The sequence below is a fragment of the Pipra filicauda genome, unplaced genomic scaffold (assembly GCF_003945595.2).
Source record: "Pipra filicauda isolate LSUMZ 115617 unplaced genomic scaffold, ASM394559v2 scaffold78_size3787270_pilon, whole genome shotgun sequence".
NCBI lineage: Eukaryota > Metazoa > Chordata > Aves > Passeriformes > Pipridae > Pipra > Pipra filicauda.
The window spans coordinates 2,712,312-2,856,490 of record NW_024104964.1 but is presented as its reverse complement, the minus strand read 5'-3'; the positions used below and the strand labels follow the sequence as shown (position 1 = coordinate 2,856,490).

At 42.1% G+C, this 144,179-nt stretch overlaps 3 long non-coding RNA genes across 4 annotated transcripts; all 3 read right to left on the bottom strand.

Annotated features, from left to right (window-relative positions):
* Positions 1-34,263: 34,263 nt before the first annotated feature.
* LOC120324986 lies at positions 34,264-66,844 on the bottom strand. Its single transcript, XR_005566736.1, has 3 exons — positions 66,680-66,844; positions 51,847-51,916; positions 34,264-34,339 (listed from the first exon to the last, which is right to left on the bottom strand). It is a non-coding gene; the product is annotated as an uncharacterized LOC120324986 (long non-coding RNA).
* Positions 66,845-67,443: 599 nt separating this feature from the next.
* On the bottom strand, positions 67,444-86,828 carry LOC113989811. Of its 2 annotated transcripts, none has more exons than XR_005566735.1 (3): positions 86,536-86,828; positions 73,238-73,327; positions 67,444-67,524 (listed from the first exon to the last, which is right to left on the bottom strand). It is a non-coding gene; the product is annotated as an uncharacterized LOC113989811 (long non-coding RNA). The 2 variants fall into 2 exon arrangements; XR_005566734.1 differs by lacking the exon at positions 67,444-67,524 and adding an exon at positions 73,030-73,155.
* A 23,700-nt stretch (positions 86,829-110,528) lies between these two features.
* Positions 110,529-121,777, bottom strand: LOC113989807. Its single transcript, XR_005566726.1, has 3 exons — positions 121,645-121,777; positions 115,101-115,196; positions 110,529-111,080 (listed from the first exon to the last, which is right to left on the bottom strand). It is a non-coding gene; the product is annotated as an uncharacterized LOC113989807 (long non-coding RNA).
* Positions 121,778-144,179: the final 22,402 nt, after the last annotated feature.

Sequence of the window (144,179 nt, the reverse complement as noted above, 5' to 3'; positions counted from 1 at the left end):
TTATAAATTCTCCATGTTGTGAAATCACAGCGAAGTCAAAAAGGTTTGAGTGAACAGGGCTACGGGCTTGCAGGATAAAGTTCATTAAAAGGGGTGAGAATTACTCTGTTGCAACCGTGTTTTTTTTTTTAGGAAAACATCCTAAACAAAAGATTTGGAATTTCACATTGAAGATGTGGAATTTTTTGTGGATTGTTTCCTTCTCCCTTTCCAACCCTACAGTGAACTCCACAGGGGACATCACCACATCCGCATTCAGAAAGGATCCCTGCCGTGCACTCCGAGATGATCCCCCAGCAAGGAATATTCAGCTCTGATTTACCAGTGCAGTCACAAAATCCTCCACAGAGGCAGCCGGCACGAATACAAATATTGCTGTTAGCACGTTTGGAAACGTATCTGGAGCCGGGAGAGTTTAGGGAGAGTAAATTGGGCATAATTAGCATCAAAAATAACGTTAGGTGATGTTAACATCAGGCAATTATCCCTTTTAACAGCTGCTAAGTGGTGTTAATTGGCTGCTGCGGACTCCGGCTTCCCGGGTTTTCCCGAGCAATGCCTGGATATAAACACACAGCAATTACCCAAAATGTACCGGGTGACATAAGAAATAACGGGAGTGTCAGAAACACGGCGTTGGAACGAGAGGCTTGAATTAAGATTTGGGATTGTGGCCGTAAAACTGATTTATTTTGCCTGCTGAGCCATGCTAACACATCACAGAATACCTAAGGATGGCCGGCAGATCCCAATTATCCCAGACATCTGTCAACACTACAAACACATATTTGTATGAAAATTCACAAATACAAACAGAAATTCACCTGTTGAAAGCAAGCAGCCACCACAGGTTGTTTTAAGCTGAAGTTACTAAGCTGAAGTTACTAAGCTGAAGTTACTAAGCTGAAGTTACTAAGCTGAAGTTACTAAGCTGAAGTTACTAAGCTGAAGTTACTAAGCTGAAGTTACTAAAGGAATGGCTAAAAAAACCAGGGAAAATCAAAACCAGAGGTTGCTGCCCACAGCTGGTTCCCAAATTCAGCTCATTCCCATGGAGTTCACTCCTCCGGCAATCTGGTTCCCAAATAATCGTAGAATCATAGAATCAGCTGGGTTGGAAGGGACCTCCGAGATCATCCAGTCCAACCCTTGATCCAACCCCGCTGTGGTTCCCAGCCCATGGCACTGATGCCACATCCAGTCTGTCCTTAAACACCTCCAGGGATGGAGAATCCACCACCTCGCTGGGCAGCCCATTCCAATGGCTGAGCACCCTCTCTGCAAAGAAATTCTTCCTAATATCCAACCTAAACCTCCCCTGGCACAGCTGAGACCCAGCCCTCTTGTCTTGCTGATGGTTGCCTGGGAAAAGAGACCAACCCCCCCCGGCTCCCCCCTCCTGTCAGGGAGTTGCAGAGAGTGAGGAGGTCTCCCCTGAGCCTCCTCTTCTCCAGGCTGAGCCCCCCCAGCTCCCTCAGCCTCTCCTCACAGCACTTGTGCTCCAGTCCCTTCCCCAGCCTTGTTGCTCTCCTCTGGACCTGCTCCAGCCCCTCCATGTCCTTCCTGAGCTGAGGGCCCAGAGCTGGACACAGCACTCCAGGGGTGGCCTCACCAGCGCTGAGTCCAGGGGCAGAATCACTTCCCTGGACCTGTTGGCCACCCTGTTCCTGAGCCAGGCCAGGATCCATTGGCCCTCTTGGCCACCTGGGCACACTCTGGCTCCTGTTCAGCTCCCTGTCCATCCCCACTCCCAGCTCCCTTCCTGCCTGGCTGCTCTCCAGCCCCTCTGGCCCAGCCTGGGGCTGCTGAGGCTTGTCATGACCAAAGGGCAGGACCCGGCCCTTGGCCTGGTTGAACCTCATCCCGTTGGAATCAGCCCAACGCTCCAACCTGTCCAGGTCCCTCTGCAGAGCCCTCCTGCCTTCCAGCTGATGGACACTCCCCCCCAGCTTAGTGCCCTGCCTTGGATCATTTGCTGCTGAATCCAAGAAGAAACATCAACAAGTCATGGAACTATCGCAGGGACGACCACATTGGTGGCACTTGACTCATCCAACCAGGATTTCAGCCACCTCCAGGGATCCAAGAGTCACCCTGTGGGAAACCTGAGCATCACTAAACCCTTTACATGCCAGAAATCCCTCAGATATTTTTCTGTTCCCCCAAAAATATATACATAGTTTCGCCTAGCCCCAAACTTTCATTAAACAGACCTTTAGATACCTATTTTAAAACCATAACATAGCCAAATGTGTGAAAGCAAACCCAATCAAGCTGGATTAAGACTTTCTGAATCTCCAGAAATTATGTAGAACTCCAACACTTTTATAAGGACAGAAAACACGCTGGTTTATGTCACATTACAAGATTAACTTCCCGATTTATTCCCCCCCAAAATGCCCAGCAAAACAAGTAAACTGAGTGCCCAGAGATAACCCTCAGATTTTCTAAGTAAAAACTACTCCTCTGTGATTTCTGTCAAGGCAGAGCCCGCTCACAGCTATTTGTAGCAGCAACCCCAAAATACTGCTCATATCAGCTCCTAATGATCCTGATGCTTTTGGGATTTCCTTTCTCAGCACCCACAGGTGAATTTGAAGCAGCACCAACTAAGCAGGTGGGACAAGCACAGCTACAAATAAAGCCACTGGATCTTCATCTCTGATTTATGACTGAGGGACGGGATTTAGTGTCATACCAATTCTCAAGTGAGGTATGGGCAATAAAGCTTTACCCATTTCTCTGCACCCTCACATGTGATACAGTGACAATCAGTGTAGACTCTAAATCACCTTTTCCCAGAGCCATTCAATCCAACAAGAAGACTGATCCGTGACTGATATTGCACACAACAGGAATCCCTCATGAGGACACTCTTAATATCCAAGAGAACATATTTTGCCTTCAGAACCTGACTAATTTTTTGCCATTTGAGCCAAACACTCCATTTTGTTCCCCTACACTTGTATTTCCTCTCCCATTTCGCTTTTCTACCCTTGTTCCTAAAAAGCCTTTCTGTCACCAAGAAAATCTGCATGAACATCTTTCACCTTTGCTGGTCATTTCTGCAACCCTTCAATGAAGGTTTCGTGGAGATGAAGGATTTGTGCAAGGCAAATGTTTTATTCATGCCTGAAAATGACCCAGATGAAACCTAAAATAATCATTCACCCCTCTCTGGTTTAAAGCAAAAGGTTAGAGCTCGGATTTAAGAGGAAAGTTTTTTAATAATTGCCAGTGACAAATCATTTTCTTGCTGGAACCTATTAATAACTTGTCTATAGATAGGATTGGACTCAAATACTCTCATTTTAATAGCCATGAAGGTGTTAGAAAAGTCATTTTTAAGCTTTATACAGAAGCCTTTGCTCTACTTGGATCTATATGCACATAAAATCTATATGTACATAAGGCAGGTAAATGGATTAAGAGTTTCCTTGGTGTCAAAGCAGGGGCTGCTGACCCTGGGAGGTCCCCAAATGTTTAATGAGCATCTTCTGGAGGGACCTCTGGAATTCAAAACATGGAAAGGAGTTCAAAACATCTACAAGATGATTTTGTTTCCATCCAGTCCATTCTTATCCAGATTTTTTTTATAACTGTTCGTCATTCCTGTGGCATTGATGGCCCAAAACCCCTCCAGACCCTTGAAGAACTATAAAATAATTACAGAATATTAACAAGGCACCTCTTCTTTCTTTTCAGCATCACTCCAGAGCAAAGCTAAGCAGGAAAACAACTTCTTCCCACTTTATTAGTGGCGGAACTTCCCTGGAGTTCAAAACTATCCTCCCTCTAATAGCAAATATTAATAATTCTTATGTGCAGTTTAAACCCTTTCTTAGTCCTAGAAAATTCAGGTCAGACCTTATTGCCTTTTTTTTTTTCTCCCTCAAGGTGACTTGATCAAAATTGAAAACAAGACAGAGGAAATGAAAAATGTGTTTAAAATAACAATACCATTCTGTTGTCCAGTTTCTTAAAAGTTATCATTTTGATTAATTATAATTAAGCCAGATAAAAAGCATCAATGCAAAATTTTAGAAGATTTCAAGTCCAGCTTTTAAGAGGACCACAGAGGGGAAGTCAAAGAGGGAATTTAAGTTCAAAATAAAATTAAAGTTAGTGAGAATATGGATCTAAATGGGATTTGGGGTTATTGATTTGTTTGGGGTTTTTTTCACTAAGAAAAATTTCTTCATCCTTTAATAATTATTTTGGCATAAAAAAGCACCCCATGAGATACTACAGAGAAAAAAGAGTATCCTCCTAAAACCATTTACTAAGAAAATATTTATAGGAGAACTGGGGGCCTTAGGATGCAGTTCTATTGGTAAAATGGGGTAGAGTTTATAGAGAGAGTTTATATATATTTATATATATTTTATAAATCTAGAGAGAGAGTTTATCTATTTATATAGGGAAAAAAGTCAATCTCCCTCCACTTCTCTCCAAAAGCAACCAAAAATATTTCTGTCTCAGGGAGACGAGGCTGGTGCTTGAATTATGATAAAAAACCTGAAATTTCTCACATTCCTGGTGGCAGAGCCACAGGAGAACCCACACCCAGGGAAAAGCTGTTGGGATCACATCAACTTTAAGCTTAAATCACTGTTTCACTCTTAAAACTTATCCACTTATGGCAGAGGCTAAACAGTTTTCACAATGTCCATTATTATAGTATCATTCAAATTGCTTATAGATCAAAAAAAAAAAAAAAAAAAAGGAGAAAGCTGTTGTTCCAGTTTCTTCAGAGTAATTATCACAAGATTGATTTCTTGGTGACATCCAAAAATCCCCCAGAAGCCCCAACTATTTATGGTAACACATCCATCACCCCCAGACACGGTGCCTATTTTCAGTCTCATCTTTTATTATGATTTCCCTCAGAGAAAACAAACAAACAAAAAAAGGAGTTACAGATGGCAGGATTTTATACAAATTCCCTTGTTTTGGCAGTGCTACAGTTGCATGTAGAGGTATTTGGTTTTGTCTGGAACATTCACCATGAAATACTTTTATTTCAATATAATCCAAACAAATACAACTTTTATCACACACATAAAAAAAAAAATAAAATACAAAAATACTGCTCTGGGTTTTATGAGGATAAAATCTGAACCAGAAAGGGCTGGGAGAGCTTTGGGTTGGGATCCTGAAGTAGGAAAAGGGTCCCACAGGAATGGGGAGATGATGGGAAGGGTGGATCAGCCCATGGTGGCAGGGCTGCATTAAAGTGCTTTCATACAGAATATTGCTCAAGAGGCCCAGGGTGTAATTTTATATATTGATAAGTGGAATGACACACACAAAAAAAAGAAGTATCTTTTAAGAAGCCTAAATAGCTGCTTAATTGCTGTCTGAGCAATTGTACTGCCATTTACATCCTTCAAATGACAATAATTGTCTATGGGCTTGACCTGGAAAAAGCTGGGAAGCTCAAAAAGTCACCAGGAAATTGTTGTCATAGAGGATATTTTCTATAAAAAAATGAAATAATTCCTCAAAACAATCAAAAGGTAAAATAACATTTGGAATATCACCTGCCAAAGGTAAGGTTTGTTCCATGGAAAAAAACAATTTTTCTAGATCAGCTCCTCAGAAACAATTCATTAGAAATACTTTGAGAGCAATCAAAAGAAAATTACGTGTCCAAAAACAAAACAACAAAGTTCTTTGCCTGGTCACAATTCCAGAAATAGGGAAAGCAAAGCAAACCCGTCAGTGCTCTGAAATGGTATTGAAATGCATGACAATATTCTGCTTTATCCCTCCCAAAAAGCACCTTTGAACATGGGTTTTGATATCAGGGTTTGTCAGCAGAGGGACACTGAGATATAATCCAAATTAACTGCAAATACGAAGTGAAAGGGGATTAGTTAAAAGTGCCTTAAGGACTCTGAGGCTTCTCAGACATCCAGAATTACCATTGCCTTATTTCAGTTTTGCTTAATTAATTTCTGAGGCCGTTTAAGACCACTTGAATTCCAAGCTTCTGGTTGTCCACGAGTCAGGGTGCAGTTAAAATAATCCGTCTGAAAAAAATCCACTCAGATTATTTTTCCAAGTTATACCCACAAAATAAGGCCCGAGAAAACCTGATAAATTCTTTGGAAGGCTCCTAAATAGGAATTGTCACATTCCCTGTGCAGTCACTGCCCAAAGTATCTCGAGTGACACCCTGCTCCTCGTTTCTAGAGCGATCTCCTCCTGAGCCCTCAGTCTCCCCATCGCTGATAACATGATTATAATTCAACTTAACAATATGAGTTTCATGGTAAAATACACCAAATACCCTCTGACAGCTCTGATGTGTCTCCACCACCGGTTTGCAGTAACAGATAATTACCTTTTTTAATATAAAAATCATCATTTCTGTTAATATATCATCACCACCAGTCTCAACTGCTGTAATTCTTGTTAATTAGGTTTCCCTTGGACTTGACCTAATTGAAACCTTGGCAGCCATGCATTTGTTCCTCTGCTCCAACGCCACAAAATCCCCATTTTTAGCCTTTTTCCTTTCTGCTGACAGACAAATCCCAATGTGAACTCCTCCCTCCTGCCCCAGTTTGGTAACTTTAGGTGGTGGCAGGTCTTTATCAGACAAATCTAAACTGATGTCAAAACAAGGAGGAGTAAAATAGAATGAGAAATGAAGATATTCCCTCTCTGTGTCCTTGAGGAGGCATCACCTGGAATATTGTGATCCATTTTGGACACTTTGTTGAAGGCATGGAATGGATGGAGAAGGTCCTGAGAAAAGCTCCCAAATATGAGAAACCCAATTTCAGAGATGGAACCAGCAGTGGCACTTGGGGACACAGTTTAGTGTGGGCTTGGCACTGCTGGGGTAGTGGTTGGACTCGATCTCGGAGGGTTTTTCCAGCCTAAACAGTTCTATAATTCCATGGTTCTTGGCTCCAGGGAACTGAATGGAAACACAGCAGTTCCCAAACAGGTAAAGAAGTGCAAGGATGGAGAGAACAAACTGTTCTCCACACAGGACTACATTTTACAGGATATTATATTTTATATATCTACATAGATACATATATATATATACACACACATATATATATAAAAAGATGTGTAGAGATATATATATATCTCCAAGTTAACCAATGGACATTTAAAGAAGTAGTAAAGGAAAAGTTATTAACATTGGAAGAAAAAAGGATACTGAAATCACCATTACAGGACATTCCTGTATATCAGATAAACACTGTTCTTCCTTCCCTTCCTTCCCTCTTCCTCACTTCCCTTACTTCCTTCCTTTTTTCCCCTCTTATCCTTGGAAAGCAGCTCCCCCACTCACCCTTTCAGGCCAGAACTGAGAACAACCCCCTGACCCTGCAGGACCAATTTGGGAGATCAAGAAACCAGAGCAAAACACTGAGTTGCTGTAAAACAGAGCTGGAATAGTTGGAAAGCTCTTTGGCAGGGGGTTGGAATGAGGTCCTGAGTGTCCATGCTCAGGGAGCTCAGCCTGGCCATGCAGAAATGTTCTTGCAGTTCCCCTGCAGGCACCTTCCTCCTCCAAAAACCCAGTTGTGCTCCTCACCAAACACCCCTCACTGCTGTGCCTTTCATATACTTCCAGCTAAACTGATAATTGGAATGGGAATATATATATTTTCAGCTCTATACTACAGGAAAACGACCTAAAAAAAGGAATACACTTGATAAAAACTTGATAGAAACACACCAAGAGTAATCTAAAAAGTCTGCAAAAAGAGTTATCTACCTGTTTTTAGATTCCACTTTGTGCTTTTACATTCTTTTTACTTCAATACATACAATTTATCTCAAGGTAATGGGGAAGTTTCTAAAGTTTCTATTAAAGATAGCAACGTCCAGAGAAACTGGGGCATTATACAGGAAATTCAAAGGATTAAATCTTTTTTGAGCTCCCAGTAAGTTTTTCTGCAGGTCTATTTTTAAAAATAAAATACAATTCCATTTGAATTCATCTACTGAGTAGCTGTAAATCCCATATATTAATCTATTAGAAATGTATTCTCTAAATGCACATATTTCACGTAGCCAGTCTACAACATTCAGGACCGTTTTCTATCTTAAGGTGTGTTTGTCTCAAGGTTTGCAAAAACAAAAGGTGACCTAAAATGTCTCCTTTGTGGCTGAGAGAAGACTTTTTTTTGTGGCTCCATTTGGAAAACAGTTATCCGAGTTAAAATTCCACTTTGCCACACGAAGATCATGAACTTTTCTTCCTCTTAAGAACAACAATCTGCATTCCGGCTCAGAGTTTTTAAATATTCTTTTCCTCTAAAATGCCTCCTTGCCCAGCATCCCTGGAAGGATTTAAAGGACGTGTGGGAGTTGTAGAGAGGGAAAAGGTCCCTCTTGAGACTCCTTTTCTCCAAACTAACCCGTGGGGATGAGTTTTGTTTAGCAAGTAGCAGATCATCAAGAATAAGAGCATTAACCCTCCACTAGCAAGAATTTTCACCAGATAGTGGCTCTTTCCTAAAAGGGAGAATACAGGATTTGCAGATGAATTACATTCACATTCCAACTACCAAAACACCCCAAATAGGGTTAGAACCTCATTTTTTTGGTTTTAGATAACATGATGCATCCCCGGTCCAAGTAAGAAAAGTGCATTCCCTGGGTGGAATAGGGTCTTGGACAAGGCCTGCAGTCTCCATTAATTACACCAGGGCACAAAATTTAGTGGGAATGACCTTGGATTTACAGCAGTATGAATAAAATCCTGTGGTTTCATTAGTAAGATATTAAGTGTCAAACCTGAGGGAACCAGAAGGCTCCAAATTTGGGGCATCGCTTGCAGGAACATCAGAGCAACCTGCTGCCCCAGGTGACATCAAAACAATCACTTCCCACCTTCTCTCCAAGCCCAAAGTGTCTCTAGGATGCTGCACATCATCCTGCCCAATACAGAACTGCAAGGAGTTAATGCCCAGAGCGAGGGGGGATGTTTTTGAAATTAAATTTTATGAAAGAGTTGACCTGCTCATCAGCTTGAAATGACCCCCAGCTCTTGTTCACAGGCAAACAGGGAGAGGTCTGGTTTCCACTCAGCCAGGTGGGACATGAAGATGACAGGAAGATCACACCCCTGGGCCAGGAGAAAGGAGGAATAGGGGGAATTAGTGGAAGGCAAGGAATCCAGATGCTCATCCTGGTTTATTCTGCACAGAACTGCACAAGGCAAAGCTGTGGCTGGAGTTTGTGGGAAACACTGGCAGAACTTCATGTTTGCTTTTCTCCAGCTCCTGTAATGACCATTAGTTCATCATTAAAGGGAATTATTTTATAAGGTTCTGTTAGGCAAAAAAATCTGCTTTCTTGGAGGTGATTAGTCTGGTCAAATTTAATAAAAGCCCTGCAATGTGATCCTTCTGGATCCAGCTTCAGGAATGTGTAGAACTGATCAGCCAGACTGCCCCCAGCCACAGAATTCCTCCTTCCAGCTCCTTCACAGCCCCTCCTCAGCACTGTTATCTCTCAAAATTCCCTTTACAGTACCAACATATGATTCATAAACTGTTCAAAAGTGTGGGGTTTTTTTCCACCAGAACTATAGATTTCAACTTTTTAATAAGAGCTGAAATTAGATTCTTCAATTTCTAACTATAGCAGGATTTCATTTGCTGTTGTCTGTCACCTTTTGACAAAAGCCATGATTTATAACCCCAAAGTGGTGAGTGCCAGCATGACCTGCATGGCATTTCTGTTTTTAGGTGCTACACTCCTGTGCCTGCAGACACTGTCTGAGGTTTGATGTATTCAGCCTTCCCTGACCTGTGGCTGCCACCACCAAGTGCTTTGGGTGACACTCTGCAAAGCTGTGAGTTATTTTCTCCACTGATTTGCTGCTTGGATTATGGGTTTATTCCTTCAAGCTTGATTTATTCAACAAAGGAAGAGAAGAAAGTTTAAAAGCTGTTGCTTCTACAATCAGGATTTCCTGTGTCTGTTTGACTTTATTAATATCACAGAACCATTGAGGTTGGAAAAGACCAAATTTTCTTAAATAAATGAAATAACTACTGAAATAAGAGTAGTAACTGGTTTCCCTCCACCCATTGGAGAGGAACAAGTTTCCAGATTACCTCAATGAGATCTTTTATTCCACTCACTCCACTCTCTATGTATATCAGCCTGGGCTGACTTCCTGGAGCTCAGTCACCCATTCTCTGCCACCAGTGATGCATTTTTCTGGGCTTAGCTTTGCTAAAACTTGAAGCTCTTCTTTCACTCTGTATTTACCACAGAGATGGAACAAACCTCAGCTTGTTCTGCTTCACCCTCTCTGAAGATCATGTGCTGCAATCACTAATTTTTTGGTAACAGGGCATGGCAGGAAGTCAAACCTTAACACACTCTCCTGTTGGTTTAACTAGTTCATCAATCTAGAGCAAGTTTCAAACCACCCAAGTTAGTTTTTTGGGTGTGAAACAATTCAATCACCAAAGTATTAATGTAAGATTGGAATTCAAATTTCCAGTGGTGGGTTTGGGACAAATATGGGGAACCTGGGTGACCAACACGAGACCTGAAAGTGTTCAAGACCATGTTGGGTGGAACTCTGAGCAACCTGGCCTAGTGGAAGGTGTCCCAGCCTATGGTAGGGGGTTGGAACAGGAGGAATTTTGAGGTCCCATCCAACCCAAACCATTCTGGGATGATTCTGTGCACTCTGGAATGATATTGTTATCTTACATAAAAATCCATCATCAAAGAGTTACTTTGAACTACTGAGACAAAGTTTGAAGAAAAAAGTTGGAAGTAAATTAATTTCTGTGTGTTTTCCCCCTCAATTACCTTTTCCTAGCTGTGAAACACTTGTTCCACTGAACATATTTCAGTGTTGGTCCTGTCCAAACACCTCCAGAAATAAATGTCCACCCACTGCTCCCACCAGCACACAGAGGGCGTTTTGTGGGGGTTTTAATGAACCCGGGGGGGGGTTGCTGTGAGGGAATTCAACACCCCCCCCCCCCATATTTAGCTCAAGAACATGTGTCACCTACACACAGATTATTTCCCTGGAGAAGATGCAGGTGAGCACAAGTTCAAGTGAAATCCATCCTCCCCCACCACGACCTGCTTGACCAGCACTCAGGTCTGAGTGGCTGTTAAGACCCAATTCCCTGTGTCCTCTTAAAAGCACATGAGGTGCAAGATTGACACAGGACATCATAAATTTGTTTAAAAAGCCCCAATAACTCAAGGACTTGAAGCATATTGCACTTCCTTCACCAGCACAAAGAAAAGCACCATCTTCTGCCTTAACATCCCAAAATCTATTCCCACCGAGAAAACAACTTATTAGTAAACAACCAACACTTCCCACAGTGAAAACAATTTGTTTCCCACTGAGAAAACAACTTATGAGCAGAAAGCTCACTGGAAAGGCAATCTGGGTTCTGGGGAGAGGCAGCTCATCAATAACACCACTTTCAAAACATGCATTATAACGACCTCTATTAGGAACAGTGCATTGCATCAAATGCCTCTACATTACTGTGGCTTCCCATCTTGACAGCAGAAACATATTAAAGTTCCTAATACTCCATGTGTAATCCTGACACACCTGAAGTCTTGCTTTAGAAACTGGGAAGTGAAAGTCTGGCATGTTTATATCTCCAACAGCCTCCACATAATGGTTCTCCATTACAGGCAAATCTCAATTTCCATTTTTTATTCCACCAAGATGGCTTGAATAATATAAAGGCTGCCGTCAGAACGTGATTAAAATTAAGGTTTTGTGGCAAAGAGGTGTCCCAAGGTGTGCTATTAAAAAGGAAAAATAAAAAAGAAGGAAATTAAAGGGATCCTATTAACCATGAATTTGCCTTTTAGTGGTGTAAATTGAATGAGCAACATAACCCCCTATAAAGCAAATAAAGACATGAACCCCTATAAAGCAAATAAAGACATGAAAAATGATCAAAGCAGGTTTGTTTCTAAGTCAGATGTCTAGAAGTCAAGGCTAGAAACTCAAAGTGGTTTTGAAAATAAATTATTAGCAATTAACTTTGGCTTTCCACATCCTGCCTTTCCCAAGTTCCAGCTCCAAGGAGCTCCTGTTTATCCTCTATCCAGGCAATCCAGGAGTGTTTGCATGTTTGTGCAGCACCATCAGGGACATTTACACAACTATTCATCATTTCATTCCATCCTGTCCAGAGTCACTGAGTGCTCCTTGAAGCAAAACAGCTTCAAGAAAAATCCACACACTCTCCAAACCAGAAAAATTAAACCTGAAATGCACTGGTACCTTTCCTTAATGTTGTTCAGGAGGGATTGGTCATGGTTCATCATACACAGCATATTTTCAAAACCCAGAGAAGGGGAGGTTTTTTCTGTTCCTTCTAATAAAAAAAAAAAAAGAAGAAAGGGAAGGGTTCCTCTTCCATCCTTGCTTTTGCTTTCTAGAAGTCTTGTACCATTGACTTTCTGATGCCCGATAACTGCAAAAGAGCTGCCAAAGTTGGCTTGTTTTTCAGCTTTTTCATGGTTTTAGTACTTTTCATAAAAACATTAATCAGTGTTCCTTGATTATACATCTGTGTGTATAATGCACTGGCATTCCTTATTCAGGGAGAAGGACAGCATCCATGTGTGGATCACATACAATGAAGTAGAGGTTGTTTTCTACCTCGGAAGAAGTTAATAAAAATAAATAAAATCAACACTGCCATTTTTTCCAAGTGCCTGTGGCTGAGCATCTCCCAGCCCTGAATTCCTGGTGATACCCTGCAAGATCACCCAGCCCAGGGATGGCTGAGTGACACAAGACATTCCCTCCCAGATCCTGCAGTCACTACCATTTCCAGCCTCTCTGGCACTAAATCCAAGCTCTTCCAGTGCCACAGGAATGGATGGCAAGCTCTGAGACAGTGATGAGGCAGAAAAAAAACGGGAGTGAGAAGCTGGTGCCGTTCAGAGCCATGATTTATTTGGGGTTGGCAGCTCAGACAGCTCCTGTGTTTTGCTCCAACCTGTTCCCTTGATGGATGGGGCCCCAGCAGGAGTGGACAGCAAAGCTCTGGAGGTGACAGCAGCCTGCCCTCAGTACATGTTTGGGTGATGAACCTGAAGGACCCGCTCAGCCTCTGAGCTCAGAGCGAGCAGACTGAGCACAGGGAAGAGAAAGAAACCCAAGAAACAATGCACAGAGTGAATCTGTGGGAAACTGGGATTATTCATCACCTAAAAACAGATGTTGGGCAAAATCAGAGTCGGACCTTTTATGATTTTATCATTTTTTCCCCACTGCATTTCATATTCTTGAGGCTGAGCTTTATTATATGGGATCTGTGACGGGGTCCTCAGGCAGGCACAGCCCCCATTAGTGTCAGGAGGAGTTGCTGTGCCTGCTCATGGAGAGGAGAGGAGGCTCCCCCGGGGCAGGGCTGCTGTCAAAGGAAACCTCGCAGAACTATGGAGCAAAAACACTTAAAATTTTCAAACCCCTCAGGCACTGATTACAGTTCTCTTGGTCCTTCAGAGGAGCACAGAGGGCCCCACTATACCAAATAATATTAGTATTTGATAGCTGGCAGGAACTCAAAACATTCGTGACAGGAGAGGAGACCTGAGTTATACTCCAAATAAGAGCACGAGGAGGTGGCTATTCTGCTATTCCATCTCTGGCCTTCCTGGGCAAGAAATGTTTGTTTTTAAAATCACTGAGGTCTCTATTTCCCTCCACACAGAGCAGCCCTGTTCAGAGAGCATTTCTCACAGCAGGATGAGTCCTGGGGCTGCAGGGGCTCTCAGCAGTGAGGATCTCCACTGGTTAAGTGGTTCACTTGACCCAGGCCAGCTTGGAGCAGTGGAAGAAATGAAGGAGAGCTCTGCACCAAACCTGAGGCTGAAGGTCACCTTTCCAGAGCTATTCCAGCCACAATTCCCCTCCTCCCAGCACACCTCCCACCGCACCGGGCAGCCCTGCTCTCCCCAGGGGTGCGAGGATGGCACCAGCAGGTCAGCAGAGGGATAAAGACTTTATTAAAAGGGCACAAGGTAAAAAACTCCTTTTTTCCATGATGTGAGGACAAGCAAACACAGCACTCTGTGCCAATGGAAGGGGGATGACAGCACAGGATGGTTTTTATGTTGCTTTGTTAGAGGCTGGCCTGTTGTTACGAAAACATTTTCGTAAAAATAATTATAGTTTTCAGTAATGAATGCAGCACTGAAAGCTGAAGGGATGAGTTAAAATATATCAACGTTAGAAACCGATTTTACTACAATAAAAGCCACACAATGCATTTCGTGGCAGTGGTGTGAAGAACTTTGCTTTTCCCTTCCCCTGAAACAAAAGCAAATCATGTCCAAACCAATTTAACACAATCAACTAATGAACTTCGTAGCAGCACTTATTTATCCTCTATTTCCATTATCCCTGTTTTCCCTTCTCTGTCTCCAGCACTGCTACAGCTTTTTTCATCTGTAGCACAAAAGCATCAATCTCTGTCCCTGCCAGAGTGGGAACTGTCATTTTGGCCAGTGGTGCTGTCAGTGCCAACGTGCTTTGCTCTGTTCCATTAACCCAGAACTTAACTCTCAGCCAGCTGCTGAAATTTTAAGTGAGCAGGAGTTTAAGCAGAAGGAGGTGCAGCAGCAGCACCCCTGGAGAAAAGTCAGACCTCCCAGGTCTGCAGATGAAGCGATAAATAGTGAAATACTGGGAGAATTTTTTCTGGAGCTTTATGGAGGACCTGCAGTGTGTGTTTATGCAACTCTTGTGTGATTACAGCAGAGTTCACACACCCAAAACACCCTCCCCCAGGATACATCTCCCTGCTCTAAGCCCTGCACAGCCATGGGCAGAGCAACTTCTGCCTCAAGGAGCTTCAAGCCCAGTCCTTGAATTAAACACCAAGTGCTCACAGACAGGTGGTGAAGTGGAAAAACTATCAAATATGATACAAAAACACGTGAAAAAAACCACTGAGGACTTGCTGGCTGTTCAGTGTGACAGGCACAGGCAGCCTGGCAGCCACCCCCCTCTCTCCCCAGCTGTCCAAAAGCAGCGAGAGTCCCCAAACTCTGGGCTGGAAAAGCAGGAGCTAAATGGAGCAGAGATGGCCAGAGTTCAAACCCACCTCTGGAGAGGTTGTGCAGCCAGTAAGACACGAGGACAACCACATTCTGATTTGTGCATTACAATGCAAATAGATTTGCAAACAAGTTCCTAAACTCGCCGTGTTTCGGAGTAAACCTGAGTTAATTAAAGCTGGCAGGACTTCTGACAGAAATACAGCAGTTACTGTCAACAAGTATTTGCTGCAGTCACACATACAGAAAAAAAATCTTGTTTATTATTCTGCAACTCTGCCTGTTGAAGCAGACCATGAAAATTTTGGCCAGCGACACAAAGCAGTGTCTGCTCTGAGATATTTGCTGTGTGCAAACCCTGTGTTGCACAGCACAGAAACAATTGCCTTGGAATAACAACAGAGTCCTCTTTTCTCCTCGTGGATCCTTCTCACCAGAGCCCAGTTAACCAGTTCTGTCCATGTACTTGCATAAATAAATAATATTTAATGCTTAATAAGGCATCTCAAAGAATCTCTACATGTTGCTGTGCCTTGAGAAGTTGTTTAGCAAAGTGCATCACTGGCCTGGAACACAACATTGGATGCTTTGCAGGGGAGAAGAGTGAATATTTTCCCTGTTTTCTTGCCATTCAGCTTTGATCAGAGACAAGATTTTAATCAGTGTTTGTCCATCTCCTGAATTGCAGACTTGTCCCAAAAGTGGTTGACTACCAGTATTTAAATCACTACTTTTTAGGAAGGGTTTTCCTTAGGAATTTACACAGCCTAGTCACTACATTATGATTGATTTACACATATTTAGCACCAACTCAGCATCATTTCCTGCCCCCCTTGTTCCTGCAGCAGTTTCTGTGGCCAAGAAGCCCATTTTAGCCACTGTGACATGGACACTGATTTAAAGGAATCACAGAATATCCTGAGCTGGAAGACACCACCAAGGATCATCCAGGTCCAGCTCCTGGCTCTGCACAGGACAGCCCCAAGAATCCCACCATGAGTCTGAGAACATTGGCCAAATGGAGCTGGGGATCAAGATTCCAGCCAAAGAACAATCCCAAGATATCTGCTTTCCATCCTTCAGTAGGGGGTTGCAATGAGCTCTTGATTCTGATTTCATACCACTCTGGACAGATATAAACTCTTTGCCCTGAATTAGGCTGGTTTTTTATTAGCTGAAGAAAGAACAAACTTTAGAGACACACATAACTCAGTTTCCCTAAAACAACGTTACAGAATTCCCACCTTCTGCACACAGGCCAAGAACATTCCTACATCCTCCTGCTGGCCTCTTCTTTTGGGAAGTTACAGGACATAAGTGACACATAATTGCTATTTTATATTCAATTTTATAGTAGGTAAAGGTCAACAATCCAGTTATTGAGTAGGAAGATAATTCACCCTGATATCATCACCTGGAGTCCCTCTAAAGATTCCTGGGTATTTGACTGGGTATGTTCCCACTACTTAAATTCTACAGAGGTGCTTTTCTCCTCTTAGAGAAGGTAGAAAAGGAAGAATATCTGACAATGCCAGGGAGGAAAGTATTTTGAGTATGTGCAGGACCCTCAAGCTGATGTAAAAATATCTTTTATTAACCCAGAGAATAATGAGAAGCTGGGTAGGATTCTGTACTTTGTTGTCAGTCTCTACATATGCTTTTTGATAAATGCTATTGAAGTACTTTAATTACTTTTTTGTATTAACCATGCACTAGTCAGAGGACTGGGCTTGTTTATGTGATCTCCAAGCTCAAATATAAATATAATTGACATTTCTTCTGATCAAAGGAAGCGAATTATTACCATGCTGAATTCAAAAGAAGTTTGCCCATAACAACAATGCATCTCAGAAGGCTCTGATTACCATAATATGCTCAGGTCTTTGTAGGAATGGGATCAAATGCACCTTTGCACAGTCAAATATTCAAGGGATGTTAATTATCTTGCAGTGACTCCATCTCATTTCGTGTCAGGCTAGTTTTCCAAAGTTGGGTGGTTATTTGGACAAGCCAGATTCGCTCTCTTAGATGTTACTCAGTTGCTGCAAACAACTGATTGTCCTTGGAAGGGCTTTAAAAAAATTGGGATTTGGTTCAAAGCCAGCACACATCAACTAAATATGTTCCCCAGGCTATCAAGAAGTGCTGGAGAGAGCAAGAGGTGTCTTTAGTGTGAGTAGTAAAAATAAGAGGTGGATTGTCCCTCATGGAGAGGTTTGTGTTGTGCCCAGAGGGAGTGAGTCACAAAGAGAAGCTCTCACCTCCCAGAAAAAGGTTCAGCTCCGTGCAAGGCTTAAGTTTTCCAGCTCTGTGTCAGTCACAAGAGCTGGGATCATTCTCAAGTAGCAGATAAAACTGATGGCTGATTGGAATAAGTGGCTTTTTTGGAATGAGCAAGATGAGAAGCTGACGAAACTTTTAATAACACAACAGCAAACTCCTCAGGAATAAAGGATTCAGCACAAAAGTGCTGCAACAAAGCCAGCAGAAAATCAGTGACAGGAAGATCAAACTGAACTTCACATAATCCAAGTTCACTGGAGAGTGGTTTGATTGTCCAGCTTCCTGCAGTGCTAAAGGAAGGAGGGAGGAGGTAGAAAAAAGCAGGACTTTCTTTTCCTCACAGAGAAGGGCAGGATTACCTAGTTTTCCTTGGCATTTTCCATGCTCTTGCAGAGGTTGGCATGTCCTGAGTGTGCCAGAGAAGAGTGGAACCTGTAATTCCTCAGCTGAAAAGGTGGGCACTGAATCAACCTGGTCAGCCTCAACCACTGCATTTTTCTAATTCTGGAAGCAAGTTTTGGCCCCTGCAGAACAGGGAAGAGCTGATGACAGGAAGTCTTGTGCTTGGAATTAGGGGGTAATGAACACAAGAGCCTGTGCTGCAGATCTGGAAATCTGAGAGAAAACTAAAGCTCTTGGAGCCAACAGCACGAGGACAACGTGACAAGAGCTGACAACAGAGAGAAAAAAAAGCCTTCAGAAATAAAAATAAAGGTTTATCTTTCTGCAGGAGGAAGAAAGGGGACCAGTGAAGAGATACAAAATTGATGGGGCTGTCAGTGCCAGAGACAACAGCAACGACCTCAGCAGCTTCAGAGAGGACTGGAAGGAAGTTCAGGAGATAAAGGATGGGCCACTGAATGAAGTCACAGCAGCCAAGATTGCAGATAAGATGTTGATCATTTGTTTAGAGAGGACAGAATTCCAGAAATATGACTTAATAATTGACAAATTTAGGGCACAACTGCAGAGAAGGATCTTCCAGATAACTACACTGGGAGTAACTTTGAGATAACTGCACAGAGCTGGGCTGGAGAAGGACAGAGTCACTGAACTTGAGTTACTACACCATCAATATTTCCTCTTGATGGTTATGAAACTACAGAGTCACTGCAAAGTAAAAAAAAAATGGGGGGATATTTCCACTGAAGCTTAGGATGTTCAAAGAGAAAAACAACTTCCTGAGCTCCTTTGAAAGTCCAGGGCTGAGCACTGACATCCATTTGTTCTGGTTGAGGTATGCAAATATCTCTGTATTCACGGCCAAATGCAGAACCTTTCAATGCCTGCTGCCTCCAATTAATATATTAAAACAGCTCCTGCTGTATCTCAGCCTGTCACACACAAGTGCTGTCTCAAGGAGCTACACAAGGAAATGAAATTTGAAAACGTGGTTTCCTAATTCTGGAATAAATTCTGAGATAATGAAATAGCTCCCATGCTGTTCCACTCGAAACTTAATTCCAGAGTAATTCAAAGGCACAGCACTGATTACCCATGTCATCTGTTGGGGGGAGAAATAACCAACAAGGGGATTTCAACTCCAACAAGACTGAAAACAGCATTTCTATTCCTACCAAAAGCAGGGGAAGCACAATATCACGATTAACACCAAGTCTTGTGTTGCCAGCCACGGCAGCCTCACACATAAACCTCCCCAAAAAATTCTTTTTATTTTGCCTGATCCAAATCTAACAGACACAAAGGCTGGGGGTTCTCAACTGCTCCAATCCACCCCAGGCACCAGCCCTGCACAGGCAGAATCATTTTGTGATGGTACAACCGTGGTGCAGCTGGAGCAGCTTTGAAACAGGATTCCTGCCTCCAACTCCTCAAGCAGAAGCCTGAGGGTGTCTGTTTGGAGAAAACTGAGCCCTTTTAAAATTTCTTAAACATTTTAATGCAACCAGCCTGAACTGCTTTTACCCTGAGGCTTGCAACAACTTTTGACTCTGAACAGGGGGAGGAGGAGAGAAAAGCTGCAACATATTCCTCTGTGTGGCCCCAGAGCAAAGAATTTTGGGGCTGCAGGAGACACTAAATGGAAGGACATCACTTTGCCATCCAGGTCCATGTCCAGCCAAGTCTTGAACACTCCCAACAAGGGACAGTCCTACACTCCTCTGGATAATTTATTCCAGTGTTTAATCTTTATTTCCCTCTCTTTTTCTTTTCTTTCATTCCTCTTCTAACCACACATATTCTTGATGTTAAGGAAAAGAAGGAAGTTATTTCTTTGTAGTGGAATATTCCTTATTTATTACTGTCACATCTGACATGCTCCAGCTGTCCTGCCAGCCACTGCCACCCCTTCTTTAGCAAGAATGATCATTCACTGGAAGAATTTAATCCCCCCCACACACACAAAAGAACTGTTTATTTTAGCAATCCACAAGGAAAAATAAATAAGGGTAAGAGAAAGGATAAATGTGTCCCAAACTGAAAAGATGCTCCCCAAAAATCTCCTGTAACTGATGCAAACAACTCCCCTTATTGACTCAATTGCTGGGGAAAGAGTACAGAGCAGAAAATATTTGTAAGATGCTCAGAAATATTATAAGGTGCTCTCTGACAGGGAAAATAGTCACGCTGGTTTCCTTCTTCCGTATTTTTTAACTGGGATTTTTCTTGTACAACTCTTCCATTCCTTCTAAATCCAATCTCACTGACCAGCTGGACTCCCCAGCCAGCAGCACAAAAACAACCTATTTCCTTTCCTGGAGACACCAAAACCACTCTGACCAAACCACAAATGGTCCCTTTTCAACTCAGCCAAGCATTTCATGTAGGGAAAGGCCATGTTTTCCTTTTTTATTAAGTCCCCAGGAATTTAGCTAAATTCTGTTGGCATGATTACATCCAGTAATTAGAAGAAAACAAAAACTCCAGACCAAGAAGGCAAGGCCTTTATAGACTAATCACTACAATGGAACACCTTGAGCTGAATATTTTTCCCCAAATAATTCAGAGGCACATGGCCAAATCCTGTTTAAAAGTGAATTAATAAGTAATTAAACCAGGAATTGTTCCTACTACCTCTTAAGAGAGTCGAAATTGCAGCCATTTGGTACCACAGGACTTGCCTGGGATAAAATGGTGCTTGAAGAACATAAAATATCCAACCTGTGCCACCAGGTATCCCCCAGCAAGGGCAGAGATGTGAGCAGAGGGGCAAAAAAACCACTGTCCCATGAGGAGGTGGCATCAGGAGACAGAGGATGGGCACTGAAGATGCCTTTTCATCTAATTTGGTCAGGTGGACCCACCACAGTCGAGCATTTTGCCAGCACAACCTCCCTTTGAGCTGTTCTCCAGTTTAGATGAGACAGAAGACCCCCAAACCCCAGAGTTCTGTTTAGCTTTTTAAAAATACACCCCCCAAAAAAGCATAAATTCCTCAAATTCACTCATCTATTCACCCCAGTTTATATGATTCCATTGCCAGGATAAATGACACTTTATTTCTAGGTTTCCCACAAGTGTTTGCTGGTTTTTAAATCTGTTTTATGCACAAAGAAAGCAGCAACATCACTTCTTTAAATGCCTGTTGCCTCTGCTAATCAATCATAGTTGCATTGCTCCAGGACTTCCAGGGAAACATCAGGGAAAAAGCACCAGGCAAGATTTTTTTAAGGCTGGTTGGGAATTACAGCTGTGGAGGAATCCACTGCACCCTCTTTTCCACAGCATCACTGGGATGGAAGGAGCCCAATAAGGAAAGTAAAATCACAGGAATTGTCACCTAAAGGTGGTTTCTGTGCCAGGTGAGTCAGCACAGACAGACACACACAGCTGGCAGAAGGCTCTGAGCTCTCACAGGACAAATAATCTCATTAAAGAAACAAATTACACGTTGCCAACACAACCCCATCCACCCTGTGGGTTTGTACATCACCCCTCTTCATATGTCTGGAGCATTTGAGCTTGAATAATTGGCCCCAAAATAATCCCTTTGTTTCCAGACTGATAGAATCACTTGTAGTGCATCCAAGAAGTGCCAGAAGATTAAAGTTGGTAATGAGGTTGTACCTTTCCCTGTTCCCATTAGTTTGTCAGGGTAAATAATTGATGTGCCACTTGCCAGGAGAACTGGATTTGCATTTTTGCTCCCAAAAGAGGTGGGTGGATTGGTGGTGGCTTGTTTAGTGGTGCCTTTTGGGAAAGAAGGGGGTATTTGTTTTTTTTTTTTTTGAGATGCTTAAAGAAAAATACCTCTATGTAGTTACACAGAGGATTTACAGGCTACAAGAAAATATTCCATGTTCTCACCCGCCCTGTTTTTACATGTCTGTGTACTCCTTCCTACAGGACAAACACACACAATTCCTGGGGTGTGTTTTAGGATTTGCAGCTCCTGTGTCACAGATACATCTCACAACACCCTCGTGGGTGTTCCCACCTCACCAGTGCAAGCCATGGACCAGCACTTCACATGCTCTTTACACCACTTAAAGTTCTGTGTGTGAATGGATTTGTGTCCCAGAGTCACTGAATTTTACTAACACATGGAATCTTTCCAGGCATTTGAGCCAAAAACTCCAATCTCACAGCTGCCTCTTTTCTCACCTCAAAATATAGTTTGTTGGGGTTTTTTTCCATCCCATACTAACAAAAACAGAGGCTGCCCAGAGAAGCTGTGGCTGCCCCATCCCTGGAAGTGTCCAAGGCCAGGTTGGATGGGGCTTGGAACAACCTGGGAGCGTGGAATGTGTCCCTGCCCACAGCAGGAGGATGGAATTAGATGAGATTTAAGTTCTCTTCCAACCCAAACCACTCTGTGACTTTATGAAGACACAGTTCCCCCAGTCTACACCTGAATTAATGACACAGTGAGTCTGGCTTAAAGGTAGAAAAACAGTTCTGGAAACAACCCATAATTCCTACAGCCTCTTTGGAAAGATTTGTTCAGTTTTCATGACCAGGGTGCCAGCAAAGAATAAGAGTTTTTAATCAAACACAAAGGTGGTGCAGTGTAAGTCATTTCCAGCCTGGCCATCCTCAAACACACAAGGCCAGCCTAAATTCTCATCAAATGCAACACATCAGGGTGTCATATAGAAAACTGACACCTTGACATGAATTTACAATTCCTGTTGGCTTGTTTATATGGTATATTTTCATGCTGCAGTTATAACTCAGTTAAAGATGAAGGCCTTTTACAGTCCTCTCCTCCTCCTCCTCCTTTAGGTCATCCTGCTAAAATGTTAACCAACAGAAATTTCCTAGTAGAAAATAAGAGTGCTCTGCTCCTTCTTTTGCCTTCACAGTGATTATTATCCCTCTCCCCGCCGTGTTTTTCATTGCTCTGCTCCTTTAATTATATTTAATTATGTCCCCAACCCTTGCAATAGGTAGAAACTCCCATTCCAACACCATGTTCCCAAGTACCTCCCTCACCTACAAATGACTACACAATTCCCAGCCCTGGAAGCAGCCTAAACAAAAAAAATCAAACCAACAATACCTTGCATTTATAATTAAAATAAACCCACAATGGAGCTGCAGAGGGAAGCAGGGAAGAGCTGTTTGCTTCCTGGCAGTTGGAATTCTTCTACCTGAGGAGTTTTATGACTGGATTTTTAGCTGCAGCAGTGCCTACAGGACAGACATTTCCACTTGTTTTTGCCTCTGGAAGGTCCCTGCTGCCTCCACCTCTCCCTGCAGGCTGCTGGGATTCCTACATCCATCCTGCTTTTCCTTGGAGCAGGTGATAAGTGGAGCCATCTGTAAGTACCTGTGCCGTGTTTTTCCATTCCAGCTCAGAGCTGTCTGAAGGTCAGAGCATCAATTCCATCCACTACAACCCCTTTTGATGGGCTGAATCAATACCCATGATCAAGTGCTCCCAGCAAGGACAGATCCCCACTCCTGCCATGAATTCTCCCAGTTCTTTAAATCATGGTTATCTCCATTTTTCCACTGTCAAACTAACCCTGTTTTCAGATAACGCAACAAAACTCATCCTGCAAGAGGTGACATGCCTGGCCAAACTCAGCTTAATAAATTCCCTGGAGATTTTTTTCCACAGTGGCAACAGCAAACAGAAAGAGAGAAATCTATAGAAAATTTATCAAATATTAAAAAAAAAAATCATAGCTCTGCTAGACAATTAGAAGAGACTTAATTTGTTAAAGTGCACTACTACACTCACAGTCTGTTTGGGATGAAATCTCAACTCTATTTACAGTGTTCTGGATAAATGTGGGGTAAAAAAATAAATTCAAGATGACCACAAGTATCCTGGTAGCTGTAGGATGCACCACTCCAAAAAAATAAAAAGAAATCAGCCCTAAATGTATTATTTTTCACAGCATACAGAGTAGAGTTTTGGGGTTTGATGGGTGTGGAAGGAGAATTTCAACCTCTCCATCATCCACCTACAGTGGGGGGTTAGTTGTTTGCTTTTCAGGTCATTCTTGGGGGGAAATCACTGAGTGTCACAAGTTTTAAATGGCATTTCTGGATTGCAGTTTCCATGTACTATTGGCTGTGGGAGAAATGCTCCAGGGACTGGCAGGCGACTCTTTCAAATGACCCAAGACCAGTTCATGCCAAAAAATCTTCCACCATTTATTCAAATGTACAAAAGAAACCCCAAACAAAACCAAACCCAAAACCACCAAGAGAAACATTATAAACCCACACAAATAACCCCAAAAACCAAACCACCCACTCCATCACCAAGGAATGCTTTCAAGAATACATTGAATAACTACATTTAACATTTTTCTTTGCAAATTTTGGCCAAGTTCTGTTTAGCCCAACTACCACTTGATGAGGAAAAAATTCCTCTTTAATAATGCCTTAAATTTCCTCTTGTTTCTCTCCTTTCAAGTCAATCAAAACACCACCCCAAATGTGCAGAACATTCCTGAAGAGCAAACACTTAATAAGGTATTTAAAAACACATCCTGGGTTTTATTGAAGTCTTTTCTTGAACATGTACATCATTTCAATCTTCCAGCAGCTCTAAATAATTAACCTGAAGTTGGATTTGGGATTAAAGATTATGATTAAAGACCTGGCACTTAATTTTGTCAATAATAACTAGCTCCACAACTACCTGCACATATACATTTGTTCTCCAAAGGCTTCCTAGACCCCACCAAAAATAAGCACAACCCACCCTGGACCTGCAAGAGTCCCCACAGCACATCTGAGCAGAAGGGGCAAATCCCACCCCTTAAAAATATTCTCCCAACCCTTTCTTAGCTGAAAATCAAGTTGTTCTTTACTGAACAACACCAGAACTTCAGACTCCTCAGTGATGTGGTAATTGGGCTGCATTAATTCCTCTGTCTGAAGTTCCCAATATCTCAGAGATCTTACTGGAGCTGCCCACTGAGAAGTGCTTTGCAGGGTTCTGTTGGCAGCAGCTTTTTGTTTCCAAACCCCACGATGTCAAACTCGTGCAGCTGATGGAGCAAACATCGCTGTGGCCCCGGGGCTGCACTAGCCTCGCACACTTCCCTCACTGAACACATTTCAAAGGCAGTGGTTTGGGCTTTTTTTTTTGGTTTTTTTTTTTACCTGAAGAAATAAAGCACATTTTCTTGCCCACAGTGAGGAAAGCCCCAGGGCTCCCCTCTCAGGTGCTTAACCACGTCAAAGGAAGGTCCACTGGTGCAGGAAGGGCAAAGCACTTAATAATTCACAGCTTGCCTCAAGAAACAAAAGTAGTTTCTAAAAAACCCTCCCCCCAGTGCAACAAACGTCTCAGGGAGGGAAAAGAACAGCTTTAAAATTAAAGAAGCAGCTGTGAGATCTTGTAATTAACTCAGAGGAGACAGAACAAAATATCTCTGTGTTTTGGGTTAATACAGTTTAGTTTTAGAGATCTGGTGGCTCTGCAGAGGCAGCTGCACTTGGACAGGATTTGGGCTAGTGGAGAGGAAAAAAAGTCAGGAAGGTCCATGTCAGCTCAAAAACTGAAGCTGTTTAATAAAAGTCTGTCCCAAACCCATCTGAAAAGGATCTGTTTCCTTCCCTGGAGATGTATGTGTGTACGTCAAAGATTAATTCGAGTTAAATAGTTAAATTCCCAGCAGTGATCAACTATGCCAAGAACTGTGAATAGTCAGACTGTCTTGCCATCAAAAGCAGTCGATATTTCCACTTGAGTTATGATATCTGTGAAGACTTGAGTTATTCTGTTCAGCTCCTCTGCACAGTTTACCACCCCCTTCAGCAAGGACACACACACACAGTTTCTTAAAAACTTTTGTGTCTGTTAAAACAAGTTGTATATTTTACTGTTTCACAATTGAGATGAACATTTGTCCCAGTGTAGAAATACCCAACTTATCCTCAACCCAAATGATTCTGCTTGACCACACTGGTATTACCTGACTTTGCACCCATAGAGCAGAGATGGGATCATCCTGTGACAAAGCAGGACTTATATTTAGGGCCACAATTAACATTGAGACAGACCCCTCGTGACCACAAACTGGAATATTTTAGTTTAATCATAGAAAAACAGAATGGTTTGAGTTGGAAGAGACCTTAAAGGTCAAATTCCAACCCCCTGCCATGGGTAGGGGCATCTTCCACTAGCCCAGGTTGCTCCAACCTGGCCTTGGACACTCCCAGGGCTGGGGCAGCCACAGCTTCTCTGGGCAACCTGTGCCAGGGCCTCCCCACCCTCACAGGGAAGAATTTATTCCTCATATCCCATCTAAACCTGCTCTCTCAGTCTGAAGCCATTCCCCCTTGTCCTGTCACCACATTCTCTTGCTAATACTGGTACTGGACTAGAGAATCACCAGGTGCAGCTGTGATGTTGCTTGGGGGTATGAGTTGTGTGTTCTCAGTGCCCAGAGCCCTCATTTAACACCTTTAGAAAGAGAAATAAAGTCTATTTCTCTTAAATTATCATTTAAAAAAAAGAGGCAAGATTAAAAAACCCTTTTAATAACAGATATAGACATGGACAAGTATTGTTACATTTTCTGTAGGTTCCTTTATCATTCTCCAGTTAAAGCCAGCAACAGAGAACACAATGCCCCAGGTTACAGAGCTTCAGGGATACAACTGGACCTCGTGGGAACTGTAGGAAAAGTAAACTTTGGCACCCAAAGGCACCTGATCCAGCTGGAAAACCCTGCAGTTGAAAATGGAAGGCTCTGGTATTTGAGCAGGCTGTGGGCACAGGGCTGTTTAAACCACCCCTCATGTCCCATGGGCATGTTCTGCACAGCTCCCACCAACACAGGGGGCACACACACACCAAGGGGTGCCCTGAGGAGCTGGGGAAGCAACAGCCACAGTGGCTGAACCTCATGGAATGGTTTGGGGTGGAGGGGACCTTCAAGATAATCTGTTTTCAATGGGAAGGGACATCTCCCACCTCCTCCTGCCCCTTTGCTGAACCATTTGTTCCCCTCCAAGGCAGCACAGGCATAAAGGGACAGGGAAGAATTCCATGTGTGTAACAGCACCCACCACTCCACATTCCTACAATCAAGCAATTAGTCCAGAACTAACTAAATTATTAGTTACATGCTATAGTGACCCATCCTAATTACACAAGATCAAGGAACCTACACCCAAAACCCCTCTGGGCTCCCTTTCTCACACTTGCTGCCATCCAGCTTCACCTTTGCTTCCCTTAATTCTCTTTATCTATAAAAGAGGGGAGGAAAACCACCATTGCCTTGAGGTCCCTCTATATGAGCTGCTGGATCAGAGCTGGTCTTGTACTGAGGGTTATTAAATAAAAAGCAACAGGGCCTAACCCATTTCTTCAGAATTATTTCAGCTCACCTAGGATTTTAAAAGGAGTAATCCCAGATAAATCTCATCTCTCCTCTGTTTCTGTAACATGTTTTTTCACCCTGTTTTTTCCACTCTCAAGTAAATTCCCCCCTTCCCCTCCTTTTCCCCTCCAGTCTGATGTCAGTTGTCTCTCAGCATTCAGAAACCAGGCTGATCTCCTGGGCTTTGTGTACCAGAATTTGGAGTGATAAATGCTTCTGCCTCGCCCCCAGGTATTTCAGCTGTTTGTCTTTGGGGTTTACAGGGATGAGTGACTGAAAGAAATAATACATTTGTCTTTCCAGCTTTGCATTGTGTGCTTGTATAGAAAGATTCCAACATAAAAGTGCCATTGATAGCAGCAATACTTCTCTCTAAAAGAGCTGCTCACAGGAATTATGTACCAGATGATACAGCTTCAAATCAGGATATAAATTATGTTACATGGTTTCATTTGATTCTTTGGGGGATGTTTAATTTTCAAGCAAAGAACCAAAATGGGTTTTGGTATTGAGAAATAATTATTAATTGCAATTTATGGCATAACCACTCAAATAAGTGAATTTCACTATAAACTACCTCACATTAATATCCCACATCCCACCCTCTCACACAGGTCCAGAGAGGGATTGCTGCAAGGACTCAGTGCTCCCAATGGAAAGACTGAGAAGAAAGATCTGCTGGAATTAAGTTTTCGATGATCTGAAGAGCAGCTGGTTTGGGTGAGATCCCAGGGACTTTGCTCCTCTCCCAGCAGGGCTCTTTCAGCCTCATTCTACCACCACATGTCTTCCACTTGACTTGGTTTTGAGCAGATGGAAAGTCAAACCAGGTAAAAGTATTGGAGTGAACTTTCAGCTGCTTTTCCCACTCCAGATCCAACTATTTCACTTCTGCCTCCTTCCCTGCCCACCTCCCATCCCATTGGCTTGATACTAACAGAGGGAGGGTTTAGGTGGGATATTGGGAAGGAATTCTTGGCTGGGAGGGTGGGCAGGCCCTGGCACAGGTTGCCCAGAGAAGCTGTGGCTGCCCCTGGATCCCTGGAAGTGTCCAGGGCCAAATTGGACAGGGCTTGGAGCAACCTGGGCTAGTGGAAGGTGTCCCTGCCCATGGCAGGGGTGGACTGGATGAGCTTTAAGATCCCTTCCAACCCAAACCAGCCTGAGATTCCATTTCAATGATTGTTGGATGAGAGCCTGTTGCTGGGCTGGAAATGGAGAAATAATTCCAGTATTAACACATTAACATTAATTAAGTATTAACACATGAAGGCAGGACTAGTTTACTTATCCACTTATCCTGTTCAGCTTTGTGTTTGAAACCCCCTGGACAACACAACTGCTCAGTTCTGGGTTTCAGACGCATGTTAAATCTTAGCACTGGTTTTCCTCCATCATTTTAGTCTCTAAGTTAAAACAATCACTTATTTTTTCCTTTTATTCTTCCTTTTTATAACACACACATCATTTTTCATTAATAAAATTTGTTTGCATTACAGACCTAAAACAAAGCCCATTTATACTTAGTCATTTATACCCAAACTCGGTCTGCTGAAATATTTTACAGCTGCAGGGATCCCACTTTATGGAGATAACTCTTCAGGCTTTAAAAACAAGCAATGATGAGTGCTCAAGGATGACCCTCCTGACCTCAGAACATGCTTCTTCCAGAAAAGGTTGTACAGGAAAAATTGTGTATCCTGCATTTTTAGCACCAGAACAGCCCTTTTTTTTGCATCACTGCAAATATATAGTGTGATATACTTTAAATAAGTTATACTTTTATGGTCAGAGCATCCAATCCCTTGCTAAAATCCACGTGCAGGGCTTTTCCCACACACTTCACCATGGTGCAGGACAGACAGATATGAAAAAAATCATCCATTCTCAGTCTTCAGAAGCTTTGCAGGTAGAAAGCCAAGGTGTGCACTGTGTATTGTGATGGATACACACACAGTCTCCCTTTCTGTTGGGATGCACATACTGGGGAGAAAGGTTTGGAATAGGAAAGACATTCAGTTAAACTACCTATATACCAGTTTTTATGTGTAATAACTGACTAATAGCATATTTATAGTGGCCTGCACTGCTTCTGCTCAGTGTACTGGGAGTCAAAGTGTTTGTGTTTCTCTGCTGAACAAATTAAAGTTATAATTAGTATTCTTTGTCATTATTTCCTTCTCCTCCCTATCCCCCTCCAAAATCCCCCAGGATTACGAACCTGAAAGTAAAACAGTTCTGATTTGAGCACTTTATGAGCTGAGAGCCAACCAAAAAATAACTGGTTAACACATAAACCAGGCTCCAGATTGTCACACCAATGACCAGTTATAAAACCCCTGATTAAACAAACATGCCTGACCTCACTTGAGAGGTTCCATAACCAGAGGAAGCAGGAGCTTGATAACCACATTAGATGTTAGCATTTAAAAAAAAAAATCATTAAAGTAATAAAGTGATTGATTGCAGCTCAAGTTTTCCAGTGCACACAGTTGGGCAGGACTTTGGAGTCATCAGGAATATAATAAAAGTCTCTAATTTAAGGAACGCTCTCCTGGCTGCTGCAGGTCAGCAGTGCTGGTACAAGAGGAAGGAGTTGCTGGGCCAACAAACATGCTTTATTATTTTTAATATTAAAAAAACCTTACCGGATAAGAAGAGATCTTGACCACTTGTTTAAAATTAAGCGTTTCATTAAACAGGCAAGATTTCCTTAATGGTCTAAGGTTTTTCTCCTTGGGTCCTGACCCAATGGAGGAGATCCCTGGCAGAGAGGCAGAATTCCAATTTATGAACATATAAATGTACTGTGACAGAAGAACCAGCTCAAAAATGAAAGCAAAGAGGCCAATCTCCATCTCAACATCTTATCCAGTTCACCACAACAACTTCCCAGGTCTCAAACTCCTCCTGCACAAACTGGTTGTTCCTCTGAAATGTGATGTAATCGGAAGAATTTCTTTCAGCACTCTCCAAAAAACCAGTTTCCTGGCATTTTCTTATCACTTTGCCCTCCTACCAAAGCTGTGCTCCCCTGTTTTCTAGGGATTTTTGATTAACTAACTCTCTTAAAAGCAGTCACGCTTCGGAGGAGCACCATGTTTATACAAATAGCTTTGATTTTAGCTCTTGAGATATCAATCTGGATTTTGTTGCATTTAAGCTAATCTGGGGCTTTGCTTGTTCCTTCATTAACTCCAGTGCTGTGGTTTTCTTCAAAGGGTGATAAAACCACTGAATTCCCACAGATACTGTGGCCATATTTTACAAAGATTTTGTTGATCCAGCTGCCCACAATGCAGACAATACATATAATAACCCTTTTTGGAGCTCTTAGAGGCATCAGAAATAGAATGGATCATGCTGTTTTCACAACAATTATGCACAGAAACAGCCAAAACTCAAAAAAGTCTTCAGTAGCCCGTTGATCTTCCCATGATATTGAAGTTTGGGATTGTCATTAAGTTGCCTGAAATGTCTCCAGTGGAGGGAAGATATAAAATATCTGTGAAATAAGGCCTCCATCAGAGATTTATCTGTGCCTTTGAGTCACGTTAGAGGGATTGCAGGCATTTGACAAAACATTGTCACATTCCTTGGAATAACATACCAACTCCTTTATAGCCTTTAGGCTGAAGAGACTTGAGTATCACAAATCAATCTCCTCAGCTCTGCTGAGGACTCTTCAGCAGAGGAGCAACACTCACCAGGGCACAGATCAAAACTTCTTTTATCACCCAACTCGCTCCTCTTGAAGAGAATGAGCCAAGATCTCCTTGGCTGCCCCACCACAGCACCCAGTCAGGGGCCACCCAGTGCTCCCAGAGGGGTTTAGATCCAGAACACAACAAGTGGTGTCAGTGAGGGTGCAACACTTCAAATACAGGTGGGGAGAATGTCGTGGGTAACTCTAAAGCAGCTGGAGATCCCTCTCTGGCAGCCTTGATGTACCAGACTTGGACAGAGAGGTCCCAGCTGGCTGAAGTTCCCACTGCTCTCACAGTTATACCCTGCAGGAGATCTCAGCATAATTACACCATGTTTGGCAGTAAATAGAATATTGAGAAGGAGATGGGATAGGACAAGGGGGGATAGCTTCAAACTGAGCAGATGTCAGGAAGGAATCCTTCCCTGGGAGGGTGGGGAGGCCCTGGCACGGATTGCCCAGAGAAGCTGTGGCTGCCTCTGGATCCCTGGAAGTGTCCAAGGCCAGGCTGGAGCAACCTGGAACAGTGGAAGGTGTCCCTGCCCATGGCAGGGGGTGAGACTGGAGGAGCTTTAAGGTCCCTTCCAACCCAAACCATTCTGTTATTCCATGATTGCACTTTCTGTGAATGAGTGAGGGTCAGGCATGGCAAAGGATTAATTTGTTTGAGTCTGGGTTTAATTTTCTCCCCTTTTCTCTTTTTTTCTTCCCAGGGACAGAAAACACCACCTGCTCCAGAAGCACTGAGCACAAGTTAACTCTGCTTCCAGAGACAGGGCTGCCCCATGGGAGTCATCCCCAGCACTGCTCCCATGGATGGCAAAACCTGGGCATACAGGAGATGAAACACCTCAAAAGAGTCAGGAAAACCATCAGGTGGAGTTTAAGGACCCAAAACTGCAGTAGGATTTTTTTTCAAGGATTGAACAAGCAGCAACTCCCTTTGTCACGAGACAGAGCAGTTTGTGTTGGCACCAGGAGCACAGAGCAGGAGCTTGGCTGCTGCCAGTTGAAATTCCCCAAGCACTAGTTTTGTGTCTGCTTAAAAGCTTAAATTCTTAATATATCATATAAAAATATCAAGTTCCAGTGCTGCCTCTTTGCTGTGCTTTAAGGAGCACATTTGATCACAAGCACTGAACGATAATTGGATTTTGCTGCCGTTTGATAGCTGTGTACCTGGAGCATCTACACTAAAAATAAGCAATATATAAAAAAAAGGGGGAAAAAATCAGATTTTTTCCAAGTTTTAACAGCAAACATTCCCTGCTCCCTGTGCCATGTACCCAGCTGAGGGCTGTGGGCTGACGTCTGTCATCTGTGCACTCAGCATGTGCCACACGCGGCTCCTCAGAGTTAATTGTCTGCTCAGCTTTTGTCCCCTTCACCCGGCTTTTCTCCGACTGAACTGCCTGTCATTGCTCACTTACTTCTGCGTCTCCACGAATTAACTCGGCGCCTGGCAGGGCTCAGCCTTCCCACATTCCTACACTCATTGTGCCATCTAGTGATGGATGGGAGCAGGGAGAAGCCTCCCGTCCCGCTGAAATAGTCCCGGATTTATTCCGGCTTCCCTCCTTGCAGATTCCAACATTCGAGCATCCAAGGAAACCTTTAGTCATCGTCTCACACAGAGACCCCACAAATAAAAGCAGCTCACGAAGGACTTGTAGCATCTCCTTCAGGCAAAGCACTGGGGGTTTTAAAAACTGATAGCAGAGGTATAAACACATGCAGGGGAGAAAAAAAAAACCAAACCAAAACTACATTTCTGACAATTATTTTCTCGAAATTTAATGACAAAACACAACCAAACACCGGAGGCCACCACGGGGTTTGTACTTTGAGCACAACCTCACTAACAATGGCACTGCTGGAGAGTGGTGGGAAGTGGAATATGAGGGAAAACAAGTCTCCTGGAGGCCATCAAAACGATGGAGATATGTGCATAAATACATTTTAATTCCCTGAAGTCACGCAGAGTAACCAGCACTTGGCTTTTTATTTTGGCAGAAAATTGCAGTATTCCAAAGGGAGCAGAGGTGTGGTTGCAACCCATCCCATCTCTGACAAACCCTGCCAACAACCAGGTTGGTCTTCAACAGTTGGTTAAAATATGTTTTTTTCTTGTGTATCAACAAGGATTAGATCTTTCATATGGCCTGGAATGACATCCTGGATGAGTCTGAGGAGCAGCCCTGAGCTAAACTGGACACAGTTGCTTCCAGCCCAAATCAACAAGGTGAATATAATAAAATATTTATCCTTAAAGCTTTAATAAGCTTCTAATCAAAACCTTCCTGTGCATCATTATCAAGTAAATATAGTGTCTTTTTTCCCCTCTTTGACCAATCTTTACACACAAGAAATTCTCAGTGTCTACCATAGAAACAGACCTGCATTATTAATAGTGCCATAGTAACCAAAACCCAAAGCTTATTAATACGCACATCTCCAGAGAGAATTACCAGAAAATAGAAAAATATAAGATTCCATGTCAGTTAACATCTAATTAACATTCCTGAAACCAGGGAGCACAGGGGAGAACCTTTAGTTACTTGACTTCCAGCTCTCACAACTCCATTACATTGGCTATATTTTGGATTTTTTTTTTTCCAGAAAGAAAATCAGAATTCACAGATTATCAGTATCTTAGCACCAAGATATGAGCTCCAGAAACCCTCAGCCACCATTTAGCTGCCTGGTATCTTTTAGTTTTCCCTTGTGTTTGCACCTGGACAGAGAAAACCAGGTCCTTGAGGCCTCCTAGTGCAGAGCAAACCCCTCCCATTAATGCTCACCTCCACTAAAAGTCATTTCCCTGCAGAGCATCTGATTTGCCAACATGTTTGAAACAAAGGAAGGTAAATACAATTTTTTTCTCCACACAAGAAACTCCATCAATTATTGTGCAGACACAGAGGTCAAGTCCCAAAGCGGAATTATCCCAAAACAAACTCACACAAAGAGAAATGGGTCTCATATTCCCATATCCCAAATAGTTACAACATATCCCAGGCCACCTCCCGCACCACTGAATCCAGTGCCAAGACTGATTAATCCCAGCAGGTTCAGGCTGAACCCCCCAACACCAATTTTTACTGTTCTTAGCTTTGCCTGAACCCACTCGCCCTGAATTTTACAACAAAGCCAGACTTTCAACATTATTCCTTTTTTTCCCCTACGAAACAATAAATTGAATCTGACAAATGAATTATCAGAGGACACTTCATTAGCCAGAGTACCTAACAAACAGCTCTTCTGAAGAGACTTGTGCCAAAATGCTGTTGAAAACATAAGTTCTGCTTGCTTTTAACACCTTGAACAACATCTAATGTTAAACAACGTTATCAGAGCTGAGGCTTTTACCCAAGGTCTAAGTGACAGAGAATGGGACAAATGATCATTGATACAGATACAAACAAAGGAAAAAAACCCATATAAAGTATTACCTTAGTCCTTGTGAACAGCACAACCAAGGACACCTCCTTCCCTGTCTTCTCCAGAAGCAGAGGTGGCATTGGGGACATAGCTTAGTGGAGAGAGAACAGAGGGAAGAGCTGGACTTGAGGATCTTGGAGCCCTTTTGCAGCCAAAATAATTCTATGAAAACAAAAGTCAAATTTCCCCTCCTCATCCCTCTTAACTCTGAGCCTAAACCTGAACCCACCCTAATTCCCAGCTGGGCCCAATGAGTGTCCCACTCCCCCTGACCCTCCCAGCCACCCCAGGGCTCCTTCAGCCCAGTGCTCCCAGGTGTCTCTCATCTCTGGTCTTGCAGATTTGCTGAGTTATTATATTATACTATTATACTTTTGGAAACCTCAGCTTTGCTAAGGAAGCCATTTGGTCACCAAAACAGCCTGGACAGGGCTGTGGTGAGGGCAGGGTTTGGATTCTGGGAAGGCTTTGGAGGTGCCATCTCACTTTATGGTGCAGAATGTGCCTGGTTTTGCACAATAATTCAGCAGGTGATGCTTCTCCAGCCCTGTTTTTGGTATTGGCACCCCATCAGGATGGGGAGCACCTCCACCCCAACACCAGTGCTGACCCCTTCCCACCCATGCCCACACAGCCTTGTAGGGTCCTCCTTTCCCATCACATTCCCTGAAGCTGGAACTCCCCTTCATTAGGAACCTCTGGAGCATTCCAAGAAATGCCCCTGCATGGAGTGAGGTGCCCTCAGGACCCACTGGGTTTTCCAACACCCAAATTCCCTTCAGAATGTGTACAAAGAGGGAGGGAGCACTGGGAGCACCCCATTCCCAACTGGCTGGACCAGACAGAACTGTTTCTATCCCTCCATCCCTGTTGCAGGCCAAACCAGCTGCAGACCAGAGTGGTGGAGAAGGAAAGGCAGGTTTGGGACTGAGGTCATTATGTGGCTGCCACTGATTGAAAGCATTTCAGAAGATAAATCAACTGATCTTTCCCACTGGGATTTCACCAACATAATTCCAGCTTGTCAGTGGAGAGCAGCTGAAGGGAGATCAGTGTGCAGACACGAGCATTGCAATGATCACAACAAAAATCTCCACACCAAGCAATCCCAGAACTCCAGTGAGTGGGGTTTCCAGGGATTCCTGTGATTTTCCCTGTGTGTTGTCTTGTCCAACGTCTCACTGCAAAAAAAAAGGTGACTGATTTGTGGCACTGGGTTTTCCTTTCAGCAGAGTTCCCAGGTAGATCCATCAGGTTCCAAAAATGATGAGGAAGGAGAGCAGGACTGTGAGGTGGCCAAGCCAAGATGATCCCAGCAGGGTCTCACCAACCCAGGCACGGCCAGTCCAGCTCAAAACTTAGCTGGGAGTTTGGAATGTGGTGAGGACCATGGCATACCTTACAGGATAAGAACTAGTGAACAACCATTTTTGTCTTAAAGGAAATGAAATTTTAGTCTTAAAGCATTAAATCTTCCTGTGCGAGGTGGAATTGCACAAAGCATCCCACTGGTTGCAACACCAGTTGAAGCCTTGCAGTCCTCAAAGCAAACATGATTTCAAACCCCTGGATGGGCCACTCACTAAAGAGTTGGATTTGATGATCCTTGGGGGTCCCTTCCAACCCAGAATATCCTGTGGTTAAAAATCCAACAGCTGCAGGCAGGGACCCTGCACGAACTGGCCACATTCCATCACATCCCATTCCTCCAGCACAACCTTTTCAGCAGGAGGTTATTTTGTATAATTGGGGTGAATCACAACGTTTTCTAACACTGAATCATTATCATCTAAAAACTCAGTTTCAGAAGGTGCAGACAGAGAAATGAGGAAATGTTTGTTGTTCGACCTCCCCATTCCCTGATCAATCTGTCAGTCCTCGGGGTATCAAACTTTTAGTGGGCTCTAAAAATGAAGAATTGGGTGTGTGGCTGCATTTTAACTGGTGTTTTTCATCCCCTAGAGAACAATTATTTCGGTGTTTGTCTGCTGACAGCAAAGCATTTCTTTAAACATGAACCCTCCAGACTTTAAAAGACAAGGTTGGAATATTTCTGCTTTATGTCACACAATACTTTTGCTCAAAAAACCCACTTTTCAACCCACTGTCTAACTCAAGCTTCCCAAAATATTAGAGTTTGGAAGATATGGTGATTTTGGCTCGTGGATTAATGCTTTTAAGACTTCCCTCTAACTTTATGTAGTTTTTAATATTAAAAAATTAGGTTTCCCGTGGCAGGATTTGATAGGATCACAACTCTTTGCCATTTTAAATGAAAATGTAATATTAAATTTCATTGTAGGATATATCAAGTACTCTCAAAAAAAAAAAATAAATCTTTTGTATTTAAGAAATCCATGGGGAGAAGCTCCTTGGAGTAGTGGGAGTGTCCTGGGCTGATCACCCAAGCTATAAATCCAAATTCTCATTGGAAACAGAGTCCAGTTGGATCTTAAAATGTTTGAGACTCAAAGGACAATGGTGGCACAAAGTAGATATTAAACCACTGCATTGTTCTATAATTTCTATATGCTTTTAATAATTTACTTTAAGAGATTTTTTTTACTCTAACATTTTTACAGCCTCTTCAGGTTCAGATGCTCTACTTACTCTTCCACAAGTTCCTATGCTTTTAAGCAAATTTCTCTATGAAACATTAATGTCTGATCATGTAGCTGCTCTCTGACCAGAATGAAAGTCAAGTTTGATTTAATGTGATCTCCATCTCATTTCCCCCCCCCCCCCCCCCCAGTAACCACTGTTTTATTTGACCTGTTGACTACTAGGATATTTCTAAGTTGCTGAGATCATGTGTGAAAAATCCCAGGTCAATAAGACCACCAAAGCCCCATTTTTTATTTCAGTTTTTTAGCAATTAATTCACTCTATTTGGAGTGGTGAAAAAATCACTCTGCATCTCACTCACTCAGCATCAGACATTCAACTGCTTTTTTTTTTTCTCTTTATTTGATCAAATATAATCTGAAGGGGTTGTTTATTTGTTTCTTTGTCTTGTTTTTAACTTGCCCACTTTACATGCTGAGCAGTAGCTTAACCACTTCACTTTTAATCTTCTTGGCCACCTGTTGAAATTTTAATGAAGAAATAACTTTCAGTCAGTCAATGTCTCACTCTTATCAGGAACTTTATTTTTCCTAATCATCTCTAATGTCTCCTGGGCTGTTACTTCATCTGATTTACCCAACTGGCTTTGAGCAGAAAATTAACTGGTAGTAAAAAAAAGAAAAACTACACCAAATAGAAATATCAACCATCTGCAAGGAGATGGCTGCTGATCACATGGGACTTGTTTGAAAAGCACCACCCAATACATTATAAATATATATATACAAATAAAATATACAAATAAACTCCTAAATTTAGCATAATTTAGGGCAGCAGAAATTTTCTTTGGTTAATTCTTTAATAATAATTTAATAATTTAATAATTTTAAAATAATTCAATAATAATTAATGGTGAACCATTAATTACATCCATTTCTATTAATGGATCTCACTGAGGAAATCCACCTTGATCAGATTAAAATAACCTTACAGGGGTCAGAAATAAGTGCCAACGTGCAACTTAAATCACTTCTCTTTTCCTAAATTCTTTTTATTTTTGGCTCCAAACAACAGAGGAGGGAGGAGCTGGGACAGAAGGAAAAATCAAGCCAATAAAATTCCTCCCTTCTGAGAAACAGTGGCTTTCCAAGCATCCCCCTTGCTTTTCTGCTAATTAGACCACAATTAGAATAGTCACTGCCGTGACAGGAGATCGATTTTTTTATTGCCACCTCAAATTTTGTGTGGCAATTTCATTTTCGGCGGATGCCTCTGGAGAAGGTGGGAAAGGTGGAGGATTCAGCCCAGGCCAGTATTTCCAGCTGCACCTTCCCATCCCTGGGGAGCAAAAAGAAAAGGTGATGTCCCTCCAGAGCACAGGATGGAAGAGAAATGGGGTCCAGTGGGGTCTTCTCCTGTCCCTGGTTCAAAACTTGCGTGACCAAGGCCCTGAGCAGCCTGGTCCAACTTTGAAGTCCAATTTTGAAGTTAAATCTCACTTGGATGCCAATTCTGGCCTGAGCAGAAGGTTTGGCCTGATGTTCTCCAGAGGTCCCTTCAACTGGAGTTATTCCAAGCACCAAGGAGTTGTGACAGTGCCATGACATCAAGGCTTAAACTGTGAATGGCTTTTGTTGACTTCATTGTGCTAAATTAGTATTACTACGACCATTCTGCTCAACAATCTCATTAAATTAAAGTAAAATCCACAGTTCAAGCCTCGTTCTCCCAGGTTTGTATTTTGATGTGGCCCCAGCACTTTGAAGAGAGGGAACATTAGCAAGTCAAAGATTCCCAGAGTCATTATAACCTTTCCACCAAAGGAGTATATCAAAATGTAAACTGTGCCTGTGCCAAGGAAATGTTAATGAGTGGTATCTGGAAAGGTTAAATATAAATACATATAATTGCAGCTTGCTGCTGACAAGAAATTATTAGTTTCTTTCTTCCTCAGAAGGCATTGCTCCAAAATACTAAACTGAAATAAAAGTATATCTCCAGCCCTGCGATCACAATAGGCCTTGGAGAGCTGCAATTATATCAATCAGTCAGAAATAAGTTGAATAAATATCACTGTTAATGTCCTCAGTCGGTTCTATATTCCCCCCTTGTGGATAAATGTAGAGAGATTAGTCAGTAATGCACTGTGAAAACTGGAATTTCACAATTGCATTGAGAAATCACTTCGTTTTTGCTTAAAAAAAAATATAGGCTCCAAATTGTAGAATGAAAAAAAAAAAAAAAAACAAACCTACAAATCCAGCACAAAGAATAAATCTGTTTTCATTCATAGGCGGGACTGAAAAATGTGTTTGTGAAAGAAATGATTTAAATGTTCTCTATTTCATTAGATTGGAGGGGAAAAATTCATTTCTTCCCCTGGAGGGCAGAAACTAATGCGCTCCCAAGTGCAGTAAAAACAGAGCCATTCTGGGCTGACATTTGCAATTAAAAAGAGAAAATATTTAACGGAGGCTGGTGAATACTTTGCAAAAGGCAAAATTGCTTTTAGCCCTTGGAAAATTTCCCTTTTATTAGAATTTGCTTCAATTACCGATTCACACTGTACTGCACGGAAAGGGAACGCTGGGAAGCAGGGATGGACAGGCCCAAGGAGTGTTGGAAGATGCTGTAGGTTGGCAGAAAGGAACAGGGTGCCCAGAGAAGCTGTGGCTGCCCCATCCCTGGAAGTGTCCAAGGCCAGGTTGGACGGGGCTTGGAGCAACCTGGGCTGGTGGAAGGTGTCCCTGCCCATGGCAGGGGGTGGAATTTGATCTTTAGGATCCCTTCCAATCCAAAACATTCAGATTATGACTTTTTTTCTGGGTAAAACACACAATTAATGACTTTTTACATTTCTACAGCTTCTACATTTGCTTCCTCCCAACAGCCCCATCACCTTCAACTCCAGAGCACGAAAAAACAGGGCACGTAAAGGGGACAAAATCCAGCCACTATGAAACTATACAGAACCAAACTCTAAATAAGAGATGGAAAAATGAGAGTGTTTTACAATCTCTGTCCACCAGAACATGAACCAGTTGATCAGAAACACAAAACCAGCTCAAACAAATCCTTCTCTGCCTGTAGGGCAGTGATGGATTTATAGTTTCTTCTCCTAAAGGAGTAGCAAACATGAAGTCCCACCAATATTCCTTTTTTTTCCTCTCCCTCTTCTTCTCCCCTGCTATTTTGGTAACCCTGTAAATCTTTGTCAACCACATCTGTTTGACTACACACACCCTGATTAACTGTCTAATGGTTTTGAGAGATTAAAACCATTAATTTTGATTACAGGGCTTAAAGCAGGTACTAACTCTTACTTTAATTGGGATGGCATTGCCTTAATGAAGCAAAGGTGCCTTAATGAAGCAAAGGTGGCTGAAACCAAAGCTGGCAGAGGTTCCCTGTCCCCCCTTGTCCACTCCCACACCAACACTTCTCTTCCTATACACAAGAAAACAGCCAGAATTTCAATAAAACATCAGGCCAGTAATAAAAGACCATTTTTATTTGACCTTTCAGTAGAATGTAACCTAGTTTGCAGTGAAATGAATCTGCAGTTTGAGTAAAACTGGGCAAAAAATAGATTTATTGTGGTGATATTTAGAATGTTGCACTTCCTAAATACCTTTCCTTTCAAATTAGGATTACAAATAAAACCCTAAAAATTTCTCAAGAAATTATAACCAATAAACTTTATAAAGTGTGTTAAAAATGCTCAGCCTGCTAAAATATTTTCTTCCTTTCTCTTCGAAACTGATTCAGTGTTGACATTTTTGGTTTTATCTCAGTGCACATTACCTGAATTATAAACCTAGAACTTGCTGAAATGTACGAACATTAGTTCTCATTTAAGACATATCAAAAGAATCCCAGAATCATTAAGGCTGGAAAAGACTTCCAAGAGCATCAGGTTCAACTTGTGACTGATACCCACCTTGTCCCCCAGCCCAGAGCACTGAGTGCCACATCCAGCCCTTCCTTGGACACCTCCAGGAGTGGGGACTCCAAACCTCCTTCCAAACCCCTTCCAGTGCCTGACCACCCTTTCCAGGGAGAAATTCCTCCTGATGTCCAACCTGACCCTCCCCTGGCACCATTAAAAACAAACCTACTTCTTTTCCTTAACCAGAGCACTGGCCAGAATTGACTTTTATATTATTTTTAAGAAGAGCTGGAACCCTTCTCGTGAGACCAAGAGCAGCCCAGGAGCTTGTTTGTGCTTTTAAACCAGAACTCCGTGTTTTCCCATTGGATGGGGACATCCACACCCCCTTGGTGGGTCTTTGCCAGCTCTTCCATCCCGGGCAGCTCCTCCCAGCAGGTGACAGATGTGAGAGAGGGCTCTGGATGCCACACAAAAGCCACACATGAGCCATCCCTGGTGCTTTGGCTTTCAGATCCACAACCCCAAGCCAAGCAACGGGTAAAGACCTCGCTGGAGCCTGAAATATTCACCATTTTCATGGTAATTTGTGAGTCAGATACTGCAAATGTTCCCCCAGTTACAGTATTTATATAATTCCTCTCGTGGTGTGTAACACCAGCAGTGATTTGCGAGGTCACAATACGAGTCTTTTCAATATTTCTTGTTCTAAAGCCTGTTTAAGTTTTTCTGCTTTAAAACTGTAATTAAAGCTTTCAGGGAAATCCTTTCTTCCTCTCTTTTATGTTACCCAGGCCCTCCTCTCACTCCTCACTTGCCTACGCCATATCCCACATAGGAACCCGAAATACAGATTTCTCTCCTACACCTGCCGTGAAATATGGTCCCGGTAATTGAATTAAAGCAAAGTTCTCCAAAATAAATGAATTTAGTGTAGCAGATGGCCAGCTAAAGTAGCCTGTGCTCCAGCTTCCTGTGTGGCAGCCAAGTTGATTTAAATCAACCAGAGGAGAGGTAGTTTTTAATCAGGTCAGCTGACAGTTATTAGAGGAAACCTGATGGAAATTCAGATATTTAGGGAAAATAAATCTGCTACGAACCCAACGTTTTCCTCCCGTAGGGACCTAGTGGATAAAACTTTTAAGGCATTAAAATTATTCTGCTTTGGGTAATAAGATTTAGTAGAGCATGGCAGGCTTTTATTTTACTCTTTAGGCTCCTCTGTGCCTTCGGTTTAGTGGAAGAGGTGCCACATAAAACCAAGCACCATGGAGGAAGAAGGAGAAGGTCCAATTCTTGGCTGCCTTGCAATTTTTACAACTGCTCCAACCAGGCATAAAATACTACAAAGTCAAAATAGCTGCATTTTATACCCAGCTTGCACAGCTGCAAATGAAAATAAAGCTGAAAGGGGACAATTTGTGCAGCAAATAGGACATATTTCCTTCTTTCCTGCCTTAACATTCATTTTAACCATTTTCATAGAAAATCTCTTTGCTAAGCACAGAGATAAGACACAGGTGAGTTTATTGTGCCACCTGAGATGTCCCATCAGTGCCTTTTAATTATGATGTTCCTGATGGCTCTGAACCGTGGAACAACAGCTGGGTTTTACCCTCCAGGTAGGGAATGAAATCTCCACACTGCTTTCCTTCCCTCTCATTTTGCAGATGTTTGCTACAAAGCTCGTTCAAAAATAGATTTTCCAGCCTGTTGGAAGAATCTAATATTTATTTTCACCTGAAAATCAGGATGAAAAGTTGGACTTCAGAAGTATTTTGGGGAATACCTATTCGGGAAGAGATCAACTTGGAAATAATGGGCTTTTTTTCCCAAGAAAATGAGTTGTTTAAACGTTTTCCATATTAAAGAAGAAGAACAACCTGAGACACTAAAATTCCTGTTCCCACCATCCAGAGAGAAGCTGTGTCTCTGTCCCATAACTTCAATTTGGCATGGGAAGTCAATATGATACAGATAAGCCAAAAACTAGGAATCATGAAAAGCCACCAGGAGCTGATAAAATATAGATCCAATTTAACCAATCTTCACCCATATGAGACAGAAAATACAGGGGTTGGTGCTTAAAAGTCCTATCTAGTGGCAGTAATACCTCTAAAATTCAGTCTTTACCTGCAGCCTTTATTTCATAAATCATAGGATATCTCATACTGGAAGAGACACATCGGATCATCGAGTTCAACCCCTATATATTGGTATAAGGGATATTCCGTGTATTTTTCTTATAGTAGATTGTTAGAAAATAAAGTGAGATTGGAATATATTCATTCATTAGTGCTGGAGGTGAATCTGCCATTTCTCTTGAGGCAGATTAGGCTAAAAAAAAAAATAGTTTACATTAGATTTGGCTCATGTTTGCACAGCCTTATTAAAGATCCCTTCCCAGGATAAGCTTCCGTAGCAGGCTGCCATTAAAGCACAATTCCAAACCTCCTGCTCTGGGCAGAAAAGAGCAGAAAAAAAATAAGAAATGGTGGTGTGTGGCATTGATCAGCAGCAGATTCTTCTCTTTTTTTCTGTGAGCATCAAACCAGGATCTGTGTGTGCTCCTCCTGCTCTCCAAGGTCATCCCAAACCAGGACCTGTGTGTGCTCCTCCTGCTCTCCAAGGTCATCCCGTGCCTGGCTCAACCTCGCTGTGCTTGGATGAACTGCGGGATCAGGGGGGTGAGCAGAGGATGCACCTGTGGATGCAGGTGCTGGGGGTGTTCTCTGCATCTAAAACCCAAAAAAGCCGAGCCTGGAGCCTGCAAAAACCATGACACTGATGTTTGGTAAGTCCACATTTGCATCCCACAAAGGCATATTTGGAATCGCGGTGGCTCGTTGGAAACCCCGACGCTTCTCTCTCCGGCTCTTCGAGTCGAGTGTTGCTGTCGTGTGCCCAGAGCTGGGATATCAGCAGTGAGAGTCCAACCACCCCTTTATGTTTGATCCTTTTACTCCTCTTTCCCTTTTTTTAGCCTCGCTCGTGCTTGGGATTCACAGCATTCCAGCCACTTGGAAGCCAAAGGGAGTTGAAAGCCACGCACCGAACACGACATCTCGCAGAACCAAAGGCTTCGAGTGGGTCTTAATCATTAGGTTGAACTTCAGACTATTCAGATGCATAAAAGATTACAAAATCCACACTCCAGATAGCACTGCTTCATTAATGGCACAAGCAGCCACAATTAGGGAGCTGTTGTTTCCAACAATGAGCTCAGAAATACGGGCAAACGGGCACAATGACTTTATTTATTGGGTGGTGTCTTTGAAATGTCATCTCTGATGCAACTTGGTGTCAAGGTAGCCAAAAAATCTGTTCCCATGTCCCAAAAACCCACACCAGAAAAATGAAGTTTTTTTTACAGTGACATAGATGGCAAATATGTATCCAGAAACATTCAGTGAGTTGGTTATTTTTCTTTATTTTTTTTTTATTTCTGTGGCTAAATGAGGTGAATGTGAATAAAATGAGCCAACAGACTGTTTGTTACAGTTGATGTCTCTGTGTGAACAGGATTTCCAAGTACTAGAAGGTACAATTTCAGGTTGACAGTGCTGTAATAACCAGAAATCCCTTCTGGTTTAGTCTAAACCAGACTCTGTCCTATAACACTTCCAACAGCCACTTTTCCTGTCAAGGGGGAAAATGAAATGTAGTGATATTTATTCTCCATAAGGTACCATTTCCATAGTGCCCTCATGTAGGAAAAGCTCCTGAAAACTGGCAAAAAAATAAATCTGTTCAGCCATATCTGTGCTGAATATTATCATGGAATCATGGAATTGTTTGGGTTGGAAGGGACCTAAAAGACCATCTTGTTCCAGCAGGGAATCTTAAAAGGAATACAAGGTTTCACTAGGCATTTTATATCAAATGCAGTACTACAAGAGGTATCATATGATGGATTTCCCTGTCCCCACCACACTAAAAAGTTCCTAAAAGATTCTCCTTTGCCTGTGAATAGGGATTTCTACCCTTTATAAATATGCCTTTTCATGGAAGCAATTTTTCCCTTGAAATCAAAGCAATTTCAAAGTAGAAGTAAGAGGAAAACACACCTTTGTGTTGTGTTGTGGCTTAATAAAATCACATTTCACATCCTTTAATTTCATCTTCTTGCAGGGAAAAAAAAAAAAAAGAAAATTAACATGAAAGAATCTTCCACCCCCAAAATGTAGAGATTTCATTTCTTAAAAATCCACTGGCTAAAGAAATCAATGTGACATTTGGGTCTATAAATAATCAATTACAAAAAATTTAGTCAAGCAGAAACAAAAAGCAACAGTAGGATATCCGTGCAGACACTTAATTGCTTAAATTTCTTAAATTTCTGAAGTGAAAGGTAATAAATTAAGAAACCTAATTAGATATTGATTTAAATAAATTCAGCCTCCTGGTGACTAAGCAATGGTTATTAAGGGTTCTGGTGTAAATTAAAAGCAATGAGGGAATAAAAAAAAACCCAAATATTTTTGTAGCCCTGGTTCTAAGAAAGGCAAACTAAAATTAAAGTCTCATTCCCCCAGAAGTTCCATGATTTGGAAACAGGTTCCTGCTGTTGCACTGAGACCCTCGTGGTGTTCAGGGGGAAATAACTGCCTGTTAGCATGGAGCCAGGGTTGGAAAACATCCAGATTGAAGTTTATCAGTGATGTGATTTAACAAAGTAGAGTTCCCCGAAATAGTGCAAACAAGAGCACTAAAGAGCATTGAAATAACAATTTGATATTTCAGGGGAATTAGACTAATGATGCTGTATTTCTGTTGGTTGGGAATTAGGAATATCCCTGGCAGAAAAGCCTCTGAGACAACACCAGCTCCTGAAATTCCCACCCATCCCTGGGCAGATCCATTAATGGGACCAGGAACTTCTGGTCAGCTCAGGGAGAAGGTCAAGGGGTGAAGTTGTTCCTTCCATGGAGCCACAAGATCCCATCTGGAGCACTCTGGGATGTGGCAGAGAGGCAGGGAACACCAAACCTTCCTTCTTGTGACCTCCTTCAATAGAGTGATGAGCAACAAGGTCCAATTTTGGAATCAGCCCAGACTTGGGTGGGGTGTTGAGCTCATCAACCTCAACATTTCTTGGGAAAGATTCTGCCTTTTCACAGTGAAAACGTGCCAAGCAACTCAATAAAAAGTAGGGGTGAAACCCTACTATTAAAATAAATAAATAAAAAGAAATAATAAATAAATAAATAAATAAATAGATAAAAAGAAATAATAAATGAACATCTGAACAGATGAGTTAAGAAATAGAAACATTAAATTAAAATAAACAGATAAGTGAATGAACAGACACATTACTAAATAAAAATTAAAATGAAATTAAAATACCTTTTTAAAATAAAATAACACAATAATATGGACAAAAAGCACTTACAACCCCTTTCTTTTACCCTCATCTCTCTCCTTTCTCAGCCCCCAGTGTCCAACACTCTCTTTGACAGTTCTGTCACACAGTTTGTGCTCTCTAATGTGTGGTTTGACTGTGCCCTGTATTTTTGATGCTTTCTTGATGCTAGGTTGCTTCAATATTCTAACAAGCCTACTGTAAATAAAGAATAAGCATTACACTTTGTTTGTCATGGAATCATTTCAGGGATGAATTCAGTTGTGAGGGGGGAAGTTACTGTAAATCACCATCACCAAACCAAGATGAATTGTACCAACAAATTGAAGTGACAGTTGCCAGACACAGCTATTGTCTGTGCCAATCATTTCTTCCTGCAGAGTTTTTCTGGGATACAGCCCTGAAACAGTTGTTGTTTCTATTAGTGAGAGGTGTTTGGAACCTCCTTCTCTGTTAGGTTTATTTTTTTGTGCTACCTGAACACAAAAATATAGAGAGTAAAATGAGTTTATGCACAAGAAGTTGGACAACTCCTTTGCTGGGCAGCAGTTGGGTTTAGAAGTGCTTGGATTGCTCCTCTCAGCACTCTCTAATTTCATTTTTTTTCTGTGTGATTGATTTTCTTAAATCAATTTTAAATTTTGAATAGGTTGGGATATTTGCACCTATTTCAAGATTCTCCCCCTTTTTTCAGTGCGTGAATGTCACCGATTTATGTGGGATTGCAAACACGGTGCAACCCTGTGAGTACTATAAAATCAGACAACAGTTTGGGTTAGAAGGGACCTTTTAAAGGTCATCTACTCCAAGCCCCCTGCAATGAGCAGGGATTATGTGCTGTCCTCTCAATCACAAACTCAGAGCAGCTACAAATTCCTCTGGATTGTCTTCCAGGAGTTGTTCTGCTGCTCTGCTCTGCAGGAGTGCTCTGGAGGTGCTCATGGCATTATTTTTCTGTGATTTAAGGTTCCCCACAGATCTCAGCCAACGTTTTTGGTCCTCATTGACACCGTTCTGTGAACTACAACTCATTAAATTAGCACGAGTTTGGTTTGGATTAATTGGGTTATGAGGAGCTTGACACTCTCCATCTGGAGCTGAGCCCTCAGTTGTCTCCTGCTGGGGATGAACCATCCCATTCATGAAAAGACACTTCAGTTACTAAACAGATAATTTCCAGATTTAGCTTTTCCCACAAGGGCTAAATGGTGCTCCTGGATTCCCACAGATTTCCCTGAAGGAAAAGAGGGGACAGGGTGGCGGTGACATGGTTCTGTGGCCAAGCATCTGAGGAGCAATTCAACTCTGTTCTTTCCTTCCCTCTTCTTCCCCCACTGTGTCAAATATAAAGCCTCAAAAAAAAACCCCTTAAAATGACCTAAAACTCCCTACAAGCATCTGGGAACTACAGGAACCCCTTGTAGAGGTGATCAATGAGTATCATATGAATGTTGTGTCCACTAAGAAAAATATAAAATACAGATTATTTGTCTTATGTATAATCTTAAAAAAAAAAAAAAAACAAAAAAAAACAACAGAAAATAAAATACGGATGAATCCTTTCATGTATAATTTCAAAAAAAAAAAACAAACCCAAAACCAAACAAACCACAAATTAAAAAAATAAAAAAACCCCACAAAACCAGTATTATTCTAAGGACTAGACTAGAACATTAGCAAAAGAGATTTATGGGAGTACAAGCGTTGGGAGACTCGTAAACCAGGTGTACCTTCAAAGTTTAATGAGGGCAGTGGCTTGGGAATGTCGCTCTGTGAATACTGAACCATGTTGTGGAGAAGAAACATCCTTACCTGGGTCCTCCTCACAGCCAGGTCTGGGCACTCGGTGCAAGATTTTAACTCAGTGATGCCCCTGATCCTCAGAACACATTGCTGAGGAGGTTTAACTCTCCCTCCCCTCCCAGAAACTCAAACCAGGCAGCCCAAAATGAATATTTCAGGGTATTATTTCAGCACAGACATGATTGCAGCTTTCCTAGATGATGTGTTAATATTTTAACCCGATTACACCAACCTTTCACCTCAGTGGAACAATGGAATTTTCTCCTGGCGGATTTTTCCACAGTCAGACATTTTCAGGGCCCTCAGAAATATTGGGAATGTTTCTTCTGCATCACAGATTGGGATTTTATTTCATGGTCCCCTCATCTAACCCAATAACTGCTGCTGAAATTAGATCAGGCATTTTAGCAGGAGATTCAATCTTGTTTTAAAGACCCTCATTGACGCTGCATGAACCACAGCCATTATTAATCTGTTCCAATGCCTAATTACCCTCATTAAGAACATAATTAAGAAATTGTCTGATTTCTGTTTGACCTTTTCCTGTCTTCGATTTCCTGCCATTTCTGTCAAAATTTTCTGGTGGTGTTTCTGATAATGTCTCTCCCAGATTCTCTCATAAATACCCCTGCTAATAATAAATGCATCTATAAAATACAAATTCTCTTCTTCCTGGCCTAGAGTGAAAGTGGTCTATGTAGACAAAAAATCTCCCCCCCAAAAAAACCCAAAACAAACAAAAAAACCCCAACCCTCTCGAAAAAACCCTAAAGGACAGAAAGAACTAAGAAACATAAAATGCACCATTTTTAAAAAATTTATTAAAAAAGAAACTGAGTGGCTCATCTTGCATCACGGATATTTAGACAAAAGTCCAGCATTTAAGGTTCAATTCCAAGGTTTTAATGCCTCAAATTCATTTTTGCAGCTCTCAGTGCTGTGTTCAAGGTGCCCAATTGCCAGTTGATCCCTCCCAACACCCACATTTCCTCCAGGATGGGTAAATACATGCCAAAAAACCCAAAACCTTTGTGACACCACAGGGGTGACAGTCAGAGCACATTTTGTTGTATGATTTGTATCTCCCTGACTCCTACACAGAGTTTCCATGGGAAAACTGCAGAATGCCTACACATGGTAATTTTTAGTGCAGCCTCTAAACCTATCATCTCCCAAAAAATGTCCTTTTATAGCCTTGTCAATCAGTGTATAATTAACTGGATTTACGTACGGAACAGATGGGAATTTTGGAAATGTTTCTTTTACTAAATGTATGTGGGGAGGAACACAAAAAAGAAAAAAAGGAAGAAGAACCATGACTCGGGGATTTAATATATAAGTATTCCTAATGTGATGTTGAATTTAATTAAGTTCTATAAATATGGACAGTAAAATGTGCAGCAAAACATGCCAAGCATTATTAATTACAAATGATGACAACAAAGTTGTCTGGTTTTCAGAAGGGAAAGTCAATAAATACCATATTTCAGGGTGAAAAGCAAACATCAGGGTTTGGCCAGTGGCTTCAGATGACCTCTTTAAAGGGAATTTTCCCAAGATTTAGGGACATGAAGGCTCTGGCATTTGCAAATATGACTGGGAAAGGGCAAGAAGATCAGGATTCAGAAGAAAACAGCATTTCCAGATAGTTCTTAAAGAAGAAAGTGGAGTTGCCTCATCTGCCTGTGTTGAGCATCACCTGCCTCACGGGAACGGGAATATTTTCCCTGGATTTAAAAAATTGGCCCATAAATTTGCCCAGGACAGGGTTACTTTTGCAAGGTGTACAAATTTCCAGAGGGACAAACTAAAGGAGGAGGAAGGAAGACAAGAAAAGAGTTGGATATTCCAATATTCCATGATTCCCTACACAGGGAATGTCAAGGGTGCAATGCCCTAAGAGCAATGTTTGATTTATGTAATCCCTTCATGACCTTAATTAAGTTCACCAGCACTTAATTAATATTTCTGAAAAGGATAATATATATATAATTTCAGATTTATTTGCTTCCTCCATATGTAAATCCATCAGAATATCACATTTAATTGCTGTTTGCTATTTTCTTTCTTTCCATGAGCTGTTCTATAGGTGTGTTTTTCTCCCTGTTGGAGTCCTGGGTCAGACTGAGTTCTCCTGGTAAATTAAGGACATAAAAGAACAGAGAAATGTGACTTTTTTCTTTTCTCTCTGCACACTCCCTAGACACAAAAACCTGGCTTCTTGACAGCTCAGTTCAGAATTCAAAGAGAAAATAGAATGCAAAATTAGAAGGCAATAAAATGAATAAAAATCTCCAGATGAAAATCGTACTAATACTTACTATTTTGAGAAAAGGCATACTTTCAATATCTGTAAAATTAAAATTGCTTACAAACTCACCTGAAATTGCCAAAATAATGCAGATAATTAGAACAAGAGCTCCTGGCAATGGGCTTTTTGCTCTGTCAGATAAGGAGCTGGAATTCTGGCTCCCAAGCCATCCACAAATGGTCCTGTGCAGGGCTAAGGCTTGGACTCTTTGATCCTTGTGAGTCCCTTCCAACTCAGTATATTTTGGGATATTCTGTGAAATATATTTGTGAGCTGGACTAAGAACTGTGCAGCTTCTCTTGCCCTGTGAAGAAATTCTACATCACAAAGCAACTCTAAAGCTGGAACTCAAATTTGAGATTTGCTTTCAAACCACAGCCAACTCCTGGGCATTGTGTTTGGATTTTATTATTTCGGGTGAAATCCACCTCCAGGAGCACCAAGATCAGGCCCTCCACCAGTCTGAATTATCATAATAATAAGTGGATGTAATATGATCAGTGCTGGAATTTGATTTATTACATTCAAGAAGGAAATGAAGGGCAAATAACACAGGTTTGTTTATCATGGGGTTCAAATAAACACTGATAACATCCCTGATCATAATTCATTGAAGTGTCAGAACATACAGGCTGATGAACACTCAACTTTTCCTCCTTGGGGTACGAAATATAAATTAATTATACCTTGCAGGCAGCTTGCAGGGTCTGTGGAGATGAGGAGAATTAGATGCAAAAGACTTACTTGGCTGTTGGCTATTTCCAAGCTATGACAGGGGAATTATTTTTATTACCAATATAACCAAGTAGCCCAGAGTGAAAAGCCCCCAAATGATAATTAAGAAAAATTATCAGGAAAATTGGACCTCCTGGCTTATCTTGTTATCCTGGGCATATTTCTCATGTTATTCCTTCAGAAAGGCATCAAACCCCATCAGCCCAATTCTGAAAAATAGTTAGGCTTGGACTTTTAACACCTTTGGGTAATTCCTAAAGATAGAGAGAAGGATAAACTTTCTTCCAACCAATACCTTGAAATAAATGGGATCAGATTTATGTAATATTACCATGAACTTATCTCGGGAGTTGAATACAATGTAAAGTGAAGGAGAGAGGAACTTTTTGAAGTTAATAATGTCACCAAAGCCTCTGTCTCACAGAACTTCATGTAGTCATGACAAGCAGAGTAGAAAGATAATACTCAAAAAATAGATAGAGAGAAAAAGGACCTGTCAACTGGAAACACCAAAAATGCAACTTGTTAAAGCTGTTGAGTTTATTTTCAGATATGACAGAAAGTTTTGCTTTAAACCTGAACCCTTTATTTGTCATTTTAGACTATTTTACTTTTAGTTCAGTGAACCACAGAATCATGGAGAGGTTTGGGTTGGGAGGGAGCTTAAAGATCAACTTGTTCCCCTCCCTGTCACGGGCAGGGACACCTTCCACTAATCCCAGATTTCTCCAACCTGGCCTTGGACACTCCCAGGGATCCTGGGGCAGCCACAGCTTCTCTGGGCAACCTGTCCCAGGACCTTCCCACCCTCCTAGCCAGGAATTCCTTCCCAGTATCCCATCTAACCCTGCTGGCTTTCAGTTTAAAGCCACCACTCCCTGTCCTGCCACCCCAGGCCCTCGAGCCAAAGTTTAACGAGATGTTTCTACTCACAGTGGTGCACCTTCAGAATTAAAGTGTCAGGCCCCATTTCTGCATTTACTCAGACACGTGTTCAGGTTTCCTGCATGGAAAAATGAGATCAGCAGGTTAATCCTGGTTGGAAAGCAAAGTCTGTGGATTCCATCAACGGAGACCTACATCAAATTAAATTATATGTATTTTTTTCCCGAATAACTGAAGCTCAACAACATGAGCTTGAAATAACAACAGAGATTAAGCTTTTGTAATATGTTAAATAATAATTTTCATATGACACTAGCATTTGTTTTCATTAATAGATAGCACTAGGAAGCTTAAGACTTCGATTCAGGAAAGTATTATATCTTAACCAAGAAGTAGGGAAAAAATTAAACCCTGTGTATGAATTACTCTGTACATGTTTAATTTATCTAAGTCAACAAGCTTTCCTATACTTCTTCACATTTTTTGTCTTTAAACAGACAAAAGCAAAGAAGGAAATCAAGCCAAAATGAGCAGAAATGTTACTTTGTGTGTAATAAAAAGTGTGGGATTATGAGGGAGATGCACTTCTGAAATGTAATTAAAGTTTCCCCCACTCACCGCTGGAATTCAGGTGCCTATTTAAAATGGAATACTTATGTCTGGATTACAGGGAGCTGTTCCATCTGTAAGAACAAATGCTAATTATGGAGGCATTAACAAAACTGCTACAGAATTGTTATCATTATGAGTTGCTTTGATGACTTTTCACTCCTGAATTTTGGAAGAGTAAGAGCAGAATGATGGAGATGTGAAGAACAAACATCCCCCCAGACAAGCCCTGCAATGCTTTGCTGAGGTGTTGGAGGAGCCCAGGGGGGAAAGATCCAGTTACAACGTCCCACCTGTGGCATCTGCTTCTGCCCTGCGATGGTTCCACGTGGGTCCTGCTTGTCCTCAGACCTGTCACATCATCCCAGACCTTCCTCCTCCCACTGCAGTGATGCCCTGACAGCCTGTCAGTGTGGGATGCTCTCCCATCTCATCAGAGCAGCAGTGGGTACGTGAGGCACCACTATTAAAGAGCACTGCGTGTTCCAGCTGAAACCAGGGCTGGAGATTGAAGTTTAACAATAATCCACTCTGGCACATCCCATATTCCACAGCCAGCTCTGTCTAGTCCAAACAATGAGACAGAAACACGCGATGATAATCTACTCTTGGAGTTTGGCAAAGTCAATTTGGGGCAGTCAGCAGAAAAGGTCAGCTCATTCTTCCCCTCCTCCGACTCCATAACCAGGCTGTGCTTTGAGAGACTCCCGATGATTAAAAGTTGTCTTCAAGTTGTAACCAACAGACACACAAGTCTCCTCTCTTTTTTTTTCCAGGAACAGAATGTGTGTGCAACTCTGGTGGGTGTCACACAGGGCTGCAGCTGAAGGCAAGATTCTCAAAAGCAGCATTTTGCTGCAATTATGTTATTTGTACCACAAAGAGACGCAGGTTTCCTTGTCACCACTGAGCTCTGCTTATAAAAATTGCCTTTGCACTTATCAGGTAAAATGATACTGTTCTGAACTTCTCGTGAATGTGCACATGAAATCAGAGTTAAAAACTCAAAATAGTAGAAGAGTGAAAAATAAATTATAAAGAATGTTTTGATGTAAGAACCCTTATTTTGACACAGCAATGGAATATTTACTCACCCAGACCCACACAGACTTTGCTTAACTCGGGTTGGAATGTTGGAGGATCAGCACTGAGCTCTATTTCAGCTTGGAGCACCTCCTAAATTAATGAAATTCCTTTTAATCTGTCAGCTTTGATTTCTGTTAATGGACTCTGTAAACATGTTTAACTAAATGGTTGAGCACAGGAAACTAAATGTTCTCCAGATACTGGTCTCAAACAGAAGTTTGTAACAGCAGCTGTGTAAAGTTGGGTCCATTGTTGGCCTGGGCAACTTGAGACAAAGTTGAGATTTTCTGTCAGTGGGTACTGAATGAGGCCATCAGGCACAGTCCTGCAAAGAGAGTTTCCTGCTCTTCCATAAAAATTACAAGGGGAAGAAGAAGGTCAATGTACTCCTGTCATACTTCTCCCCAGTGCAAAAGTAGAGTTCTCTGTTATACTCAGAATGAATTGCACTGAGGAAACAGGTGATTTTTTGGCTCTGTCAACAGACACCTCACACACACATTCAGAGAGCTTCCAGGTCTTCCAGACATTTAATCCTTTAAGACAACAATCACAGTTTGAAAGAATCCTTCACAATTCATTTTTGGGCCGTTTGCATGATGAAGTCCCACAAAGAGGTGCAGTAATTCAAGAGGGGGGGTGGGGAGGAGATGGGAGGCTGTGGGTTTAACGGGAAACCTTAAGGCTATCAAAATGCTCTGTGAAATCACCAGGGATGAAATCCATATTTCCCTACTGAGTTAAACACGACCTGACAATGCCAATGAACTTTGAGAGAAATGACAGACAAATTACAGCATGCGTGTGCTAAGCCATGTTGAAACCTTCATTTCGAAAAGGCATCCTGTCAGGAGCTGTAAATACTGTGGGCTAACACCCAAAGATTTGCTTCCTGCTTCCCATGGAATGCACTTTCTGCTCACAGACTGCTTATGGACCGTGCAGATTATTCAGTGGATTGTAAATTAAAGTCATTTTGACCAGGAAGAAAGTGAGGGATGCCAAGGTGTTTCTGCTCACAATCAGGAAAGGCTTCTTGTTTGAAGATCTCCACTAAAAGACTATCTCTTCCCACACTGTCCCAGACTATATATTCCATATATTATATGTCTGAGGATTTGCTTTGTGGGGGTTTTAGTTTTTTAGTGAGTTATTGCTTTTAGTGCTTGTTCCCCAAAAGCCATGTGAAGATGAAGGAAGCCTGCAATCAGCAGTTGTACACATATCCATGTATACATCAGATGGAATTTCTTCATGGAAAGGGTTGTTAAAAACTGGAATGGGCTGCCCAGGGAGGTGCCCAAGGATGGACTGGCTGTGGCACTCAGTGCCCTGGGCTGGGGGACAAAGTGGGGATGGGGCACAGGGTGGACTGGATGACCTTGGAGATCTTTTCCAACATTAAGGATTCTACGATTCCATATGAAAGACATTAGGATAGGATGCATGATTCCAACAGGATTTGGTTTATACCCTCTCCATCTGAAGCTGCCCCACGGAGGGCTGGGTTACACCACCCCCTTCCACACCTTCTGTTACCACACGGTCATGAGCTCTCACTGTTGGGAGGAGAAATGAGGAGAGGTACTGAAAACTGAGCCCTAAGAGGCTTTTTAAGCTCTGTGTCATCCACTTTCCTGCTTATATCCATCCTCTACTCCCTGCCCCATCGCTGTCCCCATTTGCCACCCTCCTTTCAGCACCTCCTGCTGAAACACCCCCATCTCGAGCAGAAACACTTGGAATGCTGCAACTCCCAGCTCTGAGCCAGAGCCACTGAACTCACTTCAGCTAATGCTGCAAAATGAACATTAACAACACTTGCACTTTTATTGGTTTATTTATTCCTTCTTTAAACCGGCTACAAGCACAGCATCTGATCCTGCAATCATTTTTCATGTCTCATAATGTTTTATTCACGTGCTGAGCTCCTGTCAGACCAAATAAGACTATTGCAAAGAACAAATGCCTTTCTGGGTGAACAAAGAGCAGGGACTGGGCTCACAGTGCTCTGGGAAACATTTGGACTGCCTGGCTGACACAGCGACACCAGGATTTGGAGAGGCCACATCAAAAATGGCTTTGGTTTTTTTGGAAAAGTTTCCCACATTGATTGTTTCTCCACGAAAGTGAGAAATCCTGCTGGAAAAAAATAACAATCTCCTAAAGTGAACAAGTGAAAGACGATGATTTTCTGCAAGAAAGGGATTTATTTTCAGACCAAATTTTTTTTTTTTTTGCTGTTGTTGCTGCGCTTTTGGTAGCGAGAAACCTTTATTTAGTCACCAACCCATTTATCAGGATGTTTCTAAAAAGCTCTGGTTTGGCTTTCCCCCTTGTCTTTCTGCTCCTTTCACCATATGCTGTTCTGACACGCCAATACATCACAGGGCAAGGTTGTCAGATCCTCCCTCTGGAGTTTTTACTAAATACTGCTGAAAGCAACTGTACAGCTCTATTGATCTCACAAAAAATAATTAAAGAAAAGGGAAAAAAAAAGAGTTGCAACCAAGCCAAGCTTCCGGTGAACAAACCCTGAAAGTATTTCTCTTTGATATTACATTAATCTGGGTTATTAACAGCACTAAGATCCATGTGAGGTCACTTCAGAGGTTGCCCTGACGGAGGAGAAGTAAAACATCTGCAGGAAACACGTTTCTGTAACATTGTGCCTGACATGGGAATTAATGGGTGCAATTCCACAGCCTGTGTTATGCAGGAGATCAGACAAGATGATCATAGTGGTGCCATCTGGCCTTAAAAAATCTATGAATCTACATTTAAATTCCCACTTGACCCCAGGTAACCTCTCTCTGAGCCCATCTGCATGTTGAATATTCCCGTTAAAAGGCAGTCAACAGCAAGCCAAGCTTTGCTAACCTCAATCAGCCTTATTTCATGTAGCCACTGACATCATATTTTGGCAATAAACCCCCAAGAAAACCTCATACACACCCAAGCATTTCTGCTTATAAGTGCAAACAACTGAAAAAATAATTCATTAAGTGCCTGGAACCACCAGACCATTTCCTGGAGACCCCCCCTGAGGAGCTGCTGCCACCGAGTTCTGAAGAACAACCTGAACAACCAAGTGGCTGATGTTTGTGTGCAACAAACCCTGGGAAGGAATTTGGTTGGGATGGGAGATGAAGAGTTGCACAGAGAGTGGTCCTTGGGACCACAGACAGCTCAGGAAAAGAATTCATGCGGGTTTTAAGTGAGATGGGTAAAGAGAAACCCCCAAGGATACCAATCCTGTGCTTCTAGTTGGAGGGATTTCTTTTTTTTCTCTAATGATTGGTCACCCAAGGCCTGGCTTAAAATGAGGCTTTCAAAATCCAGCAGAATAGGGCTTTTAAAGAGTCACAGTGGCAGAGCAAGATGGAAACTCTTTGCCAGGGCTTGGCATCTCCCTGCTCAAGGCTCCAAGGTCCTGTGAGCATCAGTCCCTCTCAGACTTCCAGGAACATCTTCTTCTGTGTTTTATTCTTAATAACCACGGGGTTTAGAGACCCTCTAAATTATGGGCATTTATTAAGGGGAAGATGATGTTAAATCAGTCAAATCAGTCTTGCGCACATATTTTTAAGTCACAGAATCAAAGGCTCGTCACACCCCAGCAGAACTTGGATGGTGGAGTAGTTTCCATGGGTCTCAAAGCAATTTGGAGATCCCAGAATAGAAGCACAGAATGGTTAAGGTTGGAAAAGCCCTCCAAGATCATTGAGTCCAACCATTCCCCAGCACTGCCAAGGCCACCACTGACCCCTTTCCCCAACTTCCACATCTACACAGCTTTAAATCCCTCCACGACTAAAACGTTCTGTCCCAATGACTGACAATCTTCATGGGGAAGAATTTTTTTCCTAATATTCTACTATTTTTCCTAACATTTCTATCCTGACATCCCCAGGCTCTGAGAGGGACTTGCCTGCAGCTCCACAGACACACCTGGCTGAGATCCTTCAGTCCCTCTCTGCACAATGTCCTCTCTCTTAACTTGGAAAGGTTTAATGAAATTTCCTTGCTAGAAATCAAGAACTACCCTGTACAATTTTGAAAACAGATATTCCTGATGGTTCTACAGGAGCAGCAGGAGCCTGATCCAATATTTATTGAAGCAGTGTTGTTGTTTGCATTTAGAAGCAACCAAGAGTAAAAGAAGAGAAGGAGAAATAGAGTATCAGCAGAAACTTTTTTTTCCTGAGGATTGGGTTTGTTTGGGGGAGGTTGTTTTTTTCAGTTTATTTGGTTTGGGTTTTAATAAATATATATTTTGGATCTAAGGCTCTTCTCTCAGTTGGATTTTGGTTCCCATGAAAACAGTTTCCATAGGATCAAATGTGGGTTATTTCCAGGGAGTTACTTGGGGAAATATATTCATGAAGAGACTGCATCCTGCTGATGGAAAACAAACACAAATAAAGAGACAAGCCAGGAAAGAGATCTGAAGAGAAGGAAGTAATGAAAGGACCATTTTGGGCACTGTTATTATTACACTGTGTCCATCCCCTTCTCCCTCACTCTCAGCACTGTATGTTTTAATTATCCCCTGAAGAAACAGCTCTGGAGATTCACCCACAGGGAGCAAAGGCTCTGTCAGTGACAACCAAATTAATTTCCCTGCTGGAAGCAGGAATGTGACTTAAAACCCCCAAACAACGTATTTTTAGGAACTTAGACCATGTTTCTTTATAGAAACTATTGCCCTTTATACTCGACTGGTAGCACAACACCTATTTAGAGAGACACCAGTAACGAGGAGTTAGGAGGTCTGACTGCAGCAGTGCCTCAGTTTTTTTGTCAAGTCAGTATAAATCATGTTAAAAGAATGCTTTGGAGTTGTTATAACTCAGCATTAAAAAGGAAAAAAAATTCTGATTTAGGGCTGCTTGTTCAAATCATTAACCCCATTGTACAAGGGGATAACGAGGCAGGATTTGCAGCAGGAGGGTCCACTGAGGGCTGTTAGAGGCAGTGATGGAGCTGCCACTTCCTGGCCAGTAAGCCCTTAAACAGCAGACTCCTGGGAGCTGGGAGAGGGTATCCAGAGGAATTATCCAGCAGTGTTTGCCCAGTTCTTACATTGTGGCCCTGGGCATCTGCTCCTGGTCACTGCCAGAGGTAGGACGTGGAGGGCAGGTGGTCCTGGGGCTGTTCCCTCTCTCTGCTGTCAGTGCTGGGACTGGGCACGAGAGTCCCACTGCAGCTTCAGCTCAGCTGGAGCAAAAAGCTTGGAAAACCTGGGAAAAACCATCCCCCAGTATTATATACAAATATATGTTCAACATAAAATGCCCTCTGCTGACTTCCCCTCCCACAGCTGCATCCAGAAGACCAGCAGGGAGGAAGAGGAGTTGTCCCACAGCAAGGATGCTCTTCTGAAACAAGGCAAACAAGGCAAACTTTCACTGTCTTTTTTAAAAAAGCCACCTTGCAAAACACTTACTTTCTATAAAAAGGGCTTTAATTCCCATGCAGTTGTCAGCTGTCTGGGCAAGAGTCACCATCCCAAACTTTACAGGGTTACACAGTTGGCTGCTGTGCTATCCATCCCTTTCCTACGATCTCAAAAGCCCCCAAAACTGGTAAATGAAATATTTACAGGCAAACAGCACTAGGAAGAGATGTGAAGTGTCCTTAGTGGAACCAGATACTTCCATCAGAGAGGAGCTGAAACCATCTTTCTTTTCAGAGCACCCCTACACTCACCTCTCTATGGCATTTTTCCCATATATTGTGTTTTCCCACAAATATTAGTGAGAAAACATGGCAAGGGAAGCCTGACTGCCCTGGAATCTGGATGTGTTTTCTTCTTAGCTCTCTATACTTTTTCATTATGAAATATTTGTATCTTGTCCTGGATATATGTGACTAGTTAACACTCTTAAAAGCATTTTAGATGGCATCACATGGATTCCCCAACAGACCCTACATTTTCACCCCACATTTTTCAAAAGCTGGTTTTTGTCCACGTTGCCTTCTGTTTATTCCACTTTAAATTGTTATTCTGAGAACAAAAAAATAATATAATCCCTCCCAAAAATGAAGGGGGAGACTAATCCTTCACGCCCTCAGCTTTTTGTCGAGTTGTCCAGTGCAATTTGTGAAGGCAAAGAATAAAGTTTAGCTCTGCCTGCCACATCTCAAACAGCTCTTCTGTTTAAAACAATATCAGAGACTTCGGGGCACTCGGCGAAATCACAATTTACGACAAAAGTTTCAGTTTGGTTGGCACAAACCTATTAACTGTGCTGAAAAGAGTGACAGTAATTGCAACTGGCTAAGGGTTGATAAGGAAACTCGGTCTCCTAATTTGAAAGAGAATTTACAGACTGGCAAAGCCGTGTCAGACAAGAGAAGCAAAGATAGCTGCACTTGGTGGGTTTTAATTCAAGTCAAAAAAGGAAAGAATGAATTCATAATATTTGTACTATAAAAAGAGACGTTTTCCAAGTGATAACTTTATCACCCTGTGGATCTTATTCTATCAATGTCTAATCACAGCAAAATGACCTTTGCCACGGACCAAAACTGTAAAATAACAGCTCAGCTGTAAAATAAACATAAATAGAGGACATCAGATTTGACCTTGTAACAGGGGTAGAGATTTTGTGCTGCAGGCACTGAAGTCACGGTTCCTAAAATAATTGAGGTCTGTAATTGAAGAGAGGGGAGAATTTAACAACCCACACTGAAAATAAAAAGCTCTCCCTTGGCCTCACGGTGTTCGACCAGCAGGAGAAGGCACCAGGCGCCCCTTCCCACCCACAGGGGGGCTGGCACAGCATCACTGTCCAAATCAGCCAAAAAATCCCCAAAACTTGAATCTCCTAAAGCTGTAATTTACTTTAGGTAAGGCTTTGTATCACCCTGGGGTGGAATGTTCTTCCTCAGCACCACTGTGCCCACACAGTGTCCCCCACCATCATCACCATGGCCCTCGCCCCCTTTTCCTCAGTGAGGCAGCTCAAGGTGCCTCCAGAACCTTCTCCTCCAGCATCTTCTCCCCCAGCACAAATATTCCACGTGGGCAGGGAAGCCTCTGTGTGCTCTGGGGCTGGGAAGTCCCCTGGAGAGGCTCCGTTCAGTGGGATTGAATTAAAGCACCTCTATAACGAGATTATGGTTGTTCTCTCATCTGAGTTTCAAAGCACCTCAGCAGAGTGACCTTTCCTCAAGTGTTTGATTCTTCCTGATCTGAATTTTCTGCAGGGGAAGAACTCAAAGAGAAGGGAATGTGCTTTCCTTTCCCTCTCTGCACGGTGGGCACATCACATCTGTTTTCCAGGGTTTCGGGAGCTCTGAGATTTTTGCATTACCCAAGATAAAAATAATTTGTATCAAAGATACAAAACCCGGTGCTTCGGGTCACAGCTCAGCTGCAAACTGATGGAATAAGGAAAAAAATATCATTTCCTGGTGAGGAAATCATTCCCCAGTTGTGTGTGATGAGTTCCTTGCTCCTTCCTAAGGAATAACTGTCAGAAAGAGAGGTAAAAATCAGGGCATTCCCAACCTGTTCCAGCACAGAAATTCCTCTGTTTCAAAGGCAGGGTATTTTTTTTTTCTTTCAGCACTTATGCAATTATTAAGTAGATTTATATATATATTTATTTACCTAGTGGAAAGTGTCCCCATCCACGGCAGGAGGTTGGAACTCGTTGGTCTTTAAGGTCCTTTCTAACCCAAATCATTCTCTGGTTTGGATATCTGGCTTTTTTATATGTACTAGTACTTGTATATGCAAATTTAGGTATTAAATGAGAAATTCCTTCTGTTAGTGAATTTATTTTTAAGTCCATATGGACAGGTCTATGTCATTATGTCACATAAGGGCACATTAAATCCTAACTCACACTTACATGCAATTAATATTGGCTTATTGGCTCTATTGCTCAAGTAATAGAGTAGAAAGATGCTGCAAACATTTAATTTGCCCCCTTTTCCATGTCTCCTGACTCAGTTTCCCTGGTTTTCATTTCACCCTTTCTCACACTGTTCATGTTTGCAGCCCTGAAAAAGTGCTTTTTTTTCCCTGAGCACTGTCTGGATCCTGCAGCATCTCCCACCTGCAGGGCATTTGAATTTCCAGGTTTATTCAGGACTATGATTTCCAGTGAGATTTTATTCTCTCAACTATCATCTTGATGGCAGTCATTTATACTTTGAATATGAAACACACCTTATTAATCCAACCCTTTATGAACTGCTCTAATGCACAAATGATTAAAAATGTAACATAGAGATTGTCAATGGCACATATCTCTCCAGAAAGAGAGAAAATACCTCACAGGTACAGACACAAACCTCTTAAAAATTAAGTATAAGCAGCAGAAAAATAGAGGAAGGAAGTTTCTAATGTATATTTAAAATCCTAAGTGACAGTCACAGCACACCAGCAGCACAAGAATAGGAAAGACCTGTAAGAAAACAGAGTAATCACCCCCATTTGATAACAATTTCTGTGAGGACAGATCAGATGGCAGAGCAGGAGTTATGGGGGTTGGTTTGGATGCAACAGCTCATTTTGGGCAGGGGAAAAAACTAAAATTAAAAACAACAAATGTGGAGAAGCCTCAGTTGTTTGAGTCTGGCTGAGGAGGGGCTTTTACAGGGCAGTGCTCAAGGGACTGTGACTGAGGTTACACACGAGCTCCATGGGAACAAGGACAAGGCAGGGTGTCCATACTAATTGCTGGGGAAGTAGCCAAGTGTCACCAGGGAGAAAATTGCATGGCTGAACTCCAAGAGGCAACGGGACCAAAACACAAAGGAATAAAGGCTCAGAAATGAGCAAGTCCACACTGGCTGGGTGAAATGTTATCTGAGCAAACAAACCAATGCAAGGACCCCAGAAAGCATCTCTCTCCTCTAAAGGGAGATCTCTCTCCTCTAAAGGGTGCCTGGCAATGCTGTGAGACGTTGCAGAACATCCTTCCTAGATGCTGTCAGGCAACACTTGATAAAGTGTCCACAGCCCAGTGCTCCAAGACTTCCAGCAAATGTAAATGGATAGGTGCTCCCTCCTTCCAGTCACAGGTCACCTGCTGTGTCCTCACACACTCTGGGGCTGTGTGAAGACAATCCCACACACTTTAGTGCCCCCATAAATCTGTGTGGGCAGCGCTGGCAGCTCCGTTCTGCCCCGTCACCCCCATGGACGCTTGGGAAGCCACGGGCTTGGGGCAGCCAAGCACCACCAGAGCAGAAATTCCTGGGATGTGCAAACCCTTCCTGAGCACTGAGGCTGCTCTCACACTGTAAATCACACCTGATACCCTGTACACCACGTATTAGCTGCTTAACCCCAACTATTAGATGTTTAAGCCCAGCTAGGTGGGAGCTCCAACACTTGTCCCACCTTCTGTGGGCACATCCCAAAAGAAACCCTCCAGCAGAGCAACAGGTTCAAACCCTGCAGAGCAACAGGTTCAAGCCTTCAAGACAAATTATACCTGGATATTTTGCACTTACGGTTACCTTTAAATGTGAATGCAAAGAAAAAATATTAGATATTTGAATACAAGTCTGTTTATCAAATATATCAGTGTCCTTTCTGTTATAGTCTATATTGGTTATTAGTTGATAAGTGTCAGCCTATAAATAAACCAGTGCTGCCATTCCCAAGGGTTTAACCTTGGGTCATCATCAGAGTCCTCAAAGACAAATATGGAAGCAGTTTTCAGATTTTCAGACAAAAGTAAATCCACCTTTATACCTCTTTAGTTTGGAGCAACCCCCCCCCTCCCCCAGGAGCCCAGTGGAGAGCACAGGGCAGCTCAGGGGGTTGGGATAGTTCACTTCTTGGGGAATTCATGCAGGATTTGCTCCACTCTGACTGCCCCAGAGGTGCTTGGGGCTTGTAGGTGTGAGGGGAGGGGTTTTCAGTGCTGAGGCTGCAGCTGCCACACCACAATTCACCTGCTCTGTCTCTGCTGGAAAGTTCTCTGCCAGGAACCTCCTCTCCTCAGTCCTTCCCTCACCTCCCACACAGGGAAGAAACCAGCTTTGGATTATAGAATCATGAAATCATTTAGGTTGGAAAAGACCTCTAAGATCATCAAGTGAGGCCTCACCAGGGGGACAATCACTTCCTTATGTATAAGAACCACAAACCCCAGCTGGCATTATATTTCTTAATTTCTTTAATGCAATCAGCAGCAGTGGCACATTTCAGCAACAAATTCCAATTCATATTCCCAATTTGGTTAAAGAAGGAGGTCAGGAATTCAGACATAATGCAGAAGAGGGGTTTGGGGGAGCACACAGAGTGCAGAGGAGGCAGGGAAAGGGGTAAATCAGAGCACTTCTAAACAAGCAGTTCGGAGAAGAAGTAAAAATATCTGAACACAACAGAAAACAACCTTCCAACCCATTCTTATGGGTTTCTCAGAGAAGCTGTGGCTGCCCCATCCCTAGAAGTGTCCAAGGCCAGGTTGGACAGGGCTTGGAGTAACCTGGGATAGCAGAAGGTGTCCCTGCCCATGGCAGGGGGTGGGATGGGATGAGCTTTAAGGTCCTTTCCAACCCAAACCATTCTGGGATTCTCTACCTCTAAAGCAGGACCCCATAAGTGACCACAGCACAGGACAGCTCCAGCTTATACCAAATGTTCTGGAAACTTCCAGGTGTTACATCTTACTCACATGAATATGAAAAACAGCCTCTGCTTATCCTTGACCAGACACCACACTGAATTTTAATGGCTCCATAAGAATTTGATGGCTTGCAGAGAAGGGAGCTTTTGTAATAAGGTTTGATAAAACATCACCCCTGGGAGAGCTTGTACATAAACACCTCTAAAGAGTTATGCAACCCCAGCATGCAGCTCTCCTGACAACAAATCCATCCAGCACCAGGAGCACAACCTGACTGAAAAAAAGGGTTCTATCTCTGCATAGCAATGAGCTCTTCCTCAGAGTGCTGCTCCTTTCCAAGCAGGAATGCAAAAGGAAGCAGAAAAAGGCTCCTCCCACTCCTAAACCTCAGTGAAATGATTGTTTTTGGCAAGAGGATCAAACCCAAGACTTCTGCCAGCACTAGAAAACACGTTGTTTGCACAATAATCACCTCCCTCAAATGGCAGCCGGGTGTCATTCCATGTTTTCCCAATGCCAGCTGCCAGCCGGGGTTTCTAAGGAAACACTGATGCTGGGGGAGCTGGAGGGTGGGGGAAGAAAAGGACAGAACCTAAAAATAAGTGTCACACGCCTCTTCCAGGCCTTAAAACCACCTGATGGAAACATTGCCAACATCTTGGAATGGTAACATTTCTGAGACACCCCCAAGGCTCCACCCCAGCGGGATCATTTTGCGCCGAACAGTGTTTTGCTACGAGGGGGCTCTAGTTCTGATATCACATTATTTTTTTTTTTTAAAGGGTGTTTGGGAAAATAAGATGACTGGATTATTCCTCAGATTACCCAGAATAAATGGCAACTTTATCATTTTGTGCCATTGCAGCCCCAAATAAGACTTGAGGTCTTACATGGAGCACGAATAGGAATTTCACTGATTTTTGAGGATCGATGGTTTTCATGGTGGAAATGCGAGATTTTTTACTTTTAATTGAACTGAAATGGGTGTGGGAGGAGAAAATAATACCACTCTCCTTGAGCATGGACAGGCCATGCTGGAATCAGACACACAGAGCACTCCAAATCAAATAAGCCCAAAGAAATGACATCACAACACAGCAAGTTAAGCACTTTTTAGGTCAAGCTGTGGTTGAGTCAGGAGGAAGCAAAAATACACTGAGAATATTTTTTGAGAGCTCTAAACCTCTAATTTTTCAAGATGGCATTGTTTATCCAATTAACCCAGAAAAAGATCTCCTCTTGGAGGGCTACACATCAAGAATATTTCCTCATCTCTGCTGAAATTAGGGCTGTGCTCTAAAAAGGGACGCAAGTCTGGTCTGTAACAGCTCTGAAAACACATTTATTATAAAATAACTGTGACACAAAGCTCTCTAGAAGCACTTAAGTATTTTACCATCTCTCCCAGTTACGTAGGCAACCACAACCAGTGCCCAGCCAAGCAGATGATTTCACTGGATGTGACTACTGGGCTTTAGGCTACGTGTAAATAGTCAGAGCTTCACTCCCAGCCAGTCACTAATACACTCCATGTACACATCAGGAGGGAAATGTCTGTGGAACTGAAGTCAGAATGGTTCAGTGTGTTTTTAGAAGTGGTAGCCAGACAGTTTTTTGGGTATAACTTTGATGTTTTGTGCTGTTAGTGCTTAGATGGAGATCCAGGGGATATTGATTTCACAGTATGTGCTGATCCCTCACTCCGAGTACCACATTTTACCCTGAAAACTCTCTCTGCTTCAGGGCTGAATTAGTTCTTTTCCTACATAACTCAGGTTGCCCAGAGAATCTGTGGATGCCACACCCCTGGAATTGCTCAAGGACAGGATGGGTGAGGCTTGGAGCAACCTGGGCTGGTGGAAGGTGTCCCTGCCCATGGCAGGAGGTGGCACTGGATGAGCTTCAAAGTCCTTTCCAATCCAAACCATTCTGTGATATCAGACAGAAACAGTCAGCCTATATATCACAGATGTAAATATATATATATATACACACACATATATACAGCTAATTAATTGTTTCCAGGCATCATTATTTAAAGGAGCCTTTGGTCTGTATCTTGTAAGTGTGCAAGTAGAAATGTAAGTATACAGGAATCAAATTCCTACCCATTATTCTCAAAGGATTACAGAGATATATCCCCAGAAAAGAAGCAAAGCTGGGCTGCTTGTTGGGTGGAAAGTGGTCCCTCCTCTCTTCCAGAACCTCTCCCAAACCCTGCCCATTTTAGAAATCAACCTCCTTCCCTTCCTTGTGCTGGGGGCAGGGAGGAAGAGCCCAGCTTAAATCCCCAAGGCTCATTAGCCATGTTAAAGGATGGTGACACGTCCCCTTGCTTGATAAAATGCAAGAGCCTCACACCCCTCTGCTTTGGCAGCCAAGCAGCTCCCAGGCTGGAGTGGGGGGAGCGCCCAGGGCTTCCCACACTGCTTTAATCAGGGCTTTACTCAGTCTCTTGATATGCTGGGAGAGCGTTCCAGCATGTGGAAATTCAGTTTTAAGTGTTCCCATGGATCATAAGCTATAAAAGAATTCATCTGCTGGCTGAGGCAGGTTAAAGCTTTACAAATTCAAACAGACATTACCTTCACTGCCACGCCGAAGGAGCCTCCTCCCTCCTCCCGGCTGGAACTCCACCAGCTGGAGCCCAGGAGATGGTTTCAATTAGCAGCTCGCACACAGCTGAAAAAGAAAGCAGAGAGAAAAAGGCCCCCTCCCTTTTTTTTTTTCCTCTCTCTCCTTACAGTCAAAACCACACCAATTGAATTTGTGCCGTTCCTGAGTTTGGGCTTTTTCGAGTTTGATTCATGATCGTAAAGTAACACAAAATAAAACCACCACACAAAATAAATCTTCGTGCTCAGCTTAGCACGTGGGCAGAACAAACCCGGCCTGACTGACCATCCCAACCTTCCAAAATGCTGGATTTCCACCCAGCTCCTCCCAGGCTGCCGAGGCTGCAGAAGGGCACAGCAGCAATGGGCTGTTCATCCAACTGCAGAACGCTCCAAAGGTTGAGGAGGTGGAGTGGTTTGCCATTTGATGTATGATTAGGGGGGATTAAACTCTTCATTTTTGTAACAAAATCCTGATAAGGACAGCAAACGACTTTGAGAAGAATGAGGAATGTCTGTGATTGTTTAGGGATTCTTGAGGAATAAAAAGGAAATGAGAAAACATGAGACAAAAAAAAGAGGAAAATGTAAGGGGAGAAGATGATGTACGTTATAGTTCTAAAATTTCCCAATTAATATTCTAAGTATATTTCACATTATTTAGAATTTAAAGTGAAACATTTACAAAAATTCACTTATTTGGAAATCTAACAAGGATTCCTTTACCTTGCTCTTCTGTGTTTCTGTCATCGTTCTCCTGGTTCCAGTGGCACCTCAAAATGTTCTTCAGCTTCTCATCAACATTGGAAAAAGACCTGCAAGATCATCAAACCAAACCATGGGACTCTTGATTAGGAACCCACCATTCTTTAAGAGTAAACCACAAAAGAACAATATATATAAAACATGTGCTCAGCTTCTAAATAACTGGATTTTTGTAATGGATATACAGGTTTCACTTTAAATTCTACATGATGTGAAACATGTCTAAAGTATTAATTGGGAAATTTTAGAACTAGAAACTCTCAATGATGTGAAACAGATCTAGAATACTAATTGGGAAATTTTAGAACTATAATAAACATTATCTTCTCCCTTCTCATTTTCCTAGTAGAGTTTTGCATATCTCCTGGTCCCAAATATCCTTTCTGTGTTTCTTCACACAAAAGAAAGTTGACTGCTTTTATCTTTTAGCACATTTCCCAAAGGAACAGTTTCAGCTTCAGTCTCAGCTATTTGTCCACAGCGACTGCAAATTGATTTATTCCTCAAAATGGTCAAACTTTGTCATCAAAATGCTGGGAAAGGCTTTAATTCAATCTTTGCATGTCCTTTAACTTCCTTTTATCTCTTTTGCTGCTTAAACAACTGCTAAAATGTTAAAGGCAATCTTTTATTTATTTATGAAGCAGCCAAAATCAAGGCAATAGATTAGAAGGGACCTGTGTGCTTCCCTTAAAGCTGCAAAGAAGCAAAACAATGTTTTTATTTGAGTTTTTCAGCCCAGATTGAAGACTGAGGCAGCAACAGACTCCTCCAAAGTATCACTGATAAAGCCTCTGGTTAAAAACATGGTCCAACTAAAGTGGGATTTGAAAAAGCCCAAAATATCAGTTTTTATGTCTTTTCCCTCTCTGATAGGTTGGATTTTGTGTGAGTTTGTCCATATACGAATGAATGTGTACATTTATATAATATGTATAATATATATATTGCATAATAAATGCATAAATTTAGCAACTATTTGTGCTGCAGATTTTCAAATGCAGAGGGACAGACACAAATGACCTGGACATGCTCAACAAAATTCCTCTTTTCAACTGAAAATGTCGCTAACCATTTGTTCATGTTTTATGTAACACACCAACTTGTCTTTCACTTTTCTCTATTCCCAGTTCCCATCATTTATATATATTTAATGTCCTGCTCTCAACTTGTGGCTTCATTTCTTATGCTGAAAAGCATATTCAGCACAAGCTGTTTTTCTTGAAGCTCCCTTGTTATTTACTGGAATTTAAGATCATTAATCAACTTCTGGGTGGACTTTTAGCCCTCAAGTTCTAACCTATCATTCCCATATCCTCATAGTGGTGGGAATATCTGGTTTTATGGGGCTTTCTTTTGTTATTCTGTCACGTGAAACTTGGCTCTTTACTGGGATTTTTAGGCATCAGCTTAAGGAGGGAATGGCTTTTTTCCTCCAGGATGAGGATCTGAATTTCACCAGGAGGGTTTTATACTAAAATAATTTGGGGGGATGTGTGTTAGGGGTTAGTTCCAGTGGGGTTTTTATGATCTTTAGGATCTCAGTAGTTAATTTTCAGCATCCAGCCACGAAAATTTTGGCCTGTGCATGTTGTGAATGACTCTTGGTCCTCAAGAGAGTGGGATACCTGCAGAGAACAGCCTATTCTCTCCAAAAAATCCCCCCAACCTTGCTCTTGTGAAGCTTCCTTGGGTCACCCCAGCAGAAAGGAGTTAACAGGGGGATTTATTCCTATCCAGGAGCAGGGAAATCCAAATTTCTCCTGTCTCCTCTCCGAGCTACTGGCAGGGTTTTAACAGCTGGAGACACAGAAATGGAAATAAGGTCCTTCCAGTCAAGGCTTGACTGGAACCCAAGTTTAAAACCCCAGATTCTGTTCAAATCTCTTCACAAAATCGACATCATTGCACCAGTGCATTAGTTTCAAAATCAGATCCCAGATCAGCAAAACCCTGGGAGATAACACTGATTTGGGACAATTTTCTAGCCAACTATATTTATTTTATGCTTGGATTGGTTTTTGAAGGATATATAAAATATGAGCATTAATTTTTCCTGGGTCCTAATTGCAGAAACCATCTCAGCTGTTGTATCAGATAAGATTTTAAAGTCTTAAGTTTTATTTCCTTTTGGGTTAATTATGATTTTTTTTTTATCATTTAGTTGCTTTAGTTTCAGGGTCTCAGAAGCGCTTCAGGACAAATTACATCTCATATATATGATTTTCCTGAATAAGGATTTTTTGTCTGAGGTAGAGACAGGGCCTAACCCAAGGGCATAAACTTAGTTTTGATTCATTCAGTAGCACATCTGTGGAAGCAATATTAGAGCAGCCTTAAAACACTGAAGTGTTCCAGGGCAGAGAGGTTTATTAGGGATTTCATAGACCATCCTTCAAATCAGACCCTTAAAATTCTCCAAACTGACAGGAATAATAAACTTGCAGGCTTTCTTACTCAAATACTTTCATATCTAAAACTGAATCTACCTCTCCTTCCTAAGATCATTTCAGTAAATCAGGATTGAGTTATACAACCTAATGAGGGAAATTAATTTCTTAAAATTACCTTCACTGAATGAAAACATAAGGAATATAATCAGATTTTTTTTTTCCAGAGGAAAGAGAATCACAGTGAACGGAACAAACCGGGATGTCTCGGATGGAAAAACACTTCCTTTTCTTTCCAAAACAATTTTACATAATAATTCTATTTTTACTCTCCCACTGACTTCCATCCAATCTCTCTTCACTTTGAAAAGATACAATGATTGCACAGATAAAGCTTTTTAGCTCCTTAGGTGTCGATTCCATACAACCAACAATTAATTTAAAGATTACCTATACAGGATTTCTTTCAGGATCTTTGAATCTCCTCAGAAATACTTCTTCAGATCAAGAACTTTTCATACTTTTGGATCCAAAATAGCTCAAGTGGGATATGTTTTACTCCTCCTGTATTATTAACAACTCTTCAAAAAGTGCACAGTTTTCTAGTTTTATTCTAGAAAGTGCCTCCAAATCCAGGATTAAGGCATTAATATTAATAGCCAGAATATGACCCTGTGGCATTAAATTCCTGAAGCATCTTTCTACAAAGTCATGAAAAGAGATTATGGGGGGTTTTTTGTAGATAAAAAATACAGTCTGAAAAACACCACCAACAACCCAACCAAAAAATGCAAATCTCCAACACTAAAATAAATGAACTCCAAACCCAGCTGAATGTCTTTCCCACTGGCCAATCCTGTTGTTTTTCCTGACAAAGAATGGGGAATTCTGCAGGACAGAAGACCTTTCTGCCCACCTTTAGATCCCTTCTTTGAGGTGGATGAGCTCAGCTTCTCTGGGCTTGTCCTGGCAGCAACTAACACCTCCAGAGACCCAAATCCCACCTGGGCTCTCCTCTGCACCAAAAGGACATCACAGGTCTCTCAGGCCATCACAGAATCACCTTCCACTATCCAGGTTATTCCAAGCCTTGTCCAACCTGGCCTTGGACACTTCCAGGGATCCAGGGGCAGCCACAGCTTCTCTGGGCAACCTGTGCCAGGGCCTCACCACCTTCACAGCCAGGAATTCCTTCCCAATATCCCACCTAACCCTGCCCTCTGGCAGTTGGAAGCCATTCCCCCTTGTCCTGTCACTCCAAGCCTGTGTCCAAAATACCTCTCCAGCTCTTGGAGCCCCTGGAAGGTCCTTCAGAGGGGTCAAGGGTTGGGATTGTGATGTGCTGCATCTTGGGATGAGTGAAAGGTCTCTGCAGGTTTGCTTTGCAGCCCAAAGAGTGATGGAGCACATGTCAAGGGTCTGCCTCACCTCTCTCCTCCCACACTGAGCCAAGCAGGAGTCACAGTTCCTTCCCATGGGGGATGCTCAGGAGCTTCAATGAGGGAAACCACCACAGAAGTGCTAAAAACTATCACAGAATCATAGAATTGTTTGGGTTGGAAGGGACCTTAAAGCCCATCCAGTGCCACCCCCTGCCACGGGCAGGGACACCTTCCACCAGCCCAGGTTGCTCCAAGCCCCGTCCAACCTGACCTTGGACACTTCCAGGGATGGGGCAGCCACAGCTTCTCTGGGCAACCTGTGCCAGGGCCTCCCCCTCACAGGGAACAATTCCTTCCTAATGTCTCATTTAAACCTCCTCTCTGTCACTTTGAAGCCACTCCCCCCTGTCTGCACTCCGTGCTCTTGTAAATTAATGTTTGCAGCAGCTGCCAAACAGCTCCAGTGCAGCCAGGGAGGGGAGTGGTGTGTCCTCTCCTTCCAGATCCTGCAGCAGGATCTCAGCTCTCCTGGAAGGACACAGTAGTGGCAGCAGCACGTTCCATTAGTTTTCCCAGCTAATGAAAGACCTCAGGCAATCTAATTCCTGCTCCTTTCTGGGGAATCGTGCCAGGTATATTCCCAGGCCAATTATTGCTTTCACAAAGAGCTCTAAATCTGTCAACAAGCAAAAGTGTGAACTACAGTATAAAAACCCAGTTAAGACTGGGAGCCAATTGTTATAAGAGGAGTGTTTCTTCTTGCAGAGGGAACAGTGAAATCTGGCTGTATGACAGCCAGCCCACAGCACCACTGCCCAGCTGATGCGTTAGACACTCTTAGACCATGCCAAAAAGTTTGTACTCCTTGTTTTTTATTGATAAATAAATGCTTATTCTCGGACATGTCAATATGATAAATATTTTTCCAGCTACTGTGGGAAATTTCAAGAAGGTTCCAACAACTTCCCTCACTGATGGGAATAAGAGCAAAGGTAGATAAGGGATTTTTACCTACAGAAGTAACAACATCTCAATGCATCTGAATGTATTGATCTAAAAATTACCATGTGTAGGAATTCTGCAGTTTTCCCGTGGAAACTCTGTGTAGGAGTCAGGGAGATACAAATAATACAACAAAATGTGCTCTGACTGTCACCCTTGTGGTGTCACAAGGGCTTTGGGGTTGTTGGCATGTATTTACCCATCCTGGAGGAAATGTGGGTGTTGAGAGGGATCAAGAATTCAACAACAGTGATGTGTCTCCAGCAGGAGCAGGGATCAGTCTCAGACATCTGAATTAGCAGGCTGGAATTCTTCAGGGCTCTGCTGTTGGCTTGAATGAAAGCTGGAGGAACCCCAGAGAGCTGTGGATGGGCACACAGACACTTCTGGGATCGTAGAATCACAGGATCATTAAGGTTGGGAAAGATCTCCAGGATCCTGTGCCCGATGCCCACCTTGTCCCCCAGCCCAGAGCTCTGAGTGCCATGGCCAGGCCTTCCTTGGACACCTCCAGGGATGGGGATTCCACCACCTCCCTAGGCAGCCCCTTCCAATTCCTGACCACCCTTTCCAGGAAGAAATTCCTCCTGATGTCCAGCCTGAACCTCCCTGGGCACAGCTTGAGGATATGTGCTCTTATCCCATCGTTTTCCTGAAAAGAAGTCGAAAATCTTCTTTCTATTGATTCAGCATTTGAGGAATCTCCCACCCAGCTGATCTAGAACATGTGGAAGCTTCTCACATGAGGCAATTCCTTGCCTTCAGCCCCATGTGCTGGGACTAAATGGAGTGGGATGTTCCCTCAGTCCCTCAGAGCTGTTGGCTTGTGCCCAACTGGCACTTTGGCTGCACTCAGTTCCTCTGGGAGAGCTGGATTTTCAGCTGAAGCTTGCCAGGTTTAACTTTTCTACGAAAAAAACCTTGTGATCAGCAAAGGCTGAATTGTGGATATTCCCCAAGCCAAGTCCCAGGGCTGGGTGTTGACCCACCTTGGCTGAAGATCTGGAATTGCCAAAGCTTTGCTCGGAGAGTCCTCAGGAACACTTTGGATTTCATGGGGTACAGCTTGGAAAGATGTTCTAAGGGAAAAGGAGACAAGATTTTATAATCAGATTAACTAAAACTACAGGATTGATGGGGACTGTCAACCTAATTATGGAATGAATCATGTCTGGCTCTACAGTTATTAGTCGAAGTAATCCATTATTTGCTTAAAAATAACATTAAAATTCAACCAATAAAACCACTTATTGATGGCTGCTCTTTTTTTTTTTCCTTGTCTAAATGTCATCCCTGTTAAGAAAACGTAAAAGAAAAAGTCATTAAATCATCTTAGGCATTAAAAAAAAAAATCCATCTTTCATCATTTAAAGAAATAGAAAAGTGAAACATTATCTGACAAATACAGAAGTTCGAAAATTCAGATCCTCATCAGGATCTAAACCCTAAATTCAGATCAAAGCTGCCTAAGGTGGAAGAGAACATTTCTTAGAGCAGAAGGACCATGTTTGAACACTCTCCAAGCCTGAAGTGACCCCAGTGACCCGATCCTGCAGCAGACCAGTTCCCCCCGGCCCTGGATGAGGCTGATGCCCAAAGTGGGGGCAGAAATGGCCCAACAGCAGCAAGTGCCTTGGGCAGCAGGTCCTGGGGGTGGGTGATGACCCTTCTCCAGACTTCTGGAATGCTCTGCTCCTGCAGAGCCAGCTCCAAAAGCCCGGGGTGACACCACACCTCCCTCCCTGGGGGCTGCAGGGCTGTGCTCAGCCACCCAAGGCCCTCTCTCTGCTGCAGTGACCTACTTTCACATTCTGCTTTCACGAAGTTTAAGAGGAAAAAAAAAACCACCCAGCCCCAATTCCCGCCCCCTCCCGAGTCCTCAACAACAAAACCACGAACAAAGAGGCCAGTGACGACTTTTTAACTTGTTCTTTAACGTTCTTAAGCTGTTGTGGAAAATAAATACGACTCAAATCCTGTAATTCATCCTTCCATACCTGAGGCAATACAACACAATATGCATTTTTGTAGGCTGGCTTTTTGCTTCCAATAGCTTTGTAATAGTCTTATCCAAAAGATGAATTGCAAATGCTTTTTTTTTTCCTTTTTTCTTTTTTCTTTTCTTGCATAAGATGCTTTCCTCTGTTGGTAGCAAAGATTGAAGGAATGAAGATTTTCTTTTAAGATCTACGGCAAATAGGACTTAGATTTGATTGTTTACATTTGAATATTAGAGATTTTAAATAATCTGCCTGCGAAAGACAAATAAATTAAGCCTTCAGAACAGTAAGAACATAGTTTTAATCGTGTTTTCCAAGAGGAAAAGCATAAACTCTAAAATGTAGGTTATTTATGGTCCCTGAAATATCACTGCAGTTACAGAGTGAGAAGATTCAATGGCCTGAACTGTTTGGGCATTTAAAGAAAAAGTTAAAAATATGTTAAAATTCCAGATAAGGTGAAGAAAGAGAATAAAGGATGAGAATTGTCTGGCTGAGTCCCATAAGCACAAGACATGTTCTAGCAGGCAACAGATGTCCCCAGCAGCAGAGACCTGAGTCAGCAAACCCTGTTTAGCACATGCTGTTTAGACTATTCTGCTTTAGGTACACAGTCCTGATACCATTATTTAGGCAGCTTAATGGTCACATGCACAGGCATTGCCAGTGGTGCTGCTCTGTTGCCAAACAGATGTACAGTGCTTTTTACAAACCTCCTTTACCATTTTTTTATTGCTTTAGAGAACACACAATGGCCTGTTTCTGCATCTTTATAAAAAAGGCTAATTCTACCACTTAAATATGCTACGTGAGGTACATGAATGAACGTATGAGTTAAAACATTTCATGATAATAAACCCAAAAACTATACACAAGCATTTAAACAACCAATAAATGTGCATTAAAATTTATTGGAGCAGAAAAGCTTTATTCCCAGTCCTTGGAGAAAAAGTTAGTGTTAATGTTTTTACTTGGTTAACTCAAATCACTTCAGCATTTGTTAAGAACATAAGTCACCAAATCACCAAATGCTCCTATGCTATTGTGGGGCTGTATTTCTAGGAATATATTTATAGTATTTGTTTTAAATTTATGATATTGAATATTTGTGTTAAGTTGTTCACTGGGAGTAACAGCAGGTAAAATGAAGTTATATAGGTTTTTTTTTTCTGTGTAAAAAAGAAATAAGTGTCTAAAAACAAACCAACCAATCAAAACCCCAAACCAACAAATTTTGTTCCACCTTAATAAACTTAAAACCTCAGGTTCTACTTTGCCAATTAGAATCCTGTGATTTTTTTTTTTGCAGTCATTTTGTATTGGATTCTACCTGGATTCTGCATTTTTATTGTTAGCTTTAAATTTTTATTTCAATATTTACTCATAATTAGTTGACTTTCATTCGTGAAGCCTGGCCACGATGATGACACAGTCCTGATCTAGGAATGAACTCCAGACCAAAAATAATTCATTCTTTGAATTCCAAATTCAACCCTGGTCATCCAACAAGTTGTTTAAATTAAGTGGTTACAGATCCTGCTCTCCCATGGGTCTAATTCCCACACCCCCTGGATCAGCAATGGGGAACTGCTCCAGTTTTAGTGGCTTTGCAGCAAGGCAAGGCTAAAACCTGTGGAGAAGCTCAGTGGGGAAGAGCTCCCATCACAGGACAGCTGGATCAGCTTTGGATAATCGTGTTTCCTGCTGCCTGACTGCTGACCAGAGCAACAGAGGTGCTTTGGGAAGTGTAAATGCTGCAGGATCCTGTTCTCCACCCTCACTTCTGTGGTTTGGCAGCCTGGCTTGTGTTTAATGTCAGCTCTAATTGCAGCACCAGAGTACCCAATTATATAAAATGAATCTATTGATGACTATGCCATTCCTCCACGGGAAATCTCAGTTTTATAGACTAGAAATGGGGATCTAGGAATGCTAAAATCTTATTTCCAGTGCAGGCAGACCAGCACAGCCATCCCAGTGTAGCTGCAAGCTGATTATCCTATGGAATCGTTAATTATTTTGATCAGGGAGTCCCTTATTCTGCCAAAAGAACTTTCTGTTGTTGCATCAGGATGCCTTAAATCTCAACCAGACAATTCTTAAAAGTCATTTTTTTTCTCTTGAAATACCTGCAAAACTACTTGTGCTTAGAACAAGCCCCAAGTATACAAGATTTCACTGCACCCAAGGCTGGACTTCAAAAATTAGTTATCTTACATTCCAGTCCACTTAACAAAATTCCATGAGTTTATTCATAAGGAAAGGTCTTAGGAACTGCAGGACAAAGCATCCAAAAAATCCAAACACTTCTAATACTCTCAGTCATGATAAGAAAAGATGTAAAAATGACAAATCCTACCTCTGAGGAACCCATCATGTTCTAGGAGAAACAAGAGCAATCAGAAAAGTTGTTTGACATTATTCTGGGAAGAAAAAGACATTTACAGAGGGATTTCGTGGGGAATTAAAACCCAAATCCAAAAAACAAATAGGATTTGATGATGAAGCTCCTACACAGGACTTACAAAAGGCTCCCCCAGTTTAAGTCTATTAGAATGTATTATATAAGGACATATGACAAATCAGCTGTAATCTGGATAAATACAGTGCCTGGAGCTTTGTTCAGCGAGCAGGGACACAAGGAATTACATCTCTTACTAGGGAAGCTGCCCAGCCAGGAATTTGCCACCAAACTTGAAGACAAAAAAAAGTAGGAGTCCACCAAAAGAAGAAAATAGAGGCCAGAAGGATAAAAAAAGTGCTCTGAGTGCAGCAGCACCCTGGTTCTTATTTTATATATATAAATATTTATATTATATTGTATTATATTATATTTATCATAGGAAAAACAGATTTTAAGAGTTTGGGGGAGAAGATAAAGAAGTCAATTTGCACATGAGCAAAGAACCACATGACTGATTTCATGGTCACATATCTATGGGAGCTGTTGCCTCAGTGTGATCATGGGAGAAATCAGACTTGGAAGAAAAGAATAGAGAAATAATATTTCAGAGGTGTCTAAGCTGTTAATAACCCTAGAAACAATTTGTTTTGTTTCTATTTTAAATTTTATTTAAATTTATTTAATTAAATTTCTATTTTAAATTTCTGAGAAAATTTAAAACAGAAAACCTAGCTAAGAAATTCATAGAAGTAAATTCCACACTCCCAGAAATGGACTAGGAAAATCAGATTTTTTTTAGCAGGTAAAACAGGACTTGTCACAGTTGGAGGAAACAGAAGATGTGATATGGACAAGACTTATGTATGGGAACACATATTATAAACCTACTATGGAAACTGTGCAAGTAAAACCTGAATATTAGAGAACTTTTGATTAACGTCTCTCCTTCCTGCATTTCCATCTCTGCATTCAGTCTCTGAATTAAAATGTTTTGATGGTGGATTCTGCCACTCCCCAGCACAGACATTTCAAGACACTGCAAGAAATATCTCCAAGCTGAACGTGCCCCACCATCCTTTTAATCCATTCCCACTGTTCCCTGCAAGCCCAGCCAATTGTGCCATTGATTTCCATGGCCTTCGGATCAGCCCCGTGGGACTGAGAGATAAATGTATTCCAGACTCCAGGATGAAGGTTTAAAAAGAGAGGGCAGGGAGATTAATGCATTTGTAACCCTTGTTTCCACAGGGCCAATGAAGAATAAGAAGGATAAAGGATTACGACTCAAAACAATATATCCTTAAAATACAGTGTTTGGAAAGGGCTGCACTGATCTCAATGACATGGATATTTTCTCCATTCCAGAAAGTGGGCACATGCCCAGAAAAGCTGTGGCTGCTCCATCCCTGGAAGTGTCCAAGGCCAGGTTGGACAGGGCTTGGAGCAACCTGGGATAGGGGAAGGTGTCCCTGTCCATGGCAGGGGGTGGCACTGGATGAGCTTTAAGTCCCTCCCAACCCAAACCAGTCTGGGATTCCATGATCCCCAGACGTGGATTTGCCAAGAGGATTCATCACTAGGAGGAAAATCGTGGGATATTGGGAAGAAATTCTTCTCTGTGAGGGTGGTGACCCTCTCTGAAGTCAAAAGAAATCTCATAACTAAAATTAAGAATTTTTTTTCATGGTACTCAGGAGTAGAATTTTCCAGCCTGAATTTTGCAAGGAACTCCTTGCTCAGGTGCCATTCAGAGCACGGGGATGCCGAGCTTTGTCCTTGGAACCTGGTATTTCAACAAGAGTCCTTTGGAGCCTCACAGGCTTCCCATTGTCACCAGGTCCAAGGAAGATATGAAAAAGCTGGATGGGAATGACAGGGAGATTAATGGATCAAGAAAGCCCTGGGGAATCTCCACTGTTACCCAGAGAAGCTGTGGCTGTCCCAGCCCTGGAAGTGTCCAAGGCCAGGTTGGAGCAACCTGGGCTAGTGGAAGGTGTCCCTGCCCATGGCAGGGGTTTGGAATTGGATGGTCCTCAAGGTCCCTTCCCATCAAAACCGTTCTGTCATTCCATGCTCTGAAAGCCCCCCCAAAAGACAATTCCTGACACCCTAAACAGCTGTTCTGCACATAAATGTGATATATGGAATTTATAGGTAATTTGACAAAATACTACGCCTGAGGCGCAGCATATTTAAGAATTAACACCATTATCAGCACTTTAGTCACAGCTCTTCGTTCTTTGCCATTATAATTTTGCATTTAGCAGCCAAACTGAATATTTCTCTCCCTCTTCCCTCAGTGCAGGTAGAGAAGGTCCCACCTCAGCCAAAGTGCCACCAGCACCCCCCTGCAGTCAGGTTTGGGAGAGGAGAGTCTCTACAAAGCACCTTCACCCAGAGCTGAATTTTGCCCAATCTCTTGTTGAAATCAGTTCACTTCAGGCAAGTTTAAACTTGCTTTTCTTTTCTCCTGCAACCAGAACCAAGAATTATTATTATTATTTTTTTTAAGGCTTATTCATGCTTGTTCATCAAGGACTTGCTGCAGATCCAATCAGCCAGGCAGCACAAGGTGACTCAGAGCTGGCAGGTCACAAAGAAGCAGCAGAGCACAAATAGAAAGTGCTTATTTAAAATCAGTTCTGGTCAATATAAGGACTTAAAAATTTCCCCCAGACAACAGGCAGATAATTTCAAATAATGGGGGTATTTGAGAAAAATCGTTCTCTGCTGGTGGATATTCTCTGAGTCACATTGATCAAATGACTCATGAATTATTTAGTCAGCTCTTAACCTTACGAGGGAAAATTATTGATTTTGCTTCATATATCATATTATGGAATCAAAATACAGGGAAAAATACCATGACAAAAGTGGCACAGAAACAGCCCATCAGCCTGTGTTTATCTGCCCTGTAACAGAGAAACAGGGAGAGTTTGCAACTGCAAAGTTAGAGAGTGGTTCTGCCTTCCCTGGCATCTCCAAAACCCTGTAAATAGGATTTTTCCTTTGTATAGCAGAAAAACACATTTTGATTTAGATTAAAAACGTAAATATTCTACTTTCGTTTCAAACAAAGCCACTGTTTGTGTATAAACCGAAGCTGAAACAAATATCCAAGTGAAAAATACCAAAATGAAGTATTTATGTCACTGGATTAACATGGGTGGGGGAAAAGCACTCAAAGTTTAAAGAGAGTTTTCTAGTAAGAGCTGAAAATTTTGTCCTTTTTTTAGCACTAAACTACACAGAGAACAGTAGATTTTACAAGGGGAAGAAACAACAATACCATAAATAAAAGTTACAGTCAAGAAAAATAATAAATCCTCTCTCCTTCTCGTTAATACATTATTAAGAAACCAACACTGTGGTTGAAGGTGGACAACACCAGGAGGTACAAAATGAGTGTTAAGCCCTTGAAATAAAACAGCTGGAGATTTCCCAGGGGTTTTTTTGGTCCATTAATCTCCCTGTCATTCCCATCCAGCTTTTTCATATCTTTCCTTGGACCTGGTGACAACAGGAAGCCTGTGAGGCTCCAAAGGACTCTCGTTAAAATAACAGGTTACAAGGACAAAGCTCGGCCCTGAATGGCACCTGAGCAAGGAGTTCCTTGCAAAATTCAGGCTGGAAAATTCTACTCCCAAGTGCCTTAAAAGAAAAAAAAAAAAAAATCTTACTTTCAGTTTTGCACCTTCTTTTTGACTTCATAAAAACTGTGGAAAAAAAACACTTGGACTTCCTATTTTCAGTGGCCTCACGTGGCAAAGTCTGGGAATCGTCACTCTGAAAGTGTCCCTATCTCCAGCTCTCAATGGAAATGGAAAACACAGGAAAAAATATTAGGAAAAACTGTTATTCAATGTGTTTTTTTTTTTTAATATTTCTATTGTTCTGCAAATTAATACCTGTCTTAATTCAAATTAAACCTCGGTGGTCCTGAAGGGAGGACTCAGCACTGATGACACCTTAACCAAATTTCCTGAATTCCTCTCAAATTTAGTGTTTATTAGGAGGTAGTTCATGACAATATTATACAGGGTTTAAAAATAAATTTTTTGGTGATGTATGGGGTTGTCACCTCTCTGGAATGGAACATTTCTGCTCACAAGGAACTTGGATGAAGTGTTATTTTAGGAGAAGAACTCAGTACTTTTGTCCTCTGTCCCTCTCCTCTGCTCTGGAGTAAAATCCACCCCAGGAGGATAAGAAAAAAAGCCCCCCCAAAAAATCAATATAAATATTTCTTCCTTCAAATCACAATTGGCAAATTAGATCCACATTTCTTTGAGAGAAATTGCTTTAGTGTGAAGCATCTCTGTCAAATGAGATTTCAAATATCTTGTGTTTCCAAGTTTCCCGTGGTTGCTTAAATAATGCATTTACTACATTGGAAGAGTTATCCTCTGGACTGGATTTGTTGACATAATCCAGAGGTATTTTAGCATCATATTTCACATTTTGGAAGCTATTTTGCCTCCATGTGCTCGTTTGGTGCAGTTTGGGGATTTGAGATGTTGTCTTTGACACGTAAACAGCTGAGACTGATGGCCAACCTCGCAAATGAGAGAGGCAAAGATAATTCCATCTCCCACAGCAGGACAGGAGAGCTCCAAACTGAACTGAGGGTGAGGAGACTACTAGAAAAAGGCTGATTATTTTATCTGCTGAGTGAAATTGCCTCATTCAGAGAACACTTCTCACTGTTCTACATCTCAAAGACACTTGGAAGGGTCACAGAGACACAGCAGAGGAGCAGCAGAAACGAGCAGGCCAAGCAAAGTCAGACTTACATCACTTATAATGCGATTTCTCTGCGCACAGACATTGATTTTCCAGGCAGGGATGAGTAATTTAACATCAGGTATCGTTTTGAATGTGTTGTCCTTTGTTTGAGATAATTTTCAGCAGGTTTGGGACTGCCCAGCTGCTGCATTTAAACCTTAAACCCACTTCTGGCAAGTGGGCAGGCAGGCACCACACAGGACAACCAAACTTCAACAGTCCTTTGATAATTTGATTTGATAACTGGTCACATTTGATAATTGATTTCTGAGATCCCAGATGGAGCACTGCCTCCAGCTCTGGGATCCCAGCACAGGAAGGACATGGACCTGCTGGAGCGAGTCCAGAGGAGGCACCAAGAGGATCAGAAGGCTGGAGCAGCTCTGCTGGGAGGAAAGGCTGGGGGAACTGGGATTGTCCAGCCTGGAGAGGAGAAGCTTTGGGGTGATCTAATTGTGGCCTTGCAGTGCTGAAGGAGCTACAAGAAACATGGAGAGAGACTGTTGACAAGGGATGGAGTGACAGGACAAGGGGAATGGCATCCCACTGCCAGAGGGCAGGGCTAGGTGGGATACTGGGGAAGGAATTCCTGGCTGGGAGGGTGGGAGGCCCTGGCACAGGTTGCCCAGAGAAGCTGTGGCTGCCCCTGGATCCCTGGGAGTGTCCAAGGCCAGGTTGGACAGGGCTTGGAGCAACCTGGGCTAGAGGAAGGTGACCCTTTGGAATGGAATGAGATGAGCTTTAAGGTCCTTCCAACACAAACTATTCTGGGATTCTATGATGATAATGACTGTCAGTGTATAAACAAATCAGCAGCATAAACCCACTCATAAATAAAGCAAAAAAATAACCTTATTTGGTCCACAAATATAAGAAACCAAATTGCTTCCCTTGATTACTCATGTTCAAGGGACACTGGCCACTTCACAACTGAATTTGCTGTTAAAAAAAAATCTCATTTTGAATTCAGCTCTAAAGCAAAACCAATTGCATTTTTAGGAGCAAACAGGACACTGAAACTTGAATGTAGTGGAAATGAACAGTAGAAGCTGTTCAGGCTTAAGGTCAACATATATTAACAATCAGAGAACCAAAGGAAATTCCTTAGAAATGAAACATTTAATAACTGTCCAATGGTAACCCAATTATGAAATTAGGACAACTTGACAAGAAAACCCCTTTGCAGCTACAAAGCTTCTTGAAGTTTTTAAATTTTAACATTTTGCCATTGGATTTTTTTTTTTTTGGTGAAGAAATTTCATAGAATTGCAAAATAAACGAGAAAAAAGACAGCAGGACTTATTTTTTGGTGTGGGGGGGGGTGGGGGGGTGTGTCAGAAATAGAAAAGAAAGAGTTTTTTCCCCCTAAACCAGGAATTATCACTAACTGGAAATCAGCACATTTTACACTTTATGATGCACCAGTATTTAAGCTTCTGAATCAAAATGCTGCTGCTGAGAGTTGTGCCTTCCTTCCCCTCATTTTAAATCCCTTTGTCTCTGGAGCAGGAATTACTTTCTTTTCTCTCTTCCAGGTGGAAAGGAGGCCAGGAGCAAAAAAATTAATCTATTCAAGAGTAGCAGAATTTGTCAAAGCTTGATCTATGGCTCACTCTGCCTCGAAAAAAACATCATTTCATAGAAAGTTGATGTGTTTTTTTTCATTACTGAGGTAGCTCTCTGTTTAATAACAGCATTCCAACGTGTTATTGATCTGTGTATTGGAACAATCCTTACCATTCAGGTTGTCACATGGATATAATACACATTTACCAACGTTTTCTACAAGGTCAAGGCCGTGCACACGGCATGGATAAAGAAATTAAACATAAGGCACATTCTTATATGGTCTTACACTATTCAAACCTGAGAAATACTTAAAATACAAGCTATATTTATCAAGCAAATATATTCATTTAAATAATATTTCATTTGGGTCGTGTTTATTACATTCTATTTTATCTTTTATTCTATGAATCTGAACTTAAATTCAGATGCAGAATATTAAGACCAAAAAATATCTGAAATATCTTATTGACTTCAGTCTGACCCCTATGGACACATAAATGCAATTGAGAATTTTCCCTGAAGATAATTCCATGCTCAGTTTTTACGTGAAAGATTTAAGAGTCTCCACTTTGAATAAATTGACACTAAATATAATAAGAGCTCTGGGAACCAAAGCTCTTCCATGAGGGACAGATGCTCCTTTATCTCTGCAGGGAGAAAAGAATCCCAGAATGGTTTAGGTTGGAAAGGACCTTAAGGATCATCCAGTTCCACCCCCTGCCATGGGCAGGGACACCTCCCACTATCCCAGGTTGCTCCAACCTGGCCTTGGACACTTCCAGGGATCCAGGGGCAGCCACAGCTTCTCTGGGCAACCTGTGCCAGGGCCTCCCCACCCTCACAGGGAAGAATTCCTTCCCAATATCCCATCTAAACCTCCCCTCCTTCAGCTTGAAGCCATTCCCCCTTATCCCATCACTCCACGCCCTTTGGAGCACCTTCTGCTTCCTCTCCTGTTTCACGTCTTGGGGTCTCACTCCCTCTTACTTCCATTTGCTGATCCCTACAACCAGCAGGTAAATCCGGCCTGGAATCTTCCACCCACCCCATCCTTTCCTGGGTGCATGAATATGGAGTCATTTTTACAGCAGAAAATCCTCCCAGTTTCCCAGCTCAGCCTGGCAGATGCTTCCTGTTCTTGTAAACAATTTTGGAGCAGTAAATGCCTCCGCCGCGAATCGATGCCTCTCAGGTATAAAAAGATATATTGTCACAGGATAATATCTCTCCCCCTTTTTTTTTTTTCCTGCTTTTTTCAATGCTGTCAAAACAAATGCTTTGCTTGAAAATAATTCCTGCAATATCTCGGAGTCCCCACTCGTTCCACAGATACGAGCAAGTCAAAATTAAAGGGATCTGTCATCGCGGAGAGTCAAATCCGGGAACTAAACGTGAGCCACGTCCCATCCCAGTGCTTTGTGTGAGGGGAATCAGCTCCTAACAGGAGAAAAATTGCCCATTTGGGATGCTCCAGGTGACACATTAGACAGAAACATTCAGACAGTGCAAGAACAGGATCCCTGCTACGTGGGAAAACAGATTTTGCTGCTTGTAGAAGTTAAGAGGAATCAATATCCAAAAGCTTTGTTGCATGATTGTGTTGCCTGGAATGACTCCAGGTCCCTCCCCACCCCACCAATTTCCCAGGCAGTTATGAGCCTGTTGTCCCTCTGACATGGCTCTTCCATGGGGATTTATAGGATCTGCTTATTCCTCTGCCTTTTTCCCTTTATTTATGTTTAATGAAGAACCATCAGGTGTCCCTGTGCTGTAACTCCTTCAAAGAGAGACCAGATTGTCTCAAAATCAAAAAGCAATCTAAGAGTTTGGTCTGGTGCATCAAATGAGGGTTTCCCATATGGAAGGTCTTTCATGATTAATAAATTCATTGGAAAAATGAAAAAAAAATAAAAGAAAAGCCAAGGAAAAAGGATTAATTAGTGTCAGAGTTCAGAAGGTGTGATTGCACAGAATCAAAGCAAAAACCATAAGTAAGAAGAAAAATAGAGAACCACCCTAGAAATTATGTTGCTGAGAGAAGTCTCAGGTATCAAATTATTTTAAAGTAGTCCTGCAGTGCCAAAGCAACTAAAGAAAATGTTCAACCAAACCTTTCTAGGCAGGGTCATTTTTAAAAGTGGTATTAAAATACAAATCATAGCACAAAAGAACATCTGTAATTTCAGCAGATGATTACTAACTGCACTAATTAAGGAGCTCTAATTGACTCCATCGAAGTCAAGAGACAATTCATGTGTATATTGCTGCAAGACTCAGTAATCATCATCTCTGCAAAGTAACTTTTAAATGAGTTATCCTGCAGCTTTTATCACCCGGAGAGCTGCTCGCAGTCCGTGATTTGCAGATCCCAAGGGGCCATGGATTACTTTGGAGGCACTGAAGGTAACCAAGAAAAGCCTGTTTACTGTCAGTACACCTTCCCTGGAATCTTTCAAGGCTCCCAAAATTGAGAAAGATAAGAGAGAGGGGACAGAGGGAATACATTTTTCCTGCTTTATGACTTTATTAAAGCTTCCTAAACTTCGGAGCACTTTCAAAATATCAAACGATATCTTCTTGCTTGCCCCTGAAGAATTCCTATTTTCCTGCCCTTCTTAATTACAGAGATAGAACATTAAAAATTCATTTAAATGCACAAACCCCAAACATTTTAACCACTGCTTCTAAAAAAGAGGTTTTATGCCTTAAAACTTCACCTCAACTTGTTATTGAAAGTGGGAAAATGAGAATCACAGAATAGTTTGGCTTGGAAGGGACCTTGAAAGGGGTCTCATTTTATGTTGTCTCATGACCTGGTGGAAGGGGTTGGAACTGGATGATCTTTAAGGTCCCTCCCAACTCAAACCATTCTGGGATTCCATGATTTACCCCTATAATGCTTTTCTTTAAGTTGAAGCCCAACAAGAACAATCAGTCCCTCAACTTCCCATGAAATCCCTTTATGGATTTGCAGCCTTTTCTTTATGGTCATGCCCTTCCTCCAAACCAAACACACTGAGCTTTCCTGGCCTCCAACACCACAAACCTTTCACCCTTTGATTTACACTCCCCAGCTCTCTTATTTATCTTCCTTTTTTATAAACTTCACTGTCAAAAACTTAATGTTGCTTTTTTAATGTGACCTTCCCAGTCCAAAATTGAAAGGACTGTATTTTTTTCATTTATATCCAGGGGTTTACAGGGGACCAAAAACTCAAAAATTGAGAATTTACCTACTCCACCACGTCCCTGGACAGCCTATTCCAACACCTGACCACCCTTTTAGGGAAGAAATTTTCCCTAATATCCAATCTAAACATTCCCCTGGTATAACTTAAGAATACTCATCCCTGTATCCCCATCACATGCAGCCTTTCCCACTCCAAGAGTTTGGTGCTGAGCACTTAGACAGCCCCAGGGAGAGGTTTTTCCCCACAACCTGTTGGAGGAGAGATAAATAACCATCTAAAGAGTTAAAAAAAAGTACATTTAGAAATTTTAACTCCCAGAAACCCCCCCTGGGTCTCACCTGGTTCTGTGGATTCCTGCAGTTCCTTGGGGAGCACAGTGGAACAGGAACCATCAGCTCCAGACAACTCCCCCCAGGGCTTCCCCAGGTGTGTGGGGATGAGGATTCAGGTGATGGCATTTAAATAAATCTCCTGCCAGATCAATTCTCCTTTAATCCAGGTTCAGCTGGGACAAGGAAAGATAAGGTTGTGCTTAAGCCCCTAAAATGCAGTCTCATGTCAGATAAACCCCAAACCACGGTGTATATAAAAAAAACCTTGTAAAGGAGTGATTTTACACAGTGTGGGAGCACTTTATACTTATGAATCTGATTATAAACAAGGATCCTAGACTTCTTTATGTTGTTGGTACCAGTCCCTGTCCTGGCTACAAAGCAGAGGTTTACACCACCTTGCTGCCTCATTCTACAATGTGTCCTCTCCCATTCCTCTGAGTGAGCAAATAGACTTCAAATATACATCAAATATACTTCAAAGATTAGGCACATCATTTCAGAAACCCCACCTTGTGGCAGGCACCGTGAATTAACCTCCTGGACATTATCAACACTTCAGAGCTATTTCTGGAGGAGATTTAAAAAAAAAAAAGGTTGAAAAAGTTGCCAAAGTTTTAGAGAGACAGTTTCTCTCTAATGAGAACTGTCATTGAAAATTTATTTTATTTTGGGGTTTTTTTTTGTCTCTGAATTCCAAACATTTGTTCACTTGGTTGTTTATTTAAGGAAATAATTATATTTGAGCGTAAGGTGCCTTTGCTTGGGGAGGTGGGCACTGGATTGAGGATGGGTTTGGCACTTTGGGAGCTGTGACAAACCAAAAAGTCTTGGGCTGCTGCAGCATTTGGAAGGTGCCAGCAGAGGCTGTGAAAGGCTCCAGGACCTGCTGGGCTCTGGTAGAGCTCAGGAATGTGGGATAACGTACACGGGAAGGCAAAGGTGCTGCAGAAGCAGCAAAGAAGCAACATCTGTGGTAGCTCCCTTTGCCTGGAAAATTAAGCTGTTCTATGCTCCATAACACACTTTCCAGCTCTTTCTGCAAGATATTATTAGAGAAACATTAAAACTGCTTCATGCCTGGAAAAAAAGGATTGATTTAAAATCAGAAATAACTGTTAGGTGAGAACCTTAGCCCAGGGCAAACACTACAAATCTGCCCTTTGTAAACATATAGATGTGTTGCACAGGAGGACCAAGGAAGGACAATGATCCCTGTTCACTGCTGGGTGGTGGGTATGAAAACCCCTTCTTTTGAGGTCAGGAGGCATTTTGTGGTTGAAGACATGTATTTACAGACTGGGGCCGTTGTTGTGCAAGAAGTGGATGTTCTGTGCTGGTCAGATCAGCTTAACTGGACTTGAGCCTGAGTGGCACCTTCTGCTGTCCCCTTTGGTGTCCATGGTAGGAAAACTGTCTCACCTGCATTTGGCAAGAGCTGGAACCATTGGCACCATCTGATTTCCACATTGTGGAAAGGGAAGTTTCTTCCCTCCGTCCCCAGAGCCTCAGGCTGGGGGTTCAGCAGCACATCCAACGCTGGCAGATGGCCCACACACCACTGCCCTCAAACACTTGTTCATAGCCAGGAATAAAGATTTGCAGAGCTCCAAATAAATCACAGTTTAACTTCCCTGATCGAACCCGAGACCGCCGGAGCTGAGAGTTGCACGCGGCTCCTTCGCCAGGCGGCTTCAGGAGGGTCCCCCCGGTTCAGGAACACGAACAGCATCAATAAATTGGGCTGCTCAGCACGGCCCTGTGGCCGCTCCCACGCTGCTCCAGTCGATAGGAAAGATTTCCTCTAATAGCTTTGGAAAAGGGCTGGAGCACAGAGCCGGCTGCCAGCTCAGGGCAGTCACAGCAACGCGACGTTCTGAGCGCCTGGAAAGCAAGACAACGATGCAGAATGAAACAGAGCACGGCCTGAAAAACTTAACTGAGTGTAGCAAAACGAGGCCTGAAGGGTTAACTCTGAATGCATACCCTGAGTAAAGAAATAAGAGAACTAGAACTCAAGGACTGACGGAAAATAACACATACAGAAATCTGACACACTGACACAAGAACATAAAGGAAGGGAAATAATAGAACACTAAGAACGCTAACAATACACGTAAATAGATATATGGTAAGAACACAGGAAGATAAGGGGAAAAAGGAGGATCAGGGTCCAGAAACTCCTGCCAGATGTTCAGAAACCCCTGCCAAATACATCTAGTAGTCAGCCAAATTAAAGAAAGTTCAAAAGTTTACTTGAGAAAGAGGAGTAAAACTAAGACCCCTGAGGCTGAAGTAAGAGGATGTACCACCAAGATTATCCCCAAAATGAAGACCGCGCCCCTGACTCCGCCCTAACTCTGCCTGTTATGAATATTATAACTAGATGTTGCAATACTATGAATATTCATGGAAAATGATGTAATCTCTTAACAAGAATTGTATAAATAATCCAGCTGTTCACTGCCTGCTCTGGAGCTCTTTGTCCAGGGCGAGCTGGGAGTTCCCCAACGCTGCTTCGCAATAAATACCTCCTGCTTAAAGACTGAAAACTCTGTCTCTGAGCACTTCCTCTGAGCCTTTTGGGGCAAAATTCGGCATCAGAATGCATGGATTTCCTCAACTGAGGAAAAGGAGCATGGAAATATTAATTCAACTATGTGAAAACACCAATTATTAATATTTTCAGCCAGTTCCTTCTCTCAGCAAGCAGCTCCACTGCCTCTCACCATCCATGTGTCCACACACATACCCAGAGATCCATAGGAACAACCACTTCTTGATTTCTGCACCAAAGTTACTTCCCTGCCTCTTCAGTAAGCAGAGGACAAAGGGAATATGCCTCTGCAAGGCACAGGAATTCTGTGACAGTAAATCTGATGTCACTTCAGATTACCAAGTTCTGCCTAAAGTGCAACACAAGCCCCACAGACCAATTTCTATCCTTTTTTAGTATTCCTGCCTACATTGACAATGTATAAATGAGCACAGATGTTGTCTTAATGTATTTAGGGAGACATAAATCTGAAAAAAAATCATCTTTCTTCTTCACTAGCAATCAAATCCCGTTTTGAGCTAAAATAAACATTTGGGGAAAATACTTAAACACCGGAGGATGAGCTAAGAGTGTAAAATTTGGCTGAGTAATGAGTAAATAGGGGCATGAACTACCTATAATATTTGATGAATGAGCTGAAGTAGGAAAAAAAATTATGTAGGGTGATGTAAGGGGGTACAGCTTAAAGGGATGGGTCTTCTTGACCATGAGATAGTAGCTTGTGGAATAAGACTGTGATATCAGACTGTCTCTCATGGGAAGAAATATAAACACTATAATATAGATTACTTCAGATATGATTGGAGAAAATAAATACCCTAAAAGCTAAAACATGCAGCAGATATTACAGGATTTGAGGAGAAAACGTGGAAATCAAATTGTGGCAATGGTTCCAGCTCTTGCCAAATGCAAGTGAGACAGTTTTCCTACCATGGACACCAAAGGGGACAGCAGAAGGTGCCACTCAGGCTCAAGTCCAGTTAAGCTGATCTGACCAGCACAAAATGTCCACTTCTTCCACAACAACGGCCCCAGTCTGTAAATACATTTCTTCAAGCAGAAAATGCCTCCTGACCTCAAAAGAGGGGTTTTTCATACCCACCACCCAGCAGTGAACAGGAATTATTGTCCTTCCTTGGTCCTCCTGTGCAACACATGGCTCATCATCAGAGGCTGAGTTGATTTTTCATCTCCTTTCTATATGTTTACAAAGGGCAGATTTGTAGTGTTTGCCCTGGGCTAAGGTTCTCACCTAACTGCAAAAATTGATGTGATGTATCTTTTTTACCTTTTAGATTTGCCTGCAAGTCCACATTATTATATATATTATATATATCTATATGTATAGATATAGTATTAGATATATATCAATAAATAGACGATACATCTCCATTTAAATACATAATTTGCATATATTCATGTAAGGAAAGACTGGACATGACACTCAGTGCTATGTCATAGTGTTTGGTCATAGGCTAGACTGAATCTCAGAGGTCTTTTCCAACCTAACAGATTGTGTGATATATACATATATAAATATATATAAATATACATAAATATACATAAATATATATGAATGTATAAATATATAAATATATAAATATATAAATATATAAATATATAAATATATAAATATATAAATATATAAATATATAAATATATAAATATATAAATATATAAATATAAAACCTGTGGTGTGCAGAGAAGAGGGTTCTCAAGCCAAGCTTATTGAGATTCAAAGTACAACAGACCTTTTTACCATCAGATGAACACGAATATTTTGAGGTAAATTTGCATTTCATAGCCAGGGGCATCATTTGCAGGTGACTGAACAATCAATTAAAACAGCTCGGGTAGGTTTTTCTGTGAGGTGTTTTTTTTTCTGTGTAACCAGGTCACTGCTGCTTATTCACATGGTTTGGGGCATTTTAGGCATTAATAACACAAAGTTTTCCTCAAGATTTCTGGTGCTGTCTCATGGGTTTACATTTTATTTTGCCCAAGCTGATGGAGGACCAAACAGGCAACTTCCAACACCCTGGGACACTGAGCAGCCTTAGCAGAGTTATAGATCTGCGCTGCTGTGACCATTTTTCTATATTATTAATTAAAATTTACAAATTAAATGCAGGCCATGAAGCCCTCACAAAATGCATCAATGGTGACTCCATGGACTGGAGTCTTTGGACTTTGGATAAAGCAAAGAATGAGTCTTTGGACTTCGGATATAGTGAAAAATGAGTCTTTGAGGGTGGTAAAAACTTGGAATGTGTTGCCCAGAGAAGCTGTGGCTGCCCCATCCCTTGAACATTCAAGGCCAGGTTGGATGAGGTTCTGAGCAACCTTGCCCATGGAAGGTGTCCCTGCCCATGGCAGTGGGTGGAATGAGATGACCTTTAAGGTCCCTTCCAACCCAAACTGTTGCCATGGTCTGAGTCAGCAAAACTGAAGGATTTGGGAGTTTTTTGAGCCTCAGGATCACAGAATCCCAGAATATGCTGAGTTGGGAGGGACTCACAAGGATCATCGAGTCCAACCCTGAGCCCTGCACAGAACCATGCCCAGGAGTCACACCCTGTGCCCCAGAGGATCAGCCAAACACTTCTTTGCTTTCAAAATCAATCATTTCCCGGTCTCTATGTTATTTATAACCGGTTTTCTATGGTTATGTCCAATTTCTCTGTCACGTTCAGCTGCATTTTTTCATCAGCCTCCCATTCCAGCTCCAAGCCACTTCTTGGTGTGAGCCTGTTAAACAGATCCTGAACTCCACAGCCACAGTTACCACAACTCTTATTTCCATTAGTCATTAATAATTGTTCTTTCTTGGGATAGATATTTTTAGCTGTCTGAACAAAGACTGTTATGCATAACAGGGTTCAACACTTCTGTGATTGAGCTGCCTCCTTTTTTTATGGTTAGATTCTCAATCATGGAAAAACAATTTTACCACTAGAGCTGAGTCAATCATCCTAAAAAATACATGGCTAATGTTTGGGTTTATTTCTTTTTTCAGAAGCTGTTCATCAAACACTTGTGAATAATGAATGTACAACTTCTCATCAGACATTATATGTAAATTCTGGGCTCGACCCATCCAATAATTTATTTATCAAGAACAGTTTGAGCAGGGCATCAAAAAGCAGTAAATTCTATATCAACAGCCAATTGAACTTTCTGACTCTGTAGAAGTGTTTGCAAACCAGGGGTACAAACTGTTGTGGGTGAGAGGAGCTTTAGACAAAGTTTATTAGAGAAAGGACCTCCTTGCTTTCTAAACTCCTCCTGGATCCAGTCTTAGCCTCAGACTTAGGCAACAGTTTAAGTCCAACTTTGTCCCACAGGGTTAAAGATGGAAAGCTGGGTATATTAATATAAATGAATTATTTATCATGACAAATGATCAGGCAAAAGGTCTTAATCAGAATTATTTACCACAGAGTATAAAAGCTAAAACTCCTGGTAGGATAATATAAAATCGGGTAGTGCACTACATCAAAGCAATTATGTCAAAGCAGTTATATCAAAGCAATTATATTAAAGCTGACAACAAGAAATAATCATTAATTAGAGGTTGATGTAACTCACCAAACCAAAGCCTGTGAGCAGATCTCTCTCTCTGAACCTCCAGGAGTGTCCCCATCACAAGGGAGAAACTCTGCACACTCCAAGGAGGGTTAAGGTGGAAGAATCTGATGGTCTGGAAGTGGCCTGGGCTTTTAGAGTATAAAGGGACTGATTCAGTCAAGTGCCCAGGTCAGCTGAGCAGCTCATCTGCCAAATCTTTGCCTCACTATCAGGAGATTAATTTGGGGTTGATGAGCCAGACTGGTTTTAGCAGAATTTCAACACCAAAACCTTGCAAAACAGGTTGTTTGAGTTGTTTGACCACATTCCAAGAGCAAAATGTCCCGTTACACACACACACACTGCCCAGGAAAAGCCAAGGCTTCCCTTCCCAACCTCCCTCACATTTCCAGCCAAAAACTCTCCAAACCCAACAACGTTCCACCTCAGGGATGTAAAACCTTTGCAAACCCTTCCCTCTTGGTTCAGCATTCAAATGGTTTCCTTGATTAAAATGTAACCTCTCAGGTTTATTCAAGCACCACCTCCAGTTTTGCTGTGGCGTGGCCAAGGTTCAGTTCTCCTTTTCACTATAAATATTTGCAGTGGCTTGGAATAATTTGGTGTAGAGCACACCAAGTGTCTGCTTGGATGCCTTGGATTTTTCCTCCCTGCAATCAATTTAAATCTTAGAAGATATTTTGTAGAGAGGCAAAAAAAAATAAAACTGCATCTCTTTCAATATATATATTTTTTTTTTTTCCCCCCAATACTTACACTTCAGAAGGAAAACAGAAAGCTTTGAATATAAATTATTATTAAGTGCTCACAAAAGCAATGGGAAAACAATACAGAGTATGGAAGTTTTATCAGCAAAATAATTCAGGTTTTGGATGGAGTGATAATAAAGTATATTATGAAGGGTGAAACTATTAAACCAGTATATTAATATAACTTTTCTAGGAATTTCAGGGTGTGCAATCTGCTTTCTAGATGAGAGTAACCGATGTCAAACAAGATTTATTTCACAGATGATTAAAAAGATCAAGAAATTCAGGCTCAAAATACTGTAATTTAGGTATTTTATGTGCAAGCCTTTACTTAATCCCTTTGAAGCCCATTGAGCTGCCTGTATATTTATTTACTTCCCATGAAAGAAGGATTTCTTTCTTATTTAAGGTGTGGTCAGAAACAGGGAGACAGTGAAAGTTTCACAGGTTTGGCTTTTCTATCTGAAGAGCTGGAGTTTGTCCAGCTGATTCCAGGAATATTTGTCAGCCTTCAGAATTTTGTAATGCAGATGCTCTGCTTTATTGATCTGAATTTAATAATTAAAGCCTTGTCCTCGCATTTACAAAACAGAAGCATTTAAAGCCCCATAATTTAGTTATGTCATGTGTTGCTCTAGTAAAGCAATCAAGTGAATCACTGGTCAGTCAAATATGCAATGACATGTCTAAAACTATTCCCTTCACAGTTCATGGGGGGGGGGGGGAAAGCTGGAATCGAGAACATTTTTGCAAATCAAACATCTCAGTTAAAAATGTCAGCCTGTATCAACTGAAATATTTTATCCTGGACCTGACAAGTTTAAGTAAGATTTGTGTGTCTGTTGGGTCAGGTTTGAAACCCAAATTAATTCTGGACCAGAAAAAAATCAGATTGCTGTCCTTTACAGAATGTCAGAGTATCACCCTTTTGCAACTCTGCTGCCAAAAAAAATAAAGGAGAAGAGGTAAAGAAATGGAAATTGCCAAAGCAGAGACTTTTGTGCAAAGAGTCCTGAGATGTTTTTTGTACATGACAGAACAAGGAGGAATGGCTTCAAAATGACAGAGGGGAGGGTTAGGTTGGATATTAGGAAGGAATTGTTCCCTGGGAGGGTGGAGAGGCCCTGGCACAGGTTGCCCAGAGAAGCTGCGGCTGCCCCAGCCCTGGAAGTGTCCAAGGACAGGTTGGAGAAACCTGGACTAGTGGAAGGTGTCCCTGCCCATGGCAGGGGGTGGGACTGCATGAGCTTTAAGGTCCTTCCAACCCAAACGATCTCATGGTTCTATGATTTGAATTTTTAAATGAGAAGAGGAGATATTTGATGTGTTTCACCAACGTCATGTTACTTATAAAAATTCCAATCGCTGCTGGTCCCCTCAGCCCTGGGTGTTGTGGAGACATTCTCAGCTCAAAGGGAGTGTCACCTCTCCACATCCCTGTGTTCAAAGCACAGTCTGGAGCTGCACAAAGGGAGGTCTGACAGTGCTGGGAGCTCTGAGAGGCAACATTTCCACAGCCTCTCTTTGTGCGGAGGAAGGAAGGAGGAAATCTTCGGAGGTGAAGTTGCTATAATTAATTTCCTCTGTGTGCACTTTGCTCACACAGTCAATTTGTCATTGTAGGGAATAATTTACTCCTCTCTCCACAGACTTCTGAGGAGCAAAGTAAAAGACTTCAGGTATTGCAAAGTAAAAGACTTCAGGTATTGCAAAGTGTGCAATACTGATGATAAGGCAGAAAAATCAGTGCTCCTGCAAACCCTCCCATCGCTTTGAATCCTTTCTTCCAGCTGGGCTTGAAAAGAACTTTCCATCAAAGCCAGGAGAAAGCTATATACAATTTTAAACCTTTGGCTGACCTCTTGCTTCCAAAGGGTTGTGGCTTAAACCTCTGGGTCCTTCCAGCTTTCTTTGTTCCTGTTAGAACTTCCCTGCCCGCATCCTCCATCCCCCCGCACGGCTCAGCCCGGGCTCTCACTCGGCTCCCTCCTGCTCTGCTGGGAGCCCACACAGATGAGAGGCTCTGTGACCTTCCCTTCAAACACAAAACACAAAAGGGAAAGGATGAAACCAACGGAAGCAAGAGAATGAGTTGTACCAGGCACTGCAAACCTGCGTCGGTGGGAACTGTGAGTCACAGCAAACCCACTGCACAAAGACCATTTTAACCCTCTCCCTGCAGCACAAGCAGAGGAGATTCTGTCCTTGGCGTGGCTTAGAATAGATTTCTTATCCTCAGGTGTGTTTAAAGCCCAGGTAAAACTGTTCTGGAACAAAGAGAAAATCAACCAAAATCCCAAGTCGCTGCTCTGTTCAGAGAGACTCCACAAAGTTTGGTTCAATAGATAAGGAGTGAACTGACCTTGAAAGTTGGAGAATCAAGGAAGATTGTTAAAAGTACTGCTAGAGACATCAGTAGGAGTATTTTCATATCTATTCAGCTTTATTGCAAGAGCCAGACAACAAATTTTTGAGCTGCTCTTTAAAAGACAGGCTTTGGAAACAAGACAAAATATACACCGACTACATATTCCACAATGCAGAACAATATCCTATAAAATACCAACCACAATATTAAAATTTAGGCCATTTTTCATATAGAAGCATCTCAGAAGACACAGGAGGAAAAAAAAAAGAGGTGTTGTGAATAAAACTCTTAATAATATTTAACCATAGTAAGAGAGAAGTAGGGAAAGGATGAAGAAGACCGAGTGAGTCTTTGTGGGGATGGAAACGTTGCAGAGCCTCCTAAAAGTGCATCCAGTTTTAAGAGCACAGGCTTATGGAGGTGTTTAGAAATCACATCTTGCATCTCAAGACTTGCTAATGTTCAAATATGAGCATAATAACCCAGCTCACAGTGATGTTCTCCCCGCTGCTGACTGTCTTTTCATTTTACAGCCCCAGTTAAGCACCGTTTCTTGGATCTCAACAACTTGCTCTTTTCTCTGCAGAGATTTTTTTTGCAGCAATAATCCGAGTTTTTCATTTGCAACAGCAGCCCATGGCTGATTAGGGAATATAACAACAACAACAACAAAAAATTGGATGTGTGGAGGTGCATTTTAGTTTTCAATTTATTTGTTTGCTTTTAATTTCTCAGAAATTCATCATGAGAGACGATGGTGGGGGGAGAGCGTGTTTTGCCAGTCATGCAGCAGTTTTGAACGGGGTGACTTTGAGTTCTGCAGTTTTCTCCCCACCCTTTGAACCATCACAGACAGATTTTGATTTCCAGAGTCACTCAGCCTTATTTTTACCTCGTGTGACTCAAACTGGAGACACCACATTGCACAGCTTTGGCTGAACGTTGCCAGAAGAGCAAACATTGGCATCACGAGGAGCCCCAAAAAGGGTGAAGGGTCCTTTTACATCAACAGGAATCTTAATTATTAGGACTTAAAACTAAATCTTGTCCTTTTAGGGCTTTCACTGAAAACTCAGAGGACCATTCAGAGAGAAAATGAGTTTAAGATCAACCAAGTAAATTTACCAGACCCAAAAGTCAGTGAGGTTGTAGAGAATGGAAACATTCACTTGAAGTTTTCCAACCTCCTTGAGTGGTGACCTTCCAAATTACACCATCTGCTCCTGGAATCTTATACATCTCTGGAAATCAGGGAATAGGAGCTCAAGGTATGAATTTCCTAAGGGTTACATTCTTGGGGGAAGCAGAGTTAGGGAAGCATGACCAATAATTTCCCAAGCTGGGAATCTCTGGAGTGATCAGCAAAGACAGTGAGGGGAGGTTTATGGTGTGGTGGGAATGCATGATGAGCAAACTCACTTGAAATGGAGGCTAAACCAGAGTTTGGCTGGCACTCAAATTTTAAATAGGGTATAAAAAGCTGTTACTTTATTATTTCACGAGGAACTAAAGGAAAGTAATCAAGAATACTTGTGTACAACTTCTTGTATAAAAAAAACCCAAAACTGTAGAGGGACTGTAATTCAGATTTTGGAATCCAGCAGCTTTATGAACTAAAGCAGCAATAAATCCCAAAATAACAAAATGAAATAGAATTTAGGAAGCTATTTAAGAACAATTTGAATTAAACAGTGTATTAGTGAGCATTTGAATGAATCCATGTATTTTTATATTGCTACAGCTCTTGGTGGGATACAAGCAGCAGGATAAAATAAGAAAGTAAAACTCCTGGAAATCACAATTACTGCTTTTTATAACAGCAATTGATATTTACAGCATTCCTTGCTCAAAGCTGAAATCGTGGCAGCTCTGTAACAACTCCTTGAAACCTGTTTACTACAAGACACATTTCCTTATAAGACACATTCCAGGGTTTATCCCCAGTGCCCAATAAATGTGGATGACCCTGATGTTTTATCAAGGCACAAAGGGGTTTGTCCCTATAGTGGTATATTTTACTATCCTGTAGTACTGCAGGTTCTGTGCAAATGAAAAATAACTTATCTGTAAGGATCTCTGTTATTATTTATTATTTCCACAGAAGAGCAGAAGGGCGTTAAGGGATTTTAAATGAAAGGTTCCTCTCAGAGAACAAAGTCTGAAGGTTCTGGGACTTGCTGAGCTTTAATCACCACAAACAGGTCCATGAGAGAGCCTCCACGGAAATGGGATCCTGATTACACATTAAAGACTGAAATTAGGGGAAAGAGGCCCAGGGAAGGACAAAGCAGAGTGAGAGGGAATTTCAGTGTGCTCTGGAGTGCTGAATATCAGCAAACACACCGTGCCATGGGGTGCAACAGGATGATTCCAACTGTGCAGTTATCACAATAAAGAGGTCATAGTCATAGATTCAATAAAATTAAGGTTGGAAAAGACCTCTGAGATCATCAAGTCCAGGCTTTGACCAAATACCACCCTGCCCACTAAACCACATCACAAACTACCACTTCTAGTTGTCGTTTGAAGACTCCCAGGGATGGTGACTCCCCCCCCTTCCCTGGGCAGCCTGTTCCAATGGTTAACCACTCTTTCAGTGAAGAAATTTTCCCTGATATCCAACCTGAATTTCCCCTGGCACAACTTGAGGCCACTTCCCCTTGTCCAGCCACCAGTTTCCTGAGAGAAGAGGCTGACCCCCATCTCACCACAAGCTCCTTTCAGGGACTAGAGAGAGATAATTGCAGAAATTTTATGGAAAACACATTGGCTTAATTGATGAAAAAAAAATGTTAAGCTTACCTTAAGTATAAAGTTTTCTCTTCCATGAGAATAAAAAGCTTTATCACAAATATTATTGAACTAAAATTTCAAACTGCCTTTAAGCTCACGCTGCATGTCCCCATCTGACCATGTGAGAGGGGAATTGGCACAGCAATGATTGATCAGCTTGCCTTTATAAACTTTATAAATGCAGCATGTTAAAAATCGAGGAGTGTATCACCAGTGCACTGTTTCACTCAAATATTTTAATCAGAAAGCTTTGCATTGAGAAAAACAGGGAGGTATTAGTCTGTCTTGCACCTCTGGCAGTGATTTCAGTCAGTGGAGGGAAGGTGTAAGACATCAAAGCCAGTCCTCCTCTGATGTTGGTGGTAGCAGCCCACACCTCATCTGACATGTGTAATTAGGATCTCAAGGTGCAAGGGAGTGAAGACTCTTAGCTACAGCCTTTGTAAGAGAGAACAAAGAGCTGGAGAGATGCTTATATTTAGCCTTGGTGTACTTTTGGGGTTTAAAGCAAGCAGAAGTGTTAAATACATCCCTATGAATAGACTGGGGAAAAAAGGGGGCAGGCCAAGCAGAGCCAGCAACTCTACACCAAAGGGCTGAAGCAGATAGAGCAAGATTTTCTTTTTGTGCTTTGATTTCTTCTTCCTCCCTCTCTCAGTGCTTATTAACCTCTTCCTACCTCCCAAAGCAGCCCCTTTTCCACAGCAGTAAGTTTGGCTTCTCAATGTGCCAAGACTGCTCTGTCCCCTGCCCTTCCCTCCCAGGGACCAGCACCTCGGGATGCAGCTCCAAAAAGGGACTCAGCTGAAGGCTCATGGCTGGGGACAAGTCCTACAACTCCTTCTTCCAGAGGCAGCACTGTTGATTCCCTTTCCTGACAAAAATCTGTCTGGTGTGTGGGTTTGACAGCTGCCAACACAGGGAATGACAGGGAAAGGAGAAAAAATTGCCTAAAACTCTCCTCCACTTCTTGCTTTTCCAGTGGATTGTTAGATTTGCTAAAGCCAGCAGTGGACAGCAAATGTTGATCACACACAACACCAAAAAGAATCCTACAAAACCCATGGAGAAGCCAACAGTTATCAAATTAATTTGTTACAGATTGCTCAGCCAGAGATGGTGTCTTAGAACAATTCCAGAGACACCAGGATCCTAAGCCTGCTCTTTTCTCCAGCAGCTTTTATGTCTCATGCCCAGATTTATCTTAAGATATAGAAATAAAACTTTACATGAGACTTCCCCAATTTATTATCGTTCCAGGAAAAAAAACTTATTTCCTGTCAGTATTAAAGGTGTGAGGTTCTGTAATTTCCAGCTGCAAGAAAGTAGAAATGAGAGGAAAGGGGGGAAAAAAAGGATGAAAAAAGGAAGATGATAATTTAGGCTGACTAAGAGGAGAAACTTCTATCTCTGAACAGATAGATACAATAAACTTTGAAATAACAGATTGGTCAAAACACCAGAAATAAACTGCAGAGAACAACTCCTGCACTGATAGGAGATGAACTTGTAACCAAGTAGCTTTTATCCATCTCCCACTTCTGATTGCACCAATAGAGGAGGAGAGGGTTTGGATAGCAAAGGAAATTGCTTTAGGGAATTTAGTCTCTCTATCAGCTCTTTGCCCTCAGGGATGTTGTTATGAAATGAAAAACACCTCCTCGAGCTGCCATAATGGCAAAATGAAAGAGAAATTCCTATTTGGAAGAAAATGTCTGTCAGATGTTTATGAGATGGGGGGAGACAATAACATCAGAAAGTCAGATTTGAGCAGCCAGAAATGGCTCTGGTGTGACTGGGCCAGCAGGAACCTATGACAAGCAATCTGTCTTTGTTTAAGGATTAATTGCCACCTTTCAGCAACATAGGGTTTCCATCAGTGGGAAGCTTGAAGAGAGATTTCTTGAAAGGCAGAATTATCCTTGTGATGTCCCAGTGGCTTCAGAAAAGTAATTGAGGCTCCTGAAAAGAGAAGGAGCTTCTGTGAGTGCCACTGCACAGCCAGGAACAACCTTTTATGCATCACTAATCCATTTGTGGTGTTGTCATTGGCATATAGGGGCATTTATTATGTACAAAATACCCAAACAAGGGGCTTCTTACCTTGGGAAGAAGGAGCTCAGTTTGTCTGGAGGGGAAAAGCAGAGTTGTCCTATGTCTTAAACTACATCCTAAAATATTGTGGTGTTTGGAGAAAGGCAGAAAATCCCTCAGGAGATGCTCTGAACATCTTTTGGGTGCTCTGTTTTCCCCCTCTGCCTCAGGGCCACCTCATACCACCTGGGACAGGCCTTTGCCAGGCATGACACAAATCTTCCCAGATTTCCAATAAAGTCTCACAACACTGGCACCTTTGCAATAACAGTCTGGTTGCCTTGCAGAACCATGTCAGCAGATTTTTTCCATGTCTGTGTTCCCAGGGAAACAGATCCTGAAGTGGCAGAACAGCAGGAACAACCTCTCCTGCAAAAGGGAAATCCATGAAAAATATTTCTTGTTCTCGTCGTCCCAAGTTTTTAAGTAACAGACCTTCCATGGAGGTGGTGCAGAAAACAGGAGCTTCAAACATCATTTACCAAAGCCAGAAAGCTCAAAGTTAAAGAAATCACCAGAGAGGAAATCTATATTTAGCACTCCACAGACAGATAACTTCATTTAGAAGAATATCCCTTTCTGAAACATCTCCAAGATTTTGTCTTAAGAACCGAAGTCACTGAGGTCCCCAGGGAATTTTACATCAATAAAACAAGTTGTGCCTCTCCTGCAACTTTTATGACCAGAACCATCTCCTTCCCCCCTTCATCTTCATTCCTTCCTGCTCCTCCAGTGCCCTCAGCTCTGTAACCAATGAAGGCAGGAGCAAAAAGTGAGGATTATACAGGTCTGAGCTCCACAAACTGCTCCTCCTTCTCCCTGCTGATCCCAGGATTCTTTCTCCTGGGATCTTCACTCCCAAGAGTATTCTTTGGATGAAATCTATGTATCAGCTGTATCAATTTCCTAGACCTTTCCCACTGCCAGAGGGTAGGTTTAGGTGGGATACTGGGAAGGAATTCCTGGCTGGGAGGGTGGGGAGGCCCTGGTACAGGTTGCCCAGAGAAGCTGTGGCTGCCCCATCCCTGGGAGTGTCCAAGGCCAGGTTGGAGCAACCTGGGCTAGTGGAAGGTGTCCCTGCCCATGGCAGGGATGGAATGAGATGCATTTTAAGGTCCTTCTAACCCAAACCATCCCGTGATTCTCTAACCTGGACAAGACAGTTTGTGTTAGGCTGAGATTAATCTCTCCCCTGACTCACCCATCACACCAGCTTCCCATATAAATCCCTAAATTCCCTTTCCACAGACATCCTTCCCAGCTGGAATGAAAGCCAAGACAAAGACCCAGAGCTGATGTGTGGTTTGGTGACCCAGACCCCTCTCAAGAGCCAAGAACTGGTCCAAGAGAAGAAACTCCTTCCACACCCCCAGCTGAACAACATCCACCTCAGCATGATTTCACCAGCTGCTCAGAGCCCCTGGCCTTCAGATGGCAGATTGAATTTTATATTCCCTTATGCAGATGCAAACCCAGTATTTAAGCTCAGAAATTTAATATCTCCCCACACTAAATTTCCTGTTTTCACAGACTGCAAGGATCAAAAGTGCAGCTCATGTTCCAGGGGCTCTGTTGTCATTCTGGGGCCCAGTCACTGAGTTTTACAAATACCCAAATGGAACCAAAGTCTGAAACCCTGTGACTTTTATCATCCTGTTGACTGTGAAGCTGAACTTTTCCATTAACATGATCCTAAATGGAAATTCCTCATTTATAAGGTGATATACATTTATATAAGCAGTAAAATATTAACAGTAGATTTGTTCAGCAGACTAAAATTGTGCTTTTAGCAATCAAGAGATATTCAGTTTGCCATTCCACAAAAGCTGGATTGAAACAGCTCTTAAATTCCTCACTTTTCCTATATAAAAAACCATTCTGGGAACAAGCATGAAGGCTCCTGGTACAAGTGATTCTTCCAAGCATTACACATCATTTCAAGAAGAATTAAACTCTCCCCCTCCCGTTTTTTAGCTCATACAAGTTTCATCAAAATCATGATTTAGAGAGAAGCAACGAACAGCAACCCAACTCCTAACAAAAGAAAGTTTTCACAAATAGGTGGTGACAAACCCCAAAGTTTAAGATATAAACCACTAAAACTGTGAAATATCGTCCTGTGGTTATAGAGCATGGAGCAATGAAGCAGTAATTTACAATTAAATACCACATTTAGCAGGCTGTGTGTTCAGAATAACAACTCAATAATATAATGCAATAATAACTCAATAATAGGATATCCAATGCACTCCTCGGAAATGAATGTTAATGATCAGCCTGTTTATTAATGGCTAAAATTGAAAGTGTCATAAACTCTTCCTGGGGCAATCAGTAATGATGCATTACTCATGTTATTTCCCATTAAAAAATTAATTGTTTCTATGCATTGTACCTGAAGTGCTCAGAGGTGTAGTTTTGTCCTCAAATGTATGGGTAGAAATTTCTGGAAAAAACAAAACAAAACAAAAAAAAGAAACATTCAAAAAATCCCCCACAATCTCTGCTGCATCCTGGATTCACACGCTGCTTTAGAAACTTTAGAAAGAGGTTATTTCCAGAATTGTTCATCACTCACAGTTCAAAATAACTGGTTGAGTTGAAGCCACCAGTTCAAAATAAGTGGTTGCTTCCAGCCTGGTTCTGCTCCCACCTCCAAAACCTTCACTGTATCCAGACTGAGGATTAAACTTTTAAAAGGTCCTTTGGAAAAGAATTTTATTCAAGTGTTTAAGTTTCTATTCTTGATTTATGCCCTCACCAGAAGACCCAGCTGCCAAAAAGAGATTTTACCAATGACTGATGTCTACCCAGTGTCATTATATATCAAAAAATGAAGGGTTTAGGTTGGAAAAGCCCTCCAAGGTCATCAATTCAACCCTTAACCCAGCACTGCCAAGGCCACCACTAACTCATGTCCCCAAATGCCACATCCACGTGGCTTTTAGATCCTTCCAGGGATGGGGACTCCACCCTTGCCCTGGGCAGCCCCTTCCAGGGCTGGACAACCTTTTCCAGGAAGAAATTTTTCCTCATATCCAAATTAAACCTCTCCTGGTGGGAATCTTTGTTTCTGCAGCGACGTGCCAGCTGCTACATTTGTGAAGTTTGGTGTAAAATCTGTGTTTTGGTCTATGAGGAGCAACTGTGAAGTTCTGTAGTCCCTTCCCAGCCCTTTTTTTTTTGATGTGTGTGTTGTCACATCCAGTCTGTCCGTCCCACATCCCAGTTCCTGCAATTCCTGCTGCCCACACCCATCCAACTGTGAACACATTGACTCAGCCCAACTGCTGCTGAAGAGTGGAGAGAAATCCATGATAAAGGATCCTGGAGACTGGAACTCTGAGAAAATTCCCATGAGAATCAGTCCACAAGATTTTTCCAGTCATGGAATAAGAATTCATTGGAAGCACAGTTACACTTTAATACTGAAATTATTCACCAGGCAAACAGGCTTTCCTAGTCTAGTTTTTGTTTATTGAAGAGTAAGTGATATTTGGAGGGGGGGAAATGGAGAAAAAGTGAGATTTATTCTTTCTAAACCTGATTTTTCCTCTTAGCCAAATTATGAACTTCTCCTGGTTTATCTTCTGATTTTTTCCCCTAAATTTTGTAGATGAATTGTCATCTTCAAGTCAGCTCCTGAAAGGTGCAGTTGGAATACTGAAGGAAATACTCTATGGCACATGTAATGGATACACTGCAGATTTCAAGATATTCTTCCTATATCTTTGTGTTCATTTAATAACTGGGAACTTCAGCAGAGCCTCCTGTTTGAACCTGGGTGATCCCATTTCCTCCCTTTCCTTGTTTATATTAAGTCAGAGACTGGTACAAATATTGTGTAAAAAGCAGTTTGGATTTTACAACCTGAGAAATTTGGAACAAAAAGAATCCAAGTGCCCATTTTCTGCATTATCCCCATTTGGAGTTTGCCACAGATCATCTGAGACCTGTGAAAATCAGGCATGAGGTTGCAATGCCACATTTCTCCACTCCTGAGAATTCAAACCTTTTCTATTACATTCTTGTTTTACATTTTGCACACCAGTAAATTTATTCCTCAGTCAGCAACTGAAGGGGAACCTGAAAACAGCATTTTTGGCCTTTAGACCAAATCATTACATCAAAACATAAAAGCCACAGGCTCGAGCTAACAAGGGAAATACCTGTATTACCAAAAGGACAGGTTTGCTACAATATGAGAGCCTAGTTGCAAAATGCTGAAAGTGTTGTAAATCCTAAATTGAATTTAGTACAAAGACATTAAGCTCAATGAAAGCTGCCATTAAGAGCACTTTTTCCATTGCTCTGCTGTGTCCTGAAATCACAGGAAATGAATAAATACATACAAGGATGTCAAGAAATGAGACTTAAAAGATAACATGTACTGATAGTCTGGGTTATTTTGCTCGAGCCAAAATGAAATTTGAAGGTCTGATTGTAAAGATAAATGCAATTAATTATTTCAGCAACTAGGAAGCGAAGCCTCACCTTTGCTTTGAATCAAAGCTTCTTCCTGCCCTGCTGCTCTTTTCCATCCTTTTCTCCCCAAGTCAAGAGGAAAGAGGTTTTCCTGGACATCCCAGAGCCAGGTCTCTTGTGTGACAGAAGCCTCACAGAGGCAACACAAACCAGAACAAAGGAATATAAATATGGGGAAGGTTTTGGACACGGCTGATAAAACACATGCAGGGAATAGCAAACTTCCAAGAAACCTGATTTGGGGTGTGTATGTGGGGGGGTCAGAGCAACATTCCCAGCCCTACATCAGCTTGAACAGCCCCACCAACTCAAAAAGGCCAAATTGCCATTGCTGTGAACATAAAAGGAAACCAAAAGACCTTTTTTGACACGTGGTAGCTCTTCTGTTCCACTGCAATATAACAATGCTTGGCCTTTTCCTGCAGAGCAGCTCACATTGGAGACAAGAGAAATCTGGGGGAAATAACTGTCCTCAAAAGACAAACTTATGCATTTTAAGGCAGGTTTCTCAGAGTTCCAAACCTTTGGCCTTACTCCCACCATAATCCCTTCCCTACAAGTGATTCCTGCTGTCCATGGCCACGGAGCACCATGGATGCACTCCATGGGGGCAGCAGCTTCACATCTCCTGTCACACCACCATGCTGGAAATGTTCCATCTGCCCCTTCCCTCTGCAAACATTTCTCTTTTCTACGAGTGCCTGTGCTGAAATATCCCCATTTTCCACAAGTTTCTGCAACAGAAGTCCTTCCCTTCTTTTCCCTTCCTTCAAATTCTGCTTTTACAGCCTCTCAGATTATTCCACTGCAACAGTCTCACCCTTTGCACTCCATCCCTCGCCTTCCCTCTGTCTGCTGCACAGAAGAAAGTCGTTGGAATTCATTCTTTAAGTTTTTATTTCCACAAACACTTTTTTTTTTTTTTTTGCCATTCCATCCCTTCCAACTGCCTGCAGTTGGCAATATTCATGTTTTTTCAATAAGGCCACGGCTCCTGTACAAATAACCAAGCGCAGTTCCAAAGATAATGATGTTTTCCCTGTGCCATTGCTCACCTGGGGTGAAGGTGAGCATGTAAACCAGATGTTTTGGGCAAACAGCACATTCCTGAACTCCTGACCTGGCAAAAGCTGCTTCTGAGTATCTGAGGAGCTGGAGGAACATCCTGCATGATTTATAACAGCAGATACAGGACAACAAACAGAGCATTATACAGGAAAACAGGCCGTTGTTCACTTAATATTGTTATTTATGGATACCTGGGCAATATTCACAAGTGTTTCTCCTATTTAAAACAATAACTCTAATTATTTTAATCGCTCCATAACATTTATTGATTTTTTTTAAATCAGGCATGCACTGAGATTCAGTGTGGCTTTGTGGAAGTAGGGGAGGAGGAAACCAGATAAACAGTCATTTTTCTCTGTTATTTATGCAAATATAATCCACTAAGCAGTAGATCCACTGTTTACACACAATGCCTTATTCTTGCAAGTGAGAATGTGGGCAAAATGCTGGGAAATGCCTGTTTATCCCTCTCTCATCTGCAAGTCAGATCAAAGTATCAGCTGTTTCAAACAGCTCCCTTTGCTCAGGGAAGGGAATTCCATGGAGTGTTTCCACACTGGTCTGATCCCTGCTAAAATATAGTGGGTTTTTTTACATGAGAGTGGAAAGAAAACACGTGGAAGTGAGAGGAAAAGCTGTCTTTTAAAGGACTGCAGTAATCCCTTTGTGTGTGCCCAGGGATCAGAGGAGAAAGGATTAAAATACTCTCAGTAGCAACTCTCACAGGGAGAAAAGTGGACACGTCGCTGTGAACGACACTGTGAGTCCAACACGAGCCCCTGGGACACTGATTTGTGCTTGGCCAATGATTTTCCCTCTCATTTTTTTATCCAGCACAGGGTTGTCCCTTTCTCAGGCCATTTGTAGGATCTAATTATAATTTTTGGGGACTTTTTTTTTTAAAAAAAGCCATTTTCAGCAAAAATATTAAATTAAATTTTGCATCCAAAGAGTTTATAATTTCAGCTCTTAACCAAAAACAATTAAACACATCTAAGTGTGTTTTGAATGACTGGGAATCACCACAGGAGAAATCAGTTTGTGGGTTAAAGGTTTGGAGAATCCATGTGGATGTCACCATTCCACCTATACATCTAAGGGTGGTGTCAGCCATCCAACGTGTTCCTGGATTGACAGGAACCAAAGCAAATTCATTTTTTTATAACTGTCATCACTTACCTACAGAATTATTGTTTTGGGGAAGGTTTTTTGAAGATTTCACAAAGATATGGGGAGTCAAAAAAAAAGGCAGGTGGCCAGGAGGGAAAACTGGAGAAATAACAACACATGCAATTTAAAATCCATAATAAATATTAACTATAATTTCTAGGAAAACCAGCTCCAGTATTAGATAATGCAATTACTAAAGTGAGATTAAAGAAATTTCTCAAGGAAAATAAAAGGTTTTATGGGATAAGTCGATATTACTTAATAAATATCCTTCTCCTGAGTCTTTCCTGATGGAGGAAATGCAAACACTCCTTGCTGGTGCTGCCAGAGGACAACCAGAGGTTGTCATTTATTTCCTCCTTCATCCCAATCACAGAAATTGCACCTGCAGGTAAAGCTTGTTCCTCCTCATCTCTTCTGCCAATTGAAGGGGCTCCTGAAACCTGCCTGAGAGGATTAATAAAACCTTTATCTAATTCAGTTGATGTGTTTAATCCTCAGAAAGGTCCAGTTCTTGCCTTGAACGTCAAAACCACCAAGGAGAAGTGGCCTCAAAGGGCAAATTGTCCCACAGACCAGGACACGGAATTTTATTTAAATTTCAGGAAATAAGCAGAGAGAGAAAAGGGAACCTTGATGGAGATGGGGGGAGGAAGTTTTAATCCATCATTTGAATACATTTTTCATTTGTGCCTGTATTCAAAATCCCTGTATTCAGTGGGGCCTCAGGACATATCTGCCCACAGAAGGCAAGAAACTCCTTAATCTTTAAGATCAAGACATAGGCTTACATGTCCAGAGGGGGTTATATCCTTTATTTTCTAGACTGAATGTCCCATTTAATTCCAGAAAACTGCCCAGTTTATCAAATATTCCAGAATATCTGTCCCTTATTCCATGACCTTTTTGGGTCCCTTCCAACTCAGCATATTCTGTGATGCTGTAATTTGGGATATCACACAAACGGGGTGTGGAACAGCTTCCCAACCCCACAACACACTCAGAGGCTTTAAATTCTATTCTCTCCCCTTCAGAAAAGATGAACTGTCTCCTCACTTCTCTGACTCCAGAGAAAGGATGATTAACAGAGTCCAAACATGTTTTATCAGGTGAGTCTTGGCAGCTGTAACAACAAAGGTTATTTAGGGGCACCTGAAAGGAGCAATAAAACTCAGCCTTTTTGTCAGGTGTGTTCCTGTACCACGGACAGCAGGAATGACTGACACATGAAGGGGTCAAAACACTCCTTTTTATGCTGCTGAATATTTGTCTTCACTCAGTTACTTCTTTTTATGCAGCTGAAGGTTTGTTTTCACCCCGTTGGGCTCCTCTCTCTCAGACTGGTGACACTCCAGATCTGAATGACAATCCCTCACAGTCCCTTGTTCTTCTGTCTGTCATGTTTGGGAGATCACAGAAATGCAAGGAGCAATCCATATTTTAAACAAGCATTTCAATGAAATGTATAGAACTGTAAAATACAGAGGACAGTTTGATGCTTTCCTCTGTTTATGCTGCATTGTGCCCAGTTGTATTTACAGCAATTTTCAAGAGTTTATAAAGCCAGAGAGCACAAAACCAAGAACAAAAATGCATTCAAAGCATCAGTTTTCATCATTACCAAGCCCCACTGAAAGCCCAGACAGATTTGTTTCCCTACTTCAGCAGCATCTCCCTCTGCTAAATATAAATTGGGGAGTTGATTTTGCTGGGAGGAGACACCAGAATGAGATTTATTCCACAGATTTACATTCCTCTCCAAACACAGGATGTCTTTGAGTGGAACTCAGACATCCAATGAAAGAAATCAGATTAATCCCTTTGCAAAGGCAGCTCAAGGGGAAAGAGCATCAGTTCTTTGTGTCCTGCTTTCACTCACATCCGAGTGATGGGATGGGCAAGGGGCACGTGAAACTCCACTCATGGTGATTATTTCATTGTTTGCAGTAAGTTTTGAGATCCTCCAAGGTGATGGAGGATCAAATTTACTGCATAACTCAATATGGACCTGGTGATTTAATGCCCAAATTCAGAATCCTACATGTGGATTCATCTTCCAAAGGGATCTGCTGGAACACAGAACAATTCTACACATATTTGCATGGGTTTTTCATACATTGCTTTAAAGTCCTTGAAATTTGATGGGTGAGAAATAGGGTGACAAGAGGCCAAGGAGAATATAATCAGTGGCAGAAATTGGAGTGTGTATTTATTCCCTTTGCCTTGTTCTAAAATCAGCTGATTCTGAACTAATAAAGCCACTAAACTAACCAGAAAGAAATCAGGTGTTTATAATACTTGCAACCCTTAGGAAAGATGTCATGGAATGTGTAAAACCACGCAGAGTTTTCACTGAAATTAAAGAATACTCACCCAACCCAGTCAAAATTAATGGTGAAATGATCTGATCAAGAGCTGTCATTGAAAAAAAAAATCACCCAGAGTGTGTTAAATGGAGCTTTTCCTGATACTGCCAGCTTAACTTTTGGGTTTGAAACACATTTCTAGTCTACATTTATAAAGAGCAGACTGGTATTTGCTATATTTGCTTTCCCAAATCTCCAGGGATGTTCCAGGATGAAGCCTAAAGTCTCTGAGAACAGACTGAAATAGCAGCTGAAGGTATTGCAAGATCTCAGGTTGCTGTACACCAGTAAAGCATTTTTCACTTGGAATTTAAACCTGCTCTTAAACAGCAACTTCTCACCTCTCACTTCAAGGAATGGCTTTTGAAAAAGTTGATTTTTTTTAAGTGCACCAGGAGAAATTCCAGCTCTGAAGCAGCAGAAAGGAGCCAGGAAAATACCAAGACATGGGTCTTATTGGTTGTGAAGTGTAGAAATCAGGTAAACAAGAACACATGGAACAAGTGATCACAAGAGTTGTTAGGAAATCTTCAGCAATCACAGCATCTCTTTATCCATTATCTCTTTATCCATTATTACCAGCTCACTAGAGGAGCAATCCCACCACATGATCGATTGCCATCCCTGGATTAAAGAGCAGGAATAGCTGTAGCACCTCAAGAAATGTGGTTTCTTTGCTTTACCATCAAAAAAAAGTGTGTGTTTTTTTTTTTGGAAAAGCATGATGTAAAGTTAGATCAGAAACAGATACATACTTACATCAGATATATCCACGTGTCTTCATGGAGAGCCTTGATCCAATGTTCTTCCAACTGTTTCTCAGGTTACTCCAGAGGAAGTTTAGGTTGGATATCAGGAAAAACATCTTCCTGGAAAGGTTGGTCAGGCACTGGAGCAGTGGAATCACCATCCCTGGAGGAGGTCAGAGAACAGGTGGATGTGGCACTGGGGGACGTGGGTTAGTGGTGAACTTGGGCTGAGTTAATGGTTGGGCTCAACCTTAGGGGTCTTTTCCAATCTCCTGTGATTTTATGGACAATATTCCAAAAATCCCTGGTGTGCAGGTGGAAGCCACTTGCTCAAGTCAGGATGTTGGGAGAACTGTAATAGGTATTTGAGGCCAGAAAACTGAGAAAAAAGGAGCTTTTTCCTGACTGGCTGTGACTCCAAGGATATTTGGTGCTTCTAGATTCAAGGGTGGGTTTTAGACCCCAGAATTCCAGGTCTGATTCCAACCTAAATCTGTTCCATTCCCATTGGTGCAGCACGAGTCCATCCTAAATCAATCCTAATCCAGCTCAGCTCTCCCTGGACTCCTGAAATATGAAACACAAGTTTGAGCAACTTCCCTTCTTTGTACCACAGATGCACTAAAATCCTCTTTCTTCCTTGTTTCTGATTCAAACAACTCCAATCTTGAATTCATAAGTTCTCCCATAATAATTCAAGTATTATTTCCTTCCTGGAATTCAAAACTACTGAAATCCTTGGTTTGTTTTTCTGAGCAGCACTAAAACAGGCAAAAATCCTTGTTGGGTTTTGTACCCAGAGCCATCAAATATTTTTTTTTTCCACACTCATTAACTATTTTTTAACCTTAATAATGCACCTACATATTTTATCTTTTATCCTCCTAGTTCCTGTAGATCCCTCCAACATCTTTTCTTGTTTGGCCAAATAAATCTGAATAATTTCATCAAATCTACCTATTTTTGCTCCTGTTGTTCAGCACTTTCCCCGAGCTCATTAAAAACACATTTAAACCCAGTCACCCCGGAACAGAACTGGAGGTTCTCCCCTGAGAAACTTTCCCTGTGTAGAAAAATGATCACTTCATTCCTAACTTGTTCTGTCTTTTGGTAACTTTGTAATCAATCATTTTCTTTACCCATCTCTGTGTTGCCCCACACACCTGGAAACTTGACTGGATAAACAAATGAAGCAGAACAAAAAAAGGGGAAAAACGAGCTTTCAAGTGATCAAATCATGCATTTGTTACATAAAAACTGCTCAAAGATTTGTTTGTTTTGTTTTTCATAATCAATTAAAGTGGATATTTAAGGAAAACTGAATCACACATTAATATTTTCTGTGAATAATTTGAAATTATTATGGTTTAATATTAAATGCAGAATCATTCTTTTCTATGTGTCACATTGCAAGTAGCCCTTAAATACTACCGACAGATTGCTCAGAATTTTTTTGGTGGTCATGGTATTTTCTTCTTTATTCCTTTATTTTTTTTCCTTTTTCAAGTATTTCGATATTTAGGTATTTTTTACCCTTTCTTTCATTATTATTCACTCAATGAAAAAGACACTAATTACATTTCCAGGCCAAGTTCTTGCTTGAGTTAAATGTGTCACTACCTCATTCCTTTAGGCTGACACCACATTTCTCACCAATATTCCCCATTTTACCTGAAATTTGTTTGAAAACTTTGAGCTGAAAAGGCTAAAATTGCAGGGAAATCTATTGTACAGAGAATTTAATCCTTATCTTCTGAATGGAGCAGATTCCCTGCTCAGGAAAATAATAATAATCATCATTATCATCATGAGTTGACACTTTGAGTGATGTTATTCCCAAAAAGTCCAAATTTTTGAGGTTAAAAAAAAATAAAAAATCACCAGGATTTTTTCATAAAGTTTGATTAGTGCCCACTCACCAAGATCTAAGTTAATTCATTATTTTCCTTGGCCTCTCATGGACACTTCCAAGGTTAAGTCCTCAAAACCTGGAGGAAAAAACTAGGACATTTGAAAGGCAGTCAGGAACTGATCATCCATGTCCTGCCATTTAGGATGTAAAAGTCCATATAATTTATTCAGATACAGAAAGCTCACATAAAATAAACATGAAATGGAGGATAAGACAATTTTCCTGCTATTCCTCTGTGGGTTCTTCTGCCCTTTTCAACTTTCAGTGTTTTAAAAGAGTCAATTTTATATTTCAGTGTAGCCAGAAGTTTGGAAAAGTCCCTTCTGTTTGTTCCTTCTCACCCAGTTGCTTTAACATTAAGGCTGAGCTTAATTATCTCTCAAAAATATTCAGAGTTTTGGGTGAATTTCTGAAATATATTTTAAAAAACTTGCATCCTGTAGTTAGTAAGTCATTCTGAAATTTCAGAACTTTACGATTTTCAGTAAAATCTTTTTCTACTCTGAGCCAGCGGAAGCTGAAAATCCTTGAGAGCTGAGTTTGACGAAGAAAAGAAGTTTAATTAAAAAGCCACCTCTGCAAAATGAGCATCACCTTCAAGGCCACAGAGGCAGAGGCAAAATGAAACAAGGCTGGAGGCAAACACAACACTATATATATATATACTTTTTTTTTTCACTTTATAACCACAAGTTTTTTACCACGTTGTGGTGAGGGAAATTACCCAGCTTTCCACCAAAAGTTTACAGCACAATAAAATCGGATAAAAAAAGCTAAAAACAGCTGCAAAAAGAAGTTTAACACACACAAACACACTCACAAATCCAAGCTGGGCAGACAAGGCAAAGCCTTCCAAGAACATTATGGAGTAAGCTGAGCACTTCCGTGCCGTGGATACAACACTGTAAATCTTGTTTTATAGGATGAGTATTTAGGGACTTTAGGAAGCACCAAACTTTCCCGCAGTTTTATCCATTCCCTGAACACCAGAGCACTTCTCACAGATGTTACCACTAAATTCCCATCTAACATTGATTGATATATAAACTGGTTTTATGGGAGAGCAGCAGCTCCTGAAAAAGAAGGGGAGAGAGGGGGGAGCGAGACAGGACAAATTCCAAGAGATATAAGAACATCAATCAAGGCAGGCACGGAGTGCTGGTGACTGGCAGACACAGGGGATGTGTGGTACTACAGCCTCAGCACCAACAAATGCTCCAACACAAAGTGGAAAATTGCTATTTTGTGGAATATGACGAAGTTAGTGCCGGGGAAAGGTGAAAGTTGTGGAAATAATCAACCAGGGAAGGAAGAGCGAAGCCCCGAGGTGGAGGAAATGGTTGATGTCTAAGATGGAAAGGGGGAGAAGGGATGGGGGTAGAAAAAATGTTTGAGCATAACCTTAATGCAGATGCCATGGATTTGTGATTTCCTCTGTGAGCTACGAGGATGTTCCTTCACCTCAAAGCACACATGGGGTAGAACTCTGCATCTGTAAAACGTCAGTTCATGACTACTGAAGAGACATATTTATTGTTTGCATGCAGTTTCCTTACTTCCCCCCTTCCCATTCCTATCTACAAGAAAATTATTCAAAAGATAAGAAAAAATGTCAAAGGGCAGGAATTACATCCCCTCCAGTGGGTGCAAATTGTCTCAGTAATTGCTTGGACTTCTGCAAAGACCTGCCAAAGTGGGAATTACCTGTGAGTGTGGCAGATTTAATTAATTAATTACCTGTGAGTGTGGCAGTGTTAATTAATGGGGTTTTTCTGAGGGGACTGTCAGACTGAATGGACTCTTCCCCTGTCAGCTGGAAGAGAAAACCCTTTTCATGTTCTGTTTGTGGTGTCCCAGGAAAGAATATACTAAATATGTGGGTTTAGACAGATGATTCTCATCTCCTTGCAAATGGGAAGTATTTTTCTTGAATTACTACTTGAATTACTATGTCACTGTTGGTGCCACGAGTGCATAAAACTTCTTAATTTATTCCCATTTCAGAACAAACAAGCAGTTTCACAGCGTTCTCAGGCACCTGGTAGGATTATTGGGGTGTCCTGTGCAGGGCCAGGGGTTGGATTGATGATGCTTGTGGGGCCCTTCCAACTCAGGATATTCCATGGTTCTGTGACTGTTCCTCAGCCAGTGACTACTTGTCACAGAGGGATTTCTCAGTGTGCATTCACAGCACTATAACTTCATTAATCATAAATATTTTACAGGATGAAAGTCAGGCACTGTTCTCTGCTGTCTCTGTGCATTCACTCATTAATTACCTCACTGCAGTTAACCATCAACAAGTTCTTTGGGTTCTCTTTTGCTTTTTTTTTATGACCTCCAAGCTTGCCCCGTGAGACCAATTTGCTGTTTGTAATTAATTACTTGTTGCAGCTTGTCAGAGCAATGCCCCTCGTCCTGGGAGAAGCACTTCTGTGCTCCCAGAGCTCTGCAGACACTTCCCTGCTCATTGTGATGCATTTCAAAACCTGGCACAAACACTGATACCGTTTTCCATCCTGGCAAAATTAGATTTCATGGTCCAGTTGTCAAAGGAATAACGGGAATCCATGCAAAGACCTGCCAGAGTGGGAATTACCTGTGACTGTGGCAGATGACAAGTGTTAATTAGTGGTTTTTTCTGAGGGGACTGTCAGACTGAATGGACCCTTTACCTGTCAGCTGGAAGAGAAAACCCTTTTCACTGCTGACAGGCTCCATCTCCTCCTTGGGCTGTCAAGAGTCCCACTTGCAGTCTCATAGGCCATGACCTGAAAGACAAATCATAAATGAAATAAAAATGCTGGCAATTTAATGTCCCTTTACAAAGACACTGGCAGGGACACGGAACTGAGAGCAGATGTACAACCAGCAGGATGGGGGAGAGTTCAAAGGATTAAGCACTTTACAACCACAAAGAGGGGCTGAACAGGCTGTGCTAAAGCACCAACCCAACCCCTTGGCAGCCCCAACCTCTCCCAGTCAAACCAGGACAGGAAGGATGGATGGAAAATGAGGTTTTACCCCCACTGCCAACCTGATCAGTCAAGGAGGCCCATTTCCACATTTCCCCACACTTCACCCTGTTAATGTCCCTCACCTTTGGCAGCACACCCCCAGTTAGAGCTTTTTAACAGAATATCAGAGTGATTCTGATGGGCTGCAATAATTAGCTGGACCTCTGAGGGTTGTACAGGTGAGGAATGGTCACATTCCTACTCTAAGAAATGTGGATTTCAGCCCAGAAATGACTTAAGAACACCTTCCACATTATGAACCTGCAGCTGAGCATGTTCCCAAATGCATTTTACACTGATCCTAAAGCTTCACCCAGCAAATGGGTTTGATTCCTGCTCTAAGTCCAACTGAACTGGGTCTGGAGGAGCAGAGACTTCCACAGAATCTTGTACAGCAACTTCTGCCCCAATAACAAGAGCTGCAGAAGGGGCAGCAGCAAAAGGCTGCTATCATTTTATTTATATATATCTTTAATTGGTATTAAACATAAAGGGGAAAGCCGGACACCAAAGCAATTAAAATATTTGTAATAATTTCCTAAATCCTGTTTTCACCTGGATAATTAAAGCTTTAAAAGTGCTGGTGTGAGTAAAGGCTTTATTTTCAAAGCTCCTGAGGAGTTTGAAGGGACCCACGAGTTGTCCAAGGAGATTTCCAGCATCTTACAGAAATAAGGTTCGATTTCTCCTCTAATAAAAGTTCCAAGTTTCTGTCTTTATTTCACGTAAACCCAACTTGGCACTCACTGGTCCGACAGAGATTTATGCAGTGCATTTATTAGTTAAAAGAAATTATTGGGAATTATATCCAGCACTTTTAGAGTCAGTTCAAAACCCTTTTATCCTTTAAAACCAAGTTGTCCATGCTCATTTTCATTGCAAGAGGCAATGGGAATGGCCAAATGAACTTCCAGTAAAGCTATTTAAGTGTAGTTCCCTGCATAACCTCAATATAAAATTTACTTATATGTGCCTTTATTTACCTGATATTTATCTATAAAAACACCACCAAGAACACACTTCCCAAAATTTCCTTTTGTTACAAAGCCAATGGCACCATTTAACAATAGTTCAGAATTTAAAAATGCCTTTTTTTTTTTTTTACCTTTCCAAAATTTCTCCAGAAATAATGTCTATGAATATATTGAAGGTTTTAAATTCTGAGTTTCCAACTGGCAAATGCTCAATTTAACCCCCTTTAAACTGGCTCTTCATCACTTGCAATTAGCATATGAATGAGGCCTGACATTTTTTCTCTGTTAAATGTTACCTTTGATCACCCTGAGAGAGAATACAGGAATATTCAAATAAAATTGGAGAACTAAAAACAGCCTTATAATACAAAATTTAAAAGCAGGTATTAAAAAAGGAACATCATTTTGAGAAAAAAAATGACACAATACGGAAGTTTTCAGCTTAAAAAAAAGGGTAATTTCGTGAATAAATTGTCAAGGAAATATAAAGAACAGATTTTTGGTTAAAATTCGTGCAAATAACTGTAATTAGCACAAATGACTGTGTGAACACCTCCCAGGCACTGACTCAGCATCCTGTACGTGGAACTGCATCACTGAGTGAGCCTTCGACCCCTGCATGACCAAAATTCCAGCAGCAGGTGATTCAGAGATAAAAAATACCCCACATCAAACACAAAATTAGAGAGAAAACCCACAGCTGGGAAGTGGCACATCCTTCACAAGTTAATGTTTGAAGTGGTCAAAACAATATTCATCAGCAAAGGCAGCAGAGAAACCTCAAACCCACCGAGGACAGGGAGGAACACAGATAACAAGATGCTCCCTTAACAAGATACCCTTAAATAAAAGGATTTGTCATGGTAATAATAATAAAAAAAAAAATCTAAGCAGAACTGGATGCAGCTTCAAAGTGGAGCAATTCTTCTCGAGCAAAACGAGATCAAGGCAGGTTTGTAAGGGAAGGCACAAACAACGAGTCTAAATAAGCAAAGAGAACAACAAAATGAAAGGAAACAAGGAGATTATCTTAGGAAAACAATAGAGGAGAAAATAAAACCAGATATAACAATTCTCTGGGGGGGGAAAGGGGATAAAAATCAGAACAAAAGGAAGCGTCTTTCCCAGCACAAACAAAAGAGGATGGATGGAAGAAAAATATAATTACAAAAAAAAGGACTCAAACCACAGAAATATTTGATGGTTTCTAAACAACCACCCAGTCGATATAATTCCAGGTGAAAAGGTTATTTTTACAGGAATAAAGACAAGAACACAATGTGTCCCTCTCTTATAAAAGTTACCCACTTCTTGTGCCCTACCCCAAACTTTTCTAAGGGGATTTGAATGTGCAGCTTTATTTTCCAAGCATCATTATTTGCTCTTAGTTCCCATCAATATCATTACTCACAATTCTTTTGTGTGGGTTTGGTTTTTTTTTTTCCCCTCTGCAATGGCATTTTGTGAGTCAGCCAACACAAAAGAATTGACAGGCATCACTCAGAAAGAACATTCCAGACCCCACAGAAGGGCAGGCAAACATTCTGTCCTACCCCCAGTAATGATATTACAACAAGAGTGACTTCCTATTTAAGAACAGGTCGTTTCTTTTTGTCTGAAACAATTGTGAGGGTTGGTTTCCTGCTGGGAAAGCCTGAAAGTTAAAATCTAACCTATACTGAAATCAATAGGAGAAAAATAAAAGGGTAAATGGCATTTTTTGTGTTGATTTCAGAGACCTGTGAATCATTTTCCGACACATTAATCATAAAGCAATGCATTAATCACCAGATTTCTTTGCAGTATTAATATGTTTTATGGAAAGTTATACCAGAAGCTTTGCTCCAACATAAAGTTGACCTTCTAAAATAACCTTTGTCCAAAAAAAAGAAAAGGTATTTTTTTCCCCACCAGAAGAGCAACATGAAATACATCTTTACAGGGATTTTCCCAAAGAATCTTTTTTGGAAATCTTGGCATTTTTTTAATTTTGGAATTAAACTATTCCGACTTTTATATTTTCGACTACTTTGGAAATAGCAAAGCTTTCTATTATTTATTTTCTATGGGTTTTTTTTTGGTCCAGGAAGCATTTTTTAATGCTGAAGGAAAGGTATATTGTAATAAAATTACAAAATACTAAAATCAGAAACATCAGGAGACAAAATGGGAGTGCTCTGAGCAGCTCATGCCAAACTTGACTGTTGTCTCTAGGCAGATTCTTCTCTCCCAGGGCAATGGGGAAATGGAGATATTGGGGATATTTGGAGATGTTTTGGGGCCAAATTCATTTTACAAGCCAAGCACTTGAATTTCTTTGAGATGTCTGTTCTCAACAGTTTGACAGTCCTGGTGTGAAGGCCTCTCTCTCCCCCTTGGATTCAGGAGAGAGGTTCCCCATCCCCTTTGTGAGGCTCTCTGACATCCCTCCTGAAGACCCTCATGTGAGAGTTAGGGTTGTTCACTTTTGTTCAGCCACTTACCTTTGTAAGAACAAACCCCACGGATTCACACAGAAATCCTGTTTTTAAGCACCTTCTCTCGTACATAAATTTACCAAAAAACATTCTTCTGCAGAGCAGGCAAGTGAACTAAAAGTGCTCCCAGTTTGGAGAGAAAGCCCTGGGATTTGAGCTGTGTGAATTATTGATTTAGCTCACTGCACATTGTGAATTTTAGCAGGTGTTTTGGGGAAGATCCCACAAACTCAGTCTCATACAATCATGGAACGGTTTGGGACATTAAAGTTCCACCCTTCCACACCTTCCACTAGCCCAGGTTGCTCCAAGCCCCATCCAACCTGGCCTTGGACACTTCCAGGGATCCAGGGGCAGCCACAGCTTCTCTGGGCAACCTGTGCCAGGGCCTCCCCACCCTCCCAGCCAAGAATTCCTTCCCAATATCTGACCGTCCCAGTTGTGAATTTTGACTCCTGCTTGGTAGAGAAAAAGGACAGGGAAGGCAGGTGGTGAACCCTCTACCCCTTAAGTGACCCTGTGATGGGGAAGGGAACAGCAGAGAGGAGCTCCCAGGAAAAGGGCTCCAAGGATCATCCCAGTTTTCTCATGCTGACAACCTGTACCACTTCCAAGGATCATCCCAGTTTTCTCATGCTGACAACCTGTACCACTGGCAGCTGGACAGAGAGGACATGTTTTGTTTTAACTGATAATCCTGCCTTTACAACACAAAACCACAGCTGCCAAGCCAGTTTTGAGGGAGATTGGTGTGTTTTGATATGTTTTTTTTGTTCCTAAATGGGTATCATTTAATACAACTCACAGGGTGCAGGTTCTGCTTACACCCAACAAATACATCTATTTAAAATTCAGGGAAACTCAACTTCTCTCTTCCCCCCACACACACACACTTGAGTTTCTCCAAGCCAATAGTTAATATAGTAATCCACTGTCTCACACCCAGTAGTTTGGGAACCCTTTTCACCCCCAATCTGGGTGTCCCAGGGGTTTTTGGAGCTGTTTACTCCTCTCACGCAGTTCCCCCTTCCCTCTTTGCAAAACAGATTTCCCGTGCAAGAACATGTTCCTCTGAACTGCTTCACCTATTTTGGAAGTGGTTAAATTCTGCTCCCAGATTTGATAAATTACATATTAAATGTTCTTAATGACCAGTTCACAAAACACACACAGAAAACTCCCCATCCCTTCTTGGGTTAGGGATCCAGTGGGTTCTGTGTGTCCACTGGGATTGTGACTGTTCTGTGACGTGGTTGCAAATATCTAAGTTTAAAATATACCCATGTTGCTGAAAGCTGCTTTAGATCACAAAAAGAAACGGATACTTATCAGAACCTACATCAGGAAAGAGATAGAGAGGAGCTGAGTTGTCTTTGGAGTGATAACAGCAGTGGAAAAGCATTATCTGCTGGATTTGCAGACCTTTCAGGCACTGGGAAAGCCTCAAGGCACTTCCAAATACACTGGGTTTATTCTGTCCCACACTAGGCTCAGGGGTTGAGCTAAAATTAGCTCTTTTTTCTTTTCTTTTAATTTGGTTGCTCAGGATCTCTCTCAGTTGTGATGGCAGGTTTGCAATAACACTGTGTTCCCATGCTGGCTACTTTTAGGGCCTTTCTTTAACTCCACTGCAGTGACATATGGAAATATATAAGAACAACCTCTCCTGGTCCACAAAACTCTCTCCCTGCTATTTTACAGTGGGAGGTCTTGGCAAACAGTCCTGTTTTAATGGTTATCACTGCAATAACCTCGATTCTCTCCTCACCTACTTGGCTGTTCCTCCTCCCTCCCCAATTCTTCATCTTCCTTCCACGTTTATTTTTTTTTCCCACATTTCCCAGGAACTCTGTATAATTGATCCTAGATATTTTATCCCCAGTTTATCACCAGAAACCCTGTTTCCCTCAAGTGCCAAACCCAGCAGTAACAACTTTGTTGATAGCACCCAGTTTTAATGTGCTCTTGCACTGCCCCAAATTGCAGCTCCCACCTCCTGCAATCTCTGTTGAGCATCTCCATTCCCAACCTCTTTTAAAGGCTGCCTAAAACAAGTAAATGAAGTACCTGCTGCTTGACCTAATTGGCTGCTGTCAGGTTGTCCCTCTTTTCCACCTTCCAGGAGCCATTAAGCTCCAGGGCATCATTTCCTGCTAATTAATATGCTCAATTACAGCATTTTAGATCTAAGGTTCCTTTCATGGCGTTACAACCCAGCAAAACCCAAACAGACTCTTGGTCAAACCATGATCAGGAGTTTAATTGCTTCCATAGTCTCCTCTTGCTCATGGAATCTGTTTCTCAGCACGTGGTTTCCTTCCACGTGGCTTGCAAAAAAAATTTGGGGGAGTAGAGAACAGAGAATTGTTTGGTCAATACGTTTGGTACTTCCAAAAGTACTTCCATGATGTCCCAAAGCAGCAATTCCTCATGAAATTAGGCAAACAAGGAAACAGCAGGGCAAAAAACCAAGGCTGGAAAAACAAACAGCAGTGGAACAAACCCTAAAAGATTATTAAGCAAACTACATTTAAGATTTCCTTTGATGTTCCTTAATTTTGACGTCCATAAGAGCTCAGTTGTGACATGCCTAAATTTATTTATTGATGGCACTGAAACAACCTTAAAAAAAAAAAAAAAAAACACAGAAAAACAACTCCCCACTCAGAACTTGTGCTTTCTAAGGGTTACTGAGCACTGTTCTCTTTGCATGTCTGGATTTGATCTGTCTGCCTTCCCTGAGCCTCTTACCTCCACTTTTCCATCAACAGCCCACGAGCTCTTGAGGATGTTCAGGACTGAGAATGGGCTGCAATTAAATCCTGACGATGCTCCATTCAGACACAACTCTTCAGGACAAAGAGGAGCTGCCACATTCCACACGCTCTCCAGTATGAATTCCTGAGGGGAAAGAACAGATCAGTGAATCAGCATAAAAGAGAAGGTGCCCGCTCTTTGCCATGGAAACGGGTGAAGGGACATATCCCAGGAGGAACTGTTTCGCTGGAGAGGCTCTGGAGAGCCAGCAGGAGCAGCAGCCTGGCTGGAAAACTGAAGGTGAGAAAAATGGCATCTTTGGAGAAAGTCACATGCAGCAGGGAGAAGGTGCCAGCTCCCGGAGTGGCTCTTCTCTGAAGCACCCCCAGGTGCTCAGAGCAAGTACAATTGTTTTGTCCTGAATGCCACCTGTAAAACACACACAAAGCAACTTTCTGAACCAGGTTTTTGCTGTCATGATCACTCTGAGTCATCAAACAAATTACAACAGCTCTGCCCACGCAAGTGAAGGACCCTCAGGAGTCCCCAGTTCTGAAGTTCAAGGGCCAGGAGGTGTTTCTGCAGGTGTGGAGACAGAGGAGCAACATTTGGAAAACATATCCCTGAGGCTGAGATTAAATTAATGCTAATGGGACTCTGACGAGCCTCCTGAGAGGGTGAAATATTTGGTCCATGCGGACAGAAGCTGAGCAGCACAGCCTGGAGAGGGGTTGGCATCATGCTACCACATTTTGGACTGGCACCCTCCAGGTACTGGGTGGTGGAGATTAGTTACTGGGGTGGTTTTCCCCTGGTAGAATGATCACAGAATCACAGAATGGTTTGGGTTGGAAGGGAACTTAAAGACCATCTCATTCTACCCCCTGTCATAGGCAGGGACACCTTCCACTAGCCCAGGTTGCTCCAACCTGGCCTTGGACACTTCCAGGGATCCAGGGACAGCCACAGCTTCTCTGGGCAACCTGTTCCAGGGCCTCCCCACCCTCCCAGCCAAGAATTCCTTCCCAATATCTAATCTAAACCTGCTCTCTGTCATCTTAAAGCCGTTTCCCTTGTCCTGTCACTCCAGGCCCTTGTCAAAATTCCCTCTCCAGCTCTCTTGTAGCTCCATAACATGATGTTGGAGACCATCATTTCAACTTTGTTGCTCAGCAGTACGAGACAGACACATCCTCTGTGGTCAGGGTCTGATGAGAGCAGCAGAAAAACAAGCCCCAAAATACCCCAACCACCACCACCATGGAAAAACAAGCCCATTTAGGATACTTTCCTTTCCCTAAGTACTGAGGTGGCTGGATACACAGATCATGACTGTGTCCATATGGGGCAGGGTGTGCAGGAGACAAGTTTCTTTATGCCCTTCTCTCGTGCCTGTGCCTACCTTGGCAAAATCAGAGTTGAGATGTAGGTTGTCATGGCTAAGTAAGTGTAAAAGTAAGTTTACAGGCTCCCTCTGTAAAAAAACTGAGGAACAAGCACTGTATGAACAGAATTTGCCCATTTGTTTCTTTTTTTTTTAAAAGCCAACCCCATCTACCCTTTGGATCACTCACGGTGCAGCTTCAATCTGGTTTTCATCGAGTATTTTCAATGTCTGCTCTCGGTGCACATTTGAAAACAATTTGCTCTTTTTTCTCACTGTATCATTTAACTCCAACGTCGATGGAGGAGCTCCCAGTCCTCTGGCAGAAACAAAGCCTGGGGTCAAGGGTAGGTCTGCCTTAATGGGGAGCACAGACTGTAATCCCCGGTGACAAATGCATCTGAAAAGCAATTCCAGTGCATTTGCAAGGACTGTGGGGGGGGGTTTGCCTTGAGGAGGACAGGAGATGCACACGCACTGACAGGCATTGGCACAGCCTGACTAGAAAACGGGGTTAAACTGGGGGTTAGCACAGAGGGATGTGGATCAGGGAACACAAAAATGCTGCATTTCACAGAATAGGATGAGTTAGAAGGACCCACAAGGATCATGGAGTCCAATCCTTACCCCTGCACAGGCCCATCCCCAGAGGATCATCCAAACCCTCCTGGAGCTCTGGCAGCCTTGGGGCTGTGCCCACTGCCCTGGGGAGCCTGGTCAGTGCCCAAACAGCCTCTGGGGGAAGAACCTTTTCCTGAGATCCAACCTGACCCTGCCCTGACACAGCTCCAGCCCTTCCCTGGGTGCTGTCCCTGGTCCCCCCAGAGCAGAGCTCAGTCCCTGCCCCTCCTCTGCCCCTCCCCAGGGAGCTGGAACTGCAGTGAGGTCTCCTCTGCTCCAGCTGAACACACCAAGTGCCCTCAGCTGCTCCTCTTGCAGCTTCCCCTCATTTGCAACAAGGCTCAGCTCATCACATATTGGTGACTCCAAAAATCCAGAGATTTGATTTCCATTTCATTCCCTGCAACCAAACCGGGATGAGGAATCACGACTCCGAACGGCCTCACCCCCAACAGCAACATCTCCTGGTTCTGATCCTCAGCCTCCCCTCGACAGCACAGGAGCTTCACAGGCAGGGAAAACTATTCCTGGGATCAGCACCATGTCCAACAAACCCTCCCTTGCTCTCAGTGTGTCACACCAAGGGATTATTGAGCCCTTGGATGGGCACTGACCGTGCCATGGCCACATCCCTGACGCAGTTCCCTCGCCTCCAGCTGGAGCTGCTGGGAGCTGCCATCAATTCCAGTGACTGATGCTGATGCACACAAGAGAATTGGAGGGGAAGAGCATCCCTGCAATAATTCAATCTGCATAAAACTCCTTTCCTGGAAGGGCACTGTCCTCACTCCTAGTTAATTGTGACGTCTTCAGCAATTTCTCCATTGATTTGAAAAAGGGCATCATATATTTGGGGTTCTCAATCAATTGTTCTCCTTTCAGCACATTTAACTGCTGCAGAGTTTGCTCCAGCTATTTTGTTGTTCACAGAGAAAGGGTCCTTGAAAAACACCTCAGCCTCCAATTTATTTCCAGTCATTAAAGCAAAATCTTTCCAATGGACAATATGATTTATAAAGTGGGAGAGAGACTTTTCTGCACTGCCTTATGAATTCTAAGCCTTCAATATTTGTTACAGCTCTTCATTCATTTGGTCTGAAAAGACAGAAAAAAGCTCACCATGGAATAAAGAGGAAAACGGTTCTCAGATTTCAAACAATAAGTACATCAAATTAAAAAATCATTTATTTCAATGCCTCTCCTGCTGCTTTGTCCCAACAGCACCCAGTTGTTGAGCCAGGCTTTGCAGCCCCTGCACAGATATTCTGGGTCTGTGAGGCACAAACTGGAAGTGAGGCTCTGAAAGAGCCAGGAGGAACCCACAGACTCTGAAGTGGGACTTGGACAGCAAACTTCATGGTTTAATTCACAGAATCACAGAATGGGTTGGGTTGGAAGGGAACTTAAAAATTGTTTAGTTCCAACCCCCTGCCATGGGCTGGGACACCTTCCACTAGCCCAGGTTGTTCCAAGCCCTGTCCAACCTGGCCTTGGACACTCCCAGGGATCCAGGGGCAGCCACAGCTTCTCTGGGCAACCTGTGCCAGGGCCTCCCCACCCTCCCAGCCAAGAATTCCTTCCCAGTATCCCATCTAACCCTGCCCTGTGGCAGTGGGAAGCCATTCCCTGTGTCTTGTCTCTCCAGACCCTTGTAAATAATCTCTCTCCCTCTTTCTAGTAGCCCTTTCAGGCACTGGAAGGCCACAATTAGCTCACCCTGAAACCTCCTCCTCTCCAGGCTGAACAATCCCAGCTCTCCCAGCCTTTCCTCCCAGCAGAACTGTTCCATCTCTCTGATCCTCTTGGTGCCACCTCTGGACTCACTCCAACAGCTCCATGTCCTTCCTGTGCTGGGCACAGTCTCTTCATGACCCCTCTCAGATGAATTCAGCTGCTCTGAAGGACAGAAAATCTTTATCCACTTGGATAAACAAAATAAAGGAGCGAGTCCCACCCACATCCAAAGAGCTCCATCCCTCTGACAGCACAGCAGCCATCAGCCCATGGATTTTAATGATGGATCCCAACCACCTAATTACACTGACAGTTCAACCCTCAGCCAATCTGTCCTTCCCCAGGAATATCTGCTGCTGGGAGGGATGATCCCAAGGTATGCACACATGGGAACAGCCCCAAGCCACCCTGTTCCAGAGCCTCAGAGCACAGGGAGAAACTTCAAAGGAGCCAAGAAAAAAAGATGTTACCACTTGTCACTGTATCACCAGTGGTTTCCCTACTGGAGGGGGCAAAATAATATAGAAAAGAAGGAAAATGAAAGGATGGAAAGGAACATTCAGCAAAAATACTGTGTAATCTCATAAATACAAGCTCTTTATTCAATATCAACACCTTGACTCTGGAGCCAAGGCATTCAAACCTCTCCAAAAAGCTAAACTACCTCCACCTTCTGTGGGAAAGGGAGCAGAGCTGCACAGCATCCTTGGATGCTTAAATTCATCTCTTCACAGACCCAACATCCCAATATTGCTTATCCCCAATCCAGAGGGTTCTTTGCCTCTCTCCTATTTCTCCCCTTTCATTTTTACTGGATAATTCTTATTCATCCTTTTCCATCCCTCCACAGTCATGACTTTTTCTAGTGTTCTCTATCTCAGCTCTTTTAATCTAATCTTTCCTGGGACTGCTGGCTCAGAATGATGGCTCTCCTTTCAGACCTCATTTATCATGCTACCACATGGCAGTTTTACTTGATTACTGGTAAGGATTCAAATTTTCTCTTTATTGTTATAAAAATCTATTATGAACCTCCTGCATTGTGCAAAGAAAAATAATTATGAAAAGTACCCACTCTCTTTAATACCAATAATTTGTCATCCACTGAGAATTTTTTTCTAGGTATAATAGTAGTCTAACTCATTAGCTTTGCACTAAATACAGCAATTTTGCTGTCTCCAAGCCAAATATTTCTAATATTAATGATACAGCTTAGATAAAGTGATTTCAGAAGTTGTACATACAGCCCTTTCTATGTGCTTATGCAATGATAATTAATTACCTCGAAGATTTAACTCCAATCTTTCACTTCCAATTATACTTTAATATTTCTGATGATCACTCTGTAAGAGTTCTGCCTAAATTCCATAATCTAGTTTGACATTAAGCCACTCTTGACTGGCAGGGAGCAGAGAGGGGAGCACAGGCACCTCTCTGCAGACTGAAGCAGCAAGTTGGGATGTGGAAATGGGTTAAGAGCCTTCCCAGGGGGTGCCCGGAGAAAAATATGGGTTCTGTTTGTCCAACAGCTGCACCTCAGGGGCTGACACAGAAGGAAAAAGTGATACAGCTGCACAGAAGCCCAGAAAAGTTGTTTCCTGCTGACTGCAAGGGCTGAGTGGGATGAGAAGCATTCCCAGGCATGGAATTGCCCTTTGGAGCGTCCCTACCCTGCACATCTCATCCTCTGAGCTGCATCAGCTCTTCTCCAATCTCTTACCTTCCTTTGCCAGGCAATGTTGGAGGTCTCTTGTTCTCCTGCATGTGTGAACTGGCCTTGTTTTAGCTCTTCTTCCGTCACTCTGGAGTGTGGAGCTGGGAAAGCACCAGGAAAGCATCAGGAAAGCACCAGGAAAGCATCAGGAAAGCACCAGGAAAGCATCAGGAAAGCACCAGGAAAGCTCTGTCTGCTCTGGCCCTCCTCAGAGAGGTTGGGGACAAACTCGACAGCAGCAACACACCTTCTCCATCCTAATAAACTGCAGGGGTTTAGGATATTGCCTTCACAGTGTAACACATTAAACCCCATCCCTGGAAGTGTCCAAGGCCAGGTTGGACGAGGCTTGGAGCAACCTGGGCTAGTGGAAGGTGTCCCTGCCAATGGCAGGGGGTGGGACTGGAGGAGCTTTAATGTCCCTTCCAACCCAAAACCATTCTGGGATTAGCAAAAAAAGACTTGGTGCTCATGGTCTGATTGAAACACAGCTGGAACAGGACATTCCCCTTTCTCCTCACTAAAAACTGGTCAGGAAGCTCTGCAGCTCTTCCTCCTTTACCAAAATGGTGTGAGCCCCCCTAGCAAAGAGGAGAGCAGGGTCTGGAGCTGCTTGTTGACATGAAGATGATGTTTAGGACACAAGCAGAAGTCACTGGACATGGTCATCCTCACTTCAGGCAGGAAAAACTGTTTTTACTTCTTTGTAAAATCTTCGTGGCCACGAGCATCACAGATAACGAGAAAAAAGTCTTCAAAATCCTTGACAACCCTTTCTGCTTACCAAATAAATAAATAAATAAATAAAATTTTAAAAAATTGTGTTACTATGTAATTCTTAAATTTCTTGAAATGGTCTCAGAGCTTAGAAACACACCCCCACAAAATTAAAACCTTCCAGAGCAAATCAGCACAGACTAAAACTCCAAGCAGTGTCTGTCTCCAGGAGCTCTCCCACACGTATTCCCAACTGTTGAACAAAACCAGGACAATTGCACAATAGTCAGAACTTATTCTAGGCTTTACTCAGTGCTCAACAGGGCTGTGTGTATTTAAAGCACTGTGGATCCTTGTTAAAAGTTCTTGATAAAATAAGCCCATTTTGCATGTGAAGTAAAATTTAAAAAGCACTAATAGATGCAGATGAGGAGCACTAATCTTAGCCTTCAGCCTCAGCATCCCTGGAAGTCTTTCCCTCCTGCCTGAGCAGCACATGTTCGGAATAGATCCGATTTTTCCATCTTTTATTTGCACAGGTAGGGACAGTTTATTCAAGCCAATTATCTCAGCGTGATTCATCATCACGATGCTCCAAAATAAAAGCAATCACGTTAGATTGGTCCTAATTAAAAAGGTATTTTTACGTTTGGAGGGAAAAAAAAAATTACCTGTTGAAGTGGGAACTTTTCTCCAAACGACATCAGGACACTTGGTGAACTGGTGGGAAACATTTTTTCCTCTCCCTGAAGCCCCTGCTCTATGTTTTCCTTTGGTTAAATATTACTGAAAAATCAAGTGAAAGGCTTTGGTTCACCCACAAAGCCAATATAAAAGTTTATTGAGCTGTTTTAATCAATAAAAGCAAGCCTATTTTGCAGGCTCACAGAGCAGTGCTCACACACAGCCCTGCCAGGGAGGGAACTAAAGGAACTTCAGGGCTTCAGGGACCCATAAACCACTCCAGGGAAGGAAAAGGGAAAAGCTCTCAATCCATGAGATTTTTCCCAGAGCCTCCTTCAGTCATGCACTGCTAATTAAGCACTGTCTAATTGATATTTCCAGCTTCTCTGGGAAACTTGTCCCAGTGTTTCACCATCCTCTGAGTAAAGGATTCCTTCCTAACATCTGATCTAAACCTGTCACCTCTCAGTTTAAAACCACTGTCCCTTGTCCTGTCACTATATAATAGCCCTTCTCCCCCCTTTTTTAGGGTCCTGAAAATTCAAACCTTGCACAAATAATCTCAAGATTTCACTGATTTCTACCAACATTCCATCACACTGTATAGAAATAATGATAAAGACAAAATAACTACAAAAATCAGCAACTTTTAGAGTTTATGATCATTGCAATTCACCTCGTTTTTGCCCTTAGCGATGGGAGAGGGATTATATAAAATACAATATTTCAGGTGGGAGGGGTCTACAATGATCTAATTCAACTACCTGTGCAGCTCAGGGCTGACCAAAAGTTAAAGTGTGTTGAGGGCATTGTCCAATTGACAGGTTTGGGGCATCCATCACTTCTCTGGGAATCCTGTTCCAGGGTTTATCCACCCTGTCAGAAAAGAAACGCTTCTAATGTCCAGCCTAAACCTCCCAGCACAGCTCTGAACCATTCCTATGCCTCCTACCCCTGGATCCCAGGGGATAAGATGACCTTAGGGGTATTTATACATATATAAATCCATACTCACCACGGGGAGTCCCTGTGGCTGCAGACACCTCTGCATCCTGCACTAAACAGACTTTGCAAGTGCAAAAGTCACAGAGAGGGCCAGAAACCTGAAGGCTGCAGACAGAACAAGAAAATTCCTTCCTCCAATTTTCCCTTTGATTTCCAGTGAAAGCAATTTGTGGAGGCAGTGGGCAGAAGGAAATGCAGAGAGCACAAACTGAAACGGGAGCCGTGACTCCAGAGCAGGTCTTTGCAGCAGCTCCTCTAACATTTCCTGAGTGGCAAACACACTTATAGCCCAGACAGTGTGCTTCAAACAGGAATTGATGTTCTGGTTACAATGAAATGAGACTGTCTCCAAACCCAGCTCGAGCTGAGTCATTTTTAAATGCCTGCAATGGTCAGATATCTGACTTTTTTTAGGTGTCGCTCCACCTTTGATCTCGGCAGAACAGCAAACTCATTCTTCTTCCCACAACTGATTCGCTCTATTTGTTCCTTCTTTAAAAGTTCTGTTTCCTAAGAGTGTTGAAATAACTTTTAAAACAGGATAAAAACCAAAAGTTTGCAGGCTCCTGGATGCACACAAAGGGTGCTCCTCTGGAGTGCACTCTGATGCAGCACAGGGAGCACCCCTGGCACAGAGCCCTCTGTCCAAACTCCTGCTGCTGCATCACACAAACACACTTTTCCTGCTAAACAAAAGAGTGTTTCAGCAGTGAGTTAATTAACAAAGCACTTCAGTCGTTCTTCATGGCATTCACCCAGTCTGGATCCTGGGTTTGTGTCTCTTTGCTCTTTTTTTTTGACTGCACTGGGGGCAGAAAAAGGAATCAGGACAATTTCCCACGGCAGCTTGTGGCCCTTTGCCTGTGTCAACTCAGAGCTGGAAACATCATGGAGAATATCATAGAATCCTACAAGGTTTTGGGTTGGAAGGGACCTTAAAGATCATCAAATTCCAACCCCCTGCCATGAGCAGGGACACCTTCCCCTAGCCCAGGTTGCTCCAACCTTGGACACTCCCAGGGATCCAGGGGCAGCCACAGCTTCTCTGGGAAACCTGTGCCAGGGCCTCCCCATCCTCCCAGCCAAGAATTCCTTCCCAACATCTAATCTCTCCCCACCCTCTGTGAGTTTGACGTCATTCCCCCTTGTCATGTCCCTCCATCCCTTGTCCCCAGTCCCTCTCCAGCTCTCCTGGAGCCCTTTAGGCTCTGGAAGGGGCTCTCAGCTCTCCCTGGAGCCCTCTCTTCTCCAGGTGAAAATTCCCAGCTCTCCCAGCCTTGCTCCAGAGCAGAGTTGCTGAGCTGAGTTCAGGTCTGGAAGCCTCAGGGCCACAGGGGTTTAATCAGCACCCTCACACCCCACCTCTGAAGGTTTCTTTCTCCCACCACAACCCCACATTACCAGAAGAATCACCAGTATCTGAAAAAGGAGCAAATCCTGACCAAAACCATTGTTTAAAATTACAGGTTCATAATTAAAATACCCCACCTTTTTCTCCATGAGGATGCCCTAGGATTGCATATGAAAATCCAGTTATAATGTCCCTGTTTGCTATTTATATTATTTATACAGCCTCAAATTCAAAAAAATAGACTAAATACAAGGGAAACCAATGCCACAGGTAAGCTCTTTAAGCAGCAACTGAGGCAGAACTCTCTGGAGGGACAGGAGTCATTGGATTTTCTTACTTGGAAGTGTCAGGGGTGGGAAAAATAAGAAAATCCCTCAAAAGGTTCAGTTTTTTACTCTTGGACAAGGTCTAACTCAGAGACGCTTCTTGCTCTAGGAGCTCAGGGTAAGCTGAACTGGATTTAACATCCTTCTCTGGAAAACAACATCACACATGTCCCGAAAAACAAAGAATTTTTCCCTCTAAAGAGCCATGAAGGAGTTCTCATGAAGATCCTGCTGCAGTCTGGGTGAGCCCTGACCTTCACTGTACAGGACCCCACACCAGCAGAAGCATCATTCTGTGGTGGGACTCTCTGGATTTCTCCTTCACCTCCCCCAGGCTGAGCAAGAGAAGAAAGAGCTTAAAAATTCATGTTCTTGTTTCCCCTCTCCCCCTCTCCTTCCCTTGTTTGTTCTTTAGAGCTGGAGAGAAAACAAAACTGCTTCATTATTTACTGCCACCTTCAATTTTTGATAGCAGGCAAAGTCAGACACACACATTAAAGGGTCCCAGATTCCATGATCCAACAGGAAAGTTAACAGCAGGAACATCACAGTGTGTTGGATTCCCATGCAAACACATGGACACACTCGGGTTGCTGAGATGAATCCTCTGCCAGAGCAAAGGCTCAGCTTGTCACATGAATTATTGAGGCAGTAGCTGCAAATTAACACAAATTACACACTGGTATCAGAAGGAAAACTTCCATTTTTTCCCCTCCTCTCAAAGCTCCTAGAACAAAAGTGGGAAAAGCTTTGGAAATTGCACCTCCCGAGAAGGAATCGGCAGCACGAGCTCTTGCAAGCAGCGAGTTAAAAGACAGCTGAGGGAGCAAAACAAACTTCAAGGCTAAAATTAGTGAGTGGTTTTATCCAGGAGGGCTGATTCCTGCTGGGTTTTAGGGATCGTGCTGTGCCCAGCTCAGGCACAGCTCCCCGCTCTCCTGGAAGTACAAAGGCAGCACTTTTTACAGCAGAACTGCAGTTCTTGATGAGTGATGCCAATCCATCCCCACCTCCAGCTTTATCCGTGCTCACATCCCCTGTGGGGCCATCCCAGAAAGTGGAGGAGTCGGAGCTGAGCTCCCAGAAAACAGGGATGTCTCCCAGCCCCCACCTGGGAACGCGGGGTTGGATCTGCAGCTGAGCCACCGCAGGTCCCTGTCTCTGCTTTTCTCTGAGCTCAGAAGGCTCATCCTGCCCGACTCCCACTTTCAAAAGAAGCACTGGAAATTTGTTAGTCAAGATTAAAGATGACACCAGTTTATTATGACTATTTTTCCTCTCCTGGAAGGCACAATTCCCCAAAGGTGCTCCGACTAACAGGCAAGAACCATCTGCTTCCCAAAGCACAAGTCACTGCTAAATCGGGTTTACAAATAGAAGGTGCTTAGTAGCAATTCCCTGTCATGAATTAAAATATAAATGCAATTTTACCTGTCACCTGTGGCAAGCAGGGAACTTGTAGATACTTTTCCCTGGCAAGCAGGGAATTAGAGATATTTTTCCCATTAATGAATTTCCCCAGTTTTGGTAGAACAATCTCATCTCGTTGCTCCCTTTAGAGTCTCGTGAGAGAGAGTTTTCCATTCCAGCCTGAGAAATAATCTCTGAATTTTCGTTTATTCCCTCCAATGAAAGCTCATGTCTTTCACACACCCCATCACAACCAATTTGCTCCACACTCCACTGGCCAGATGATTTTTTTTTCCCCAGTTCCACTGGCACAAAACCCGTGACCCCCTGAAGAAGTGGAAGGTTTTGCTCCCATCAGGGTGTTGTGGTTTATCCTTTCATCCACAGAAATTCCCTCCTCCAGGACATCTTTTCCAAGTCCATAGATCTCAAAGTTTGATGTGATTGACACAGACACCTCAGCCCTGGAATTGGAGTGATCACCATTTCTGCCACTGTATCTCCAGGGCTTCCATCATCTCACAGAGCTCTGGATGTTGGGAATTGCAGGACTGCAAACAAAGAAAATAAAATATAAAATAAAAAAAAGAATCTGAGCATCTCTAGGCACAGAGACTGTGTCTTATTGTTCTGTTGAAAACACTTCAAGATCACTTTGAAATATTGAAGATTTTGGTAAAACCTCAAAAATAAGTTTCCTCTGTCCTTGTTTTCTTTGCAAAAAAACCCACCAACTTTGCCTGGAAAATCAAGTTACAGCCCCAACAGCTCAAACCTTGCAGCTTTAACCCTACTTTCCACAACTGGGTTTTTCCCAATTGTTTTTCCTTGTCCCTGTGGATAATCAAGGATCACTAGAAATTATTAGATTTAGAAAGCAACATTTCTGCTGAAAACTTGAATAAAACAACCTCACCTCTGTGACAAAACCTGACAATGTCAGTTCTATCATGAAAAAGAAATATATACAGTGGAAGGTGTCCATGGCAGGGGGTTGGAACTGGATGATCTTTAAGGTCCTTTCCAACTCAAACACCTTCTGGGGTTCATGGTTTTCAGAAGGAAATCTTCTCACTCATAATGGTAAAGGATCTTGTGCAAAACTTGACCCAAAACCCTCACATTTTTTTCCCCCTCTCATCTCCCAGTCTTTCCATGACTAGGAAGACACATTCCATCTTTTGTCACCTGTATATCCAACTCAAGAGCACCTCATTTAGAAGGGTCCTCATCTCCATGTTCTCACCCCTCTGGGTTGTCTCTTGCTTTCTCCAGTAGCACAACCTCAATTTAAAATCTTTAAAAAAATTAGGAGTTCCTTAAAATTCCCCTCACAGGTCTCTTAACTTCTTCTTTTTGCTTTTACAGTCATTTTAAATACAACAAGGGGATGCTTTTAAATCAATTTTTGTGGTACAAGACAGACCCAATGCCAATAGTCTTATTTACATATTATTTTATGGTCTTTTTTTGCATTTTATTTTTAGTTTTCCTTGGATATAAACACAGCTTTTGTACCTTCTATTTAAGAATAAAATAGTTATATTTATATATTAAATAGAAAACCACCAACTTAATATTAATCAATTCAATTTAAAGCCTTTAATAAGGAAGGAAATCACTTCCTTCACGACTTTAGTGTAGCAAGGACTGGATAAACTTCTCCCAATTTTTCAGTGGCTGCAAATATGGTCCTGCAATGGTTATTGCATTTATTGATTAGTTATTTATGGCTTCTTTGTAGCAGAACTTGGTGAAAAGCACCAGTGCCTGGTAGACCATCTCTGCTCCAATAATGACAAATCACAGCAATTAGTCAGCCTGGAGCCCAGGAAAGCTTCCCAAGGTCATTAGTTTGCTTCAGGCAGTACCTGACCTCTGCTTTTCCACCCCCTGTTTCAGGAGAATTCCATTTAAAATCCTCATAATTGCCTGGACGTGCAGGATCTCATTTGAAATCAATTCAGTCGCTTTCCCCTTCCGTGTTTCTAATATTGTTTCTAAAGTATCACGACAATTTAAAGTAATTATGTTTTAATTAACGCTGATTTTCAGTGGAAGTCATGCACAGCCACTTAACAGCTTCCACATTAGTACCCAAATAAGTTTCCCTGTGATTATCTGGGGACTCAAAAGCAGAAGTAATGAGACATTGGTATGATCTTTGTTGGGTTCTTCACAAAAAGATCTTTACTGGGCTCTGTGAGCAGCACTTGTCAGGGCCACAGAAAAAAGTACAGCAAAAGCCCCAAACATGCAAAGCAGAATTCACCTCAAAAGGCTGCTTTAAAATTTACTTTATCATTTTGAGCAGGAAATAACAGCACTTCATAGGATTTTAAGTTTGGGGGGGATTTGTGCACAGCAGGACACGAGCTTGAATTAGGACACAGAGTTCAAAAGGAGGAACGTACATTTTCCCTGAAAAGTTTTTTATTTGGGATACAATGCCACAAAACCCCATAGTTCAGTGGCAGAGGGACACTGCCAACCTACCCACACAGTTCTGTTGACATCCTGAATTATGGAAGTGCTTTTGCACCCAAAAGGAAGAACAGTCATGTTGCTCCTGCACCAAAACTGCCTGTGAGCAGGAAGTCCTACAGAAACAAAGCAGAGCTCTAGAGAGTGGGTTTTTAAGGGACATGGCATTATTCCTAGAGGGAATATTAGTGGCAGCAGCATGCCAGTGTTTGGTAAGTGTTTGGCACAAAGAGACAGCATATGGTATTTAATGCAAGGAAATTAAAGAGCTCTATGCTACAGTCAGCTGGAGACACATCCTGCTGCAGCAATCCTAAATCCAGGCTGAATCCTAGTCTAAACCCAGCCTGAATCCTAGTCTAAACCCAGCCTGAATCCTAGCCTAAATCATATCCTAAAATCCTCTCCCCCTCCAGATTTGCACCTGTATGAAACTGGTGGAACACGTGCGTGGTTCAAGCAATCTGCGTTGTTACATCTCATCCAGGCTTTCCAGGTGCTTATAAATGATGGATTCCAGATCAAATTTATACTGAAGTGCTTCAGTAATTCAGAGGTTCTCCATTTCTATTTCCCATTTCTGTTCCTGACCTCTGGAATCTCAGACTGGCCACCTGCACTTGTGGTCAACTGTCCCCTTTCCCATCATCAGGGGGTTTCTATTATTTATTTAATGAACAGGTGGAAATTACTCTTATTTAAATGCACCAGAAACTATTTACAGAGCAGAACTACCTCAAACCATGTGCTGCCAAACAAAGACAAGTCTAACAGAGGGTTGGAACACGATGACCTTTAAGGTCCCTTCCAACCCAAACCGTTCCATGATCCTAAAAGCCTCCCAAATCACGGTGACTTGCACCACAAAGGCAAGGCTGCTCAGCCCCACACTGTGCCCTGAGTTACCAGGATGATCCAACCCTTCCCAGACCTCTTGGGTGTTCAAGGACTGCAGGCTGGGGGAAGACTTTCCACCCAAATTCTAGGCATGGGATGGTTTCGCTGCCAACAACCCGGCTCTTTGCTCTCAGAGGCACCACCACGCTCCAGCTTCAATTCTCCCCCCACTAAAACACTTCATCCTGTAATTTTAAATCTCTGCATTTCCACTCAAACATTTTTATTCTGTAATTTTAAGTCTCTCTCTTTCCACTAAAACATTTTATCCTGAAATTTTGGGTCTCTGGATTTCCTTCCAACTCCACCTTGCTAAAAGCTCCCATGCAGCACAAATAACCCAAACTAAGTTTCCTGTGTAATGACATTATAGTCACTGAATTTTCAGTTTCACCATGTTTATCAGATTTGGCTCCTTTCCTAGGATGAAACCCAAAAAAATCTCTGTGTTCCCATCGGCTGCTCAGTGGAGTGTTCAGGGAGATAATTTTGTTTCACCTCTAGAAACACTTGAAGTGATTCTGAGTGTTCCTGCAGTTGCTGCCAGTGAAGTGAACCCCCCAAAAATCAATTCTAACACAAATTTCCAGCATCTCTATTGACCAACATTTTCTCTTTCCTTGCCCTATAAACATCTAACCCATTTCTATTACAACATTCCTTTTAACTCATCCTTGACAGAACAAGCTAAGTCACATATTCCAATTCGTGGAGAAGTTGCCTTTAATTACCCTAAATTAGAGACACATTTTGTTACTTTCCCATATTTCATCACATGGGTTTTCCTATTGAAATGAAGGATTTATTTCCATACTTCAGCATTGCTTCAAAAAGATGTTATAAAGTAGAGGCTCAGGATCGGTGACAAAATGTTTCAGCTATTTTCATGTTAAACATCATCTCTATGGAAACACCACAGTTAAATTTAATATGAATTATCATTGATTTTTCTAGCAATGCAGACCAGCTTTAGAGTCCAAGTTTAAAGGGAAAAAAATTAAGATTTTAGGTGCCTGAACTGCCTTACTGGGTATTTTAACCGTAACCAAGTTTACCTTTGTGCACAGAAGTTGCTCTCAGCTCGTCGAGGTGTACAGCAGGATGGAGGAAACCCATTGAAACACCCTTAAAATTAAAATATCTGCTTGGAGTTGAAAAACTTCTTATTTCTGGCCCTTAATTTTACAGATTAATTCACATTTCAAGACTTTGAAAGCTCCTGCAGAGCTCGGGGTGGGCAGGTGAACCAGCAGCTCTGGTCCATCCTGAGAGAACTTCTATTTTTTCGTTGTTATCAATGTCTTCCCTCCCTTGATTTAATCCATGGGCAGATTCTGCAGTGACAGTGTCAGAATTAACAGTAAATCAAATCAGCACTGGAACTGTGCTGAAAATTACAGAGATTTCCCAGTTTTTTGCTGCCAAGATAAAAAATCCCAACAGTGACAGCAAAGGTGCTGCAAAGGCACCGTATCAGCAATGGGAGTCCTGGGGAAGGGAATTAGCAAGACTTAAAAATTAAAAAAAATATAGAAAATGGCTGAGGATTAGAAAGAGAAAAAAATATAAATCTTAGTCTGCTAACTTTTACATATATTAATTATTCTGAAAATATTGCAGTAGGAGGTTGCAGGACAGGGAAGATGATTTCAGAGAACGAAACAACAGAACTAAATGATTCAATAATAAAAAATATAGATAACTTTTATACTGCCATGCTGGTTGTTATTAGTTTATGAGCATTTCAAGAAAGCAGTGGCTCTACATAACGTTATCATATCACTATATGGACCATCAGACTTTATACCCCGAGACAAAGAAAAAAAATTCAATATAGAAGAAGTTTTAACATGATTTTTCTGTGCTAAGGAACAGTAAGTTCTCCAGAAACTCCCTTTCTGTGGCAATAAATCATCTTAGTGGAAAAAACCTGAGAATCCCCATTGTCTACCTGAAAAAACTTTCTACTCTGTTACTCCTTGCCACTCAATAAATAACATTTCTATCGAGGATCAGCAATCTTGACAGAAACAGAGAAGCGCATTTTAAATCATCATTTAAACCGTAAAAACTGATTCCAAAACCTGCAGCTCTGCAGAACAACCTCGCCACGTGCTGAGCAAACCTGGAGCAGGGAGAGGAAAGCGGGGGATTTGTTTAATTTTGGAGCTATTTTAGGGTCAGGTTTTATTTTTCCCGGTGTTTCGGCAGCGTTTCCTCGGGATCCGAGGCCTTTGATAGAAACCATCCATCACGTTAATTACTGCAAGTACCTTGTTCTCAGGAGTTGGGAGGACCCCCAGGTGAGGGTGACACGGCCTCAGTGGGAGCCTGAAGGAGCCCAGCAGGGCCTGTGACAAAGCTTCACCTTCAGTGGGGACTGGAGGGCACAGCACGTTCCCTCCCCTAAATCTGGAATTACTTACGTTTGCTGCTCTCACAAGATAAAAAAAAAAAAAAAACACCACCAAACAGGTGGAAAAACACCACAGCTCACCCACAAATCTTGTACTTACAGAAACAGCAAATATTTTATGTAGTTTAGGGTTTTTGGCTTATGATAAAAAAAAGTAGATCTCCCTCCCTGCAGGAGGACTGCTCGCTGGAGGTGTTATTTTTAAAGGTTCTGTTACTATTCACCTCAGAAGACACCTACACACCCAGCTAATGCAAGAAGCCTGGTGACATAAGATTATAACATTAGCATACAAGGCTCCTCATGTATAATTTATATTTTTGTGGGTTTAGCTGCTTTTTTTTTCTTCCCCCTCTCCTTGGATGCTCGGTGTTCAATTCCAGCTAATCCTTTCATCTTTTCCGATCTAGATTGTGAAGGTCAACCCAAATGCAATATTCCTTGTAGGACCCCAACCAAGGTCAGCCTTTGAATTTGATGAGCAAACTTTCCCTCAGGAGGATGAAGTAGGAGGTAGCAATCAGTTCACCTCCCTAATTACTGAGCCTTCCACACCGAAATGCCCACGTTGACAAAGAAAATAACACTTGTACTCTATTTTTTACAGGCTCAAGGACAAAGCTGAGGTCCCACATGATGGGACCTTCCCTTAAATTGCACCCTGGATGATTTGAAACAGGGGCTGTATAAGCAATAAAATTACTCATCTTGCCTTTATTTGATTGGTTTTTTTCCCCAGAAAGGTGGATTGATGCACTTAGGGGCACAAATGGCAGTAAACGTGCATCAGGACTTTGGGTATAAATTCAGTATTAAAGATCTTGATGATTTCTTCAGAGGGAAGAACGTCCTCCCTGCTCAAGTTCTCTCACTCACAATGGACAGAGTTTGAGAGGTGAAGGATCAAAGTACTTAACATTTGAGAATCTCTTTGATTGCTTCCTTTAATTCACAGCCAGTGGCTACAGATGGACACAAAGGGGGTGGGAGGGAAGAAGCCCCTTCAGTTGGCTCATGTCCATCACCCCCAGCAGTGCTCGGGCTGTGAATGTGACATCCCACCTGTCCTACACCCACATTTATCAGGGAATCTCACAACGGGTTGGGTTGGAAGGGACCTTAAAAACCATCAAATTCCAACCCCCTGCCATGGGCAGGGACACCTTCCACTGTCCCAGGCTGCTCCAAGCCCTGTCCAACCTGGCCTTGGACTCTTCCAGGGATGGGCAACCTGTGCCAGGGCCTCCCCACCCTCACAACCAACAATTCCTTCCCCATATCCCACCTAGCCCTGCCCTCTGGCACTGAGAAGCCATTCCCTGTGTCCTGTCCCTCCATCCCTTGTCCCAAATCCCTCTCCAGCTCTCCTGGAGCCCCTTTAGGTTGTGGAAGGGGTTCTCAGGTCCCTTGGCCTGCACCATTCTATACTTCCATTTAAAGGATTTTCCAGCTGCAATTTCTACGTGAGAACAGAAGGGTTTCCAGATGTTCCAAGTGCCCTCTCATCCTGGAGAGCAGTTCCTCAGCCATCCCCTGCACACTTGGCTTTGTCATGCCAAACATACCCTCTGATATCAAAGTTCTCCAAGCAGGGTTTACAAAGTACTGTCTGAAAATAAAAACCAGCGCTGCTCAGAATTAGATTTCTTTTTCCTCTTAAAATACAACTTAAAGGAACAGGATTCAGCTATTTAGCATGGTCAGATCTGGGAGAGGCCTCAAAAGCCACATTTTCAGGCTTACCAGAGTTTAAGTCCCTTAAAAACTTCAGAATAGGAAAGTTTTTGCCAAGTTCTTTGCACAAAACATTTCAGATTTATAAATGGGAACAGAGAGAGTTTAGAGAAACCTTTGTCATTTCCAGTAAAGCTTTTTTTTGCAATTTTAGTTTATTTTTAACTTCTGTACAGGATAAATAATTTGTAAATGTCCCAACAACGTCCATAAAACAAAAGGGAAAGGGGTTTTTTTGGTCTGTTTGTTTTTTTTTTGTTTGTTTTTTTTTTTTTTTTAAAAAGCAGGTGTTCTCAAGGGAGCATTTGTATAAACTGTTGTCAGACATGGTGGTGTAGGAGGACGGGAGGAACATTTCTATTTGGAAATACTCTTTGCATATCAGCAATGAATAAAACATAGGCCTTTGTGTGCACATTATATCATGGAGCATGACTAATCTTGGAATACTTTCTGGCTTTTTCTAAATTCCAAAAAAGAAAATAGGAGGGGATTAGCTCGAGTTGCCATTAATAAAAGATCAACTGTCACCTTAAGACTCAGTTAAACAGAAATAAAACAACACAGAAGCTTCTGAAAACTATTCCTGTTGGTTGCCCAGTCCCTGCCAGGAATAATAACTTCTGGAAACTTGGTGGCTTTCCACTGGACTTTTTTTTTATATATATATTATCATTTACCATTATCTTTGGTGGTAGTCTAAGAAAAAAGATAGTCAGGCTTTCTTGATCACTTTTTTCCAACTCCTTGAATAATAGTACTACCGAGATAAAAGGATCTTCTGGATAAGGATCACTTTGAAAGGACAGAGCTCTAGATCTTTCTTTTCTGACTAGAAAGTAGGACAGGTTACAGTTTAAAGTCAAGTTGGATGGAGATTTGGGCAACCTGGGCTAGTGGAAGGAACCCCCCATGGCAGGGGGTTGGAATTTGATGGTCTTTAAGGTGCCTTCCAACCCAAGCCATTCTGTGATTCCACAAGCCACAGACACAGCTCTGCCCTATCATCTCTAAAAGCTGAATATTTCACTGAAATTAGTTTGCAAAAGATGTGAGAAGGGACAGAAATTTGGATGAGCAGCTCACGTGCCCACCACAAGCCCTCCTGGTCCTCGGGGTCCAGGGCATGACAGCAACAGGCTCCAGGAGCAGCAGCGAGTCCTGGCACCCAGCACTGTGAGCAACAAATAAAAACAGGGAGCTCTGTGCACTCCCTGGGAAACCACAGGCAGGTACCAGTGCAAATATTGCAGTTTAGTTGCCAAGCAACCTCCTTATCCTCCAAAATTCATGTTCAAGCAGCCACAGAATCGCTTGATCGAAGGAACCGGAAAACAAAAACAAGTTGTGGCTGCATCAGCCTGGTTTGCTCAGCAAAGTGCAGGAGAAGCAAAATCCAACCCCCAGCCAAGGCTTCTCTCGATGGAAACAAGTGGAAATCACAATGTTAACTTCAAGATGCCAAATATGCATTTTCCTCCTGGCACAAACAAGTAAATGGAGCTCTGTTGGGATTAGTGTTCTCCAAAACACACTTTGGAAAGGGGACCTGCTCCCACTCAGCACCCAGGACAAGCCACCTCCTCTCCAGAGGACCAGGACACCTGGATGAGCTTCAAAATATTCTTTTACTTGAGACTGTGGGGCAGAAACTGTGGGAAATATTGGCTATAATGATCAAAGCCAATTGACCTGCCCTGGCAAAGAGTTAAATATCTTCAGAGGGGTTTGTAATCATAGAATGACTTGGGTGGGAAGGACCTTGAAGATCATCTCAACCCACCCCCTGCCATGGGCAGGGACACCTTCCACTAGCCCAGGTTGCTCCAACCTGGCTTTGGACGCTCCCAGGGATCCAGGAGCACCCACAGCTTCTCTGGGTAACCTGTGCCAGGACCTCCCCACCCTCACAACCAACAATCCCTTCCCAATATCCCATCTAACCCTACTCCCTGTCACTTTGAAGCCATTCCTCCTTATCCTCTCACTCCATCCCTTCTAAACACTCTCTCTCCAGCTTTCCTGGCAGCCCCTTCAGGTCCTGCAAGGTCCCACTCACGTCACCCCAAAGCTTCTCTGCTCCAGCCTGAACAATCCCAACACCCAAACATCACACACCCCAAAAACCTCTTGTGAAGGGGGGGCATTTTATTCTTTCATTACTATAACAAGTGAATAGAAGCAAATGGCATCAGTCCAAATCCAGCCTGATGGGAAATCAAGAACTGGGGGTTTAATCCACTTGCTCACATTTCTTCATCCACCTGCCTGAGACCTGAACTGAACTTCCAGCCAAGGGTTTTAGGCAGCTCATTGCAGATTTCTCCTCTTTCCCCCACTGTTCTCTAGCATGTTTTCCACAAACACAAATCAACTTGGTGTGTCCATATATCTGTGCACAAATACACACATCTCCATGGGAATATAGAGATGAGAGAGTCAAGATTAACTGCTTGTAATAAGTTCAAAATTCAAACATTTCATTTGGACATTGTGGATATTTTGAGATGGAAAACTTTATGAGGAAAAAAAATTACATCTTTTCAGCTTGAATCAAGCCAAATGTTTAGCATTACCCAGTGTATTTGAATTTCAGTCAAGACAGATTTGGAAGAAAACTATTCAAAAAATAATTTGAAATTTCCTACTTCGGAAGAAACTAATTAAGAGGTTATTTTTAAAACTAATTAATGAAGTGTTAATAAATATTTTATTTCTTCATTTCTGGTTACTATATGGGGGTTAAAAAGGATCCAATAAAACTTTTAATAGTCTTCTCTTACCTGCAGTTGCCATGTTCTGCCATGTCCTTTCTTGAAGCCTTTGTCAGGAATTTCCTCCTCCTCTTGTCCCCTCAAAATCTCCTTTGGGACAGCGAGAGCTGCAGTGGGTCAGTGTGGGAATCCTCTCCTCAAACAGCATCCTGGAGACACAGCAAATAAAAACTGAGAAGAAAACACCACACAACCAACCAACTCCATAAAAAAAAAAGGCAATTTTCTTATTAGGAAGACTTTTAACAAAATCAAATTACAGATTTCAAACAACAAAGGAAGCACAAGAGCTTCAGACAGTGGGTAAATAAATTGTTGTGTAATATTTCTGAAATGCTCTGATTGAAGGGCTTGATTTTTTCTTCCTTTTTCCCTCTTCACTTTTTTAAGGACAGAATCTTTTAAACTCTAATCAGTCTCTGTCACTGGGCTGGTCCATAGTACTGTGTCTTTCACTAATCTTATTTTGCTGTCTCCCTCTTTTGCCTCGCTTTCGAAATGTTCTCTTCAATCCAGGATAATAAAGATCTGCCTCCTGAAGGTCTTTTGCCTCTTGTTTTTCAAGCAGATACTTTTTGAGCAAAGTTCTGGCACGGAGAAATAATTGTGTGAGAGTGAGTTTGGGATGAAATGGCATCCAGAGAGCAGGAGACTGAGGGGACAGTGTGATGTGCCACATTCCTCCTCCCAGAGCCTCCCTGCCTGGGGAACTGCAGGAACAGGAGAAAATCATCATTCCAACCCATGAAATGCAAGTTGAGGGGAGTTAAATATTTATTGGGAAAGATCAAGAGACCTTGAGTTTCCTTGAGAAAATCCAGCCTGTGGGCTCAAGTCCGAGGAGCTGAACCTAAAATTAGCAACAAGTGCCCAAGTGCAGAGCAAAGGGTGGGGATGCTCTGACCCTCAGCAGGGCCCTGCCAGCTGAGGCCAGGCTGGTACATGTGCCCAAAGCCCTGGTCATTCACAGTTTAGCTCAAAACCCATAAAAACATCTTCTGTGAGGCCTTTTTTGGATTTTTTTTTTTTTTTGGAGGTTGTGGAAATCTTTGCAAGGCAAGAACGGAGCCCCAGGCTTTAGCTGGGGATTCAACAGGTCCTCAAGGATGATAATCAATAAAATCACACAGTTCACAAGAAATAAGGGTTTGAGATGGATCTATGGACAAAATAGCCCATGAGAAGACATGGAAAACTCCTTCATAAGTCCTTCTATTTTATATATACATATATATTTATGTATATCATAGAATCAGGGAAAGGTTTGGGTTGGAAGGG